Source organism: Gorilla gorilla, chromosome X (assembly GCF_029281585.2).
Source record: "Gorilla gorilla gorilla isolate KB3781 chromosome X, NHGRI_mGorGor1-v2.1_pri, whole genome shotgun sequence".
In the NCBI taxonomy this organism is placed as follows: domain Eukaryota; kingdom Metazoa; phylum Chordata; class Mammalia; order Primates; family Hominidae; genus Gorilla; species Gorilla gorilla.
Window position 1 is genome coordinate 119,285,246 of NC_073247.2, and position 122,166 is coordinate 119,407,411.

General features: G+C 45.7%; 1 protein-coding gene across 1 annotated transcript; it reads left to right on the forward strand.

Moving 5' to 3' along the window:
* Window positions 1-24,741: 24,741 nt before the first annotated feature.
* Window positions 24,742-103,433, forward strand: FRMPD3 (FERM and PDZ domain containing 3). Its single transcript, XM_019018959.3, has 14 exons — window positions 24,742-24,896; window positions 28,580-28,682; window positions 31,675-31,720; window positions 43,894-43,998; window positions 48,210-48,317; window positions 50,944-51,075; window positions 52,530-52,649; window positions 58,398-58,534; window positions 58,868-58,994; window positions 61,252-61,341; window positions 63,028-63,207; window positions 74,438-74,582; window positions 95,489-96,310; window positions 98,459-103,433. Exons 1-14 carry the CDS (start codon window positions 24,749-24,751, stop codon window positions 101,533-101,535), a joined length of 5,340 nt encoding a protein of 1,779 aa, XP_018874504.2. The 5' UTR covers window positions 24,742-24,748; the 3' UTR covers window positions 101,536-103,433.
* The last annotated feature ends 18,733 nt before the right edge of the window (window positions 103,434-122,166 follow it).

Genomic DNA, 122,166 nt, shown 5'->3' on the forward strand with positions numbered 1-122,166 from the left:
ATCCTCTGGTGATTTTGAGGATGTGGTGATCTTACTACATAACGTATAAGAAGTGTTTTCAAAAGCCCAGCCCCCCTCTCCACAGGGGAGGGCACATTATTACAAGGTTAAGGAGGGTGTGGGTGGGGAGGCAACAGAGGCAGCAGGGAGCAGCACTACACATTGAGAAAAGGCCACGCACGTTAACAAAGCAGCTCACAAATGAGAGCAAAGTAATACCGGGCCCAGCGAGAACAGAACATTTGCACCACAGGGGCAAAGCACCCATTGGAGCAGCTAGGCCTTGGCAGGGAGAAGGATGTGGAATAGCAGAGGGAGGAAAGAGAGGGGCCGAGTGAGGGGGATTTTCAGTGCTAGGGAGGCTTGCTCCGGCTACGAGCAGAAAGGAAGAGGTTAGCTATGAAGGAGGGAGAAAGAATAGCAGCAAGTACCCCAGGTGGGCCTGGGGGTCAGTCAGGAACACCTGACAGCCCTTGGATGAGGAAACCAGTTGTTGCAGGGGTAATAGCAAGAAGGAATATCCCTGCAACTTCAACATATTTGGCCTCATCCCCTGGCAACTGGATCCAGGACACAGGGCTGAGGGTCACCAGGGCAGCTGCACTAACTACGGAGCCAGTCCCCTCCCGATCCTCCACCCCTGCTGCCTTCTTTGCCTTCATTCTGTGAAACAACCAGGGTCCACCTGACTCAGAGGCAGGAAGTCGGGCACCAATTCAAAAAAGCCCTTGAAAAAAACCAAAACAACGACAACAACAACGAAAGGATCCCCACCAAAAAAAAGCCCTTGACAAATCTTCATAGAGAAATGGCCTGGGAATGGAGAGGGGCATTGAACTAGAATGGAATCCTGGACTAGGGTGATATTTAAAATCTTGTATTGCCTATATGGCAGGTGCACTGACAAAGCAGTGTTCTGGAAGGCCCCTATGGGGCCAGGCATTAACCCCTAAGTTGCCGGATCTGAAGCAGTGTTGGGGGTGTGCCAGGACAATTAGGGACACTCAGAGGGGTTTGAAGCAGCAGTTGTTTACCCATCACTAAGTAAGGAATGTAAGATTTGAACAAGTGGGATGGTGGTATAGGTGCTCATGGGGGGAATGTCAGCCCTCATCCTAGGGCAGATATAATTAGTCATGGGGGGAATGGGGGGGTTTCACAGGCACATAGCTACCACTGGGAGCCTGAGGGGTACAAGAAGGAGTGGAGGCAATGAACGATTTCTCCCTTTGCTCTCATAGCAAAGGGTGGGTCAGACACTGGCTGCACTGTTGAATAGCAGCACCAAGCCCATGTCCATAGTGCCAGCCCTTCCTCTCTGTTTAACCCCCATGCCTACACAGTGCCATGGCCAGAGTTCTGGAATCAGGGCCCACTCTTGGAGGAACATCACTCTCTTTCCATGCCAGACAGCTTAGAACGTGAGCTTATTAAAACAACAAGGAACCCTGGAAATTAGCTAAGTCAGTGATCTCTTGATATATGGGGGAAACTGAGGCCTAGGAAGGGAAGGTGTGGGGTCATACCTCTAATTAGTGTAAGAGCTGGGATGAGCAGCAAGATGTCCCTGTTCCCAGCCTGGTGTATTTTCTATCACCTTCTTTGCTATTATCTATCCCAAGTCTTCATTATATTTGAGGGAAAATACCAGAATATCCTCAGGGCCAGCCTTACACATAGGTAAACATGATGTGATCAAATATGTCTCCTCAGTTGCCTGTCATTGTGACTGAAATTTCACCATCAGTGATTCATTCATTTGGATCTTGAAGCTTTCTGGTCTTTCATGGGGGCACAGATCCCCTGACAACCACTGGGAGAAAGGCTTCGCAAATTAGACACAGGTTATACAGTTGGGGAGAGCAGTGGCAGCTGGTCCAGTGAAGAAGTTGCAAGCTGGGGGTAGGCATGGGAACTCAGGGCAAAAGTGAATCCAGGGTTCAGGCCACCCTGATGGGCAAGGAAGGAGTATTTGATACGCCCACATTCAAAACTTCCATCAAACCCTAGCTTGAGCACTCAGAAAGCATTTCCCCAGGAGACTGCACGGTGACCTGGGAGGCCTGAATCACTGCTGTGTGGCCCATGCTGGGAAGAAGGGCAGGAGAGTGAAGGATAACATCAGCCTGTCTGGAGTGGCCGCAGTGGCACTTTATTAAGAGGAGCAGCCTGGATGAGATGGATGTGACAAGGGAATCTATGAAGACGTTGAGAGGAGCCTCAGCCGCAAGAGGAACAGGCTCTGAGACTGCCAAGGGAGGCTGGGTGTGGAGTCTGTCTGTTCCGCACTTCCCCCAGGGACTTGCTGACTGCAGGTGTCTTGGCTCAAGGCCGGGTGCTTTCTGTTGCTCCCTCTGACTTCCATTCTGGTTCTGCTCCAGAGCTGTGCAGTGCAACTCCAGGCTTGCCTGTGGTTCCCAGGTTCCTTTTCTACTCTGCCATCAGTTCTAGCGTTTTTATATCCAAGGGGCTTCAGGATTACAAACTAGTGGGAAGGAGAGGGGAAGGGAGGAGGCTAGTGGATTTGTCTGGAAACTGGTTTTGTCTGGCAAGACCCTATATTTCCTTACAGTGTGAATTTACTTGGGGTAGGAGAGAGTAGAAAAGAGTGCTTCTGGAAATTTGGGAAATTGTCTTGAAGCTATGTTTGCATAGCAAGCATAGTACTGTAATTTAGATTGTAGGTATACTTGGGGTGGCTTATAGGGGGTGAGAAGAGCAAGCTAAAGACCTTCCCGAAGTCTCCACTAGTTCTGTTGTATGTCTCAGCCATCTGGGCAGAATACAGAACCCCCAGCTTCTAACAAAATAAAGCATCCACCCCCATGGCCAACCTCTGCTGTCTGATATGAGCCCTGTGCTTTCTGAAATGGGTGTCTTTGGAGGCCTCAAGTGGTTTCTACCCATACACCTGCAGTCCTTGAGTTGGGTGGGCTCAAGTGGGAAGAGGAGATTGCCATTGCCAATAATCAGAAAACCAGAGCCAAGTCTGCCCTGCTGGTTCCATTCAAGTCCCCAAAACAATCTCCGAGGTTTAAGGCCAAGTCATCACTAACTCATGTGTCATGGGCACTGCTGAGGGAGAACGGTATTTCACAGAGCAAAGACTCCCACCCAGGTGCAGGCTGAGTGATTCAAGGAAGATGGAATTTAGTGCAATCAATTTGGGAGAGTCAGCCAGGATTTCTTTTAAGCTTTACTTTCCAGCAGCCCCCTCCCACCTTGGAGACAGACTAATGCCTGACATTTGTCTAGTGGCTTTATACTTTTCAAAGCTCCTTCACATCTATTATCTCCATCGAACAGCACAAATACTCCCATGAAGTAGGATAAGAAGGTGTTATTATCCCTGCTTGACCAACAAGAAAACTGAAGTCCCCAAAGGATACATGACTCATCCAGGGTCACACAGCTATGTAGTCAAAGAACTAGTGATTCAAATGTGTTTCCTAAATTCCAGCCCTGTAATTTTTCCACCTCCATGCAGACTCCCCTCCACGGAACCACAAAGGTGCCCTGCTTCTAGCACAGTGCCTAGCGTAAAGTAGATGCTAGTAAATATTTGCTAAATGACCAGGAGGCAGAGGTTGCAGTGAGCTGAGATCGTGCCACTACACTCTAGCCTGGACAATAGAGACAGACCTTGTCTCAAAATAAATAAATACCTAAATAAAAATTTGCTAAATGAATGACTGCATGAATAAGCTGGGGCAAAGCTGAAAGAAATACAAGTTCTAAAAGTGCTCTTTTTAAAATTATCAAACTAAGAAGGGGCAGGAAATGTTGTGTTATTTCATCATTTTGACCAGAAGGAAGGCATAAGATATCTTTCTCATTTCACAGATGCCATTGCCAAGGCATGAAGATTGGGGTAGCTCCCATAAAGAGGCCGTGGAGCTTAATGTCCCAACAAAGCTGCCTTCCACTCATCCTTTAAAAAGGAATGGGTGGTGTGGGTCCTTACTCCAGTAGCAGGAAGGAGTCAGAATCAGCCCCATGGGACGAGGATTCTCTCCACGTTGTCTCTGCAAGCCCTGTCTCTCCCCATGTCCCCTAACAGTGGCTCCAGAAGTTCTGCCATGGAAGGGGTGTCTGAGAACACTGGTTGCCTGCTCCTTTAGGACTGCTGCACCGTCACCCCCTTGACACTTCTAGCATAACCCAGACCTCGAAGACTCAGTGACTGTCTCCTGGAATGCCACCTGGACTGAGACTTCTTCCTTTTCTTTTTTCTGTCTCCCATAGCGTCTGGCACATAGTAGGTACATAATAAATGTGGGATTAATGAATTGTCTGAGGTAAAGAGGGATGGCCACTCCCTGGCTCTAGGCACTGCAGTCAGGATCCTGCCTGCCAGGGCCCCATCTCCGTAGGCAAACTGACTTAGAGTTGCCGTTTGTTCCCAATCCAGTCAGAAAAAAATGGGGAAAGTGGAGGTAGGGACACAGGTACTCAAATGCTGCTTTGCAATAGCACAAGGTAGCTTTTGAGGCAGGCGACCCGGAATTTGAGATCCTTTGGGGTTTAAATCAGTCCCACCACATATTATTAGTGCTTGTACTGGGGGCTCTTTGCTTTGCTCCTCTGAGCCTCAATTTTATTTTCCGTACAATGGAGAGGATGCTGGAATGAGAAAATGGATGTAAAGCACAGTGCCTGGCACTTAGTAAGTAAGCAAGTGGCAGCTGGATTGTCTGCATATCTATGTCCTCCCAGCCTATCCCTTCCCAGGTCCCCCGAGTGGGCTGGTCCCCGGTGGCGAGGGGAGGGGTCCTCCTGGGGGCGCCGACTGTCCCGGGCGGCGGCCGGATTGCGGGTGGGTGAGAGGCAGCAGACGCCTCTCACTAGTGTTTACAGCTCTCTCGCTAGTTCGCCACCTCAACCGCGGCTCTAGGGCTGAGCCAGTCGCCTCCTTCTTTAAGATTCTGGTCACAGCAGGGGCTGGGTTTCTAAGGCAGGCGTGATCTTTCTCTTCCTACAGACACCGCTGCCGCTACCTTGCTACCTTCGGCGCTGGGCACAGCCAGGGGCAGCGCGAGAGGGAGGCAACGAGAGGGTTCCCGGGCCGGGCAGCAGCCCAGCCCCGGCCCGGAGGGGGGCCCGACAGTAAGTACTACGCTCTGAGCAGCCGGGATGGGGGGCACCTGGCCATTGAGGCAGGGGTCTGTGGGGTTAGGGGGTCGGCAGTCGAGCGCTAGGGTCCTTACCGGCCCCTCAAAGTGACTTGAGGGTGGCGCTGGCATGGGCCCCCCTCCACCTGGTCTTTGGAGTGAGTTGGCGCGTTGGGAGCAGACATCCATCTCCGTCCCTCACCCCGAGATCCCAAGGATTCGTTTGGGTTGCCTGGCAGCCCTCGGGTCCCTTCGAGGCCACGAAAGAGGAAATTGGAAGGCAAGATACGCGGGGATGAGGTTTTGGACGCTGTTGGAAAAGTGGCGGCGCGAGCGGGAAGTTTTCCGCTGCGGGGTGCGGGGGATCGGGGAGATAAGGGGCGAGGGGAACCAGAAGCTGGGAGGGAAACCACCCGAGTGGAGCAGGGGCGGAGGCGGCCCCTCTGAGTGCTAGGACCCCGCTCTCCCCGCCGTTACGCTTCGGAAGTGTCCGGGACTAATAGCTGCCTCTCCCACCCCTGCCCCTCAGCGCCTCTGCTTCCATGGGGCCAGGATACCCTGGCTGGCCTGCCCTCCGGTGGGGCGGGTTGGAGCCTCAGCGTTCGCGAAGCTCCGCGGGGTGGAGAAGCAAGACCACCCTTCGAGGTGGTGCACCAATCACAGAAATGTTAGCAATCGGGAATATGCAGGAGCATGCCTATCACTTTCCTTTCTTAAGCTCTGTAAAACTCAGGGGAGAGGGGCCTGAGATCCTAAAGGCGAGTTTACCCTAACTCAGTCCCTTCTCAGAGAACACCCAGATCTTCCTTCTGTTCCTCCATCCCCAGTCACTCATTTTACTTAGAGTACTGATGATCCTAGTAGCTACTATTATAACTATGTGCCTGACATTGTGCTAAGCTCTTTACCTAGTCCATGTACAGTAAGAACAGTAGCTGGCATTCACTCAGTGCTTTCTGTGTGCCAGGCACAGTTCTAAGTGCTTAATATGCATTGCCTTGTTTAATCTTCACAACATCCTTATGGGGTAGATACTATCCCCATTTTACGGATGAAGAAATTGAAGCACAGAGAGGTCCACAAGCCCAAGGTCCTACAGCCAGTGAGATGCAGACCTGGGATCTCAAAAGTTTTACTTCAGCCCTCTCACTGTTAACTACTAGAAATATGATGAGAATTTGGCTTTAATGAAGTAGTAAAATCGAGTTTGCTGTCCCTACAGCAAAGTGTATTTATTCTGTAGATCTAAAGTCATGGCCCAGGTGCAGAGAGTTTTGAATCAATTTTCAAATCATCCCCATTATTTCTCCTGTAGAGAAAGGCAAACCGAGTGCGCTATAACAAGACAGCAGAATGTATTAGTAGGTACCTAGTAATAATGATAACAGTAATTGCTAATAGCAGTTACTGACTGAGCACTTACTTTGCACCAGCACTTCATGTATATTTAATCTTCACGTAGGTGCTTTGAAGTAGGCACCCCATGAACCCCATTTTGTAGATGAAGGAACTGAGGCTCAAGAGGTTAAGCAATTTGCCACAGATTTAGGATTCCAGCCCAGATCACTAACTCCAGAGCTCAAGTTGGAACTACCCTTTAGAAGATCTGTGCATGAGACAGAGGTTTGTCTTCCCTACAGTCCCCTCCTCCCCCAAGCCAGTTGCCCAGAGCTCTACACTATGCTCTCCATTCCCCAGCCCCTCTTTGCACTAAGGAAGTGATTGTACAGGTTGGCGGAGAGAGGGCTTCCTAGAGAAGATGGAGTGTTCTGCATGGATTTGGGTTTTGTTGTTGTACTAAGTGCCATGCCTGTAACATCAATAAGTTGTTCTGCTTTATAATTTTTATTAATTAGACAAGTGTCTGGTCTGCTGGCTTGGAGTTGTTAATACAATATTATGGCTCTATCTGAGTACCTTTATTAGGAATTATTTTCTGAAAAGTTTTTAGAGCCTTACTTGCAATACTGGGCAAAGCCATCTTCCTACCTCCTGGGGAGGGAGGGGGGACTTGTTTCTAGGATATGAGTAATAGTATTGCTGTGCTCATTGATATTCGCCCCGCTCCCCCCAGCTTGGCCTCTGTGAGCTGAAACCTGAAACTTGAATGTGGCCAGGTCCCTTGTCGATGTTCCTGTGTCACATCTGGCCCTGCAGCTGGGTTATTTATAGCTCCTCACTGTTGGCCCTGGCCCATTCATAGAGCTGGCTCCGCATAGACCCTCTTCAATGTGGGCATAATGGGGTATGTGAGCTTTATAGCTTTGGTCTCTATTACTCTGGCTGGATCTCAATGCATCTGCTGGTGGTCCACCCTTCCTGCCTCCTCTCGTGAGAGGGAGACCTTCCATGTGTAGCTTTGGGGTGGTGCGTTAGATATGTGGCTGGCAAGTCCAGTGCTGGGCTGTGCCCCCGGTTGTCTCTGTGGCCTCTTCAGAGTGCACTGTACCATTTCATAAGGTGACATGAAAGGAGTCAGTGGGTAGCATTAGTCCTTGAATTAAACATTCCCTTCAGTTTTGCCCGAATTTATTCTATGATTTCTTTTTATGATTATAGTGACTTAAACACCTAGAGGTTTCCCTCTTTACTGAATCTTCTTAACTTTTCATTTGCTGTCAGGTTTGACATTCCTTTCCTGGAATGTCCTTCTCACCTTTGGTGAGAGGAGGGAGTGGTGGTCTTCTGCTGGGAAGTCACAGCACAGTTGGGGCATAGTCTCTTCTGTGCTTACATAGCATCCTCTGCTGCCCTCTGTGGTACCAGGTAACACATGGTTTTATATTAGTCTGTTTACATACCTGCCTCCACCTTAGACTGCAATCTCCCTAAGGGAACAGACTGGGCCTTAATTTATCTCCATATCTCAGCACTATGCTGGGCACATAGTAGGTGCTCAGTAAACTTTTATTACATATATTAATGAATGAATGAATGCTATCTAAAAGCTGTTGGAGGAAGCCCTGATTCACAGTAAGGGACTCTGCTATTATTACCCTTATAAGAAGGGAGACATCAGAGCAGAGCTTGCATTCTTCCATAACAGAGAGCCCCAGCTCTGTGGATTTTAATTATTGAAAGAAAAAAATAAAACAAAAAACAAAACAAAAATTGTAATCCCCAAACCTGAATACTTAGGGAATGGATTTTCTGGTTAATAGATTGTTTCTGAGTAACTGAAGGTTGGGCCAAAAAAAAATCATTTTTCCTACTCTTTTTGATTCTTCCTAAAATGCCTGGGTCTGCTTTTCTACCTTAGTGAGTCAAGTCTGGGGTCCGTCATCAAATAAGTGTTGCCAGATAGAGAGCTTGTGGGTTCTCAGCATTCCCTAGGATTCTGTTTCTCCCAAGCCTGGTTGTATAGTAGGATGCAATCTTCTTCCCCACCCACTCCCTGCCTGTCCTTGATGCATCCAAAGACGAGCCCACAGGTGCTCTGAGGTTTGTAATTTCTCTGTCACTCACCTTCAGGAAACAGACAGGGTTTTCCCAGCTACCAACGTGGGGGAGGTACAGAGTGTTTTGGTGCTAACTCATGCCCTCTGTGCTAATGGTTCAGCACAGCACATGCTCTTGCCCTTGGTTTTTATTCTTAGGTGGAGGGTTCACCAACTTCACTCCCCTTTTCTGACCACTGTTTAAGAAAGACCTTATAATTCTTTCCTCCCTCTCAGCAGGAAGATGCAATTAGGCAGAATAAAAGGTGTCTCATTGTCCTTAGGCTGCTGTTGGCGTTTCTGGATGCCTCCAGACAAGGTGACATGAGTTTACCAGGCCTCTGTTCATGTACCTTCCTTTGATTACTGGCTTTTTGGCCTAATTTTTGCCCTGTCCCTGGACTGTGCTCCTGATTGGACAATTCAGAGATGGTGCACTGGAAGAAGTCAGGGGTTGCTCCCTCACAGGAAGTCAGCTTGGCAACTGCTGGGCGTAAGTCCTTGGCTTCAGATACAACCTGCATCATCTCAGGCAAGAGGGAGGAGCAGGTAGACATCTAGGCAAAGCGTTGAGATAGATGTGCCTTTCTCTGTCCAGCTCTGGCTAGACTGGCCTGCCCCTCTCTTCACAAGTTCCCCAAAGGGGCATGGGAGTTGAGGATGGAGGGTAGAACCTAGAGTCCCAATGGAGCCAGACATGAGAGAGGGAGTGAGAGAAAGGCCTACTCACTGTCTATGCCGGGTCAGCTATGCTTCTTGCTTCCCAACTAATCTTTCCCCAGCAACCCCCTCATCTACTCAGGCTATTGTGTTCATGCCTCGTGCTACATATGCCTGTTCCCTTCTGTCTCTGGGCCTGTTCTCAGTGCCCTCCCTCTCCACTTGCTCAAATCTGGCCCTTCCTGCCATACCCAGCTGCATTCATCTTCTAGAAAGCTCCCCCCTGCTGCTTCTGGAAATCAGCAGAGGGTGGGCAAGGGGGAAGTCAGTAACCTCCAAGCTCCCTGCCAACTCTGAGATTCTCCAGGAGTTTGATGAGCATCAGGGGTTGGGGGCATGGAAGGCTGGTGGCCCAGGCCATCGATGCCTTAGTAGCCTCACAGGAAGGAAGCAGATGGCACAGCCAGCCAGCTGAGTAGGCCCACATTTGGCTTCAGGAGGCTTTGCCCAGAGCCCTGTGCAGCAGGCACCTGCCAAACAGCCCCCAGAGGGGTGCTATTTGAGCCCTGGGTCTTTGGCTGCTGGAGGCAGCTACTTGTTGGGAAGTTCCCAGAAGCTCCTGCCCACACCTGCTCCCCCTGTCTGCCCTCCAAGGTTTATTTACAGTTCAGCCTTTGACAGGCTGAAGTCTGAGATCTAAGAGGAGAGAGAGATCTGGGTGGCCGGGGACCCTCTTCTGGCTTAGCATTCTGTGCCAGGGCTCTGCAGCCCAGCTTGGCCTCGGAGAGATGTGTTCACTGAGGGGAAGAATTCAGGCCTGCTGATCTTTTCCCTGCCAACTCCACTTTTCCCATGATGACCATTCCCTCCCACCTTCTGGAATTCTCTCCACTTCCTACTTTCTTTTTTTTGATCTCCTCTTTCACACACACACACACACACACACACACACACACACACACTCACACTACAGCCTCTGGTGAGTGGGAAATTGGCCTAAGTCAGGAAGGTGTCCTGGGTCTCTTCCTCATGCCGTTTCTGATTTGCCCCTTGCCTGCTGCATCCCCATCTGTGAGATGGGGAGGGTGCAGTTAGGCTCTCAGTATGGCAAAATAGCAGTCCCCTCCCCTAGAACTTCATCACCCAAGGTCCTCTACCAGAAGACTGTCATTACCATGTGGCCCTTTAGCAGTGGTGGGAGCCCTGAGGGCAGAGCTGGTGGGGGGCAGCTCAAGAGCATTTTTAAAAGAGCAGGTGAAGAACTGGAGAGCACCTCCAAAAAGCCACGACAATCAGAAGTGGCTGCATAGCTTGTGCAGTGCTTGCCTTCCCCAAGCCTAAACTTTCCTCTTCACCATCTGCAAGGCCCTCCTCTTGTCTCATTTCTCCTCTTTGTCTTGTTTTCATGGCCTCTCTTTTCCTCTCCTCCTTTGCTCTGCCTGGTCCCCTTTCCTGCTCAGCTGTCTTCCCCTCTTGACTGTGTCTTTCCCTTCATTCCTCATCTCTCCCCTTCTGGCTCAGTCAATCCCTATATATCTCTGCCTCTTTCAGAATTAGTTGGTGTGGTACATGGAGGGTGGGGGCTGGGGTGCCCAGGGCTCTTTGGTGTGACATGACAACTCCTTCAAGCTCCTATGAATATTTCATTGCTCCAGTTCCCCCTCGCTGCCTCTGCCAGTGACAGGTGAGTGGAGGCTAAAACGCAAGGATCTCCCCACTAATTCTTCCACAGCTCAGTGGCAGCAGCTTCAGACCTTGTGACACACAGTGCCATATGGCAGCAGCCTCACATCTGGCACAGCCCTCACATCTGTCACCTGGCTGGCAGCCCCAACAGGGAGGGTTTAGGAGCATGTCTGGACCTATTAGACAACATGTCTGAATCTATTGACTATAGCTTCAGGAGAGAGGAGGGGACAGGGGAGGGGACAGCTGTATAGAGGGTCCTCTGCAGTTCCCTCTTTGAAGCATTATGGGGTTGGTCTTTTGCAAGGTGACTCTAGGCTTCCAGGTATTTGTGAAAGGAAAGATGACCTTGGTCTCTCCCCCTGCTCCCTCCTGACCTGCTAGAATGGGTGACAGGTGTCTCCATTCCAGCCCACTGGGGAAAAGCAACTGTTTGGACAACCAGAAAAAGAATCCAGATACCACCATGTTTTCCAGAAGATGCCTCTCCAAGCTCAGCTGAAGAGGAAGTTGCAGGGCCATGAAGACCTGCAAGGGAAATAGAGAGGAAGCCCTAGGAAAGTAACCAAATCATCTACCCAGAGACTCTCAGAGTGGGAAGGACTATTCAAAGTCACCCTGCCCATCCTCCTGCCCCTTGCCATTCTGAAAGGATAGTTGTCTACCCTTAAAAAATTCCTTCCCTGAGAAGGAATAGCTGTTGGATTTCCCACTGTCACTCCCCTAAAAAGGCTGGAGCCATGCCGTCTCCCATTCCTTCTTAGCTTGTAGCCCTCCCTGTACTCTTTCTTTGACTGCATTCTCTCTCTGACTTTGTCTTTGCACAGAGATGTTGAGGGGTTTCTCCCATGGGCCAGACTTCCCATTCAGAAGCCTGCCTTTCACAGGCTGAGACACAAGCAGTAGGCATTTGATAATAAACTGCGTGTAAAGGCCAGAGGATTCTAATCTGTATGCCTCAAATTCACTTCTATTCATTCATTGGTTGATTTAAAAAATACTAAGCACTTAATTGTGTGCCAGGTATCATATCAAGTGGAGGAGATATACTGTTGTACAAAAAAGACAGAGTTCCTACTTTTATGGGGTTTAAAGCCAAATAATCACACAAATGAATATATAACTACAAATCGTGATGAGTCTGCAGAATGAAATGAACAGGTTGCAATAGTAGAGAATAACCAAGGTGAAGTTTCCAGGGAAGTTCTCTGTGAGGAGGTGATATTTAAGTGGAGACCTAAAGGATAAATTCAGCCATATGAAGAATGGGAAAAGAGGTTTCCAGGCAAAAGGAAGACCAAGTGGAAATGCCTTAAGGTGGCAAAGACCTTGGTGGGTTGAGAAACTAAAAGGAGGCCAGGAGGGCCAGATTGTAGGCAAGAGGAAGAGTAGCATGGAGGGGTGGGGGAGTTGGCAGGTAGGGCAGAAAGAGATCACGCAGGGCCTTGTGGGCCACACAAAAGGAGTTTGGATATTATTCGCTTGCAGTAGGGAATGTCTGAAGGGTTTTAAGTGGGGGAGTGACAGGATCTGATATGGACTTTTTGCAATATCTATAGAGACCAGACTTGGAAAGGGGCAGCAGTGGATACAGGGAGACCAGTAAGGAGGCTGCTGCAGCAACTCACAGGAGAGATGATGGTGGCTTGAACTGGGTGACAGCCATGGAGAGGGAGAGAGCTTGTCAGATCCCAGATGAGCTTTCTTTTTTCCTTTTCCTTTTCCTTTTTTTTTTTTTTTTTTTTTTTTTTTGACAGAATCTTGCTCTGTCACCCAGGCTGGAGTGTAGTGGTGCAAACTCGGCTCACTGCAACCTCTGCCTCCTGAGTTCAAGTGATTCTCCTGCCTCAGCCTCCCAAGTAGCTGGGATTACAGGTGTGTGCCACCACGCTCAGCTAATTTTTGTATTTTTAGTAGAGACAGGGTTTCACCATGTTGGCCAGTCTGGTCTTGAACTTCTGACCTCAGGTGATCTGCCCACCTCAGCCTCCCAAAGTGCTGGGATTACAGGTGTGAGCCACTGTGCCCAGTCTTGGATGGGTTTTTAGGTGACAGCTGACAATACTTATACAATACTGAGGGACTAGGTGGGGAGGTAAGGGAAAGGGAGAGACAGGCCTCAAGAATGACTCTCAGGCTTCTGGCTTAAATAATTGAAGAGATGATGGTGCCATATGCTGAGATGAGGAAGGCTGAGGGAAGCCTAGGCTTGAGAGGGAAAATAAATCAAGAGTTCAGTTTTGGACATGATAAGTTTGAGATTCCTGTGAGGCATAAAAGTAAACATGTCAGAGTATATGAGTTTTGGAGCTCACAGAGGAGGTGTGGTTAGAATGCAAATTTGGGAGTTGTCTGAATATAGATTGTATTTAAAACCAGGGGACTGGATGAGATCACCTTAGGAAAAAGAATAGAGAGAGACTAGAAGGCCTGGAACTGAGTTCCAAGGAACCCCAATATCTAGTGATTAAGTCGGGGAGGAGAAACCCATGAAGGAGACTAAGAAAGAGTGGCCAGAGAGGTTGGAGGACAGTCTGGAGGTAGTCCTAGAAGCCAGGAGAGGAGAATGTTTCGGCAAGGATGAAGTGGCTAACTGTCTACAGCTATTGAGAAGTTGAGTAGGTAAGGACCGAGAGATGACCATGGAGGCCACTGGGGACCTTAACAAGAGCAACTCTGCAGAGTGATAGATGTGGAAGCCAGGGGATAGTGGATTGGGGAGCAAATAAGAGATGAAGAAGTCTTGTGTCCTTAATGCAATGTCCTTAAAAGAAAAAAAAAGAGATGAAGTGGAGACATACGTGTGGAAAACGTTTTTGAGGAATTTTGTTGCCAAGGGGACCAGGAAAATGGGGCAGACACTGCAAGGGAATTGTGGAGTAGAGGGAGGTGTGTTTTGTTTGTTTTCTTAAGGATGGATTATTTCCATCAGCATGCTAGCATGATTCTGGAGCAGTGGAGAGATTGGTAATTTAGGGAAGAGAATGAATGCCCAAAGGAGTAAAATCCTTGAGAAGATAAGAGGGGATGGTACCAGAACATAAGTAAGGAGATTCGCCATGATAGAAGAAAAGAAACATCCTCCATTTTTTTAAATTATACTTTAAGTTTTAGGGTACATGTGCACAACGTGCAGGTTAGTTACATATGTATACATGTGCCGTGTTGGTGTGCTGCACCCATTAACTCATCATTTAACATTAGGTATATCTCCTAATGCTATCCCTCCCCCCTCCCCGCACCCCACAAGAGGCCCTGGTGTGTGATGTTCCCCTTCCTGTGTCCATGTGTTCTCATTGTTCAATTCCCACCTATGAGTGAGAACATGTGGGGTTTGGTTTTTTGTCCTTGCGATAGTTTGCTGAGAATGATGGTTTCCAGCTTCATTCATGTCCCTACAAAGGACATGAACTCTTCATCTTTTATGGCTGCATAGTATTCCATGGTGTATATGTGCCACATTTTCTTAATCCAGTCTATCATTGTTGGACATTTGGGTTGGTTTCAAGTCTTTGCTATTGTGAATAATGCCGCAATAAACATACGTGTGCATGTGTCTTTATAGCAGCATGATGTATAATCCTTTGGGTATATACCCAGTAATGGGATGACTGGGTCAAATGGTATTTCTAGTTCTAGATCCCTGAGGAATCGCCACACTGACTTCCACAATGGTTGAAAGAGTTTACGGTCCCACCAACAGTGTAAAAGTGTTCCTATTTCTCCACATCCCCTCCAGCACCTGTTGTTTCCTGACTTTTTAATGATCGCCATTCTAACTGGTGTGAGATGGTATCTCACTGTGGTTTTGATTTGCATTTCTCTGATGGCCAGTGATGATGAGCATTTTTTCATGTGTCTTTTGGCTGCATAAATGTCTTCTTTTGAGAGGTGTCTGTTCATATCCTTCGCCCACTTGTTGATGGGGTTTTTTTTTTTCTTGTAAATGTGTTTGAGTTCTTTGTAAATTCTGGATATTAGCCCTTTGTCAGATGAGTAGATTGCAAAAATTTTCTCCCATTCTGTAGGTTACCTGTTCACTCTGATGGTAGTTTCTTTTGCTGTTCAGAAGCTCTTTAGTTTAATTAGATCCCATTTGTCAATTTTGGCTTTTGTTGCCATTGCTTTTGGTGTTTTAGACATGAAGTTTTTGTCTATGCCTATGTCCTGAATGGTATTGCCTAGGTTTTCTTCTAGGGTTTTTATGGTTTTAGGTCCAACATTTAAGTCTTTAATCCATCTTGAATTAATTTTTGTATAAGGTGTAAGGAAGGGATCCAGTTTCAGCTTTCTACATATGGCTAGCCAGTTTTCCCAGCACCATTTATTAAATAGGGAATCCTTTCCCCATTTCTTGTTTTTATCAGATAGTTGTAGATATGCGGCATTATTTCTGAGGCCTCTGTTCTGATCCATTGATCTATATCTCTATTTTGGTACCAGTACCTCCATTTTAATAGGGAAAAATAAAACATGGGTACAGATGTAGACAGGGTAGTGTATAGATTTGGTGGCAGTAAGATGAAGGAGCTCTCATCTGATAGCTTCTGTTTTTTTCAGTAATCTATGGGATGAGGTCGTCAGCTGAGATTTCTTGGGGAAAATGGGAAAGTGAGGAAGATGGAGGAGAGAGGGCGAGTGATGAAATAGTCATTTTAGAGACAGAGAAAGTGTTGACCATGGCTGGGCGTGGTGGCTCACGCCTGTAATCCTGGCACTTTGGGAGGCCAAGGAGGGCGGATCACCTGAGGTCAGGAGTTTGAGAGCAGCCTGGCCAACATGGCAAAACCTTGTCTCTACTAAAAAGTACAAAAAATGGCCAGGTGTGGTGGCAGGTGCCTGTAATCCCAGCTACACAGGAGGCTGAGGCAGGAGAATTGCTTGAACCTGGGAGGCGGAGGTTGCAGTGAGCCGAGATGGTGCCATTGCACTCCAGCCTGGGCATCAACAGCGAAACTCTGGGAAAAAAAAAAAGAAAGAAAGAAAAGAAAAGAAAAGAAGGAAAGGAAGGAAGGAAGGAAAGAAGGAAGGAAGGAAGGAAAGAAGGAAGGAAGGAAGGAAGGAAGGAAGGAAGGAAGGAAGGAAGGAAGGAAGGAAGGAAGGGAGGGAGGAAGGAAGGAAGGAAGGAAGGAAGGGAGATAAATGGCCAGACAGAATTGAGAGCATATACCCATGGATTTTAAAGTGAAATCCAGCTACCCAGTTGTGTGATTTTTCTCCAGCACCCTTCAGCTACTCCAACGCAGGCATGGAGAATTGAGTTCATCGAGGGATGAGATATAGCAGGGGGAGAGGAAGTAAGGAAGTTGAAGGTGTTTGGAAGGGAATGATCATAATGATAGACCAGGAACTCTAAGCTGGACATGAAGAGAAGTGAAAATAAAAAGGAACTTGAAGGAGAGTAAGAACGGTAATAAGTAGGAGAAAATGCTGGCAGATGGGCATCTATGAAAAGGTGACATTTAAGCTGAGACCTAAAGGATGAAGAGCCAGCTCTGTGAAAAATGAGGGAAGAGATTTCCAGTAAAAGGGAATATCAAGTGGGAAGTGAATAGGTGATCATGACGCATTCAGATGCTTCCTGCAGTGGGAGCCCTTGTGGAGGTAAACTGGAAGAACGGATGGTGTCGTAGAGAGTGGGATATTGGGCATTGAGATTTGAGGGTAGTGCAATATCTGATAACCCAAAGTCTAGGTAGGTGATGATGGAGTGAGTGAAGTGGAAGAAGCAATTGTTAGAGGTCTCCTCGTCACCCTGTGAATGTTGAATTCACCAATAATGATATCAAGAGTTGGAGTGGACATACCCATTAGGAAGGCTATTATAAAAAAAAATGAAAAACACAGAAAATAATAAGTATTGGAATGTTGGCAAACTGTGGAGAAATTGGAACCTTTGTGTATTGCTGGTGGGAACATAAATGGTACAGCTGCTGTGGAAAACAGTATGATGATTCCTCAAAAAGTAAAACATAGAATTACCTTACGATTCAGCAGTTCCACTTCTAGGTATGTACCTGAAAGAATACAGGGGCTGCAACAGATATTTGTACACCCGTGTTCATAGCTACATTGTTCACAACAACCAAAAGGTAGAAACAACCCAAATATGCATCAACAGATTAATAAAATGTGATACATACATACAATGGACTATTAGTCTTAAAAGGAAGGAAATTCTGACACATGCAGCAATATGGATGAACCTTGAAGACATTATGCTAAGCAAAATATGCTAGTCACAAAAAGACAGATATCGTATGATTCCTCTTACATGAGATACCTACAGTAATCAAATTCATAGAAACAGAAAGTAGAATTGTGGCTTCCATGGGTTGGGAAGGAAGGGGTAATGAGGGATTACTATTTAATGGGTACAGAGTTTCAGTTTGGGAAGGTGAAAAAGTTGTGGAGATGGATGGTGGTGATGGTTGCATAATAATGTGAGTGTACTTAATGCTGTAAAACTGTACTTCTAAAAATGGTAGGCTGGGCATGGTGGTTCACACCTGTAATCCTGACATTTTGAGAGGCTGAGGTGGGTGGATTGCTTGAGCCCAAGAGTTCAAGACCAGCCTGGGCAATATGGCAAAACCCCATTTTTACAAAAAAAATATAAAAAATAGTCAGGCAGGGTGGCACACGCCTGTGGTCCCAGCTACTTGTGTGTCTGAGGTGGGATTGCTTGAGCCTGGGAGGTCAAGGCTGCAGTGAGCTATGATTCTGCCACTGTACTCCAGCCTGGGCAACAGAGTGAGACCCTGTCTCAATCAATCGAATCAATCAATAATAAAAATGGTTAAAATGGTAACTTTTATGTTATGGATATTTTACCATGATTTCTTTTAAGGAGTGGAAGGAAAAATCACATGTGACTGGGAACTAAAGTCCTCAGTGAATGTGGGACCAACTTAGGAAATCTGTAGATAACAATGAGGAGAAAGAGAGTGGTAGAGGTGGGCGGCAGGCAGGTTCCTCAAAGACGCAGGATATTTTGCAGAAAGAAGGAGGAGTAATGGCCTGGAGGCAGCATTGGCAAGCAAGGAGGACACTTATCTCACCTGCAGTTCCCAGAGGACTTGAATTTTGCAAAAGAAAAACAAAACAAAGCAAAACCAAAAACCCCAGTTTCCATTTGAGAGGGCTGGTGGGGAAGTGGTGCCCTCAAGGAATACACAGGTCTCAACTGGGAAAGAAGGTGAAGGACACTTTCCGAGAATAAATTGAAGCTATAGGAGAGTTTGTTGTTGACTGAGAGTTCCAGTGGACACACTGGAAGGATTTGAAAGGGAGGAGAAAAATGGGATAACAGTGTAAACAGACTGCTGTGGGGAGGAGAGTCAGGGTTCTAAGGACCAGAGGCAAGTAGACTTATTTCTGGTGGTGACTGAAGTGAACAGAAAGGCAAGGCCTTATGGGATGAGTCTCACATATGGGAGGGTGGGCTTAGAAGCATGTAGAAAGCCAGTTCTGGGGCTGGAGTCTCTAATAGGTGAGCCGCCGGGTGTGGGGGCTTCAAGGGAGGCTGCTCTTACAGACAGCATTGAAGCAGCCCTCAGTTCACTTAGGGAAGAGTAGTCTGCTGAATCCTCCTACGAAGCCTATCTCATTGCCTTCTAGAAAACTACTTTAGGCTGGGTGTGGTGGCTCATGTCTGAAATCCCAGCACTTTGGGAGGCTGAGGCGGGCAGATCACTTGAGCCCAGGAGTTCGAGACCAGCCTAGCCAATATGGCAAAACCCTGTCTCTACTAAAAATACAAAAAATAAAAATAAAAAACACAAAAATTAGCCAGGCATGGTGGCATGCACCGGTAGTCCCAGCTCCTGGGGAGGCTGAGGTGGGAGGATCATCTGAGCCCAGGAAGTCGAGGCTGCCGTGAGCTGTGATAGTTCCACTGGACAATGACAGTGAGATGCTGTCTCAAAAACAAAACAACAACAACAACAACAACAACAAAACCCCTACTTTATGCACAGGTTCTTGGCACAAATTGTGGAAGATGATTGGCCCTGGAGTTAGGCAGACCTGGGTTCACATTTTGGTGCCACACAATATATATAGTTTTATATCCTTCAGCAAATTAGTTAATCTCTCTTCCCAAATCTCAGTTTCCTTATCTGTAAAATGGACATAATACCACCTAGCTCATGAGGTTATTGTGAAAATGGGGTGACATAATTTATGGACAGCACCTGGAGCATAGTAAGTCCTCAATAAATGGCAGCAGATATTATTGTTTTCGGCACTGTCCCTTTTTTCAGCATTTTCCTCTTTCCTCCCAGATGCCACTGTTCTCAGGCTATCCTTTTGCTGACCAAACTCTTCAGCTGGACTTAAACAGTGCCCAGTCTTTCAGATCTTCTCTCTACTTTTCCTCCGTGCAACCATATCTGTCTTATTTCATGTCAGTTTAGAGCCCTCCCTGTTCTCTCCTGGGGTAAATCTGATTCAACCAACAAGTCCTTTGTTTGCATGAATTTATGTGTCCACAAAAGATAACATTTATGTTTTAACCCAGGCCTTCAATGCCATAACCCAGTGGAATAAAAGCACCTCAGTTTTCCCACCTGACTGTAGCTCTTCTGTTGTCTAAAAATAGCACTCTTTTCAGTCCTGGCTTTTCAAAGTGTGGTCTGTGGACCAGCAGCTTGGGCACGACCCTGGAATTGTTAGAGTCTCAGACTTTGCTCCAGACCTACTGCATCAGAATCATTTTAGCGATACTCCCAAGTGATTTGTATGTACTTTAAAGTTTGAGCAGCACTACTAGAATAAGGAGCAGCTAGCCAAAATAACAAGCAAGTACTCCTTTACAGGAAGAAAGGTTTGTGCCCAAGCTCCTTACAAAAGGGCACCCAGAGCAGCTACTTCACAGCGCTGGGGATGGGCTGCCATCTCTGCCACCAGGGGAATGTTGCATCTCATGGGGGCCCAGCTGCTAGCCTGCCATGCTGGATCTCTAGAGCTTCCAGTAGAGTCAGGCTTCTGTTACCGGAATCAGAGGGCTAATTGGCCCCACATGGTTCCAAATCCTGCCAGTCTTGAGGGGAGTGACAAGACTCCCCAAGGAGCCAACCAAATGTAAAGAAAAAGGAGCCAAAGGCAAAGAGGGCTGGAGAACTAAAAGTGGATGCCTGGAAATTTAGCTGTTACATTTCCATCTTCCTGCATGAGAGCACAAGTAGGGAGAGCATCAGCTTAGAATCATTCCATATTCTTCTCGGTTCATTTGTCCTTTAGCCACATCTGCCTAGCAACAGTTGTTAGCATGAGCTCGAGCTACCAGTCCCTCTTTGGACAGTGATGGAGGGATCAGTTTAGCCCACGGAGGAATCAGGGCATCTAGAGGGAGCCAGGTTGTCTGGTAGTTGGGTCAGGGAAAGAGCTGCTGGGAGAATGAGCGGACAGAGTACGTTGCGGGGCTGTCTCTTAGAGGCAAGGAGTTGGGGGTAGGGCTTTGGCTGTGTGAAGCAGGTGAAGTTTATATTTGGCTCCCCGTCTCTGCTCCTCCAGCCACCCCGAATAATGCTATCAATAACATCGCCACCTCTACATTTGTGTGATATGCTTAACCTTCCTAAGTGCTTCTGTAACCATGATCTCATTTCATTCTCCCAACAACACGGAGTGAACAGGCTCAGAGACAGGTTAATTATGATGTGGGCTGATCATACAGGCTGGGCTAGGACATTGAGTGCTGCTGACTGTAGGGTTGGGGCAGCTTGCAATGGAGACTCTGGATAGCCAGAGGGTCCAGGACCGTGAGTGGGAGCAGGTAGGGGGTGCTGCAATTGTGGGTCCTAGCATAGAGATGTGGCCCCAGCTGGGCCACCAATGTGCTTAGCCACTGTGGGTCTGTGCCTCTTCATCTTCTACCTAGAAGGCTGGGATGGAGGAGGAACAGTCACCTAGCATATTTGGCAGGACAGAGGAGATAATGGATGTGAAAGCATCTTTTCTCAAATGAAGTAATGAATGTAAAAATGAAAAGAACCACACGAATATAAAGTGTTGTTATCATTAGGCAGAAGAGAAAGGCTAGGCCTTTACCCAGGTCACTAAATAGAGAGGGCAAGCCTGGCACAAGGTGAGGGAATGCCTTTGGGGACTTTGGTAAGAAGGGGAGAGAATGAAGGCACTACATACTTTGGGGCAAACAACAGAAGCAAATAGCAGGCCTCAGAAACAAACCTCGTGGGGTGGCGGGGGGTGGGGGATAAGCATTGGCTGCTTCACAATTTTGTTCAGGGATGCCCTATTTGAAGGGACCAGAAGCCAAACATCTTTCAAAGTCAAATTGCCTGTTTCCCCCAGGAGGATAGTCATGTGACCCATGGACAGCTGAGCTCCTGTCATCCATCACTGCTTGCCTTCAGTGTCACTCCCAAGTCTCCAGGCACTTAGCAAATTTCAGAGGGACTGAGATGCAGACACTGAAAAAGGCAAACCCCAGGAGGGAAGGAACAACTTCCATTTGAATTGTAAAATGGCCTTCTGGTCTGTTAATGGAGGTGTTTCTCCCCTGTCCCAAGATACCTGGGAGTGGTGTGAGGAAAGGGCTGCTTGCAGAATTGAAGGCAGTTAAGGGCAGTTAGTCCAGCTCAGTTAGGGACAACCCAGGGATGAATGTGCTCCAGCCACACCTGGAGACATGCCTGCACCTGTGAACCACATAGCTGGGCCACCTGCAGGAAGATGGAATGCACCTATGGACAGAGTTTGGTTCTTGCCTCTCTCCCCAACTCTGCCCTTTCTTGGCCAGCGAGTACAATCCCCACTTCCTCCATGGAGTCTTCTCCAGCTTCTCCGCCCCATCTTCTGAACACCCAAGTTGGAACTTAGTTGTAGATCTCATCTACCAGTCTCAGTTAGCACTGTAATTGTCTTGTTCAGTATGCCCACTTGTCTTTTCTCCCCCAGCTAGACTGAAAGCTCTTTGAGGGCAGAGACCTGTCACTTCTCCTGTGTCCCCCAGAGTGCTGGACTGTCTGAGTAGGCACTTGATAAATACTTGTTGATTAATTAATATGAGTCAAAAGAGTAAAGCAAAGCACTTGTGTCACAAAACGCTGTTTGCTTATTGATTCCTCTGGCTCCAGGAGTGCCCATTTTCTTCAGAAGTGGTAGTACCTCAAGGTCCAATGGAAACTGAAATGTCCTCTGCTTCAAAAAAGGAAAAAGGGGCAAAGGGGAGGCTGCAGTGGCAGGGATCAAGGGGGAGCACTGAGCGTAGGACAGTATCCCAAGTGCTTCTGCAGCACACCTGTGTCTGTCTTCCTTGCCGGAGTTCCTTCTCCCCACGCCACAGTCTGCACAGCCTTCCCTGGCTGATGCCCATGTCGGAAATGAGCTGGTGCCATCCCAAGAAGTCCTTTTAGTGCCAACAAGTCCGGGTGGCAGGAAGCAAAGGGCTCATTTTCCAAATAGCCCTAGGGGTGAGGCAATACGGCAGCTGCAGGAAGATGTTCTCTGGCTCCCTTCAAGGACGAGCTCCTGCCTGCCACCAGGAGCCAAAATGAAAGAGGCGCCAGCCTGTGGCCACCCTCAGAGGGTCCCTGTCCGAGGAGTGTGCCTGTCCAGGACACTAATCAGCCACATTCCAGCTTCGGAGTGACTTTCTATTGAAAAGTGACCATTTATCTTAGTGGTGTGAGAGGGAAGGAGCAAGTTTCTGAATTTGCCTTCCGGAGACTTGACCTCATCCTAGCATCCCCTTCCACCTCCCGAAGGGGTGACAGACAGACTCCAAGCCAGTGTGAGGTGTAGCCAGAAAGATCTCATATGATAGAGACAACTTCAGAGTTCTTTGCTGGACTATGAATTTCTCTTTTAAACAATTTTTCTAAATCTTTTCCCCTTCCCCTATAAATAGTCCTAAAGCTTCTCTCTAATTACTGAAACTGTGTCCTGATAAATAACCTAAATGGTTTGAAGCATTTGCTACTGATGAATTTGATATTCTTAGCTAATAAAGAATTGCATTGCTCTCGGCTAGGCGCGGTGGCTCATGCCTGTAATCCCAGCACTTTGGGAGGCCGAGGCGGGTGGATCGCCTGAGGTCGGGAGTTCAAGACCAGCCTGGGCAACATGGTGAAACCATGTCACTACTAAAAATATAAAAATTAGCCAGGCATGGCAGCACGTGCCTGTAATCCCAGCTACTCTCCTGGAGCCTGAGGCAGGAGAATCGCTTGAACCTGGGAGGTGGAGGTTGCAGTGAGCCGAGATCATGCCACTGCACTCCAGCTGGGGTAACAGAGGGAGACTCCATCTCAAAAAAAAAGAATTGCATTGCTCTCAGAATGTCAAAACATCCTACTTCTTTTACAAACCTTATACTAGTTTCATTAATTAGCTACTGGCCCTCTGTATCTTGTTCCAAAGGGCTCTGCCTGGAACAATAATTTTAACAAATACACATACTGAGGCTAGAAAACTTAAACCCGTCTATCTAGAAGGCCTAAAATTCTGGGGCTGTAGTGGTGCCAGATGAGTGAGCTAAGGCTCTGGGTCACTTGGCCCTGGCCCTCTCTCCTCCATCTCCACCTGCCCTGCCCTTCTCCTTGACCATCCATTCCTCCTTTTACCTTCTTCCCTGGCCTTGGCACCAGTGCTATCACAGGCCTCAGTGTCTCTACACCCTTACCCTTCAGTGCTCTTCATTTGAATACTACACTCAGACCCCTTCTTGCCTGCAGTATGCCTCCCCTGGCCCTTGATGGAGAACATTTATGAAGCTCTTGTGGAATTCCTAAGCTTTAGTTACTTAAGTTGTGGGAATCGGGAGAACAATGTGTAATCTCTCCCCGGAGTTAGGGCAGTGATTTCTCTTCTCCCAGTTCCTCTGGGCTTTCAGGCCTGCTGGCAACCCCAGGATGCAGCTCCCCTTCTGGCCAACAGGAACTCTTTTCCAGGTGTCTCGTTAACTGAAAGAAGTTGGCATTATGGACAATTTTGGTCCCAGACATTAGCACATTTATTTATATATGCTACCTAAATCATTTATTTTTGTATACAACTTAAGATGTATACAAGTTTAAAACTGCATCAAGACGAGCCAGGCATGGTGGCTCACGCCTGTAATCCCAGCACTTTGGGAGGCTGAGGTGAGAGGATCACTTGAGGCCAGGAGTTCGAGACCAGCCTGGCCAACATGGCGAAACCCCACCTCTACTAAAAATACAAAAATTAGCAAGGTGTGGTGGCACATGCCTGTAGTCCCAGCTACTCGGGAGGCTGAGGCAGGAGAATCGCTTGACCCCGGGAGGCGGAGGTTGCGGTGAGCCAAGATCGTGTCACTGCACTCCAGCCTGGGTGACAGAGTGAGACTCTGTCTCAAAAAAAAATAAAAATTAAAAAAAAATTTTAAAATATTGCATCAGGGCTTCATGAAGATGCTCCATCTTCTGGAACAACTTCACATTTCTTCCGCCACTTACTTGCCTGTCTTGTGGTTTCTTCCTGCAAGGTTTTGGTTTCCTTTAGGGAGTTAATAGCTAAGTCAGTGGAGGATGACAGTTAACTTCTGCAGAATATTTGCATTGGGTTCCTTCTGGAGTTCCAATATCTGAGAGGAAGGGTCTGACTCTAATCTCAGGCTCATGACATCAGTTTCTTCTATTGGCTGTAGCCCTGAAGACAGTAGCTTCTACTTTCTAGATTTCTCTTTCTCCAATCTGAAATATGAGGCAGTCATCATCTCTGTTGGCTCCAGAGGATGTAGGAAGCTAAGCTGTAAACTCCTGGGTGCCAGGGCCAGAACCCTAACTGGCATCTCTCCCTGCTGGTTCTGAGGCTTAGTTCCCTGTGCATCTTGTTTTGCTCCCACCTTCCCTTTTCCCCAGTCATGTGATGCAGGAAGAGAGCGCAAATGATATGGAATGTGAGCAGCTGCCAGCAGAGATACTGCGACAAGTGACCGTTCACCGAGACCCTATATATGGCTTTGGCTTCGTGGCTGGCAGTGAGAGGCCTGTGGTGGTTCGATCTGTGAGGCCAGGTAGGTGTCCCTCAGAGTGTTCCCCTAGCCCTGACTCCTGTCTCCCAACACCCACATATCTTCCCAAAAAGCAGAGCTTCCAAGCATTCTAACTGTCTTGCTGAAGAATTCATGAAGAGTGGTTGAAGACTTGCCAACCAACAACTGTGTGAGGGAGCTGGCCTTTTAAGACTGATAGACACAACCATTGAGGCTGTTTGGGGCCCTAGAAAAAGGCTGCAGTTGATTGTTTAACAGTGTCTGGGTCTTAATAAAGCTTCCCTTTGCATACAACATTCATAAAAGAACCATAATGTCTTGCAAAAAAAAATGTACCTATTCTATTTAATTCAACAAGTATCTATAGATTGCCTACTCTAAGCCCAGCAATGTTATCGGGAAGTACAAGACACAGTTCCTGTTCTCAAGAACCTAACCATCAGGCTGTAGAGACATGTACATACTCATGAAATAGGTTAGCCATTGAAGACCAGAATCAAGATACAGACCACAGGTGGGATAGGAGAGGAGAGGATAATGGAATCTCTGAATGCTTGAGTGGCAGTAACAAACATCTACCACTGATTAAGCATCTACTATGTGCTTTACATCATATTGTTTAATTCTCACAGCCACCCTGCAAAGTAAATAAGTAATATCATTCCCATTTTGCAAACGAGGAAACTGAGGCATAATGAAAGAGAAATGGCTTGTCCAGTGTCACTTAGCTATAAAGCAACAGAGCCAGGGTTTGCACCTAGGCCTGTTTGATGCCATGCAGGAGAAGTAGGGCCTGAAAGGGACCATGTGGGATGGAACAAGCAAAGCCCCACCTAAGCTATGAAGCCCTGCTATCATGAATGAAATGGAAAAAGACTGAAGTACTGTTTTGTTTCGAATCTGCTAGGCATTGACAAAAAAGACAGACGGAATGGAGCTTTATTCCTGACTTGCTGGGCCTGAGGCCTTAGATGTTTACAACAGTTTCTCGCTCAGTCAAGAGGAGCAGCCAGAGTACAAACTGGTCTTGCAGAAATTTGATGAATTTTGCAATCCTCCAAGGGAAAGAAAAAGATTTTTGTAAGCTCTCTCTTCAACCAGAGGGCACAGAGGAAAAAAAAAACACACACACACACACAACAACAACAATTTAGTACAGGAGTCCGTGGCTGACCTAAGGCTCTGGAGTCAGCCATGCAGTTTGGCAAAAAGGTTTTGAATCTCTGATCAGAAATCAGAGGAAAGGCGGACCAGCTAACATTCAGTAATAGACCACCAGGAGCCCCTACTTTAACTTCAAATGAGACAGAATCTGCACAGCTGAAGGAAGCCCCCAGGCCTAGAGGGGTTCAGCTGCCAAAGGTATAACAATGAAGAAGGAGTTGGAGGGGTCAAGAGAAGAAAATCCCCAGGCACGAACCACAAAAAGCCATGGGGCTGGCATGCATAGCCCTATAAAAGCCCTATAAAAGGCTGATCTGTAGTGCTGCTTCTGGCCCAGGTGGCTCCTGAATGCACAGGACTTGTTTGGTTCTTTATTTGAGGCCGTAATAAAGACAAAAAAAGTATCCTACAGAGGAGCAATTATGGTTGATCAAGCCAACAAACCATTTGTGAAAGCAGTTAGTAGACTGATGTTACCAGTACCATCAAAGGGCCAAGGCCCATAAACATAAAGGAGGTTGAGTTCCATGAGGACCTCTTCTGTTAGACGGAAGAAAGGGAGGGGAGGGAAGGGAAGAAGAAGATAGATAGAGTGGCCTCCACCTAAGAGACTGACATTTTTGGCAGAAGTAGATAGAAGGAATGAAATGAGTTGAAGGAATTGTCCCTTGGATGGTATAATAACTACCATTTATCCAATTCTTAGCAATGTCAATCAGCTGTTTTAAGTGCTGTATATTTATCATCTCATTCATCCTCCCAACATTTCTATGATGCATATGTACTGTTGTTTTCCCATTTTATAGATGAGGTAAGAGAGACTCAGAGAGATTAAATGTCTTGCCCAAGGTCACACAACCAGTGAATTGCAGATTTGGAGTTAGAGTCCAAGTCTGTCTGGCTGTAAAGAGTGTTCTGTTAGCCACCACACTTTGCTCCTGAAGCCAGTGCACTGTCAGGAGACTTGGCCTAGTGTGTTTAGGGCAATTGCTCCTCGAGCAATGAATCCTGCTGCCTGTGCTGGCACAGCCATCCTCAGCACATAGGCTCTACACTCCAGAGCCACTGAGCTGTGCTCAAGTGGTGTATTTGTTGTGTATGTTCATGTTTTTGGAATTTGGGCAGCCCCCTTCTTTGGAGAGAGAGGGAGAAGTTGGGGTCTGGCCCTTCAAAGTGGACACAAACTAGAGTCAAGGCTGGTTTGATACTGGGTCATGTCAGTGAACATTTCTTTCAAATTTGAGTCAGGCTGGTTCTGACTTCTCATTCTCTCCAAGTCTCTGAGAAGCTTTTCTCCAAGAAGATCTTTGCTAAACATCAGAAGCAGCATAGCCTTGTGGTATCCCTCTACCCTCACCCTTTGCCCCAACAAAGAAGGTACAGCCCTCAGATAGGTCTGCTTTCTTAACCTTGCAGTAGAAATGGGAAGGAGAGCCAGGCACAGTAGCTCACGTCTGTAATCCCAGCATTTTGGGAGGCTGAGGTGGGTGAATCACCTGAGGTCAAGAGTTCAAGACCACTCTGGGCAACATGATGATGTTCCTTCTCTACTAAAAATACAAAAATTAACTGGGCATGGTGGAGTGTACCTGTCATCCCAGCTACTCAGGAGGCTGAGTTGGGAGAATCTGTTGAACCTGGGAGGCGCAAGTTACAGTGAGCCGAGATCACGCCACTGCACTCCAGCCTGGGTGACAGAGTAAGACTCCATCTCAAAAAAATAAAAAAAGAAAAGAAAAGAAATGGGAGGGAGAGAAAACAAATATCCAACTGCCCAAAAGTATGTGCTTTGTTCCCCTCATTTATCGGACAGTGGCATTTCTCAGTGTAGAAAAAAAAAATAACCCTTTAGGTCTTTTTCCTCTGTCTTCAGACAAGTGAATGCCTAAGTCCTTCCAGACTAGTAAGTATGAATAATATTCAAGTAAGAAGATCCTTCCTCGTCCTCCTTTCGCCTGACCACCTCCAGTAGTCTGGAAGTCATTCCTTGTACCTAAGCAAGTCCCGCCTATGAAATGGAAGTCTGTGTGCCTCATTAAGAAGCAAGCCAGTAAAATGTTTATTGACCTTATCTGAGTTTGGTACCTTTTGCTACCAAACCATACCCAGCTAGTGTTTTCATCCCACTTATCTTTCTGGGGCTCCCAAAAGCCCACCTGGTTCTAGAGTACCTCCCTTGCCTTCAAAGGCAGACTTAGCATTCTGTGTTTGGAACAGCACCCTCTAACTAGCTCTGGAGGGCTTTGGAATGCTCGCTTCTGAAGTCCAGAGAATGTCTTTCTTGGCATGGAACTAAAGGAGGTCCACTCCATTCTCTGTCTTCATTCCTCTGCCCTCTATCTGCTTATAGGCAGCAGCAGCAGCAGCAGCAACAGCAGCAGAGAGCTCGAATAGCACCCTCTACACCACCACAGCTCAGCCTGCACCATCTCCAGGCCTCAGCACCCGCTTCAGCTCCCACAGGCACAGGGGACTTGCCCAGACCTGGACTTTCCCAGCAGTAACCCTAAGCCCTCACACCTCTCTCCTCTCCTTTGCAGGAGGCCCCTCTGAGAACAAGCTCCTGGCTGGTGACCAGATTGTGGCTATTAATGAGGAAGACGTGAGTGAAGCCCCGAGGGAGAGGCTCATAGAACTTATCAGGTAACAGGGGCCTCTTGGCAGGAGCTGATCAGTATCCCCACCCCTGACTCACCAGTGACATGGGGCCACCACTATCCCCCCCTCGCTCTGAGAGCAGAATCCTTCCAGGCAGAGAAGCCCTATAGAGGGCTCCTGGCTAACCCAGAACTTCAGGGGCCAGCTATTCAGGGTCAGCAGGAGCCTTCATACACACTGGCTTAGCATCTCCAATGATGTGAACAGACGCAAAGAACTCCCTGCTGGAGTCTCACCCCTACCTCCTTCCACCCAAACAATCTCTTCACCCCAGCCCCTTTGTTTTTTTCCAGTGGGACAGACCAAGTGACAGATGAGAATCAAGCCATTAAAAGAACATCCTAGATATGCACAGTGCAAGCAAGACATTGACCAACTCCCCAACTCCAGAAAAAACTCAGAATCCCTGGCCAATGGGTTGAGGAAGAGAACCTCCCAATGTGGATACTGTCCACAGTGTTTGTGTCCCCTAAATGCCCTCCGCAGATGGGAGCAGATGACAAAAGGAACATTCTGGGATTACCACTGTTTGTACATGGAGAGTAATCACATTGTCTTTACCTATCCCTTACCCCTGTGCACATTACACACACACACACACACACACACACACACCATACACACTCTCCTACCCCACATTCACACCACATACACACACCCTGGCATAGATTTGTTGAAAAGGAATTAGAGAATAAGAGGTAAAGGCTCCAAATTGCATGGGCTAACCTCAGTTTGGGGGAGCTTGGCTATCTCACTCCAAATGGAACCATGTACATGCTCGCTCTTTCTCTTGCTCTCCTTTTCTCTCTCCCTCTCTCTTTCTCTCTCTCTCTCTCCTCCTCTCTCTCACCCCCTTGCTTAGTCTGACTTCATCTCTGCCACCATCTCCTTCAAGTCCTCCTGGTTCAGAGTGTTTTCATCCCACTAATCTTTCCAGGCTCCCAAAAGCCCACCTCGTCCCAGAGCTCTTCCCTTGCCTTCAAAGGCAGACATAGCATTCTGTGTATGGAACAGCACCCTCTAACTAGCTCTGGAGGGCTTTGGAATGTTCCCTCCTGAAGTCCAGAGCATGTCTTCCTTGGCATGCTCCTTCCAGCTCAGTACCATGAAATGTGTCTGATCCCTAATGACCTTTTCTTTGACTCTTCTCCAAGTTAAGTTGTCTATTGCATTTCCCTACCCTCTACCCTCCACCCTCTGCTACCACACCAATATGAGGTGAGTTCTTTCTATCCTATTAGGGCATGTTGGGTTTTTTTTCAGCCTGGTCCCTCAGAAGTCACTGCTTTGTTTTTAGTAGATTTCTTTGCACTCTAGAACAAGGTATGCTGATTTCGTGAGGGGTTCCAGAGCTCCTTCAGGGTTAAAGCAGAGCACACTCTTGATAACCTTGGGAGCCAGTGGATTATTCATTCATTCATTCAGTCAGTCAGTCAGTCAATCAACCAGTATTTATTATTGTCCTCGATGCACCAGGCACTGTTCCACACACCGAAGATACAGCAGTGAATAAGACAGACAAAGATCCCTGGCTCACTGGAGTTTACATTTTAGTGAAAGGAGACACATCATAAGCAGAAAAGATTATAAGTAGTTCTACAACATATTAGAAGCTGATAAATGTTATTAAGAATAGAAAGTAGATCTAGGTAAAGAGGATCAGGAGTGCTGGGCACAGGGGTGCAAAATGTAACTAAACAGTAGGGTCAATGTTGGCCTCATTGAAAAGGTGACATTTGAAGAAAGACTTGAAGGAGGAGAAGGTGTTGGACAGAGAACAGCCAGTGCAAAGGCCCTAAGGCCAGGACTGTGTTTGGCACGATTGTGGAACAGGGGAGAAGCCAGTAGGACTGGAGTTGGTAAGGAAAGAGGAGAGTTGTAGAAAATAAGTCCAGATAATGGAGAACCTTTGAAGCCACTATAGGGACTGTGGCTTTGTTATAAATGAAATGGGGAGACATGGCAAGGCGCTGGAGGAGACGAGTCACATAATCCAACTTATGTTATGCCCCTTCCCTGTTCAAGATAAAGGATTTTCTTTAGTATTTTTCCTGGAGAATAACTCTTTACTTCTGGTAACTTCCCAAACCCTGGGGCTGATTAATCCCTGTAATTTGCCTCACCAAATGTGGGAGATGTTCAAAGTTCTTGAGCTGCAGGCCTTGGCATTTCTTGAATATCCAGAATCAAGGGCAGCTTGACTCTACTTCTTAAATGACTTTGTTCACATAAACATTTGAAAAGGGCCAACAAGGAGAGGGGAAGCTCCTTCAGGGCAAACTATTTCCATTTCTTTTAGTTCTTTTAAAAGATTATGTATTCCTGGGAGAGAATTTTCATACTTCACAGCCTGTTTGATCATTGGCATAATTCTTGCCGGAAGAGTTTCATATTCTTCATTCTTTTGAATATTTGCTATCTGGAGAGTTTTGGCTTCCATCTGTTGCTCCCTGGCTCTCTTTTTTGGTCCCTCAATTAAAACAAATCTGCTGAGTATGAGTCATGGTGACCAAATGACCTCCTTTGGGTTTTTCCTTTGAATTTCTCTTCTCACTTAAATACCAAATTACCAATAATCATTTTACGTGGTTCCCAGGACTCTCTGATTTTGAGTTCCATAATGCAGGCTTTTAGTTTTCCTTGAGAATTTTGTAGTCTACAGATAAAATTGCTACTAAGGTTTGGAGATTTCTACAGAGAGTATGTGAGAAGGAATATGAAAAGAAGACCTAAAAAATGACAACCCCAGAGGTAATGATTATACCATCTTCGGATGCCTGTGTGAATTAATATGGATGGTTTGTGTCAGCCTCCACAAATGATGGGAGGTGAAGTGTCCATGCAGACACTCAGATTGCCCTCTGTCCTAATCCATATACCTGAATGCAGCCAGGGGAAGATTCTGGTGTTGCTTCTTGTACTAGATGAATACCTAGTGCATGATACACTACTCTCCTATTCCCTCTTTTCTCTGTAGGAGCGCTAAGGAATTCATCGTTCTTACAGTTCTGCACACTCATCAGGTGAGTGAGCCTCTTTGCCATCTGCCCTTCCTCCTGACTGAGAAGAGATGACATTTCCATATTGGAAAGCAACAGTGATGGGGTTGGGGGTTCAGAGACTACAACCAACATATGAGCCAAGGATTTAGGAGTGAACTTAAAGAATACCTTCTGAACAGCATGTCTCTGCTCATGTCCAAAGCTGAGGATTTTGAAGGGCTGTGCTGTGCTGTGTTCTGCCCTGTGCCTTCTTCTTTACCCATTTAAGCTGCCCACTGCCTCAATTCCAAATACAGTTTCCACTTCTTTTTGGCTGTACTCCATTAAAATGTATCTGTCCAATGTGAACTCTCATAAAGTCCTGGACGATGATAGGTGCCAATCTTATTCATTCATATAAGTTACCTACAATGTATGAGACACAGCACCATATGTGAGAGAATTTAATATAAAGTTGCTGGGGGATACCCTTGGACAAACAGATTCATCTTTGTCCTGGTACAGTCACTTAACTGACTGTGTGACCTTGAATGAGTCAGTTCCCCATTCTGGACCTGTTTCATCATCTGTACATTGAGAGATTTAAAGTATAACAGTGTTACCTAAACATGCCTGATCATAATAGTTGCCAGGACTACTTATTAAAAGTAAAAATTTCCAGTCCCCTCTCCTCAACAGTTGGATTTAGAAAGTTCAGTGTCCATTATTAGTTGTACCCTTATAGCAATCTTAACTTAAATGCACAAACCCAGGTGCACAACTTCCATGTGCAAAATTCAGAGCCCTCACTCTACCTCCAGCCTACCTGTCCGCTTATTAATGTCCCCAACAGTCCTCTGCACCCCAGCATGGATGCCGTACCCTCAATGTATAGCCACAGGAGAGATCACATCTGTTGGGGGTGAGGGACATAAAATCAGGGAAGGCTTCAAGGAGGAGGCTGCACCTGAGCTGGACCTTGAGGGATGGGGCAAGATTTTCCATAGAGAGATGACACAGCGAGGGATGGAACACAGGTGCACAGCATGGGCTCACCAGGCAAGAGCAAGATTCAAATCAATCTTGGTTCAAACTAACTGCCTCTCCCCATGGCCCCCAGCTCCCAGACCTCTTCTGCATCAGTGTGAACTTCACTCACACACTCATACACTCACACACATATACAAACACACTGACACACACACACAATACACTCACACATTCATTCACAACCTCATGCATAATAGACTCACACATATCCTCACACGTACACTCACACACATACACTCACCCACTCATACCCATACATATACACACACTACTCACATATACACGCACTCATGTGCTCTCTCACATACGTACACACAATGCTCCCAGGCAGATAGGCCTTTCTCAGTTCCAGTTCTCTTGTCTCTGGGCAGGCAAGCCCTACCACTCCATTGTTGTTACCAATAGTCCCCTCCCCACCACTTTGCTGCATGTGTGCAGTTGCCTAGTGGGCAGTAGGCAGTCAGTCCCAACCTCCCAATCTCCTGTCTTGAAAATGACCACCAGTTCTCCCACTAAAACATGCTTGATGTGTGGTTAGAATTTACTACTGCGATCAGAGACCCAATGTGGTTTTACTTTGTTAGTCAGTTCTTCTCAAATCTCACCTTGCAGAAGCCTTCCTTGAGTACCCTTTCTAAAATAGCATCTACCTTCACTATCTTCTGATACGGCTTACTTTTTCATCAGAGCTGAAATATTATATTTTTTAACTTTTCTTTTGAAATAATTGTAGATCACAAGAAGTTGCAACGATAGTACAGAGATATACCATGTACTGTTACCCTGTTTCTCCCAGTGGTTATATCTTACATAACTATGTGCAATAGGCTGGGTGCAGTGGCTCACACCTGTAATCCCAACACTTTGGGAGGCCGAGGCAGGTTGATCACTTGAGGCCAGGAGTTCGAGACCAGCCTGGCCAACATGGTGAAATCCTGTCCCTACACAAAATACAAAAAAAATTAGGCAGGGATGGTGGAACGCACCTGTAGTCCCAGCTACAAAGGAGGCTAAGGCACGAGAATCATTTGAACCTGGGAGGCAGAGGTTGCAGTGAGCTGAGATTGCACCACTGCACTCCAGCCTGGGTGACAGAGCGAGACTCCATCTCAAAAAAAAAAAAAAAAAAAAAAGGCAAAACAGAACAAAAACTATGTGCAATAGCAAAACCAGGAAATCTACAATGATACAACATATGTATATGATTCAATATGAATTTATCACATGTGGGTTATGTCTCCACCAACACAGTAAAGATAACCCATTTACCATAATATTGTTATTATACATTGCATGCCTGTGTCAAAGTATCTTATGTGCCCTAGACATATATATACCTACTATGTACTCACAAAAATTTAAAACTTAAAAAAGTCACTGGACAAGTCTGTCACCCAAAGGATTCCTCTTGTTGTCCTTTTATAACCACATTCACTTCACCGCCCCCAATCCCTGTCAACCACTTTACATTTCCCTAATTTTATTTCAAAAATATTATATAAATGGAAGCAAGGCACTGTGGCTCCTGTCTGGAATTCCAGCTACTTAGGAGGCTGAGATGGGAGGATCACTTGAGGTCAGGAATTTGAGATCAGCCTGAACAACATAGAATGAGACCTCGTCTCTAAAAATTTTCTTTTTAATTTAGCTAGGTGTGGTAGTGCACACCTGTAGTCCCAGCTACTTGAGAGGCTGAGGCGGGAGGATTGCTTGAGCCCAGGTGTTGGAGACTGCTTTGAGCTATGATAGCACCACTGTACTCCAGCCTGGGCAATAGAGCGAGACCACTTCTCTTAAAAACAAGCAAAAATAATATATAAATATAATTATATAATATGTAACCTTTGGGGATTGACTTTCTTCACTTAGCAAAATGTCCTCAAGATTCATCCAACTTGTTGCATGTATCAATATTTTGTTCCGTTTTATTGCTGAGTAGTACCCATGGTATTCCATGGTGTGGATGTACCAGTTTGTTTAATCATGTACCCATTGAAGGGCATTGGGTTATTTCCAGTTTTGAACTACTACAAATAAAGCTGCTATAATATTTGTGTACAGGATTTTTGTGGGCATAAGTTTTCATTTCTCTGAGATAAATGCCCAAGAGTACGATTGCTGGATCAAATAGTAAGTGTATATTTAGCCTATTAAAAAACTGCCAGACTGTTTTTCAAAGTGGCTGTGCCATTTTACATTCCCATGAGATATTATATTTACATGTTTATTGTCTCTGTCCCTCATTAGAATGTCAGCTCCATGAGGGTAGAGACTGTGTTTTGTTACTGCTGTATCCCCAGCACCTGGCACAGAGTAGGTGCTAATAAATATTGGTTGAAGGAATGAAGGAAACCCAGTTTCTAGCCAACAAAGCAACCTAAACAAAACTCAAGTGTCCAAACTTAGGTGCAGAATAAAGGGCATAACACTCACCCCAATCTCTATCTCGACTTTCCCATCCCAGTGCCTCCAACATTTTCTTACCCCCTGTTCTGCTCACTCTGCAGGTCCCAACCCATGGCCCCTTTGCTGCGGCCAGGCTGATTTCCTTCTCCTTCTTAGGTACATTTCCTTCTTAGGTCTTACTGCCCCGTGGACTTTTGTCCTTGTGCTATTCCACATCTCTTCTAATACATGTCTTTTTCTTTTAAGACCTTGTTCGATACTCATGTTCTCCAAACAGCTTTGCCTGACTAATCTCAATGAGCATTTCCCTAATTTGTTCATTCACTCATCAAGCATTTATTAAATACCTACTATTCTGGACACTCTTCTAGGCTGGGAATATAGCAGTGCACAAGACAAACATGGTCCCTGCCCTCACAGAGCTTACATTCTAGTTCTCAGTCTTGTGCTCTCTAAATCCTTGGAGCATAGAAGTGGACGAGTACACACACACGGGGCTAATTGTCAAAACATTTAATGACCTGTACAGTAGGAGCCAATCCGGTCAAAATATAAGCCAGTAATAGCACCGGAGCAGAATCTTGAAGGCCTCCTAGTTGTGCCAGATGTTAACCCTGTAGTTGATCTACGTTTGTAAGGAGGTCCAGGGGGAGAGGTCAGGTGGCATCCAGGAAGCGTAGGGCAGTGCCTATTTACCAATCAGTGTGAAAGAATCTCTCTGTATTTTACAACTGGTATGGCCATCCCAGTGCATCCCAATTGAGTGTCAGCCTTACCTACATGTGCAGTCGATCCTCATTATTTGCATATTCCCTATTTGCAAATTTGCCTACTCCCAAAAATTTATTTATAACCCCCAAAATCAATACTCACGGCACTTTCCTGGTCATTTGCAGACATGTGCAGAGTGTGAAAATTTTGATTTACCCCATGCACACGTTCCCAGCCGAGGTCGGACAAGGTGATGCTCTGCCTTCTTGTGTCAGTTCTCATACAGAGGTAATCAGAGGATGAAGACGATAGGGGGCAGTGCAGTGTAGTGCAAGAAACAAACTGCAGTTCTGGGGCCAGTTGGACGGGGTTTGAATCTTGACTCTGGCACCTGTCAGTGGAGTGGCCTCAGGCAAGTCACTTAACACTTTTGAACTTCATTTTCTCTTTGTAAAATAAAGAACATAGAAGTTACTAGGATGAGTTGTTTTTAAATTTTAACACCATAATTTATGTGAAATATTGGAGCAACAGTTCAGTATTCACTAATTCAGTGTTCATGGAAATGTCATAGAACGTAACCACCTTAACAAGTCTCCATTGACAGATCTTCTCTCTTTAGCTATACTGAAAGCTTCTTGAAGACCCCCAATATGTGTTTAATGTTATACCCCCTACATCACAGAAAATAATACTGTGTTCACAGCAGGCACTTGGCATCTCATGGGTGCAAGGAGACTGCTACCTATTACAGAACTCTTGTCATGTTAAAGTTTGATTACCACTACTTCCAGAAGACAACCTCCTAATAGGTCCAGGATGTGGCCTAGGAATCTATATTTGTAAAAAAAAAAAAAAAAAAAAAAAAAAACAAAACCACTGGACCAGACAATCTGCAAGTCTCCTTCTATTAATAGCTCCTGCATTATGTGGCTGATAATGGCCTAATACCTACTCCTACATACTGTGGCTGGTAATTTTTTTTATATATATATAGAGTCTCACTCTATCATCCAGGCTGGAGTGCAGTGGTGCCATCTCAGCTCACTGCAACCTCTACCTCCTGGGTTCAAGTGATTCTCCTGCCTCAGCCCCCCGAGTAGCTGGAATTACAGGCATGTGCCACTACACCGGCTAATTTTTGCATTTTTAGTAGAGACGATGTTTCGCCATGTTGGCCAGGCTGGTCTCGAACCCCTGACCTCAAGTAATCTGCCCGCCTTGGCCTCCCAAAGTACTGGGATTACAGGCGTGAGCCACCACACCTGGCCTGGTAATGGTTCTTGACCCTGTTTATCCATTATAACCATCTGAGAAGCTCTGAAAACTATTACTAGTCACTTCTGATTCATTCGAGCAGCAGAGACAGAAAAAAAAAAAAAGAAAACATGAAAATATTGATACTTGGGCTCTTGCCCTGACTCATTGAATTAGAAGCTCTGGAGATGAGGCCCTGGTATTGGTCTTTTGAAAAGGCTCACCAAATGATTCCGATATGGAGTCTCTCTCAGATGACATTTTCCTTGTAAGAGTGACTCATAGCATGGCAGACAATTGGGGAGAGGGGTCACAGGAGTTCTTTCCCAGGGCCCCTCAAACCGTACTGCATAGATAGCCACTTAATAAGCTTCTGTGTATTTAAGGGTGTTCCTTAATCTTTGAATTACCAACTAGTCCTCATGACTGACTGGTTATTTATTAATCTTGAAATCTTTAGACCTTGGCACACAGTAGGCACTCAGTAAATATTTTTAAACGGATAAAGTACCGGATTATGACCAAGAATGACCCTGATAAAGCAAGTACAGACAATCTGTTTCAAATGAAACCCAGTTTTCTGGTTCTGAAAACAGCCTGTACTTAAAGAACTGGAATCCCTTCTGCTTGGAGCCACCTGCCCAGAAAAAGAAAGCCAAAATAATGGGAACCACCTCAGAGAAACTGGTTTTCTACAGAGCTTCCTGACGTATAGTGTTTGTCAGATGGTAGATACTCCAACCATATATGCTGAATTAATGAACTAATTCATTACTAATTTTAGCAATCAACTAATATATTTTATGCCATGTCTACTATGTGCTTGGTGCTAGGGGGAGACATATTAACATAAAATGGCATCTCTGCTTATACAGCCTGGTTGGGGATGTGAGCGATGGCAGTGTGGATTAACAGGAGTACTATAGGAAATCCAAGAAGGGCAATTGAGGAGTTGGGGAAGGATTGAGGATAAAGGTAGAGTTTGAACTAAGCTGTAAAGTGATGGCATTTAGCTAGTCAAAGGGACACTCTAGACCCTGAAGGATGGGGACAGGGAGGAAACAGCGTGAGGTGGGTCCAGGAGTGATAACAAGCCCAGTGTGTGCAGGGAGCTGTGGATAGAACTACCAAGTGCAGCAAAAGGTGATCTTGGAGAGAGGTGGTTAGAGAGTCAGGTGTAGTTTGTGGCGGGCTTTGGAAGTCAGGCAGAGGATATGTTCATGTCCAGGCAGTCTTGAGTGTGGGAAGGAAGGCCCCCTGGTTCCCCTAGTAGTGATCTGGTGAAACCAGGATGGTCCTCCATTGTCCTAGGCTCCCACAGTGGTTGCTATAGGAATTGGTTATAAGTAGGCTCAGGTGTCAAAGGCAGTGTAGCCAGAAGGGCGAATCAGTCAAAGCTTCAAGAACCTGAGTTTCATTTTTTTTTCAGTTACCAAAGCGGGGCCCTATCTTGTTCTAAAATATTTGGCCCTATATCTGACTTTGGTCAAGATTTGAGTAATCACAACCCTGACATCTGTACTAATACAGACAACAAATTTAAAAAATCGTCAAAAAATAACCAGCTGCTGAATTCTGCACTAAGGGAAAGGCAGACTCTCTTCTATTCCTTATTCCACCAAGCTGCTGGCTTCATATTTGCTTCAAGCAGCTTGCAGCGGCCCCAGAGGTACTTAGCAATTCTAGTCCCGTGTTTCAAGCCAAAATTCATTTTAGCCAGAAAGGGTGCCTGTTGCAAAGTGAGATTCCCAGCTGCTTGGAGAAAAAAATAGGGTCAGTGAAGAGCTCAAACATTCCAGCCTTAAGGTGCTCAATTAATCTATGTTTAATGGATTGGGATATCTTCAACAATGTCAATTTCTGGGCCCCACTCTTCCAGAGATTCTAACTTTTAAAATCTGGTGTGAGCCTAGGCATCTGTGCTTTAACAAGCACTCCTCAGTGATTCTTATCATCAGGCACGTTTTAAAAACAGCTGGTTAGTGCATGGTTATGAATTAGTGCAGAGGTTGGCAAACTGTTTCTCTGAAGGGCCATATAGTAAGTATTTTAGGCTTTGCAGGCCATATGTGGTAGCACAAAAGCAGCCATAGGCAATACATAAATGAAGATCACGGCTGTGTTCCAGTAAAGCTTTATTTACAAAAACAGGTGGTGAGCAAGATTTGGCCTATGTAGCCCTGTAATTTGCTGGCCCCTGAAGTGTATTATGCCTTCCTGCTACCGCATTCACATTTTGACCTGGGCCTTCCCAATTCTCAACATTGTAATTCAAAGGAGTGCCCGTAATATTACGAACTTCAAGCCCCACAGCTGAGCTTTGAAGATGCTTTGGGACACGGAGGCCTCTGAGAGGCTCCTCATATCACACTGCAAAGCAGGCCTCACCTGTGTCTGAGCATAAGGCTAGATGTGACTCCATGACATCTAGCAGAGACCAGCTGGCAATGAATGAGTCACCAGCATCAAGGCTGAAGACTGAGAATAGGATGGAATCTTAGAGACCAACAGGACAAGGGTCCATGAGGAATGAAGTATAAACAAGCTGAAAATAACTCTGAAACAGACACCTGGAAATGATTATAATCCCTGAAAATATTGGCAATTTCATTTCCTCCTTTGTGGTTTGTGCCTATAATTAACTGAATCTTTGGTTTTCAGTGGTACACAGAAACTCTCTAGGACAGGATCTAATCTTGCATCTTTGGTAGGGATAGCAAGGATGCCATCCTCTTCACTGTGGTGAATACATAAAAGGATACCAGTTGGGGTTCTTCATTTGTTTGAGTCCATTACATAACACCAAGGTAGAACCAGAACAGTGGATGAAAGATCAGGAAAGGACTCCCAGCTTTAGCCTGCTGTGGGGGAACAACCACTAAGCAAAGGCTCAGGAAACCTGGGTTCTGGTTTCGGCTCTGCTACTCAATTATTTCAATACTTTGGGTAAAGTATATCCTCTTCCCAGGCTTCTGTTTCACGTGTGAAAAATGAAGGTTGAGCTGCATGGCCCATTCAGGTCTCTAGAGATGCCTCGTTCTACACACTGTGCCATGCAGGCATCTGAGGGCAGATGATGGCAGAGAAGAGAGGTGACTGTCAGGTAGAAAGATTCCACTTGCCTCATGTTTGTGGCACCTTGGTGGAACTTTGGATGACTGTGGAGATGGAATCAAACACAGCTGCCTGAGCATAGCTACAGATCTTTCTATCTTGCCCCTTTCTCTTGCTTCTGCCTCAGCCTGCAGCCCCTGCTCAGGATTGGAGCACCAGGCTGTGCAACACACAAAGGCATTTATCAATTCCATGTATAATCAATACTGTAATCACTTTCTGCAGTGATCTCCAGCTCTGGATTTCATTGTGCTATATTGTCTGCTGCCAACAAATTGCCCATTTGGCTCAGGATGAGAAGTCTAAGTTTCCTTTAGCTCAATGGTTCTTAATCTTGGCTGCATTTGGAAATCATCAGAAGCTTGAAAAAAGTACTGATGCTCAGACCTCACCCCCAGGAATTCTGATGTAATTGGTCTGTGGTGGGCCCTGGGCTTCAGGATTTTTAAAAGCTCCTCCCAGCATTTCTACTATGCAGCCAGGACTGACACTCACTGCCTGAGTTCCTGCTGGACTCAGGTGAAACAAGTGGTTTTTTGCAATCTCCCCTCTGTGGGAATGAGATTGCTGGCTCTGACAGAGCCAGCTGGGACCAGGGCCCAAGACACAATGAGGACGTTTGTTTCTGATGTGTATCTTAGGGCCCTGCCCTCCTGTGGCTGATAGGGTAAATGAATCTCAACTGCAGTGTAAATGGTAGATAATAGCTTAACGTATTCCCAGCTGGCAGAGACCTTCAGAGCCTTAACACAAAGAAATTCCTGATTGTAGGACTCGGGCTCCATGGCGAGGCCCATAGGGGTGGTGGTTTGAAGTAGCCCCAAACCTGATTCACTCCCTGGTCCTCTTCATCTCAGTAAATGGCAAGTCCATTCTTTCAGTTGAAGTCTCTCTTTTTCTCACTCTCATATCCAATCAGTCAACATATCATCCTAATTCAGTATTCAAAATATATCCAGAATTCACTCACTTTTCAACTCCATCAGTACCATCCTAGCCCAAGCCTCCATTATGTTTTAACCATATTATTGCAGTTACAAATATTGTACTTAGGGACCCCCAACTGGTCTCCATGCTCTTGCCATTGCCCTCCTACACTCTGTTTTCCACACAGCAACCGGAGGCTTCCTTTTAAAATGCACATCAGACTCTGTTCAATCAAATCCCTCTAGTGGAGTGAAATCCAAAGTTCTCACCGTGGTTTACAAGGTCCTACATGACCCAGCCCCCAGCTGCCTCTCTGAGCATCTCCCCTCTTGCTCCCCGTCCATCACGCCACTCCAGCCACCTTGGCCTTCCTTGCTGTTCTTCATACACCTCAATTCACTTCAGGGCCTTTACTGTAGTTTCTGCCCAGAAGCCTTTCTCCAGATAACCTGGTGGCTGTCTCTCCCTCACTTCCTTAAGTTTCTGCTTAATGTCTCATCCTCAGAGAGGTCTTCCCTGACCATCCTGTCTAAAATAACCTCCCCCAGTGGCCGGGCGCCGTGGCTCATACCTGTATCCCAGCACTTTGGGAGGCCGAAGTGGGTGGATCACTTGAGGTCAGTAGTTCGAGACCAGCCTGGCCAACATGGTGAAACCCCGTCTCTACCAAAAATACAAAAATTAGCTGGGCATGGTGATGCCTGCCTGTAATCCCAGCTACTCGGGAGGCTGAGGCAGGGGAATCACTTGAACCAGGGAGGCAGAGGTTGCAGTGAGCCGAGATCGCACCACTGCACTCTAGCCTGGGTGACAGAGCAAGACTCCTTCTCAGAAAAAAAAAAAAAAAAATTAAAAATATAACCCGCACAATCCTACTTGTGGATATATATCCAGGGGAATTGAAATTAGTATGCCAAAGAGCCATCTGCATTCCCATGTTCGTGGCAGCACTATTCACCATAGCCAAGATAGGGAAACAACCTAAGTACCTGCCATCAACAGATGAATGGATGAAGAAAATGTGGTATAAATACACAGTGGAATACTATTCAGTCTTTAAGAAGAAGTAAATCCTGTCATTTGCTACAACATGGATGAACTTGGAGGACATTATCCTAAGTGAAATAATAATAATAATAATTATAAGCCAGACACAGAAAGACAAATACCACATGATCTCACTTATATGCGGAATGTAAAAAACTCAAAATCATAGAAGTGGAGCATAGAATGGTGATCACTAGAGGCTAAGGTTGGGAGGGAGTGGGGAGATGCTGTTCAAAGGATACAAAGGCTCAGTTAGACAGGAGGAATAAGTTTTTGAGATCTATTGCACAGCATGATGACTATAGTTAATAATAATGTATTATGTATTTCAAAATTGCTAAAATAATACCCTCACCACTCCCACTCTAACTCACTCATTCTCTTGTGTAGTCCTTTACCCTGCCTTATTTTTCCTCAAAGTCCTTCTTTGCTACCTAAAAGATATTTATCGTCTGTCTATTCCTGCTGGAATGGATGTTCCACGAGGCCAGGGAGTTCTGTCTGTCTTATTGACTGCTCTATCCCTCATCACCTAGAACAGTGTGTGGCATGTAGTAGGCCCTTGCTAAATTTGTCAAATGAATGAATAAACGCCCCCCCAAAGACAATGAGGATGCCCCTCAGCACGACTCCTGTATTCCTAATTGCTGGGCCTTACAGAGCTCAGCAGGGAGCTAGAATCCAAGGGGCACCCAGGAAAGGCTTAGTTTCCAGTGTTTGCTAATCATGCTTCTGATAAAATTGTGGGAGAGTTTTCAAGAACTAAAAAGCCAGCCAGGCATGGTGGCCTGTAAGCCCAGCACTTTGGGAGGCTGAGGCAGGTGGATCACCTAAGGTCAGGAGTTCAAGACCAACCTGGCCAACATGGTGAGACTCCATCTCTACTAAAAATACAAAATTAGCTGGTTGTGGTGGCAAATGCCTGTAATCCCAGCTACTCAGGAGGCAAGGCTGGAGAATCGCTTGAACCCCGGAAGCGGAGGTTGCAGTGAGCCGAGATTGCACCATTGCACTCCAGCCTGGGCGACAAGAGTGAAACTCCGTCTAAAAATAAATAAATAAATACAAGCCTGGCTGATTTTTTGGGCATTTCTTACAGAATTGGATAAACAAAGTGGTGCAGAGCCCAAAACTAGAAAGCCGGAAGACTTGGGTTAAATCTCTCACATCTCTATTCCCCAATAGTGTAGTAACTGTGGATAAATCCTTTTGGAGTGCTAGGTCTCCTTTCTCCCACATCTAAAATAATATTTATTATGCAACTCCTTCCTAGGGGCAGGGCATGTCTGTGAGGTGAACAAGATCATTTCTGTAAATTATTTGGGATGCTTATATTCAGATATAATAATAATAATAAAAAGACACCCTTTAGGTCTATCTCACTTTAAGAAAACCAAATATATAAAAACTCAATGTATGTTATTACTAAAGAACTTTTGCAAACTCCCCTAGGCCTAGAGTATTAATAATGGGGTTCAATCTACCCAAATTCAATTCATGCCCAGCTGTTTCAGAACACACCAATTACATAGGGAAGCATTTAGCACATTGCCTTGCAACTAATAGGTAATTAATATTTGTTTATTGACTCCTTGATCAGTAATGCAAAGTGTACCTGTACTGGGACATCTTAACTCTGATGTGACAAAGGTTAGGCTTTCCCTAGATATGGAGAACTCACCATCTCTCTGTTCTTTTTCCAGTCCCCCAAATCTGCTTTCATCAGTGCTGCGAAGAAGGCCAAGTTGAGGTCCAATCCTGTGAAGGTTCGATTTTCTGAGCAGGTGGCAGTTGGAGAAACAGATTCAGTAAGTGTAGCTTTGGCTCCCTCTCCTCAGCCCCTGGCCATAATCTGCCTGGCTGTCAAGCTCTCGCTCTGGGGCTTCTTATAGTGGACAGCTTTCCAAATGGGTTAGAGTGGGAGCGTCCAGGTGCTGGAGGGGGAAAAGTAGTGAGTGAAGAGGGATACGTGACATCCAGAGAGGCCCCAGGCATTGTGGGGAGAAGGAATATATATTGATTCACTCAAGATCCTTCTGATGCTTAGAGAAATTTCCATCCCTAACACAGTAGCTCACACTCAAAGCAAGTGCTCCATAAACATCTTTTGCTACTTGATAGAAACAGGAAGGAAATAATGGCTTCCTGAAGACCTAGGGAATGAGTGGCTGGTGAAATTGAGCTCTCTTCACATTTAAGTGATCTTGCAACTCCACATCTTGACCGGAAAAGGCCATGCAGTGATGAGTAAAGTTGCCTAAAGGAAATGATACAGACTCTCATTAAGTCACCAAGTTTTTATTAGGCACCTGCTATGTTCTTAGCACCAGAGGGGAGGCAAAATAAATACCTGTTCCCTGCTACCAGATACCTCTCAGCAATGTTGAGGGGGACAAGTGGTTCAGATTGAGACAGTACAAAATCTACTACGGGGTGGTATTGTTTCGAAGGACAGGTAATATTTGACAGCCCATGCCATGCAGCTGCCAATTTGGGGAGTCTTGGCCAGCCACAGTGTTTCTCACTGCTTTGGGAGGTTTACATGCAATGAACTGTCAGCTCCAGATGTGCAAATGAGAAGAGGCAGGTGAAGAGCAGAAAAGAAGTGTGTTGAGCAGTCATGCATTCTGGCCGAGTCCTTCAGGAATCTGCAGAAGTTAGTGATAACCCGGTGGGGACAGAGGGGATAGCTAGAGCTAACAGGCACTTGTGTACTTTTGATAGCTGTGATGGGCAGAGCTGTCTGGAGGCCCTTGGCATTTACGTACTGAGGAACAGCCACAGTTGTTGGGAGAAGAGAGCAGGCCCAGAGCAGGGAAATCAGCAGGGTGCCAGGCGCTTCTATATTATTTGAGGCAGAGTTAGTGAGAAGAAGGGATAGAGGACACAGGTGTCTTCCATCTCCATTTCCCTGACTCATTCCCAAACTCAGTCTATGCCCTCCTCCATCTCTGCATGAGGAAGGCTGGCAAACCCAGGGGACTACAGGACCCCACTGGGCAAGCTGTCTGAATAATTGATGGTTGGGATCTGTGTCAATCCTAGAAGAAAAGGTTTAAGAGAAGTGATCATTGGTGAGCAGAGGGGAAAAGGAGTAATATGGAGTCCCTGCAAATCAGGGTGAAACAGACCCCGAGGTCCAAGTCACCAGGAGGATATTTGTGTCCTGAATGCTTGAAAACCCAGAGGACGTGTGACTTGGATTTGGGAAGTATGAACAGGCGTATCCTATGCCATCTCAACATTGCAGAGTAATCAGTCAGGGGCAGACCACCCAGTGAAGAACTCCTTCCCTTCCTCCCCACTCCCCTCCCCTCTCTTCTCTTCCTCTCTCTTCTGCTTCCCCTTCTCCACTTTCTCCTTCTTCCACCATGATTCCCCTCTCCATACGTCACAGCTAGGTTACAGGCACAGCTAGTCTACAGGCGTAACGATGCCCCCCACTCCAGTCTATTCTGAATGCAAATGCCACAGAGTAGCTAGGACCCACCTAGAGTGACCTCATTCTCTCGGACAGGCCACCAGGCATAGTGTGAGGCTCTTGTCTGGGTGAGAGACAGACATCAATCTTCCAACTCTCACTGCACTCGTGAAATTACCTGGTGTTACAACATCACCCTCCTCCATACTGCCGCCAGTATGGACCATAGCAGCCTCATCACAGGTCGGGACCCGGGGGAGTCCAGGCCCAGGTGACTCCAGGCTCTCCTATCAACCCTTTCCTTTCGTGTTCCAAGGCTTTATTAAGCAGCCAGAGCAAAAATAAATCCTGTGGGTGATCCTTGCCAACTCTATTTTTAAGCAAATTCAATTAAGTAATTATCTGAGTCCAACCGAGTGTGCTAAATAAAACCTGCCACCACTGGGATCTGGGGCCTCTGGGCCTGGCAGGAGCAAGGCATCTCAAGATCAGGGAGGGGACCAGGGAGTCACACTCTTCCAATTTTATATCCCACCACTTCCCACCTTGGCTTGACCACAGCCAAGCTTGTCTCTTGGCTCCTCACCACCATCAACCATACCCCAACCCAGGAGGATTTGCTTGTCCCTCTTTCCATGCTTTGTCCATGATCCATGACAGTCTCTAGGTCTAGACTGTTCTCATCTGGCTTCTCAAATCATCCACACCCACTGTCTCCTTCAAAATCAAAATCCAATTTGCCTTATCTAGGAAACTTTAGCCATCTTATACCTGTTGGTTTGCTTTGGTTTTATAATGTGTATGTGTGCCAAGTCACTACAACAAGAATTTAAGACTGGATTTAAATCTCCTGTAGCTCTCATAGAGACTTAGCATAGTGTTGGGCATACAGTAGAGGTTCAATGAATGCCCAGTGAATTAAGGAATCTGGTTATCTCTGCAGCTTTTCCATTCCTATAGAACTGATGATGATGTTGGCCCAGGTAAATGGTTGGGATGAGAGTGATCATTCAGTAAGTGCACATCAAGCACCTACTGCCCATTCATTCAGCAGCCATTTATTGTGCACCAAATGTGTGCCAGGAACTTTGTTTAGTGTTGGGACTACAAAGATAAATAGGACATGGTCTTTGTGCTCTCATTTCACCATTTGATTGTGAAAGACAAATATCCTTCAAAAATATGATAAAGGTGAGTTTCGGCAGCACAGCGAGACCCTGTCTCTACAAAAAGTAAAAAATTTAGCTAGGTGTAGTGGCACATGCCTGTAGTCGTAGCTATTTGGGAGGCTGAGGTAGAAGGATCACTTGAGCCCAGGAGTTTGAGGCTGCAGTGAGCTGTGATTGCACCACTGCACTCCAGCCTAGGCAATAGAGCGAGACCCTGTCTCAAAAACAAATCAAAACAAAACAAAATACGGTAAGAGCATTGTGAGAAGCGTGCATAAATTGCTATAGGAATGCATGGAAAGACCAGGTCCAAGTATCTGATGATATTAGACCAAGGCTTTAAAGAATACATATTTGAGCTGGGTTTTGAAGGATAAATAGGAGTTTGCCAAAGAGGAAAAGAGAAAGGCAGAGGGAACAGCTTTTTTTTCTTTCTTTCTTTTAGAGTCCTCAGAGAAAGAGAACAGTCTTTATTTAATGAATTTTTATTAAGAATGTCTCAATCAGAGTCAGTACCTCCCACTGCTAGAGAGCTTTTGAAAATGTCTGAGGTCCAGGCATGGTGACTCTCGCCTGTAATCCCAGCTACTACTAGAGAGGCTGAGGCAGGAGGATCACTTGAACTCAGGAGGCAGAGGTTGCAGCCAGCCGAGATCACACCACTGCACTCCCACCTGGGCGACAGAGCGAGACTCCGTCTCAAAAAAAGAAAAAGAAAAAAAAAAAAGAAAATGTCTGAGGGTGTTTCAGGTCATCCCAATGCTTTGGTGTGCTACTGGCACTTCATGTCTCAGGGTCGGAGATGCTAAGTGTTGTGCAGGGAGGGGGACATCCCTGAATAATGAAGAATCATCAGAGGTATGGAGGTGTGAAAGAGGCGTGGGTACTAGGAATAGCAAGACGTGACTCTGGAGACTAGGCAGGGGCCAGGTCAGAAAGGGCCTAGGGAGGGGAAAAGGCAGAGCAAAGGCCTTGACAGGACGTGATCTTGGCTTGTGAAGGGCCTCAGGGAAAGGGAGGTATCAGGAGATAAGATCAGTCTAGAAGCTTTGTAGAAGGTGTTTAAAAAAATGTCAGAGATAAGATCAGGTGGGTGAGGTAGACTCCAAAGGAGGCCTCTCATCAGCCCTTCAGGGGGTGTGTGATGATCCCTTTGCTCTGATCTGTGGAGGTTTGAACTACAGTAGAATGTGGGTGCTCCGTGATGTCAAATGGAGGCGGGCTTTTGATATGGCTCAGTGTCTTGTTGGGGAGTTTGGTTCTGGTCCCCATGTATTATTGATCTGCTCTTTCCTCTGTCTCTGCCCTCCTACACCTTTGGCTCTCTGTCTCCATCACCTTTTCTCTCTCCTTTTTCACACCCTTCCTCTGGCTTCCTACCTCCTTCTAAATGAGCCCCTCTCCTTGTCCTTTCCCTGCTTGTTCACAGAAAATGATGAAGAAGGAAGCTCTCCTCCTCATCCCTAACGTCCTGAAGGTTTTCTTAGAAAATGGGCAGATCAAGTCATTCACATTTGATGGTCGGACCACTGTTAAGGTACATACAGTCTCCTCCCCCTGGTCAGCATTGCCCTCTCCAGAGTACATGCGGTTGTGTGTCCTGTGTTCCTCTGAGTCTGCACATAGCTGCTTGCCACTGGAGTAAGGTGGCCTTTAAGCTCTGGATGCTTGTTAGCACAAGGCTGCAAAAATGCACAGTCCCAGATGAGAGTGGTGGTAGAAGTTTGCATGCCCAACTGTGTGCTAGTAATTGTTAAACCGTGTGTGTGCACTTATACTTGTGAACTGCTCTGTGTTTGCGTTACATGGGGTCCTTCAGGACTTTTAAGAACTAAAGAATATGAAGATCATTAAGCCATTTATAAAGCAAAAGTGATTTATATTGATACAATAACACCTACACAAGTTTATGCACAGAAATAAACACAGTCTCTTGGGAGATTAGCTTAGTTGTGGCTTGCTTTTTAAATAACAACCTGATCTCAAGCACTGAACCAAGATTTGAAATGTCCAGCCACAGCCTCTTTGGCTGTTCTTTTCACAGGAAGAGCAATTACTGAGCTGTGATTCTTCACAGCTCAGCCAGGTGTCAGAAAGTCCTAGTGACTTTCCTCTAATCCTTAGGAATAGAAGTGATGATATGATTCACCCCCAGATTCAACTCTGCTCTGGGACAGAAATATCCATTCCTGCATCTTCTAGACTCTCTCCAGAAAGAGAATGCCATCCCCAGAATGAGTATTTTAATGCAACTAACGCCGCCCAAACTGCTGGGCAGCTACGGCGTCTACCCAGAAAACCTAGGTTGGTCCACAGGTACCCTGTGGTTCCCATACTGGGACCAAGGCAATCCTATAAGTAAAGAAACTCTTGGACCAACAAACGTTTGCTAAGAGGAGTTATCAGGTACTCAGAATGGGTCTTGCCAGTGATTTTCAACCAGGATTGGTACTTCCCACTCTTAGAGAGCTTTTGGAAGTGTCTAAGGGTGTTTTAGGTCATCCCAATGATTTGGTGTGCTACTGGCATTTTGTGTTTTAGGGTCGGAGATGCTAAGTATTCTGCAGGGAGTGGGACAGTCCCTGAATGGAGAATTTTTTTGAAAGGCTTAGGCCTAGGTGGGTCCCCCAGGGGACCTAGGACCAAAACATACTACTTAGGGTGCCATAGAATGTTCTTTTGGCTATTGAAGGGGGCATTGAAACAGAACTAGACCACCCAGGAGGTGTCCAAATGTGCCTTCTCCAGATGTGAATATCGCTTTGTGTCAGAATCCTCCTTGGTGGTTTATTCATGGGTTGGTATGTCCATTGTGGACTCTGTCTCCATACTGGAGTGTTTAGTGCCCTCTCTTTCCCTTTGGAGTCTTCTCTGAAGTTCTCCCACCTCACATCATCAGCGCCATTGTGGCTTCCAGGTAGTCCCAGTCTTCCAAGACAGTAGTGTTCCCCTCGCTTGTGATCTCAATCTGACTCCAGGAAGGGTGTGCTGGCGACTTATTGGAGCTTTGACAGGCTGCCAAGCCACTTGTCCCGGAGAGGTACCTGGGTGAATTGACAGCCTGGCACAAGGGCTGTTACACTTGTAACACCAGTTGGCAATCGCCGGATTGGCTGTCCACAATCCCAGTGCAGCCAAACTGCAAAGAAAACCTCATCTGTCCCTGACAGAGCTCCAGCAACACTGGCGCCTCTGTGACTACTTGGACAACACAAGAGATGCTCTGAAGTACCCACCAATTTCCAGCCTAACATTTGAATAACTGAATGTCTTTCAGTGTTCATTGAGGGGCTTGTTTGGCAACTGCGGTTGTAAAGATGTTTTATATTCCCAAGCTTGATTCTTTCCAGCCTTTGGGGGCTGAGAGATGCTGACTCCATGAACACACACATTGGAGCCCAGTGTATAAGCCAAAGTCACAGCAAATCAGTGGCAGAAGTCTCGGAACTGACATTTGTGCAGCCCCTACTGAAATGTTTTCAGACACCCTAATATTAAAAGTAGGGCAGCAGAGCAGATGGAACCCAGAAGTAGTCAGATTTATGACTGTACACAAAACACATGACATAGTTCCTCTGCATGGATACATTTTTCGAGTTGCTAAATTGATCATCTATAAAATCCAGTTATGGTCAAAAATGAACATTTTGCCAGTAACTCAAGTCATTTGATTTAAATTATGAATCCAGAAATAGTATGCTTTTTAATCATATAAATGTCACTTTTGCTTTTGTTCATTCCTAAGAGTTGACAGACTATCCCAAGTGGATATTCTGACTTATAAGAGAAGGTGAAGGGAGAACCAACACAGTGCCTGGCACTTAGTAAGCGTTTAAAAGATAATTTGTTGAGTGGAAGGAGAGAGGTAGGGAGGGAGAGACATGACCTTCTTTTGCCATATGCCTGGCCAGGTGAAATTCAGAAACACCTACCTCTAACCCCCTGCACCTCTCCCCAGGGCCCAGGCCTCTGAGCAGCACTCATGGGTCACTTTACTCATTGTGGATCACAGAGCCTGGGCTACTATAAAGGCCAGTGTTGCAGCCTTCTCCCCAGGACTATATTTCTTTTCCTGGTGTTTAATCCCCCCTCCCATGTTTGGTGCTTAGAATAGCTTAGGGCCAGAACTAATCTCCCTCTCAAGGCTCTTTTCTGTCCCACAGGATGTGATGTTGACATTACAGGACCGCCTTTCCCTGAGGTACATTGAGCACTTTGCTCTTGTCCTTGAGTATGCCGGGCCAGAACAGAATCACAAGTTTCTGCTTCTTCAGGACAAGCAACCCCTGGCTTATGTAAGTCATTCTTTTTTACAGATAGCTTTGCATGTGGCCTCTAGTAGAGAAGACCCAAGGCACTCCCTGTCTGGAAAATTTATAATGATATGCTCAGCCGGTTCCCAGAAGTCACAGTTCTCACCCAAAGCTGGTATTATCCACCTCCAGAGGGCTTTTGGCAGTGGCCTTTGTGAGCTGAGAAGAGCATGAAGATCATTAGTCTTGGTCTCTAGGGGGAAGAGTATGGGGTGATTCACCACATGGCACCCAGAATGCTGAGATAAGGAGCAGTTGCAAGTCTCCTGTCTCCTGGAAACCCCACATGATAGATTTTTCTGCTTTCTGGGAGAAAACTTGGCCTTTTGCATGAAGGCTGTTATGGAAGGGTCAGGGAGTGGACCTACTCAGCCAATTCCCAACTCCCACTTATCCTAGGACAACTGGGAGTTGGGAATTGGCTGAGTAGAGCCAAAAATAGGCGGCATGTCACCCACATCAATTTACAAGGTAGAATAGGAAAAAGTATCCGGTCTTCCTAGCCCTCACCATATGGAAAAGGGCTAGGGAAATCCAGGATTCCTGGATAGCATTTCATCTACAGTGAAGCACCGAGAAGTGTCAGAGATGCAATCAAAGCCAATCAGTACTACCAAGTAGGGTGGGACAGAGTTGGAAAGGAACAGTGGAAGAAATACCTTTTCAGAGCCTACATGAAAGCCAAACAAAACCCCAAATCAGACACAAAAAGATGAAAGGATTTTTGGAAAGAGAGATTCAAGTTTAGGTCTCAGCCAAATGCAATACAGAGACTCACTGGTGGGAAGGAAAGGTTGTGGGAGTCCTGCCTGGAGGGAGGCCTAAGCACCTCTCTCACCCCCAAGCAACCCTTTGAATTCAGTTGGTCTGTTGTTCCAAATGGGATTTTAAACTTTTTTGTTATGAAAACTTTCACACATACACACAAGTAGGAGGAATATAGTATCATTAACCCTATTACCCATTCCCAAGTTCAACAATTATCAATACAGTGCCAAGATGTTTCATCTGTACCTTGAAATAATATTTTAAACCTTTGATTTACTCTAATCAGCAATTTACTCTGCTTGAGGCTGAGCCCCTCTGTAAGGTAAAGGCATGAATCCCACAGCAAGAAAACAGTCTGAGCCATTGCCAGGAGCGCTCCCTTCCTGCCTAGTGTCTTGGGCTTTAGATCCAATGGTTGATAAAGGTCATGTCCTAGATAAGTGATTTGAAAATTCCTCTTATTTTGGGTCAGAAGTGTAGGAAAGACCTGACTCCTCACTACTTTCCTCTGAGGGTAATTAGAATCAGCCAGGTCGGAGACAGAGTAGGAAACAACAGCTTAGCTCTGCCCCAAGCCCCACCTTAAGAAGCCACTGAGCTGCCAGCCCAACACCCCAGCCATTGATTCCAGATCTCTTTTCTTCTCCCCTTTCATTCCTGGAATTCAGGTGGTACAGCGGACACACTATCACGGAATGAAATGCCTCTTCCGAATAAGTTTCTTTCCCAAAGACCCTGTGGAGCTGCTGCGTCGGGATCCTGCTGCTTTTGAGTACCTGTACATCCAGGTAGAGTCTGGCTTGGGGATACACAGACAGACCAGTGGACAAAGAAGCAGGCAGGCTGTTCTGCCATCACAATGAAATAGCTATGTAAGTTTTTCCAACCTCCAGGTAGCCCTGAAGGCCCTTTCCTTCCTTTTCTGCTACCATTGTAGGCCATGGCCAAGTTGGCTGGCCTGGTGACCTGAGCTGGCTGTGGCTCAAAGTCCTGTCTATTTGTCCACTCAGATCTCATCAGCTTTCAGAAACAAGCAATCCCAGTAACTCTGGCATCCTCACAGGATCCTAAAGTTTAACAAGCCCATTTCGGTTTCAACGGGTCCCAACCCCCAATACCTAGCTCCAGTATGAGATGATTCCCAATTCAGTTTATCCAGAAACATTTACTAGACACTTACTCTGGGTTAAGCCCTATGCTACGTACTAGCAATCAGAAGTGAATGAAGAACTGTCCTGGCTCACTAGAGCTTATATGTGCCTGAATAAATATGACAGCAGCAGGGTGCAATGAAGATGAGGGCACTCAGGAAGCATTTTTCCAACTCTACACAAGAGAGATGGTGCAGGCTTCATGGAAAAAGTGATATATGCATGCTCTTAGCCTTGAAGAATGAATGAGAGTTTGTTGTGTAGAGAGATGGAATGGAGGCGGCATACTCTAAGCAAAGGGCCTTGCATTTACAAAGCCATGGTGGCATGAAACAGCATGGAATCATGAGAGAAGCATGAGTGATTTTTTATGGCTAGAGTACAGGATGTGAGGTAAAGAGGAGTAGAGAATAAAATTGGAGAGACAGGAAGCAGTGATCAAAGGCTTTTGGTAGGCCAAGGCAAGCATAGACTTTATGATTGAGCCTGGGCAGTGGTTCTTAAAGTGTGGCTATTATAGATTCTTTGCAATTTCATGCTTCCTGGAGTGGTAGCATCAGCATCAACTGGGACCTTGTTAGAAATGCAAATTCTTAGGCCCCAGCCCAGTCCTACTGAGTCAGAAACTCTGGATGCAGAATTCAGTACTCTGTGTTTTAACAAGCCTTCCAGGGGATTCTGATGCCCAAAAGACTTTGAGAACCTCTGCTTTATGATGGTGGTTTAAACCTTAGATGCACATTAAAATTATCTGGGAGGCTTTGGGAAAATGCTGTGCCCCATCCAAGACCAGTTGAATCAAAATCTATGGGAGTGGGGTCCAAACACTGGTATTTTTTTAAATTCCTCAAGTGATCCTAATGTGCAGCCAAAGTAAAGAAATTCTGTGGGAGAGTAGGAGAGCAGAAATTATTAAAAGAGAAGAATAGCCTGGTCAGATGAGCAATTTCAAAAGACCACACAGTGCTAAGGAAGTACACCAGCTAGGGAGCAATGGCAGTTATCCAGAAGAAATGACAAGGGCTAGAACCAGGGCCATGATGAAGGAGGTGGGATGGGTTTCGAGAGAGATTTAAAGGGTAGAATGGATAGGCTTTAACTTAACAAGTGTCTTGTAGAGGTGGTATCATTCCCCAAGTTAGAGAATACAGACAATGGAATGGGTTTAGGGAAAAGATGAGTTCATTTTGGGAAATGTTGAGTTTTAGGTGCCCATAGGACATACAACAGCACTTAATGAGAGAAAAAAACCTCAAACTTCATCTGTCTCTGATGGTGATATCCAGCGAGGTGCTATGAGACATTGTCGTTGTCCTTTTTGGCTGTTCTGACAACCTAAAATGTTAGGAACGTTTCCCAAACAGCCTCAGGTTCATTTACCAACCTTCTAGGAGGCAATGAGTTGTGGTTGCTCTGTGAATTTTGTAAGTTTAGTTCTCATTTTTTTTTTGCCCTGAATTTCTTAATTCAAGCTTCCAAGGATTACCTTGGTTTGAATATTTTAGAATTTAGTGACAAGATCATGTCCATCCTATCCTTCTGCTTCATGATGATATGGACTTCAGCTGTATTCTTTCTTTTTAACATGTAACAGCTTTATTGAGGTCTAACTGACAAAAGATAAACCGTACATGTTTACAGTACACAATACCATACGTTTTGACCTATGTTTATGCCCATGAAACCATCACCACAATCAAAATATTGAACATATCCAACACACCTAAAAGTTTATTCAGGCCACTTTGTAATTCATCCCTCCCAGCCCTAGGCTACCACTGACCTGCTTTCTGTCACTATAGATTAGTTTGCACTTTTTAGAGTTATATAGAAATGAGATCATATGGTATGTATACTTATTTTGATCTGACTTATTTGGCTCGGCATACCGATTTTGAGATCCATCTATGTTGTTGCATGTATCAATTATTTCATTCATTTTTATTGTCAAGTAGTATTTCATGGTGTGGATGTTCCAGAATGTGTTTATTAATTCACCTGTTGATGAACATTTGGGTTGTTTCCAGGTTTTAGTTATTACAATAAAGCTTCTATGAACTTTCGTGTACCAGTCTTCATATGGACATATGCCTTCTTTTCTTTGGGGTAAACACTTAGGAGTGGAATGGTCTGAGCATATGCTAGATCTCTTTCTTTAATTTTGTAAAGAAACTTTACTGTTTTCAAATGTAGTTGTACCATCTTTCATTCCCACCAGCCATGTATGAGAGTTTCATTTTCTTACATCCTTATCAGCACTTGGTATTTTCAGTATTCTTTTTTTACTTTAGTCATTCTGATACTGCGTAGTGGCATCTCATTGTGATTTTCATTTGCATTTTCCTAATGACTAATGATGTTGAGCATCTTTTCATGTGTTTATTTGATGCTACGCATCTTCTCGGGTGAAGTGTCTGTTTAGATCTTTGCCTGCTTTTTTATTGGGTTGTTTTCTTATTGAGTTTTGAGAGTTCTTTATATACTCTGGATACAAGCTGTTTGTTAGATATATTATTTGCAAATATTTTCTTCCAGTGTGTAGCTTTCCTTTTCAGTCTCTAAACAACGTCTTTCACAGAGCAAATGTGTGAATTTTGATGAAGTCCAGTTTGCTAATTTGTTCTTTTATGGACAGTGCTTTTGGTGTCATATTTCAAAAATCTTTGTCTAACCCAAGGTTACAAGAATGTTCCCCTATTTTTTTCTAGATGTTTTATCATTTACTGTTTTATATTTAGGCCTATGATCCATTTGAATTAACTTTTGTATGTGGTGCAAGGTATCCATCAAAGTTTCGTGTGTGTGTGTGTGTGTGTGTGTGTGTGTGTGTGTGTGTGTGTGGTTTTTTTTTGCATATGGATATCCAATTGTTATAGCACCTTTTGTTGAAAAGAGTATCCTTCCTCCACTGAATTGCCCTTGTAATTTTGTTAAAAATCTGTTGTCTATATATATAGATAGATAGATCTATTCCTGTACTCTCTATTCTGATCTGTTGGTCTACTTGTCTGTCCTTATGTCAACATCACACTCTTGATTACTGGAGCTTTATAATAATTCTTGAAATCAGGAAGTATTTGTTCTCCAACTTTGTTCTTTTTCAAAGTTGGTTTGGCTATTATAGGTCCTTTGCATTTTCATGTGAATTTTAGAATCACCATGATAATTTCTACCAAAACCTGCTGTGATTTGGATTGGGATTGTGTTGAAACTATAGATCAATTTGGGGACAATTGACATCCTAACAATATTGAGCCTTCCAATCCCTGAACACAGAATTTCTACATTTAATTATACCTTCTATAATTTTTCTCAGCAGTATTTTGTAGTTTTCAGTATATAGGTCTTTCATATGTTTTGTCAGATTTGTCCCTAATTATTTCATATTTTTTGATGCTATTGTAAATGATTTTGATTTTAATTCCAATTTTCAATTATTTCTTGCTAGCATATACAAATAGAGTTGGGGTTGGGCATGTTGGCTCACGCCTGTAATTGCAGCACTTTGGGAGGCTGAAGCAGGAAGATCACTTGAGCTCAGGAGTTCAAGACCAGCCTGGACAACATAGTGAGACCCCCATCTCTACACAAAAAGATTTATTTTTAAAAGAATAGAAATACAATTGATTTTTGTGTATTGATCTTATATCCTGAAACCTTGGTAAACTCACTACATTTGGCCCTTCATGTCTACAGGTTCCATATTTGTGGATTTTGAAAATATTCAAAAACAATAAAAAATAACAGTACAATAATAAAAATACAAAATTTAAAAATATAATATAATAACTATTTGCATAGCATTTTTATTTTAGTTTAGTTTGAGACAGAGTCTCACTCTGTCACCCAGGCTAGAGTGCAGTGCCATGATCTCGGCTCACTGCAACCTCCACCTCCCAGGTTCAAACAATTCTCCTGCCTCAGCTTCCCAAGTAGCTGGGACTATAGACATGCACCACCACGCCCAGTTATTTTTGTATTTCTTAATAGAGACAGGGTTTCACCATGTTGGCCAGGCTGGTCTCAAACTCCTGACCTCAAGTGATTCACCTGCCTCAGCCTCCCAAAGTGCTGAGACTTTAGGCATGAGCCACAGCATCTGGCCTACATAGCACTATAGCACTTTTTTTTTTTTTTTTTTTTGAGATGGAGTTTCGCTCTCGGCTCATTGGAACCTCCACCTCCTGAGTTCAAGTGATTCTCCTGCCTCAGCCTCTCAAGTAGCTGGGATTACAGGTGCCCGCCACCATGCCCAGCTAATTTTTGTATTTTTAGTAGAGACGGGGTTTCACCATGTTGTCCAGGCTGGTCTCGAACTCCTGATCTCAGGTAATCCACCAGTCTCCGCCTCCTAAAGTGCTGTGATTACAGGCATGAGCCATTGCACCTGGCCTTATATAGCATTTTAATTGTATTAGGCATTATAAGTAATCTAGAGGTGATAGAGGTATACAGGAGGATTTGCATAGGTTACATGCAAATACCACAGCATTTTATATAAAGGACTTAAGCATCCACAAATTTCAGTATCCATGGGGGTCCTGGAAGAAATCCTCCATGGATACCAAGGGAAAACTGTAGTTGTAGTAGTTTTTTGTAATAGAATCCACTGAATTTTCTACATAGATGATCATTGATGATGTATTCCTTTTCCACTCTCTCCTATATTATAGTGATATCACTGTGGCTTCCTAGGCCCTTAGTCCATACTGGTTCCACTTTAACAAAATGGGAAACTGGTCTAACCAAGGCTGACTCATTGATAGCTGGGGCTGTGACCTTCAGGGTTTGGGGGTTGTCATACCGTTGGCCAGTAGTTCCTGGAGACCTCCTCTAGGATGGCATAGGGAAGATTGACTCATCAACATTTTTGTCCTTCAGACACCAAGAAGAAGAATGCCTCCCCCATCCCCGCAATTCAGCTCTCACCCTGGGCTTCTGGGCCAGGGCCCTGTGGAGAGTCCCTCCCAGTATCTTTCTCCCCCTGTTTCCATCTGAGCTAGTAAAGGAGCCTTGTATGGCTTGGGGGTGAGTATAACCCCCATGAAAAAAAGTAGGAAAGTCTCTTATAAAAGGAGGAAAGAAAGGGAGTGGTGCCATGTCTCACTTTTGCAGTGAACTGGACTGTCTGCTTGTACCTTGCCATTGTGTGTCCCTGTCACTGAGAAGAAGGCTATCTAGTATCTGCTGAATAAAGTGAACAGTGTCTCTGAGACCTGAGCCTCCTCTGTTGTCTCTTCTCCAAGGGGAGCTCCTTCCTCTGTCCCTTGATCTAGCATGCCTTACTGATACTATGAGTATTGTCTGGGATGTAAGGGAGTAGATCAGGGGGTGGGGAAGGAATGTCTCCTTCAACTGATAGGTTTGGACTGCCCTCTCTCACAGAGTCGGAATGATGTTATTCGAGAACGCTTTGGAATGGATCCCAAGCCAGAGATGCTTTTGGGCCTTGCTGCGCTCCACATCTATATCACTGTCTCAGCCACTCGACCTAGTCAGAAGATCTCGCTCAAGAATGTGGAGTGAGTTGTGCTGCGGCCCTTTGGGATGGGGGGCGAATAGTTGCGTAGGGAAAAGGTACACTGGTTGAGCTATGCTATGCTTTTCAGAAATGTAGGGCATGGGATGGGAGTGAGAATTGGAGTCCCTCATATCTAGACTATGAAGCCCTAGAGCTACAGCTTCTACTAGGGAGCTACGGCTAGTGTTATTTTCCTATCCCTGTCCCTTTTTCTTTCTCCCAGTCTCTATTCGTCCATCTCTACCTCTCAGATTCAGTCAATTTCTGTCTTACCATCTTCTCTCTGTCCCACTTTGCCTCTCTCACTAATCTCTTACTTTTCTTCTGCTTTTAGGAAGGAGTGGGGCCTGGAACCCTTTCTTCCCCCCTCCCTCCTGCAGGGCATCAAAGAGAAGAACCTCCGGAAATCTCTCTCTCAGCAACTGAAGGCTCACCAAACACATCCTTCCTGCGGCACCAAGGTATCCAGAGTAGGCCACTGGGCATGGTGCTCCAGGCACTACTGGCCACAGGGAGATCCTGGGTGGTTTCCCAGCAGAGTCTGGTCCTCTAGGGATCCTCACCACTGCTTTTGACTCAGGTGCACATACGGCTTGGCCAGGTGTGGGGCAGTTGTGGAGAGGAGTCTTCCCCAAGCCTGAGCATCCCAAAGAGACAGCTGAGTGACACATCACTGAGAGAGCTCAGGGTCCTCAAAGCAAAGGGGCCAAGATGCAGGAGATAATTCTCAGGTCCTTTTCACCAATTAGTCAGTGCCGACTGAGCATGTATCATGTGGAAAGCACTGGACCCTAGGGAGGCACATGTTTTCCATGGAAATGACTAGGCTGGTGTGGTGGCTCATACCTGTAATCCCAGCACTTTGGGAGGCCAAAGCAGGAAGATCACTTGAGCCCAGGAGTTTGAGACCAGTCTGGGCAACATAGTGAGACAGCGTCTTTACTTTTAAAAAAATAATTTAAAAAAAATGTAAAAAAAGGAAATGTACCTCTGTACCTCTAATTCATCAGTCCTAGGGTGTGGAATTCTGGGAGACAAAACCCCAGCCCAGGGGAAAGTGGGAGAGTTGGGGGCACAAGACCTGACCTGGAGAATGGGTCACTGGGTGGAATGGTGAGGGATCAGGTTACTGCCTCCACTTTCTAGTGCTCTGAGGGACTCCCACTGTCTGCTTTCCCAAGCCCCGCAGCAGCTTCTTAGCTTTGTAAGATTCAATCTGCCTGTGCTTCCTGCCCAAGAAGCAGGAGAGTGGTGAGACGCACTAGAATCAGCATGCAGATGTACATATGGGACGCAATCGCCCCATACATTCCTCCCATTCCAGATTTCTTGCATTACCAACTAGCTTCTCTTTTAAGATGCAAATTTCCCCGGAGAGTTAAGCCATTCCCACCTTGCTGTGAATATTTAATCAGATTGTTTTCTTCTCAACTGAGAGCATCAGTGCTCACCACCATCTCCTCAGGTAACATTTTTTTCGAGGCACCCCAGTGCTTGGGTTGGAAATATGAAGATGAAGAGGGCCTGGTCTTGGCCCCTGAGTCAGGCGCAGTCTAATGGGGAAACACATTAGTCAGTCCCAACACAGTGCATTAGGCACAGGTGCTCTGGAAGCACAGAGGAAGAACACTAAGCCCAGCCTGAGGGAGGTGGAAAAGGCCAGAGCTGGGTCTTGAAAGACAGATAAGAGTTTGTCTAGATTAATCCGTGGGCATGGGTCATGGGAGGAAGTGTTTCCCAGGCAGAGAGACCCATCTGTACAAAGGCCCAGAGATATGAGAAACCATGGTGCAAGGACAGAAATGCAAATCATTCAGCCTAAGCAAGTACAGAAAATGCAAGCTGTGTGCAAGGGGTGAAGGTAGGGGCAAGAGAAGAGGCCAGAGAGGTTGGCAGGAGCCAGTTCATGGAGGGCCTTGTGTGCCAAGGAAAGAGGTTGTATTTCATCCTCTAGGCAGCTGGGAGCCATTGAAGGGTTTAAAGCAGGGAGCTGATGTGATTAAACTTATGTTTTAGGATGCTCCCTCTAACAGTGTGGAGGCACTTGAGGGAAAGAGGGAAACAAGTGTCAGTCCTGAAGGTAACCTGGCTGTCACCCTGACACAGGTGGGAATGTCAAGGCAATGACTGGCTAGAGTAGAGGGATGGATAGATTGGAAAAGGAGCTAGGGGGTAAGTATCCAGATGATCTGGTAACTGCTGGCTCTCACATGAGATGATTAAGGAGGAGTCCAGTGTGACTCACAGGTTTCTGGCTTGATTGCCCAGGGGATGCTGATATAGACCAGGAATGCCTGAAGTGCAGGCTTGGGACTTAGGAATGCTTAGTATGAAAGGTATTGAGTGGGACCCCCAGCTGGGGAATGACCAGCATCTACATGACTCTAGGGGTCTGAAACATCTCAGGAGAGAGGTATGGATTAGGTGGGGCGTCAGTTAGTTGGAATTAAACCAAAAACAAAATGAGTAAGCTGGATACTTTAGGAATGAAGATCAGGAGGTAGGACAAGATTTTAGAAAGGGAGATGAGATACTAGAGGGAAGAGCTGTCCAAACTAGAACCTTGCTGCTGTTTTAAGAAGGGTATCTTCACATCTCCACAGTGTCACTTGCTGACTGGTGCCTGTCCTAGGATGTTGAGACTCCTCATTGAGAACATGGGTTTGCTTTTCCTGTGCCCCTCAGGCTTCTCATATTTCTGGATGGGTTTTTCCACAGGGCTCTGCAATTCAGGCAAAGCTCCAGTATCTACGAATTCTGAATGAACTTCCTACCTTCACGGGCGTTTTGTTCAACACTGTAGGCCTGGTCAGTGGCGCAGGATTGGGGGATGTGGGGAGGGAGCCCTTTGTTGGCTCTTGTCCTTGGGTGTGGGGGCAGGAGGGGCAAATATTTCTAAAGGCCTTCGTTCCTCTTCCTCCTCCTTCTACCTCTTACCTCCCTGGCCCTGCCTCTGCTAAAATGATAAAGTGGGAGGAGATATTTGTTTTGAGTATCCCTCCATGACCTTTTTTTGTTCCTCTTCCTCGATTTGGGGGCACAGCATACTTTTTCCATAAAGGGCCAGATAGTAAATATTTTAGGTTTTGCAGGCGGGCCATACTGGCAACTGTGGCAACTACTCAGCCCTGCTGTCAGATTATGAAAGCAGCCACAGACAATGCATAAACAAATGGGTGTGGCTATGTACCAATAATTATTTATGGATACGAAAATTTGAATTTCATGTACTTTCACATGTCACAAAACATGCCTCTTCTGATTTTTTTTCCCTACCATTAAAAAATCTAAAAACCATTCTTAGCTCCTGGGCCATAAAAAATAGGTGGTGGGTGGTATTTGGCCCATGGGCCATGGTTAGGCAACCCCTGCTCTATTTCATTTTTGTTCCACATACTCCCACAGTCCCCTACCTTAGGTTTCCTGAGTCCTTCTACTTCTCCCCCTGCTTGCTCAGCACCTTTGCTGCAGGAACAAGGCTCTGGGGCAGGGCACAGCTGGTCCCACCCTAAGACTGTGCCCCAGGCTAGTTTACCCTGGTGAAAGGAAATTCAAATCACCTTGCTAATTGGATCCAGGTGCTTGTCTTGCTCCCAGGAGCACATTGTCAGCTAGTGCGGCACATCGGTGGAAAGCCACTTATCAAAGTGCCTATAGACAGGCACAAGAGGTTCCTCAGGGTGATGCTAATACCAGGGAATGGGCCTCCAGACGACCCAAGCTTGATTGCTCCAAGGAATCTGTCAAGACCTCTTAAGGGAATCCAGTCCTTCAGGCCGAGAGGTAGCCATTTACATACTGGGATTTGCAGAACACTGAAAGCCCACTGTCCCCTCCCACCTCCTTCATACACTGTCAAATCTTTCTTCCACCCACCTACCACTGCTAAAATTTCTATTGGCCATACCTGCTGGAGTGCCCATTAAAAGGCAAATCTCTGCTTAACGAGGGAGGCTGCCATGAAGTACCCAATCAACCCTCAACACCTTAGGCAGAGTTACTGTGCCAGTTTAGTTTTTGGCCTGGGTGAAAAGTGCAAGTTTGAGTGGCTGTTGGTGGGGGGAGGGTAAAGACCAGACACAGGATGCCACCTTCTCAGGCAGAGCACTGGGTGGGGGCCTCAAATGGCCTGCAGCAACAAATGGAAAAGTCCCTGGGGCTTGGAAGGGGAGGGTGCTCCAAAGGCCCCCAAACAAACCTCACCTACTTCATGATTTTGCTTGAGCCAGCCCTTCTGCCTGTGCACTTTACTCAACCTGCTGCTGAGGCTAAGGTGTTCATTTGGACCCATAATCTGGGGCTCTATCCCAGGAACCATTTTCTGTCCCAGACCATTTTCCCCTCCAGGTTGTCCTACTGTGGCACTGAGCCCCAGATATTTTCAGACCCCACCAGAGAGTCCAATGCATGTTTTCTATTTCCTCCACCTGCCTCCTCTCCCCACCTCCTCCACCCTTCCTTCTGTGAACGTTGCCTGCCATTCTTGGGCACCAGGATGAGAAGCAGTCGGCCACCACGCTCCTGGTGGGACCCCGTCATGGCATCAGCCATGTTATTGACCTCAAAACCAACCTCACCACTGTGCTGTCCGAGTTCAGCAAGATCAGCAAGATCCAGCTGTTCCGGGAGAACCAGGGCGTGGCCCGGGTGGAGACCAGCATCATGGATGCCAAGGTAAGCCCTGCTTTGAGGGCCTCCTTCTGTTTAGGAACAGACCTTGGGAATAGAGGAAGAAGTAAACTTGAGAAAGAGAATTGGAGTCTGTTAGGCGAGGTTCAGTAATTCTGAAGTGGTTCAACCCTGGGACTCTTTGGGCTAATCTGTCTCTTCTCAGCCCTCTGGGACATGCCATTTTGACCACATAATAAGGTCAGCCAGCACTAAGGAATGCTATGGAGAGTCAGATCAGCCTGAGACAGTTCTTCAGCACAGGGCAGGGAAACTGGAGAACTTGGAGCTACCCCCAGGCCACTGCTTCCCATTTTTCTCATATCATAGCACACAGAAAATTATATTCACAGGCTGGCATGGTGGCTCATGCCTGTAATCTCATGCTTTGGGAGGCCAAGGTGGGCAGAAAACTTGAGTCCAAGGGGTTTGAGACCAGCCTGGGCAACATGGTGAAACCCTGTCTCTACAAAAAAATACAAAACTTAGCTGGGCATGGTAGCACACACCTGTGGTCCCAGCTACTCAGGGGACTCAAGTGGGAGGATTGCCTGGGCCAGAGAGGTCAAGGCTGCAGTGAGCTGTGACTGCACCACTACACTCCAGCCTGGGCAACAGAGTGAAACCCTGTCTCAAAAAATAAATAAATAAAATAAATAAAAAGTAATAATAAAGAAAGAAAAGAAAAAAGAAAAAAAATTATATTCATGTGGAACATTGGGGTAAATGTAGCAGCCCCAGAGACTCTGTCCACCCCAGGTTCTGCCTGGCTGCCCCAGAAACTATAGGAATGAATATCTTGGCCCATCTTCACCCATTCCATGTGCACAGCAGTTGGGGGGCCCTGCCATAGGGACACGCACCTTGAGTCATTGAAGAGAGGGTGTCTGAGCATGTGAACAGAACAGAGGGGGCCTGGGAAGAAGGGGAACATGCAGAGCCTTGTCCTTATTTCACCTCCCAGAGTCCAGCCCTTCCAGAACCTTAGATTCATTCCCATAGATCAGCTCCTTCGGACTGGCAAGCAGCTGTCGCCTGTGCAAAGTCTGGCAGTCTTGGTCAGCCACCCCCTCCACAGCTCTCCTGTTTGAATACCAGTGACCACTGTGGGTGGGGGGCAGGCCTGCCTGCCAGCTGGCGGAAGCTCTTAGAGGAGTTGCAACTTTCCTTTCTTAAACGATTTCCCAGGGGGAGATATTGGTAGCAGATTAAGAGGTGGAGTGTTTGCTGTTTCTAAAAGAGAAAATTATTTGCTTTATTTTTGTCTTTGTGAAACCCAGAAAGCTTTAATATGTTGATTTTTCCACCTGTGATTCACAGGATTCCCATTGGTTTAGGAACTGGCTTGGAGCCGATGTTTAATTGGCTTGCGGCTACCTCCTCAACCAATGGTTGCTGCACTCCTCAGATGTTGTTGGGTAAAAAGCCAAATGGACGGGCAGAGAAGGGGGCAGGGAAGACAAGGCATGCAGGGGAGATGTGGCTTCCTGAGAAATAAAAGGGGTTTAAAATAGAGACACAGCTTTCCAACTGAGTCTTCTATGTTCTGAGTGATTCTCAACATTGAGTACACAATAGAATTTCCTTAAGTGCTTTAAGAAAAAAACAGATGCCTGGGTCCTACTCTCAGAGATTATGATTTCTTTGGTCATGGGTGAAACCCAGGCATCAGGATTTATTTATTTTTTTCAGTTTCCTAGGTGACTGTGTAATGCAACCACTTTGAGAATGCACAGGCTTGAGACCTATATTACCAGAGCTCTGGGAGGAAACAGGCTGAACAGGGGTTCAGTGGGTGTTGCCTGAGTGAGGAGCACTATGCTTATTTCTAGGAGTGATCCAGCCACAGTTGTGGGAATGAATGCTGCCCTGGAGAAGCTACATTGTCACTGGGGAGACTAGATTCACAAAGACACATGACCTGCCTTTAAAGCACAATATCAGAACATGTATAGAGCTCTGGAATCAGACAAGGCTCAAATCCCAGCCTTCCTGTGTGACCTTCAGAAAGTGTCTTAACCTCTCTGAATCCCGATTCCCTCAACTGCAAAATGGAATGCCTATCTCAAAAGGTTTTTGTCAGGATTATTATTATTATTTTTAATTTTAGAGATGGGGGTCTTGCTATGTTGCCCAGGCTTGTCTTGAACTCCTGGGCTCAAGCAGTCCTCCCAAGTCGGCCTCCCAAAGTGCTGGGATTACAGGCATGAGCCACTGCACCCAGCCTGTTGTGAGTATTAAATGAAAAAATGTACATAAAATGTCTTAGCATACTGCCTGGCACATAGTAAGTACTCAATGAATGAGACCTGTTATTTTTTCAAAAGCAAAACATCAGTAAAGAAAAAGTAATGTGAAGTAAATGTTACAGACAAGTGTGATGTGGAATATGGAACAAAAGAACAGGAAGGAGTTAATCAGATCTGGCTTCCCACAAGAGGGTGTTTTAAGCTGGATCTTGAAGTGATAGGCATGAATTAGCAGAGAGAAGTGGGATGTGTTCAAAGGCAAGGAGCAAGCACAGAAATAAGCAAGCCATATGTGCAGGTCGATAAGCATAGTTGCTTGGCTGGAGAGGAGAATAACGAGAAAAGAGATTGAAGAGATTGGGGGTGGGCAGAACAAGTTGGTTAAAAGCCTCAAAGGCCAGTCTGTGGAATTTAGATTCAATGTGGTAGAACAGTGAGAATCCACAGTAGGTCTTTGAGCAGAGGGGTGATCAAATAAAAGTTGATTTGGACCAGGGTGCAAGATGGGGGAGAGCAAAGCTAATGTCGAGCTAGGGCAGTGAGGAGGGGATCATGGCACTAGTCCAGGCGTGAAGGGACAAGGGCCTGTGCTGGAGGGACAGCAGTGGTAATGAGAAAAAAAGAGGAGATGTGAAATATGCAAAATCAGTAAGATGTGGGTGCATATTCTCCCCTGCATACCACTCTTGCACAGACAATGCACATGTCTTATTATACCTAGCCCTTCTGCCTACTTCATGGGTCCCAAGTACTCTGAAGAATGGTACTATGTGCCCAGCAGAAGCAAAATGGATGATATTGTAGTGAAAAGAGAAAGGGAAGATTGAGGGAGAAAAAAAGATCAAGGTTTAGATTTGACAGTCATTTAGTATGAACTTGCTGTTGCTGGGAAGCATGCTAAACACAGAATTTTTTTTATTTTATTTTATTATTATTATACTTTAAGTTTTAGGGTACATGTGCACAATGTGCAGGTTTGTTACATATGTATACATGTGCCATGTTGGTGTGCTGCACCCATTAACTCGTCATTTAGCATTAGGTATATCTCCTAATGCTATCCCTCCCTCCTCCCCCGACCCCACAACAGTCCTCCAGAATTTTTTGTTTTTTAAATAAAGAGGCTGGGCACGGTCGCTCATGCCTGTAATCCCAGCATTTTGGGAGGCCAAGGGAGGCAGATCACTTGAGGTCAGGAGTTCGAAACCAGCCTGGCCAACATGGTGAAATCCTGTCTCCACTAAATCTCCACTAAAAATGCAAAAAAAAAAAAAAAAAAAATCTGCTGGGCGTGGTGGCACACACCTGTAATCCCAGCTACTTGGGAGGCTGAGGCGGGAGAATTGCTTGAACCTGGGAGGCAGAGGTTGCAGTGAGCCGAGATCATGCCACCGCATCCCAGCCTGGGGGACAAAGTGAGACTCCGTCTCAAAAAAATAGAAAAAAAATTAAAAGACAGAAAAAAACATGGCTTGCTGGGTGCAGTGGCTCATGCCTGTAGTTCCAGAACTTAGGAAGGCACAAGTGAGAGGATAACTTGAGCCCAGGAGTTCAAGACCTGCCTGGGCAATATAGTGAGACCCCGTTCTCCACAAAAATGAAAGAGAGAGAGAGAGAGAGAGAGGGAGAGAGAGAGAGAGAACCATGGCTCCTTGCCTTCAAAAAGCTTACCTAGCTTGTAGGATAGAAATGGACATATACAGCCGTGCACGGTGGCTAATGCCTGTAATCCCAGCACTTTGGGAGGCTGAGGCAGGCAGATCACCTGAGATCAGGAGTTCAAGACCAGCCTGGCCAACATGGCAAAACCCTGTCTCTACTAAAAATACAAAAATTAGCCACGCATCGTGGCACACACCTGTAATCCCAGCTATTCTGGAGGCTGAGGCAGGAGAATCCCTTGAACCCAGGAGGTGGAAGTTGGAGTGAGCCAAGATTGTGCCACCACACTACAGCCTGGGTGACAGAGCGAGACTCCATCTCAAAAAAAAAAAAAAAAAAGCACAAATACATGGCACACAGAAGGAAGTGCCATAGGAGAGCTACCAAGAGCATGTTAGGGGAGTACAGGGGAGGACAAAATTCTGGCTGGGGGTATTAAGGAAAGCTTCTTAGAGGTGCTTATATCAGCAATATTTGTGTTTAGTGAGAGGTGGCTCTGGGAAGGAATTGGGAGAGCAGGGTTGGGAAGCTTCTTACTAGAGAATGGCTTCCCTGGGCTCAGTAAGAATCTACCCACCGAGCCAGTGGTGTGCTGGAGCTGGCTCACACAGTGCATCAGAGCCAGCTGGGCACATCTCTCCCCATCTCTTTGTTCAGTGCCATCATGTTAATAGTTTGAAAGCAGCCATGGTGGGTGTATGTACACCAGGGAAATTGGCCAATGCTACAAATTACTACTTGAAAGAACTGGCTGTGGGCTGGGTGCAGTGGCTCACGCCTGTAATCTAGCACTTTGGGAGGCTGAGATGGGTGGATTGTTTGAGGCCAGTAGTTTCAGACCATCTTGGCCAGCATGGCGAAACTCTGTCTCTACAAAAAATACAAAAATTAGCTGGGCATGGTGGCTTGCGCCTGTAATCCCAGCTACTCAGGAGGTTGAGGTGGGAGGATGGCTGGAGCCTAGGAGGAAGAGGTTGCAGTGAGCCGTGATCATGCCACTGCACTCCAGCTTGGGTGACAGAGCAAGAGCCAGTCAAAAAAAAGGAAAGAAAGAAAGATGAAAGAAAGAAAGAAAGAAAGAGAAAAGAAAAGAAAAGAAAGGAAGGAAAGAGAGAAAGAAAGAGAAAGAGAGAGAAAAAGAGAGCGAGGAAGGAAGGAAGGGAGGGAAGGAAAGGAAGGGAAGGAAGGGAAGGGAAGGAGGGAGGGAGGGGGGAGCGGGGGAGGGAGGAAGGAAGGAAAGGAAAGAAAGGAAAGAAAGAACTGGTTGTGAAATGTTTACCAGCACACAACTGCGTAGGATACACTGAAGAAGGACTGTCTGAACATCTTTAACAGGGGACATGGAAGTTAGAAACCAGACTTGGCCCATTTCCCCCTAGACAGGCCACTCTGGTCTGGTAATATTCTGTAAGGGTCTGGTGAAATTAAGATGGTTCATTTAAAGTAGTTCTCAGCCCTGACTGCACATTAGAATCATATGTAGAGATTTAAAAACCACTGGATGCCCAGACTCTTCCTCCCAGACCATTTAAAATAAGAATTCTGGGGGGTTGGGGCCCAGGGGTATACAGGTCTTTACCACTTCCAGGTGATTCTAATTTGTATCTGGCCTGAGAACCACTACCTTAAGTGATATTCTGCCTTGCCCCCAAATTGGCTGACTGTGCCCAATTAGCCTTTCCCAGTGCTGTGGAGGCAAGAACCAAATATACTGATCCCTTGGGTCTCTAGACCATCATCTTTTACCCTTCCTCTCCAGGCCCCTTGATTCCATCCTTTTCCTGTTTTCAGGGATGCTAGAGTGAGCGAAGGCTACCCCAGGGAAAATCCTTTTCCTAGTTGGCATTTCAGAGTGCTAAGTGCCTGTTAGCTCCCAGGGCACCCTGGGAAGGAGATGTGGCTGAAGCATGTCAAATTAATCCCTGCTGTACCTTCTTCTGGCTGGCTCATGCCTCCAACTCCATTCTCCTTTCCTCATGCTACATTTGAAGATGGCCTGGGCATATTAATTAGTTTTCACTCAGCTTACTTGCTCTTAGTGGAGCAAACATGAGGTAGTATTCAAATATCTTTCTTCAAGAGATGGCAGCCTGGGACTGAGGCATACCTGGGCCATTACCATACCCCATTACTACAGAAGCACATAAGGTGGAAAAAGAAATCATCAAAGGAATGTCCCAAGGGATATCTTGTGGCCGAGTATGTGTCCTATTCTCATGTTTGAGCTTTATTTCTCTAGTGATCTCTGTAGGGACAAGCGTTACATTACACGTCATGATCATTAAAATCTTATCTAAAATAAAAAATTGTTTTTGAAGGTTTCTAAGGAACCTGTCCAACCTTTTTGTTTGCCTGCTTTTGATTTCATTTTTACCTGTTGGCAAAAATTTCATTTTTCTCTTGGCAAAAAGTGCATTTGTGTTCCTTTTACTGCGAGCTGCATTTGGCCCATGCTGGGGCCAAGTTGGCTGTCTGGGGATGACAAGGAGAGGCTCCTGATGAGCTGTGCTGTGCTGAGCCAGCTGGGGTTGTGCTTGGCCCTCTCTTGCACGGGATTTTGCTTTCGTGCTGTTTTATTACTGGCACTGGGCTATATTGGGGGTAAGAGGGGAAACTGAAGTGGTCAGACAATGAAGTCAATCAGCCATTCTCCCAGCCTCCAGTCAGTAATTCTGTCCATTAGCCAGCCAACCAGCCAGCCAGGCAGCTCAGCAGTCAGAATGTGAGGCTGTTAGGCATTCTGTCTGTCCTGAGCTGGCTTGTCAACCAGGGCATGAGTGAGTCAGACTGCCCTGCAGCCGGCCAGCTCACTAGTCAGCCAGCCATTCAGCCTCTACTTTGGTCAAATGGTCTCACATTATATTTGTCAGCCAATGCTATTTTCTCAAAGCTGTCTCCAGCGTCTGAAACCAAATTAGTCACACACGCACACATTCACACTTACCCACCCACGTACCACTCCAGGACATTCTACGTTTGGGTAGCTCTCTATACGTTTTCCTCAAAGTACTTATCACACCTCGCAATCATATTTATTTGCATGGTTATTTGATTTGGGTTATGTCTTATTTCCTGCTCGATTGTAAGCTCCATGAGGGCAGGAACCAGGTTGGCCTAGTCCTGGAATGAATGGATGCATCTTTCACTTGGTCATGTTCTCCAGGAGGCATCTAGCCAGTTTATGGCAGCTTGTTGGGTGGACAAAGCAGGGCACAGGAGCATTTCAGCCAGAGGGAACAGCATAGGTTAAGGTATGAAGATGTGAAGGAACATGAGGAACTGTATTTGTAATTGCTGGAGTATAAGGTGAGGGACAGTGATGGGAGGGGAGCACCAGTGGAGTTAATGGGAGATATGGTTGGAGATGGAGGTTGGGTCCAGGTCCTGAAGGGCTTTGTATGCCATTGTAAGGCAGTTGGATTTTCTACAGGTGATGAGCTATTGAAGATTTTAAATAACAATGAGACTTGTGCTTTAGAAAGAGCCTTCAGACTTTGGGAGCCTGAGACGGGTGGATCACTGAAAGTCAGGAGTTCGAGACTAGCCTGACCAACATGGTGAAACACCATCTCTACTAAAAATACAAAAATTAGTCTGATGTGGTGGCACACATCTGTAATCCCAGCTACTTGGTAGGCTGAGACAGGAGAATCGCTTGAACCCAGGAGACAGAGGCTGCAGTGAGCCGAGATTCTGCCATTGCACTCTAGCGTGGGCATCAGAGTGACACTCTGTCTCAAAAAAAAAAAAAAGCCTTCAGGGTCATTCAGGGTGTCTCATGCCTGTAATCTCAGCACTTTGGGAGGCTGAGGTGGGAGGATCACTTGAGGCCAGGAGTTTTAGACCAGCCTGGAAAACATAGTAAGACCACATCTCCAGTACTACTACTACTACTACTACTACTACTAATAATAATAATAATAATAATAATAATAATAAAGTAGAAAAGAATCTTCAGGCAACAGTATGGAGGTGAAGTGGATTCAAGTGGGTAGAAACTAGAGGGAGAAAGTCCAGTCAAGAGGTTATTGGAGGTTCTTGGGTTAGTGTATCCCAACCTTTTCCATATCATGAGAAATGTCACAATTTATATGACAAAACATACAAACAAACAAGGCACACATATATACCAGATGAGGCAGCTTGTGGCCAAAGGCAATAGGACTGAGAAGCCGAGAGGCTCAGTATCTCAGCACACAGGCCACCCACTCACACGTACCTTGAGGAGTTTTGATCTGGCAGGAAGATGATAAGGTCCTGAAATGAAGCAGTGGCAGTAGGGATGGCCGTGATGTGAAAACACCTGAGGCAAGCCTAGTGAGTCTTGGGCCCTCGTGGTAGCTGCCATTTACACTCAAACCTCTGTATCTGTATATCCTTCTGCCATCAGTGGCAGGGCTACAGTGGCAGCAAGACAGCAAGAAGGGATATCTGACTCCCTGCCCCCCAAGTTCATTTCCTTTCCATACTTTTTTGTCTTTATTTTGTTGTATGCAAGTTTGGCCATTCTGTTGTGACTGAGAAACATTCATTAACTGGAGGTACGAAAGTCCCTTCTACCCCTTCCTAATAATGACTAAAAAGTAATACCTGTCTCTGGCCCCTTTCTCACTGGAAAAAAAAGCCATTGCTCCTCAAGGTACAAACTGTTCCTTTTTCCTCCCAAAGGTATTGCATGAACTCCATAGAAGCATCACTAACTTGTTGCCTTAAAGTTGGGGCAGAGTCCAAATGCCTTATTGTGGCATGCATTGTAATTGAATGTACAACAACTATGAAAGAATTCAAGTTAGTATTTGATCCAACACAAGACTGTGTGGTATAGACATAGCACCATATGATTTCTGCAATAGGAAAATAATTCAAAGGAGTAGACTGGGCATGTTGATTTTTGAATCTCCAGCATAGAGGTTAAAGCAGACACCCTGATGGAGAAGAATTGAGGGCTGTAGACTGAGCCTAGGATATAGCTAGGGCGAGGAGGTTGCACATGAAGAGGCAACCAAAGAGAGAGATGAAGATGGTCAGATTACAGAACCGGAACACAGCTCACAGAAACAGAAGCCAAGAGAAGAATTTCCAAAGAAGGTGATTGCTGTTAGCAAATGTAATAACTTGAGATGTGTGATGAATGAATACAGTTGTTTCTAGCTGTAAAGAAGTTTCACTTCAGTGAGCGCTGTGGCTCATGCCTGTAAATCCCAGCACTTTGGGAGGCCAAGGAGGATCACTTGTGCCCAGGAGTTCAAGACCAACCTGGGCAACATAGTGAGACCCTGTCTCTATTGAAAAAAAAAAAAGGCAAAAAAGAAGTTTCACTTCTAGATCAGGTGGCTAACTATGGCCCATGAGCCAAATCTGACTCACTGCCTGTTTCTGTAAATAAAGTTCTGTTAGAACACAGTCATGCCTATTTGTTTAGTTTACAGATTATCTGTGGCTATTTCCACACTATGTACAATGGCAGAGTTGTTGTGACAGAACCCGTATGGCCCACAGTGCCTAAAATATTTACTCGCTAGCCCTTTATAGAAAATGTGTGTTGACCCCTGGCCTATATGAACTACAAAATATTCAACTCAGGCTCTGTGTTGGAATCCTGGGAAAAAGAAAACCACTGCAACTTTAGCTAACAGCTGAGCTGGTTTGGAATCAGAATTGAGCCCAAGGTAATGGTGATTCAGCCAAGGAAGGCTAATCTAGTTAGTGATCAAGTTCTGTCAGGTCTTCATAATGTCCCTTCATTTTCACTGGACCAGCCACCACCCTAGTGGAGGCCCTAACCACCTCTCTCCTAGACTGTTGCAGTAGCCTCCTCATTGGTCAGAGAAGGGCCTCATTTCCTCTGCCTAATTCTCCTATTTCTTAATGCCTGGTCTGGGTGACCCACAGCCCCATGGCTCCCTCTTTAGCCAGTCTTCAGTGATCTTTATCTGGAAACCACTGCCCTATTCCAAGGAGAATGTTCCCAAGGCTGACTTCAGTCTGACTCAAACTTGGTCAAGCCACAGTTAAAATTACAATACAGATACTAGGAGGTTTTCTTGAAATAGTGCTGATTTTCTTGAATAGCATTGCCTGGTCTCTGAAGCAGTTAACCAGTTAACCCCAGGACTAATCTGACTGATTTAGAGTTAGGAACAGAAGTCAACAATGTGTGCTAGTATTTCCCAAGGTGGGTTAACAACAACAACAACCTTGTTACCATGAGATTTTCTATAAAAATAGATCTTTGTGGTCTAATAAATTCAGAAAACTTAGAATATTAAGTTTTGAGGTTTCCCAGTGCACAACTGTATATTAAAGGGTCTTATGAATTCTCATAGTAAAACTATCTGCATAGTGTTATTTAACCCAATGTCACAAACATATTTGACTAAGGAGCTCTTTTAATAAGCACCAATTAACAATATCTCAAGGACACAGGGAAATAAAGGAAAGGGGATAGAGCATGACTCTTTTTTTCTTTTTTTTTTTTTAGACGAAGTCTCACTCTGTCACCCAGATTGGAGTGCAATGGCGCCATCTTGGCTCACTGCAACCTCCACCTCCCTGATTCAAGCAGTTCTCCTGCCTCAGCCTCTGGAGTAGCTGGGATTACTGGCGCCTGCCACCATGCCAGGCTAATTTTTGTATTTTTAGTAGAGACGGGGTTTCACCGTGTTGGCCAGGCTGGTCTCTAACCCCTGACCTCAGATGATCCTCCTGCCTCGGCCTCCCAAAGTGCTGGGATTACAGGCATGAGCCACCGCGCCGGGCCGAGCATGACGCTCTGAGCAGAGCTGCAGGCCGGAAAGACTTTGGCCCAAAAGGCAGAGTTACAACTTGATTCCACAGAGATTCCTCCATGTCCAGGGAGGTGTTCTGGGTGTTACAGGGGCATGTGAAGATGAGCAAGACATAGCTCTTGCACCCAAGGGACTTAGAATCGAGGGTGTTCTAGGCCGTTCTGAAGTCTAATCTAAATTCCCAGCTTTACCCCCGCTCTCCCGGCTGGCCTGTGTATCTGCTGAGCCCTGGCAAACACAAATACAGCTACACAGCAGTCACGTGAGGTTATATAATTTTAGTCCTTTTCAGCAAAGGTGGTTCATTAAATGTATAATTAAAGGTTGATTTAATTTTGATACCTGGGTAAGAGGTTATTACAAAGAAATTCTCAAATCAGAATAAACTATTTGTCAAGCCATGTGCCTCAGTTTTTGGTTCAGACAGTGTGGTTCCTTTAACTATGCAAGTCATCTTTTCCTAGCTACCATGCCTCTGAAAATGCATCTGCCTCCCTCCTTCCCATGTCTTCATGTTTCTTCCCTTCTCTTCTGCAGCCTCTGGTGCTGTTGATGGAGTGGCCTGAAGCCACCAACTTTGCCTGCCTGATCGCGGGGTACTGCCGCCTCTTGCTGGATTCCAGGAAGATGGTCTTCTCCAGGCCTGCCAGCCAGCCACTTCCACCTCCAATGATCAAGGCAGGTAGGGCTCAACCTCGGTTGGTTTTTGCTGTGCCAGAGGCCCTTTGGACCCTGAAGACATGGAGGGAAGAGCTTCTCTGCCTTAGTGCTCACCCTGTGCCAACAGTGCCTGATTTGCCAGGAGCCAACACTGTACCACTATATCCTAGCTGGCACAGCTCAGTGGGAAAGACAGCTGGCCTTCACATGTACTTGTTTCACAAAGGATACCTGTGACAACATTGTGATTGAGTCAGCCAATGAATGTATTATTAACATAGCAAACATGATAAATAGAGCCAATTAAATGGCTGCATTGGATCTAAGGCAAACTTAGCGGTGCAGAGATCTAGAGGAAATTTACAGGTGTTCTGGCTCGGTTGAAGTGAAGATGAAAATGAATATAAAGGTCTGATGAAAAGGAGGTGGCTCAAAGAACAGGTACTTCACATATTAGACCTAAGGCTCATGTAGATGCAGTAAGTGCTCCCCAACCCCAGCACCCGGAAATAATGAGTGAAGCTGAGACTGACATCCAGTAGTTTGCTCTCCTCACATGCTGAATACTCTCAACACACTTGCCCTTGCTGCTTGACTATTTCTTTCTTCAAGGCTGTGGTTTTCTGAGTAGTCATATCACACTTTGGGAGGCCGAGGCAGGTGGATCACTTGAGGTCAGGAGTCTGAGACCAGCCTGGCTAACAAGGTGAAACCCTGTCTCTACTAAAAAAAAAAAAAAAAATACAAAAAATAGGCCAGGCATGGTGGCTCACACCAGTAATCCCAGCACTTCGGGAGGCTGAGATGGGCAGATCACCTGAGGTCAGGAGTTTGAGACCAGTCTGGCCAACATGGTGAAACCCCATCTCTACTAAAAATACAAAAATTAGCTGGACGTGGTGGTGTGGACCTATAGTCCCAGCTGTTTGGGAGGCTGAGGCAGGAGAATCGCTTGAATCCAGAAGGCGAAGGTTGTAGTGAGCTGAGATCACGCCACTGCACTCCAGCCTGGGTGACAGAGTGAGACTGTCTCAAAAAAAAAAAAAAAAAAGCCAAGTGTGGTGGTGGGTCCCTGTAATCCCAGTTACTCGGGAGGCTGAGACAGGAGAATCGCTTTGAACCCTGGAGGCAGAGGTTGCAGTGAGCCGAGATCCCGCCATTTTACTTCAGCCTGGGCGACAGAGCAAAACTCCCTCTCAAAAACAAACAAACAAACAAACAGTAGTCAGATCAGATCTCGATCGAGGTGTTTGAGAGCAGACACATACTCCTGATGGATGGCCCAGACCTAGAAGGCTGTGGACACCCCCCACCCATACACGTCTTCTCACCTCTTGTCTCTTCATCACGATCATCATGACATGCCTAAGTTTACATCTCATGACATTGTCCATAGGAACTAAATGGCAATCCACCAAACACAGATTTGGGAAAGGATAGGTGGCCCCAAGGCATATGAAGGAGATTCCACATAGAAAAGCAAAGGAGCTGACTTAGGATAGTAAGAAACCAGGGGGCTGAGTTGCTGCAAGTCTCCAGGTGAACAGCTCTGAAGAGGCGGCCATACTAGCAAACCTACAGATGGCCGAATGATGAAAAAGCCAGCATTAGCATTATCACTGTCACTTCTGCTCTTCCTCTCTCTAATCACATCCAAGTAAACTATACCTCCTACTGAACAGGCTAGAGAGGGAGAAAATGAAAAGGGAAGATAAAGTGAAGAACCTGGAGCCCAGCCAAAGACCAAATGTGACAGTGAAGATTACTTGGAGGGAATCCACTTTCAGAAGGCACTGGAGGTGGCTCTGTAGTCCCACCCTACCTAACAAACAGTTTTTTGTCATCCCATCAGCACCCTAGCCAATGCTGGCCCCAAGTATTCCCCTTGCTCTGGGGATAGTGGCACCAAGCACAAGAGGGATATGTGCTTCAGTGCAGCCTCACTGAACACATTCCAACATTCCATGTTGCTTTTCCAAAGGCAAATCTGTTTTCTTGCATTCTCTATGGGCTAGGTGTGGCTTTAGAACACCCCAACCCCCACCACCTTCCTGACTTCTGAGATCCGCCTTGGGCCTGCAGAATGATGGGGGCTCATGTTGCCTCTAGCACAGGGCCTCTGTGTCCATGCAGGAGCCAGATGGACCACTGTGATGTCTCTGTTTTTGCGGTACTTCTCCCTCTTGGGGTAGAAATAATCAGCTCAGGGGCAGAGACCTGCAGAAAGTTCTGCTCTTCCTTCCCCATCTCTTCTGGCCAGAAACATGAGAACTTGAACTAGGCATCATCTCCCTAGGTACATGATTTAAATCTTGGGCCCTGTTACTTAGCTTTTTGAACTGTTAGGTGCTCTTGGTGGGTGGAGTGGGGCAGAGTGAGCCTCACAGCTCTACCTGAGTTCACTGAGCTGCCACTGCCCCAGCAAAGTTCTAGGACTTGGTGTGCACATTTTGTCTCATGGCCGCTAAGAAGGGAAGGGCACAACTGAGGAGACCTCAGCTCAGGTTACAGTGAAGGGATTATCCGTTCCTGATATTGTAGACTTTTAGGACCAAGGTCCGAAGTTGAGATCAGTTTCCTACACCAGCCCTTACTTTCATCCCAGAACAGAAGCCCCAATGCCAACTGTTGTTCCTTAACAAAGGCCAATAGGGAATAGGCATCCTCCCAACCTTATCTGGGCTTTTCCCCCAGGGTCCAAAGCCACAGCCCGGTTAGGTCCTGGTCTCTCAGAAAAGGGAGGAAGAGGTCTGGCCAGCTCTATTCTTGTCCCACAGCAGCTACTGGCTGTCAGCAAGTCCAACTCAGGGCTCAGCCTATTGGACCTAAAGGATGAAGTTAAACCAGCAACTGGAAAAGTGAAAACATCACCTTCCTTCAAGTCTCAGAAAAAAAAGGAGAATGGGGACATGGTAGGGAAGGGACTCCCTCTTGGGCTTTATCAGTAGCTTCACCAAAGGTACTACACTTATTCACTTAACAAATCAAGCACTCATTATGTGCCAGGTGCAGAAGAAGCAGCCATGAGTAACAGACATAGTCCTTATGATCCTTGCCCTCACATAGCTTACAATCTAGTAGAGGGGAAATACTGACAGATGATTAAAAGGATAAGGCCAATAACGTAAGTACTTTTGCATTTATATATAAGAGATTCAATAGATACAACAGAGCAGCGCCTGGGTTTGAGGGCCCAGAAAGGCTTTGAGCTTAGAGAAAGGTCCAGAAAAATGCCAGTTCTCTATCTGTAATGAGGTTGTGGGCAATCCAAAGGCAGCTACCATCTTTCTGCAGCCCTGAGCTCTCTGTATCCTGGGGTAATCCAGGAAAAAAAGGCTTTGAGGGCCTCAGTTGGAGGAACTCACTCTACGTTTTCTACCATGGTTAGAAAACAGTTTGGTCTGATGAATTGAATATTTCGGTTAATGGCTACTATATATCCCATGAGTGAGTGGCTTACCAATTTTCATGTAGTTAAAACCCAGCAAAATGTACAGAGTACTAAAGTAAGACTGAATGTAGTAGACTTGTTTTGGGTGATTCAGAAAGAACATGAGATTCTTGCAAGGCCTCTAGGTCGTCATTATGACCAGTGATTATTGGACTATAGAATAGAGCAGGGCCAAGTACTAGAATGCTGGCTGAGTCAATGTCACACAGACCGTATGTTTATATATATAAAAATAAGCTGCATATATTTTCAAACATAACTCCAGTTGAATCACCCTCCTGTTCTTTGCAAGCATTTTTTTCTAGTCAGTCTTCTGAGTGACTGAGTACAGAGGGATAGACTAGGGCAATCCCCTTGGGGAAAGCTGATGAGCAATTTACAACATATTTGCAATATGGGAGGCATACTGTCCCGAACCATCAGCCAGCCGCACCTGGCATTTTACTGGCACTTCTAATCTTCTGCCAGGAGGAGATTTGGGATTCTTCAAGCACATTTTGTCCTCTGATCTGGAAGTCATGGTACCAAGTGGTGGACAGGGCATTACCTGGCCTTGACAGTCTAGTGCTTAGAGACGTTTCCATCTTGCAGGGAGGGAAGCCACCCTTAGAACTCCAGCCTCTGCCTGAGAGGAGTCACCATCTGCTTATTGGGCATGCCACTGGGAGCCACCTTTGATGGCAGCTTATTGCCAGGCTGGCTATCCTGATTGCTCAGCTGTCTCATAGGTAGTTAGCACCTGGTACATCCCCAGGACCTGTGGACAATGTCTTGGTGTAGAGAGACATCATGAACTTACAGTTCATACTCCTGACTGATTGCTCCTCTGGAGCACTTATTCCGTAAGTGTCAGAGGCCTGGATGGAGGGTAATTAAATAATATTTCTCCAACTGACCCAGAGTTCCCTAGATACAGTAAAGCCCAGTAAGGCCTGAACCAACCCCACTCATTGATTCTGTATTTAAAGCGGCAACATGGTCTATGGAAAATTGCAAGAGAGATCTGAAGTCACAGAGACTTGGGTTCCAGTCCCTGTTTTGCCATATCTTAGCTATGGGATCATAACTAAATGCCAGAAACTTAGTCTCAGTTTCCTCATATGTAAAATGAGGATAATACTATTACCTACCTCACGAGGAATTTGACAGGATTGTGTGAGATAAACCACCTAAAGTCCCTTCACAATACAGAGTACCCTTTTTTGCTCTGTTTGTTTGTTTGTTTGTTTGTTGAGACAGAGTCCCACTGTTGTTGCCCAAGCTGGAGTGCAGTGTCATGATCTCGGCTTATTGCAACCTCTGCCTCCTGGGTTCAAGCTATACTCCTGCCTCAGCCTCCTGAGTAGCTGGGATTACAGGTGGCCGCCACCATGCCCGGCTAATTTTTTGATATTTTTGGTAGAGACAGGGTTTCACCATGTTGGCCAGGCTGGTCTCAAACTCCTGACCTCAGGTGATCCGCCCACCTCGGCCTCCCAAAGTGCTGGGATTACAGGCATGAGCCACCACGCCCAGCCTTTTGCTGTTTTTTCAAAGACTGAGAGTTCATCATGTGCCCAGAGCTGTGCTTTAAAAAAAAAAAAACAGCTTTGTTTAGATATAATTTTGAAGCCATAAAATTCACCCATTTGAAGTGCACAATACAATTTTGTTTAATATATTTAATATATTCACAGGGTTATACAGCCGTTATCACAATCTAATTTTAGAACATTTTTTGCCCCTCCCAAAACAAACTCTGTACCCATTAGTGGTCACTCCCTATTTCCCTCCTAATCACCTCCCAGCCCTAAGCAACCATTGGTCTACTTTCCGTCTATAGCTTTGCCTATGCTGGACATTTTGTGTAAATGGAATAATAAAATATATGGTCTTTTGTCACTTGCTTTTTTCACCTAGCATGTTTTCATGGGTCATTCATGTTGCAGCATGCACCAGTACTTCATTCCTCTTTATTGATGAATAACATTCTATTGTATGGATATACCACATTTCTTTATCCATTCATCAGTTGATAGACATTTGTTTTTTTCCCACCTTTTGACTATTATGAATAATGTTATAAACATTCATGTTTATATTGGGACAGTTTTTATGGGGACATATGTTTTCCTTTCTCTCCAGTATATACCTAGGAATGGAATTACTGGTCAAATGGTAACTCCATGTTTAACTTTTAGAGGAACTGCCGAATTGTTTTTTAAAGAGACTGTACCATTTTTCACTTCCATCAGCAATATTGGAGGGTTAAATTTTAACCGTATCTTCACCAACACTTGTTACTGTCCATCTTTTTTTTTTCGGAGACAGAGTCTCACTCCGTCACCCAGAATGGAGTGCATGTGCACAATCTCAGCTCACTGCGACCTCTGCCTCCTGGGTTCAAGCAATTCTCCTGCCTCAGCCTTCTGAGTAGCTGGGACTACAGGCATGTGCCACCACACCTGGCTAATTTTTTGTGTTTTTAGTAGAGATGGGGTTTTGCCATGTTGGCCAGGCTGGCCTTGAACTCCTGACCTCAAGTGACCCACCCACCTTGACCTCCCAAAGTGCTGGGATTATAGGCGTGAGCCACCACACCTGGCCATCTTTTCATTTATTAATATGTCTGTCATAGTGTGTGTGAAGTGGTAGCTCATTATGATTTACGGTTTCCTGATGGCTAATGATGTTGAACATCTTTTCATGGGCTTATTGGCCACTTGTATATCTTCTTTGGTGAAATATCTATTCAAATCATTTGTCCATTTTTTAATTGAGCTATTTCACCATAAATGTGAGAGGTTATTTGTGAACTCTCAATTCTACTGCCTTGATCTATATGTCTATCCTTATGCCACCACTTTATGGTCTTGATCACTATGGCTTTGTAATGAATTTTGAAATCAGAAAGTGTGAGTCATCCTACTTTGTACTTCTTTTTCAAGACCGTTTTGGTTATTCTGGGTCTCTTGTGATTCTATATTAATTCTTGAATTAGCTGTCAATTTTGACAAAGTCAGCTGGGATTTTAATAGAGACTATGTTGAATCTATAGATCAATTTGGAAAGTACTATCATTATAACAATATTGATTGAGTCTTCCAATCCATGAGCAGAGAATATATTCCAATTATTTAAATCTCCTTTAATTTCTTTCATAAATGTTGTATAGTTTTCAGTGTACAAATTTTGCACGTGTTTTTTTTTCTTTTTCTCTTTTTTTCTTTTTCTTTTTTTTCTTTTTACTTTAAGTTCCGGGATACATGTGCAGAATGTGCAGGTTTGCTACATAGGATACATGTGCCATGGTGGTTTGCTGCTCCTATTCACCCGTCCTCTAAGTTCCCTCCCCTCGCCCCCCCCACCCCCAACAGGCCCAGGTGTGTGTTGTTACCCACCCTGTGTCCATATTTTCTCATTGTTCAACTCCCATTTATGAGTAAGAACATGCGATGTTTGGTTTTCTGTTCCTCTGTTAGTTTGCTGAAGATGATGGCTTCCAGCTTCATCCATGTCCCTGCAAAGGACATGATCTCATTCCTTTTTATGGATGCATAGTATCCCATGGTGTATATGTACCACATTTTCATTATCCAGTTTATCACTGATGGGCATTTGGGTTGGTTCCATGACTTTGCTATTGTAAATAGTGCTGCAATAAACATACGTGTGCATGTGTCTTTATAGTAGAATGATTTATATTCCTTTGGGTATATACCCAGTAATGGGATTGCTGAGTCAAATGGTATTTCTGGTTCTAGATCCTTGAGGAATTACCGTACTGTCTTCCACAATGTTTGAACTAATTTACACTCCCACCAACAGTGTAAAAGCATTCCTATTTCTCCACAGCCTCACTAGCATTTATTGTTTCCTGACTTTTTAATAATCGCCATTCTGACTGGCAAGACATGGTATCTTATTGTGGTTTTGATTTGCATTTCTCTAATGATCAATGATGTTGAGCATTTTTTTCTTTTTCTTTTTTTTTTTTTTTTTTTTTGAGACAGAGTCTCACTCTGTTGCCCAGGCTGGAGTACAGTGGCGTGATCTCGGCTTACTGCAACCTCCACTTCCTGAGTTCAAGCAATTCTCTTGCCTCAGCCTCCCGAGTAGCTGCAACTACAGGCGCCTGCCACCATGCACAGCTAATTTTTGTATTTTTAGTAGAGATGGGGTTTCACCATGTTGACCAGGCTGGTCTCGAACTCCTGACCTCAGGTGATCCACCTGCCTTGGCCTCCCAAAGTGCTCAGATTACAGGTGTGAGCCACCACGCCTGGCCCTGTTTTGTTTTTGTTGTTGTTGTTGTTGTTGAGCATTTTTTCATATGTTCATTAGCCTCGTAAATGTCTTCTTTTGAGAAGTGTCTGTTCATATTTTTTGCCCACTTTTTTATGGGATTGTTTGTTTTTTTTCCTTGTAAATTTGTTTAAGTTCCTTGTAAATTCCGGTTATTAGACCTTTGTCAGGTGGATAGATTGCAAAAATTTTCTCTCATTCTGTAGGTTGCCTATTCACTCTGATGATAGTTTCTTTTGCTGTGCAGAAGCTCTTTAGTTTAATTAGATCCCATTTGTCAATTGTGGCTTTTGTCGTAATTGCTTTTGGCATTTTTGTCATGAAATCTTTGCCCATGCCTATGTCCTGAATGGTATTGCCTAGGTTTTCTTCTAGAGTTTTTATGATTTGGGGTTTTACATTTAAGTCTTTAATCCATCTTGAGTTAATTTTTGTATAAGGTGTAAGGAAGGGGTCCAGTTTCAGTTTTCTGCATATGGCAAGCCAGTTTTCCCAGCACCATGTATTGAATAGGAGATCCTTTCCCCATTGCTTGTTTTTATCAGGTTCAATGAAGATAAGATGGTTGTAGATGTGTGGTGTTATTTCTGAAGTCTCTGTTCTGTTCCACTTGTCTATATGTCTGTTTTGGTACCACTACCATGCTGTTTTGGTTACTGTAGCCTCGTAGTATAGTTTGAGGTCAGGTAGCATGATGCCTCCAGCTTTGTTCTTTTTGCTTAGGATTGTCTTGGTTTTACAGGGTCTTTGATGATTCCATATGAAATTTAAACTAGCTTTTTCTAATTCAGTGAAGTACATCAATGGTAGTTTGATGGGAATAGCATTGAATCTATAAATTACTTTGAGCAGTATGGCCGTTTTCACAATATTGATTCTTCCTGTCCATGAGAATGGAATGTTTTTGCATTTGCTTGCATCCTCTCATTTCCTTGAGCAGTGGTTTGTAGTCCTCCTTGACAGGGCCCTTCACGTCCCTTGTTAGCTGTATTCCTAGGTATTTTATTCTCTTTGTAGTGATTGTGAATGGGAGTTCATTCATGATTTGGCTCTCTGCTTGTCTATTGTTGGTGTAAAGGAATGCTTGTGATTTTTGCACATTGATTTTGTATCCTGAGACTTTGCTGAAGTTGTTTATTAGTTTAAGGAGTTTTTGGGCTGAGATGATGGGGTTTTCTAAATATACAATCATGTCATCTGCAAACAGAGACAATTTGACTTCCTCTCTTCCTATTTGAATACACTTTATTTCTTTCTTTTGCCTGATTGCCCTGGCCAGAACTTCCAATACTATGTTGAATAGGAGCAGTGAGAGAGGGCATCCTTGTCTCGTACTGGTTTTCAAAGGGAATGCTTCCAGCTTTTGCCCATTCAATATGATATTGGCTGTGGGTTTGTCATAAATAGCTCTTATTATTTTGAGATATGTTCCATCAATACCTAGTTTGTTGAGATTTTTTAACATGAAGGGATGTTGAATTTTATTAAAGGCCTTTTCTGCATCAGTTGAGATAATCATGTGTTTTTTTGTCTTTGGTTCTGTTTATGTGATGGATTACATTTATTGATTTGCATATGTTGAACCAGCCTTGCATCCCAGGGATGAAGCCAACTTGATTGTGATGGATAAGTTTTTCGATGTGCGGCTGGATTCGGTTTGCCAGTATTTTACTGAGGATTTTTTCATTGAAGTTCATCTGGGATATTGGCCTGAAGTTTTGTTTTTTTGTTGTGTCTCTTCCTAGTTTGAGTATCAGGATGATGCTGGCTTCATAAAATGAGTTAGGGAGGAGTCCCTCCTTTTCAATTTTTTGGAATAGTTTCAGAAGGAATGGTACCAGCTCCTCTTTGTACCTCTGGTAGAATTTGGCTGTGAATTTGTGTGGTCCTGGGCTTTTTTTGGTTGGTAGTCTATTAATTACTGCCTCAATTTCATAACTTGTTATTAGTCTATTCAGGGATTCAACTTCTTCCTGGTTTAGTCTTGGGTGGGTGTATTTGTCCAGGAATTTATCCATTTCTTCTAGATTTTCTAGTTTATTTGCATAGAGGTGTTTATAGTATTCTCTGATGGCAGTTTGTATTTCTGTGGGGTCAGTAGTGATATCCCCTGTATCATTTTTTATTGTGTCTATTTGATTCTTCTCTGTTTTCTTCTTTATTAGTCTAGCTAGTGGTCTATTTTGTTAATTTTTTCAAAAAACCACCTCCTGGATTCATTGATTTTTTTTTTTTGGAGTGTTTTCTGTGTTTCTATATCCTTCAATTCTGCTCTGATCTTAGTTATTTCTTGTCTTCTGCTAGCCTTTGGATTAGTTTGCTCTTGCCTCTCTAGCTCTTTTAATTGTGATGTTAGGATGTCGATTTTAGATCTTTCTAGCTTTCTGATGATGTAGGCATTTAATGCTATAAATTTCCCTCTTAACATTGCTTTAGCTGTGTCCCAGAGATTCTGGTACATTGTCTCTTTGTTCTCCCTGGTTTCAAAGAACTTCTTGATTTCTGCCTTAATTTCATTATTTACCCAGGAGTCACTCAGGAGCAGGTTATTCAATTTCCATGTAATTGTGCAGTTTTGAGTGAGTTTCTTAATCCTTAGTTCTAATTTGATTGCACTGTGGTCTGTGAGACTGTTTGTTATGATTTCAGTTCTTTTGCATTTGCTGGGGAGTGTTTTACTTCCAATTATGTGGTCGATTTTAGAATAAGTGCCATGTGGCACTGAGAAGAATATATATTCTGTTGATTTGGGGTGGAGAGTTCTGTAGATGTCTATTAGGTCCACTTGATCCAGAGCTGAGTTCAAGTCCTGAATATCCTTGTTAATTTTCTGTCTCTTTGATCTGTCTAATATTGACAATGGGGTGTTAAAGTCTCCCACTATTATTGTGTGGGAGTCTAAGTCTCTTCATAGGTCTCTAAGAACTTGTTTTATGAATCTGAGTGCTCCTGTTTTGGGTACATATATATTTAGAATAGTTAGCTCTGCTTGCTGAATTGTTCCCTTTACCATTATGTAATGCCCTTCTTTGTCTTTTTTGATCTTTGTTGTGTTAAAGTCTATTTTGTCAGAGACTAGGATTACTACTGCTGCTTTTTTCTTTTTCTTTCCATTTGCTTGATAAATTTTCCTCCTTCCCCTTATTCTGAGCCTATGTGTGTCTTTGCACATGAGATAGGTCTACTGAATACAGCACACCCATGGGTCTTGACTCTTTATCCAATTTGCCAGTCTGTGTCTTTTAACTGGGGCATTTAGCTCATTTGCGTTTAAGGTTAGTATTGTTATGTGTGAATTTGATCCTGTCATCATGATGCTATCTGGTTATGTTGGACACTAGGTGATGTAGTTTCTTCATAATGTCATTGGTCTTTATATTTTGGTGTGTTTTTACAGTGGCTGGTACCGGTTTTTCCTTTCCAAATTTAGTGCTTCTTTCAGGAGCTCTTATAAGGCAGGCCTGGTGGTGACAAAATCCCTCAGCATTTGCTTGTCTGGAAAGTATTTTATTTCTCCTTCACTTGTGAAGCTTAGTTTGTCTGGATATGAAATTCTGCATTGAAAATTCTTTAAGAATGTTGAATATTGGTCCTCAGTATTTTTTTTTAGACAGGGTCTCACTCCATCGCCCAGGCTGGAGTGCAGTGGCACAGTCTTGGCTCACTGCTACCTCTGTCCCCAGGGTTCAAATGATTCTCCTGCCTCAACCTCCTGAGTAGCTGGGAGTACAGGCACATGCCACCACACCCAGCTAGTTTTTGTATTTTTAGTAGAGAGAGAGTTTCACCATGTTGGCTAGGCTGGTCTTGAACCCCTGGCCTCAAGTGATCCACCCACCTCGGCCTCCCAAAGTGCTGAGATTACAGGTGTGAGCCACAACGCCCAGCCTGGCCCCCAGTCTCTTCTGGCTTTTAGAGTTTCTGCTAAGAGGTCTGCTGTTAGTCTGATTGGCTTCCCTTTGTAGGTGACCTGGCCTTTCTTTCTGGCTGCCCTTAACATTTTTTCCTTCATTTTGACCTTGGAGAATCGGAGAATCTGATGATTATGTGTCTTGTGGTTGATCTTCTTCTTCTTCTTCTTCTTTTTTTTTTTTTGAGACAGAGTTTCGCTCTTGTTGCCCAGGCTGGAGTGCAATGGCACAATCTCAGCTCACCACAACCTCTGCCTCTCAGGTTCAAGTGATTTTCCTGCCTCAGCCTCCCGAGTACCTGGGATTACAGTCATGCACCATCACACCTGGCTAATTTTGTATTTTTAGTAGAGATGGGGTTTCTCCATGTTGGTCCAGCTGGTCTCAAACTCCCGACCTTAGGTGATCTACCTGCCTCAGCCTCCTAAAGTTCTGGGATTACAGGCGTGAGCCACTGCACCCAGCCTTGTGGTTGATCTTCTCATGGAGTATCTTAGTGGTGTTCTCTGTATTTCCTGAATTTGCGTGTTGGTCTGTCTTGCTATGTTGGGGAAGTTCTCCTGGATAATATCCGAAAGTGTGTTTTTCAACTTATTTCCATTCTCCCTGTCTCCTTGCAGTACTCCAATCAATTGTAGGTTTGGTCTTTTTACAGAGTCCCATATTGCTTGGAGGCTTTGTTCATTCCTTTTCATTCTTTTTTCTCTAGTCTTGTCTGCATGCCTTATTTCAGCAAGGTGGTCTTCAAACTCTAATATCCTTTCTTCCACTTGGTTGATTCAGCTATCGATACTTGTGTATGCTTCATGAAGTTCTTGTGCTGTGTTTTTCAGCTCCCTCAGGTCATTTATGTTCCTGTCTAAACTGATTCTAGTTAGCAGCTCCTCTAACCTTGTATCAAGGTTCTTAGCTTCTTTGCATTGGGTTAAAACATCCTCCTTTAGCTCAGCATAGTTTTTTATCACCTATCTTCCGAAGCCTACTTCTGTCAATTCGTTCTTATCATCCTCCATCCAGTTCTGTGCCCTTGCTGGAAAGATGTTGTGATCATTTGGAGGAGAAGAGGCACTCTGGCCTTTTGAGTTTTGAGCTTTTTTTCATTGATTTTTTCTTATTTTCATGAGTTTGTGTAGTTTCGATCTTTGAAGCCTCAAAGACCCTTGGATGGGGTTTTGGTGGGAGCTTTTGTTGTTGTTGATGCTGTTGTTATTGATGCTGTTGTTGCTTTCTGTTTGTTTTTCTTTCAATGGTCAGGTCCCTCTTCCGTAGGGCTGCTGCTATTTGCTGGGGGTTCACGTCAGGCCCTATTCATCTGGTTCACTCCTGCGCCTGGAGATGTCACTCAAGGAGGCGCCTCCCTTGGCTGGGGGATGGGGGCTCCTTTGCCTTGTGTGGCTCTCAGGTGGGCCATCTCACCACACTATTCTTCCTTCCTCTCCATGGATCATGCCAACCTCCTAGTCAGTTCTGATGAGAGAACCTTGATATGTTGGTTGCCAGTAAAGGATTCACATGCTTATTATGGTTCTTTTCCATGGGAAACTTGATTGCCGCTGTTTCTAGTCAGCCATCTTGACCCCGCGCTGTCCTCCTTTTTAAATTCATAACTAGTTAAAAGACAAAGTCAAATTTTAAAAAGACAAATTATTAAGTAAAATAAGGTTTAAATAATAAAAAATAAGTGTATTTATAACTATTTGTTCTTTTTTATGTTATTGTAAATAGAAGGGCTTTCTCATTTTATTTTCAGGTTGTTCATTGCTAGTGTATAAAAATAGAATTGAGGTCGGGCATGGTGGCTCACGCCTGTAATCCCAGCACTTTGGGAGGCCAAGGCAGGTGGATCACTTGAGGTCAGGAGTTCAAGACTAGCCTGGCCAGTATGGTGAAACCCTGTCTCTCCTAAAAATACAAAAAATTAGCTGGGTGGGGTGGCGGCGTGCGCCTGTAGTCCCAGCTACTCAGGAGGCTGAGGCAGGGGAATTGCTTGAACCAAGGATGGGGAGGTTGCAGTGAGCCGAGATCATGCCACTGCACTCCAGCCTGGCAACAGAGCAAGACTCCATCTCAAAAAATAAAAATACAAAAAAAATTGATTTTTTGTGCATTGAGCTTGTATCCTGCAAGAGATAGTTTTACTTTTTCCTTTCCAGTCTGGATGTCTTATATTTCATCTTAATTCCTAATCGCCCCAGTTGGAACTTTCAGTCAGTACAGTTTTGGATAGAAGTGGTGAGAACATCTGGACAGACCCCAGACTAAAAAGAAAAGAAAGAAAGAAAGAAAGAAAGAAAGAAAGAAAGAAAGAAAGAAAGAAAAGAAATGGTGAGAACAGACATTCTGGTCTTCTTCCTGATCTAAGCTTTTATCCTTTCATTCAAATCAAGTATGATGTTAGCTGTGAGTTTTTTATAGGTAACCTTTATCATATTGAGGAAGTTCCCTTTTATTCCTAGTTTATTGAGTGTTTTATTATGAAAGGGTGTTAGATTTATGTTTTTATTTATGTTTTTGTGCATCCATTGAGATGATCATGTAGTTTTTGTCCTCTAGTCTATTTACATGGTGTATTACATTGATTTTCGGATGTTGAAGCAACCTTGCATTACTGCAATAAATCCCACTTGGTCATGGTGTATAATTCTTTTTATATGTTGCTGGATTCAGTTTGTTAGTATTTATACACTGCTGGGTCATGGTGTATAATTCTTTCTAGATGTTGCTGAATTCAGCTTGCTGGTATTTTGTTGAGGGATTTTGTGTCTGTATTCATGAAAGACATTTGTCTGTAGTTTTCTTGTGACATCTTTGTCTGGTTTTGGTATCAAGGTAGTACTGGCCTCATACAATGAGTTAAGAAGTGTTCTCTCCTCTTTTGATTTTTGGAAGGGTTTGTGAAAGGCTAGTATAAGTGCTTCTTTCAGCATTTGGTAGAATCCACTAGTGAAGTCACCTGGGCCTGGACTTTTTTCGGGGGTGAGGGAGGAGTTTTAATTCCCATCCTAATTCAATTTCTTTTCCTGATATTGTCTATTCAGATTTTCTATCTTCTTGAATCAGTTTTGGCAAATTGTATATTTCTTTCTTTCTTTCTTTCTTTCTTTTTTTTTTTTTGAGATGGCGTTTTTCTCTTGTTGCCCAGGCTGGAGTGCAATGGTGCAATCTTGGCTCACTGCAACCTCCACCTCCCAGGTTCAAACTATTCTCCTGCCTCAGCCTCCCAAGTAGCTGGGATTACAAGTATGTGCCACCATGCCCAGCTAATTTTTTGTATTTAGTAGAGACGAGGTTTCACCATGTTGGTTGGGCTGGTCTTGAACTTCTGATCTCAAGTGATCCACCTACCTCGGCCTCCCAAAGTGCTGGGATTACAGGCGTGAGCCACTGCACCCAGCCTAAGTTGTATATTTCTAAGAATTTGTCCATACCATTTAGGTTATCCAGTTGATATATCCTTATTCATATTCCCTTATAATCAATTCTATATCTGTATGGTCAGTAGTGATATTCTTTCTTTCATTCCTGATTTTAGTAATTTGAGTCTTCTCTCTTTTTTGTTTGATCTTTCCAGCTAATCTGTTCAAAGCACCAACTTTTAGTTTCATTGATTTTCTCTATTTTTTTTCTATCCTCTATGTATTTCCTTCCATTTGCTTTGGGTTGTTTGCTCTTCTTTTTTTGCCTTTATTTTTGTTTTGTTTTTAATTTTTGTGTGTACATAGTAGTTGTATATATTTGTGGGGTACATGAGATGTTTTGATACAGGCATCCAGTGTGAAATAAGCACATCATGGGGAATGGGGTATTCATCCTCTCAAGCATTTATCCTTTCTTTGTGTTACAAACAATCCAATTATACTCTTTTAGTTATTTTATTTTATTTTTATTTCAGTAGTTTTTAGGGAACAGGTGGTGTTTGGTTACATGGATAAGTTCTTCAGAGGTGATTTCTTAGATTTTGGTGTACCCATCACCCGAGCAGTGTACCCTGTACCCAGTGTGTAATCTTTTATTCCTCACCCCCTCCCACCCTTCCCCGCAAGTCCCCAAGGTCCAGCCTATCATTTTTATGCCTTTGCATCCTCATAGCTTAGCTCCCACTTGTAAGTGAGAACATATGATGTTTGGTTTTCCATTCCTGAGTTACTTCACTTAGAATAATGGTCTCCAACTCCACCCAGGTTGCTGCAAATGCCATTATTTCATTCCTTTTTATGGCTGAGTAGTATTTCATTGTATATATTTACCACATTTTAGTCTACAGCCATACCTCCCTGAATGTGTCCAATCTCATCAACCACATTAAAAAAAATTTTTAATATTCATTTATTAATGTTTTTAGATGGAATCTCGCTCTGTCACCCAGGCTGGAGTGAAGTGGTGCAATCTCGGCTCCAAAAGTGCTGGGATTACAGACATGAGCCACTGTGCCCAACTGTACCACATTTTTCTTCATCTGCTTGTTGATTGATGGGCATTTGGGCTGGTTCCATATTTTTGCAGTTGTGAATTGAATTGTGCTGCTATAAATATGCATGTGCAAGTGTCTTTTTCATATAATGATTCTTGGATCAAATGGTAGATCTACTTTTAGTTTTTTAAGGAATCTCCATACTGTTTTCCATAGTGGTTGTACTAGTTTACATTCCCACCAGCAGTGTAAAAGTGTTCCTTTTCACCATATCCACACCAACACATATTTTTTTTTTATTTTTAAATTATGGCCATTCTTTTTTTTTTTTTTTTTGACAGAGTCTTGTTCTGTCACCCAGGATGGAGTGCACTGGCACAACCTCCACCTTCCGTGTTCAAGCCATTCTCCTGGCTCAGCCTCTTGAGTAGCTGGGATTACAGGCATGCACCACCATGCCTGGCTAATTTTTGTATTTTAGTAGAGACGGAGTTTCACCATGTTGGTCAGGCTGGTCTCGAACTCCTGACCTTGTGATCTGCCCACCTCAGCTTCCCAAAGTGCTGGGATTACAGGCATGAGCTATCGCGCCCAGCCATTATGGTGAATTCTTGTAGGAGTGAGGTGATATTGCATTGTAATTTTGATTTGCATTTCCCTGATAATTAGTGATGTTGCACATTTTTCCATATGCTCGTTGGCCATTTGTATACCTTCTTTTGAGAATTGTCTATTCATGTCCTTGGCCAACTTCTTGGTGGGATTGTTTGTTTTTTTCTTGCTGATTTGTTTGAGCTCCTTGTAGATTCTGGATATTAGTCCTTTGTTGGATGCATAGTTTGCAAAGATTTTCTCCCACTCTGTGGGTTGTCTGTTTACTCTGTTGACTGTACCTTTTGCTGTGCAAAAGCTCTTTAGTTTAATTAAGTCCCAACTATTTATCTTTATTTTTATTGCTTTTGCTTTTGGGTTCCTGGTCATGAAATCCTTGTGTAAGCCAATGTCTAGTAGGGGTTTTCCAATGTTATCTTTTAGAACTTTCATGGTTTCAGGTCTTAGATTTAAGTCCTTAATCCCTCTTGAGTTAATTTTTGTACAATGTGAGAGATGAGGATCCAGTTTCATTCTCCTACATGGGGCTAGCCAATTGTCCCAACACCATTTGTTGAAAAGGGTGTCCTTTCCCCACTTTATGTTTTTGTTTGCTCTGTCGAAGATCAGTTGGTTGTAAGTATTTGGGTTTATTTTTGGGTTCTCTATTCTGTTCCATTGGCCTATGTACCTATTTTTATACCAGTACCATGCCTCATAGTATAGTTTGAAATCTGATAATGTGATGCCTCTAGATTTGTTCTTTTGCTTAGGATTGCTTTTGCTATGCGGGCTCTTTTTTGGTTCCATATAAATTTTAGGATTTTTTTTTTCTAGTTCTGTGAAAAACGATGATGGCATTTTGATGGGAATAGCGTTGAATTTGCAGATTGCTTTTAGCAGTATGGTCATTTTCACAATATTGATTGCACCCACCCATGAGCATAGGCTGTGTTTTCATTTGTTTGTGTCATCTGTGATTTCTTTCAGCAGTGTTTTGTAGTTTTCCTTGTAGAGGTCTTTCACCTCCTTGGCTAGGTATATTCCTAAGTATTTTATTTTTTTTGCAGCTATTGTAAGAAGGGTGAAGTTCTTGATTTGATTCTCAGCATGGTCACTGTTGGTGTATAGCAGTGCTACTGATTTGTGTACATTGATTTTGTATCCTGAAACTTTAAAGAATTCATCTATCAGATCTAGGAGCTTTTTGAATGAGTCTTCAGCGTTTTCTAGGTATATGATCATATCATCTGTGAACAGTGACAATTCGACTTCCTCTTTACCGATTTGGATGCCCTTTATTTATTTCTCTTGTCTGATTACTCTGGCTCTTTTAGTTATTTTTAAAAGTACAATTAAGTTATTATTGACGGTAGTCACCCTATTGCGTTATCAAATAGTAGGTCTTATTCATTCTTTCTACTTAGTTTGCTCTTGTTTTTCTGGTTTCTTAAGGTAGAAGTGGAAGTTTATGGTAATTCATATGAAATCTTTCCTCTTTTTTAACGTAGGCACTTTCAGCTACAGATTTCCCCTTTAAGAACTATTTTAGGCCGGGCGCGGTGGCTCACGCCTATAATCCCAGCACTCTGGGAGGCTGAGGCAGGCAGATTACTTGAGGTCAGGAGTTCGAGACCAGCCTGACCAACATGGTGAAACCCCATCTCTACTAAACATACAAAATTAACCAGACATGGTGGCACATGCTTATAATCCCAGCTACTTGGGAGGCTGAGGCAGGAGAATCGCTTGAACCCGGGAGGTGGAGGTTGCAGTGAGCTGAGATCGTGCCATTGCACTCCACCCTGGGCAATAAGAGCTAAACTCCATCTCAAAAAATAAATTAATAAAAAATTTAAAAAAATGACTTTAGCTAGATCCCATAAATTTTGGTATGTTGTATTTTCATTTTTATTCATCTCAAAGTATTTTCTAATTTCTCTTGTGATTTTTTTCCTTGACAGCCTGGTTATTTAAGAGTGTTTTGGCTGGGCACGGTTGCTCATGCCTGTAATCCCAGCATTTTGGGAGGCCGAGGCAGGCAGATCACTTGAGGCCAGGATTTTGAGACCAGCCTGGCCAACATGGTGAAACCTCATGTCTACCAAAAATACAAAAATTAGCTGGGCGTGGTGGCAGGTGTCTGTAATCCCAGCTACTTGGGAGGCTGAGGCGGGAGGATCACTTCAGCCCAGGAGGTGAAGGTTGCAGTGAGCCAAGATTGCACCACTACACTCCAACCTAGGTGACAGAGCAAGACCCTGTATCAAAAAAAAAAAAAAAGTGTTTTGTTTGATTTCTACTTGTGAATTTCCCAGACTCCCTTCTGTTACTGATTTCTAATTTAATTATGTTGTGCTCAGAAAATATATTTTGTATGATTTTATTCCTTTTAAATCTAGTAAGGCTTATTTTATATCCTAACATATGGTTTATTCACAACAGTGTTCCATATGCACTTAAGAATAATGTATATTCTGCTGCTGTTAAGTAGATGGTTCTATAGATTTCGGTTAGGTCTAGTTTGATTTATAGTATTGTTCAGGTCCTCTGTTTCCTTGTTGATATTCTGCTTAGTTGTTTTATCCATTATTGAAAGTGGAGTATTGGCCGGGTGCTGTGGGTCACGCCTGTAATCCCTGCATTTGGGAGGCCAGGGCAGGTGGATCACTTGAGGTCAGGAGTTTGAGACCAGCCTGGCCAATATGGTGAAACCCTGCCTCTACCAAAAACACAAAAAATTAGTCGGGCGTGGTGGCAGGCGCCTGTAATCCTGGCTACTCGGGAGGCTGAGGCAGGAGAATCACTTGAACCCAGGAGGCGGAGGCTGCAGTGAGCCGAGGTCGCACCACTGGACTCTAGCCTGGGCAACGGAGTGAGACTCCGTCTCAAAAAAAAAAAAAAAAAAAAAAAGAAAAGAAAAGAAAGAAAGTAGAGTATTGAAGTCTCCCACTACTGTTGTTGAATTGTGTATTTTTCCCTTCAATTCTGTCAGTTTTTTCTTCCTGTATTTGGGAGTTTTGTTGTTAGGTGCCAGTGCTGTACTTTTGTCATAGATGTAATCTCTAGTGAAAGGCAACACTGGCATATTGACTTTGTCAAACTGGAGTTTGAGTGGCATTTTGAAGGCTTGTTTTCCAGCATCTTGACCACCATGATGAGTTATAAGGGTAATGGCTAAAAACATGGGTTTTGAAGTCTTTCAGACCTAGGTGGAAATCCAGTCTACCACTTGGTCTATGTAACCTTAGGTGAGTCAGTTTCTTTATCCTTAAAATGTGAATAATGATAATAACTACCTCATTGGGTTGTTATGAAGAATAAGTAGGATCATGTATATTAGGACCTTAGCCTAAGTTAGTGCTTGTTTGTTATCTGTCTGTCTGCTGTCCGAGTATATTCTCACAGATAAAATGGGGAAGAGCTCCAAAAACAGTGAGAGAAGGTATTCACAGATAAAGCATTTGCTATAGATAATTCTCAGATGCACACACCTACCATCATTAAGAGCGGTTGACGAGAGCATTTGCCATATGTATGTGTAGCAGGTAGGGCTGGCCCTGCATGAATGCAGAAAAGAATAAAATTTGAAGAATTATAAGAATGCTTCCCCTGCCCTCCTCCCACATATGCACATCCCAGCATATCTCCCATATACTTTACACATTCAGACCCTGGAATTCTAATATAGAGCCTTATTCTTTTAGGATCCCTCCATCAACAGGCCTCTTTGAAATGCAAACTCTTAGGCATTATATGTAGCCTGTTTAACAGGTTCTGACTAAAGCATTAGTAACTTGTCAGATTTATTTCCTTCTGCTAGAAGAGATTCAAGATAACAAGAACAACAGAGCACTGGTGGTTGGAAAAGCTCTGAAAAGGGGTGGGGACAGGGGTAGGAACAGTTCCAAGTGGGACATACGTTTACAGCTGACTTTCAGATAGAGGGTATCCATGTAAGAGTCCAGCTGTGCCCAGATACCAGGCCCTAAACCTGGGTGTTCACCCCGACCCCTACCATACCCCATGCCTTTTCCCATTTCAGAGGTGATGGGGCTATTAGCAGCTCAGGTTAATAGACTCTATTCATTCTACTTTCAGGGTCAGCAGTAACATAGCTCATCAACTTCCCTACCCCTAATCTTTGGCAGCCAGGTAATGCTTTGTCTTGGGACCTGCCACTCGATTGTGCTGCAGAGACATGGGCCAGAGACAACAAGGGAGCTCATTCACAATCCTTGGCACCAGGGCTCATCTGTTGATTCTCTTTCTGGGTTTAGATTACATGCACAGCGCCCACCGTCCTGTCACTGGGGGCCACCTGGGGAAAAAGGAGAGTAGTTATGTGGGCAGCGTGGGCACCAGCCCCAGGAAATCGAGCCACTGCACGCCCCCGCCTGCCGACTCTGAGCTTGTCAGCTTCTGCTACCTCCATATGCGGGAACAAAGGAAGGAGCAGGAAAGCCAGACAGATGTCAACGAGAACCTAATCTTCTTTGAGGAGACCAGGCCCCGAACCAAGTCTGACCCCACATCCAAAAGCTCTGGCCAAGGTTATGAGGTAGTCCCTGATGACTTTGATGCAGCTAGCCTAGACCACGAGCCTTGTGCCAGCAGGGCCCGGTCCTACACCTTGGACAATTCCCTTGGGGCTGAAGCCCTGAATTTCTACTGTGACTCTTGCAAAACCAAACTTCAGGAGCAGCTGGGCCCTCGCAAAGGTGGGAAGCCTGGCTCCTCTCGTGACAATATAGTAGATTTGATGTCCCTCCCACCACCTGGGAGTGAGGAGGAGGAGGAGGAGGAAGATGAGACAACTTCTCTGTTGCCAGCCATTGCTGCCCCACCCCCTGGTTTCCGAGACAACAGTTCTGATGAGGATGACCCCAAGCGCCGGGCTGTCCAGAGCCAGGAACAAGGACGCCACCTGCGTGGGCTTCTGTACGATGAGATTCCAGTGACATTGATTGACAGTGTGCAGACCCGGACAGTTCGAGATCATGCCCAGGAGCTAGATGATGCCCTGGTGTCCACTCTGCAGGCTCTAGAAGCCCTGGCTGCATCCGAGGATGGACCACACCCACCACCCCCACAGACTGCAGGTAATGACCGATTCCTTCTCCCTCTTTCCACCCCCTTCTCTTGTCCAACAAGGGCCAGTAGGTAACATTGTGTCTTCCTAAATAGGTGTCAGAGTCACTGAGGTATGTCAGGGCAGTGGATGTACCAAAGGTTGTTTAGATAGGGTCAGAGGAGCAATGATGTTATAGCAGGGAGCAGCTGCTCAGCTCTAGCTAGAGTTCTGGCTCTCGTCATTGCATCTCTTTGGAAATGCCTTACAGATAGATCCCAGGGATTGGGGTCATGACAGCTATAGATGCAGGCCAGGATGGAGGATCAGAGAAAAACTGTGAGAGATGTAGAAGACAGGCGAAGAACAGAACATCCAGCATGCACATGATTGAAAGAAAAGCAAAATGACCAACTCACTACCTAGTGACCTGGGACCAGGGGAGCCAAGGGCCATCACTGCTCATGGCTGAGGTCTTTATCCTGCCTAAGAACATGGGCTCTGAATCAGATGCACCGAAGTCCTGGTTTCTTCAATCATTGTCAGTGTAACCTTTGGCAAGGCACTTACTCTCTCTGAACCTCATTCCATCATCTTAAATGGGTTTTATAAAAGTAGTTCTATCACATGGGGTTGTCATAAGGATTGAATGAGATCATTCATGCAAAGCATGTAAGCACTGCCTAGCACACAGTAAGGCCTCAGTAAGTGGTAGCTATTGTAACTAAGTATTAGTTCACAGGAGAACCGTACAACATACATGCTGTTCCCTGTTATAAACACACGTATGTCCATCTTGTAGACAAACACATGTCAGACACATACCCATAGTCACACATATGTCCCTCCATATACATACACCTTAAAAAAAGAGAAGAGAGCTGGGCGTGGTGGCTCACACCTGTAATCCCACCACTTATGGAGGCCGAGGTGGGCAGATTGCTTGAGGTCAGGAGTTCGAGATCAGCCTGGCCAACATGGTGAAAACCTGTCTCTACTAAAAATACAAAAATTAACTGGGTGGGCTGGTGCACACCTGTAGTCTCAGCTACTCAGGATGCTGAGGCAGAAGAATCGCTTGAACCTGAGAGGCAGAGGTCGCAGTGAGCCGATATTGCACCACTGCACTCTAGCCTGGGTGACAGAGTGAGACTCTAAAAAAAAGAAAAGAAAAAAGAAAGAGAAGAGGTAAATGACACAGCAACAGAAAAGGAATAGGGACCACGAGGGATTGGGGTCAGAGAGAGCCTGCCTTTTCCATGTGTGAGGACACCCTTGACATTGGACAACCACCATGTATTTGGCCCCCAGGGCTGGCATTTCTCTTTGCTTAGAGTCTGGAGAGAGTGCTAGCTGCTCCCAGGCTTGAGTCCCACGTGGCTGCTGGAGAGAGGACAAGCTCAGCTAAATGGCCTCAGCTGCAATGACTGTAGGCGGGCCTGGCCAGATGAGGAGGGATAGAGAGAGACCTCTCTTTGCCAGCCCCTCTTTAGGACAATTAACAAAAATTTCCTAGCTGTTGAATCTAAAAATAGTTGTGATTAGCATGCTGTTTTGCATGTGATTCGCATGGTAATTTGCCATAAAACTGCCCAGATCCTCTCGTCACCTCTTCTGTTTCTGTTTTGGATTCTGGCCTTTCATCCCCTTCTTATAGCTTGCCCCTCTTTGTCCCCTCCCCTCCACTCTTCCCACCCTCAGCCCTGCATTCTCGCCAGGCCTGATTGTTTTTCTCCAGCTGGAAATACTGCTGGCTAACCTTGGCTTCTATGCACTTCCTATATAGTCAGCCCTCTGTATCTGAGGGTTCTGCATCCACTGATTCAACCAACCGCAGATCAAAAATATTTGAAAAAAAGAAATATGTCTATACTGAACATGTACAGATTTTTCTTGTCATTATTCCCTAAACAACACAGTATAACAACTATTTACATAGCATTTACATTGTGTGAGGTATTATAAGTAATCTAGAGAGGCTTTAAAGTACATGGAAAGATGTACATAGGTTACATGCAAATACTATGCCATTTCATATCAGGGACTTGAGCATCTGCAAGTTTTGGAATCTTCAGGAATCCTAGAGCCAATCGCCCATGAATACCGAGGGACAACCGTGTAGAGCTGGAAAAGAACTTGATTTCAGTAAGCATAACAAGCCCTATCCCTGTTCCTCCAGGTCTGATTGTGCTGGCCACAATCACTCCTGAATCATCGCTGGACTCGGGTCATGAAACCAACTCTTCAGAGCTCACAGACATGTCAGAGATGATGTCGGCCATGAAGCAGCACCAGAACACCACCTACTTCCTGGCCCAGCACCTCAACAAGGACAGCCTCCTTGCCCGCAAGGACCTGCCCTTCCGGATCCAGAGCTGTGCAGCCCAGGCCGTTCTTACGGCCCCTTACTCTCTTGGGCGCCCGGATCCCAACACATCTCTCCAACCCATTGCCACAGGCCAGAGTCCTGGCCCTCCTGGCGCTCGGAGGAAGCTGCCCCAGTCAGAGGGCCAGGTACAGGGAGAACGAACATACTCCTTGGCAGTGCACCCAGCACTGTCCCCACAGCTTAGTGAACAGAAGAATCTGAGTCTGCTGTCCCCAGTTCCTGAGGACAAAGGGCCTGGCCACACTAGGGCAGGCCTAGAAATGTCACTGAGGGCAGCCACATCATCCCTCAGTGAAGAGCAGGTCTCTGAGCTGAGGGACAACCTGCCCAAGGAGGTCAGGTTGAGCCCCAAGCTTATCCTCGACCCAAAGAGCAGTGTGACCCCTGCCATCATCTCGGCCGCCCTACAGCAAGTGGTTCACAGTAAGAGTCTAGTCACTGCTGGTGGGGCTTTGGGGAACCCCCCCAGCAGGGGTGAGAGAAGGCTGGAGGCCAGCATGGGGAGGCCAGAGGTTAGCATGATGAGCAGCAGTGCCAGTAACAATCTGAAGTTCAAAATTAGCCCCAGTGCTCCAGAGACCTCACGGAATTCTCAACATCAGCTGGGCGCAGAGGTCTCTTCCAGCCCCAGAGCACCCACAGGCAGCCGGGCTGACAGCCTGCACCTCTCCCAACAAGAGGACAGTCTGCCTGTTCAAAATTTCCCTCCCAAAAGCTATCTTTTGCGAACAAGCCGAGAGTCAGTGGGCAAGCAAGCTACAGGGGAGGTGGCAGGCAAAGGCGGGCCAGTGGGTGGTAAGCCCACCCTGCAGAAGCAGGGCACCATCTCCAGCCAAGGGGAGAAGGCGCAGCTGGAGAGCACACCCAAAAGAAGCAAGCTCGAAGAGACCAGCCTGGTTCCCCGAGCTACCTACCCCATGGCTCTGCAGAGCCCCAGCTGCCAGTCAAGAAGCCACAGCCCCAGCTGCCAGCCTCATGGCCACAGCCCCAGCAGCCAGTCTCGAGGTCAGAGCCCCAGCTGCCAACCTCGAGGCCAGAGCCCACTGAGGTCTCAGGCTGCCAGCCGGCAGGTGAGCACCATGCCCTCTAGGAAGCTTGAAACAACTCTCAATGGAGCCCACTCGACCTCTGAAGGCCCTGCCAAACCCAAGTCATCCCGAGGTCCTTTCCGGCTACGCAATTTATTCTCTGCCACCTTCCCGACCCGCCAGAAGAAGGAGACAGATGAGCGGCAGGCCCAACTGCAGAAGGTAAAGCAGTATGAACTGGAGTTCCTTGAGGAACTTCTAAAGCCACCAAGCCAGGGGGAGCTGCCAGGCACCGAGTACCTGCAACCTCCAGCACCTGGCCGCTGCAGCTGCCAGCTCCGCAGCAGCCCTGTGCAGCAGGGGCCTGGCATGTCCCGTGAGCAGAGGCGCAGCTGCGACTGCAAGCGCATCTGCCGGGGGGGCCGGCCACAAGCCACCCAGACACCAGTGCTCAGTCTCCGGGGGAGGGAAAGGGACAGAGTCCTCCCTAGCCAGAGGCAGCCAGAGGCTGGCCCAGGCGTGAGCCTCAGCAGCCCCATCAATGTCCAGCGCATTCGTTCTACCAGCCTGGAATCCCGAGAGTGCCGATCGGACCCTGAGAGTGGTGTTTCGTGCCTGACCACGTGTGCCTCGGGGGGCGAGTGTCTGGGAGCTCCCAATTACAGGAAACTGATGCGCCGCTACAGTATCAGTGAGCTGGACCAGGGTGACAGGGCCTCGCTGACCTCGGATGTCTACCCACATCCTCCCCTGGGCATGCTGCCCAGGGAGGCCAAGGAGGTAGAGGCAAGCCTCCCCATAGCCTTGGGTCCCAAAAGCAGGTCTCTGGAGTCACCGACGCTGGGAGACCCCTCCTACGTCCAGGTTGCCCCAGAGACCAAAGGCCCCAGACAGATGGCCGTGTTCTCACTGCCCGAGGAGGTGTACCGGAAGCCTGCCGAGCTAGACGAGGACAGTGAGAGCAGCAAGTGCTGCTCCATCCGCTACTGCTTCTACTACCGCAAGTGTGACATGGCAGATGATGCCAGTGATGGCAAGGATGAGCTCTCCTACTCTATCCCCATGAAGATCCTGCCTGGCATGAAGCTGGACGAGCAGGTGGTGCCTGTGGTGAGTAGGACCCTGCAGGTGCTGGATGCTGCTACCTGCAGCAGCAGCAGCCCTGAGGCCTCCCGCACTCAGGAGATTGACCTCCGTGTGTCCACCTTCGAGGGGAGCCTGGCCAAGATCAATGCCCTGCGGGCCCATGCCTATGGCCTCCCTGATGGCTTCCTGGCTGCCCGGCTGGACACCAACGAGCTGCTGACAGTCCTGCGGCAGTGTGTGGCCAGCCCCGAGGCCCGTGCCCCCAAGCCCTATGTGTCTCAGATCTCCGAGTATAAGCTTGAGCTAGCTCTCAAGTTCAAGGAGCTCCGGGCCTCCTGCCGCCGTGTGGCCAATGTGGACAAGAGCCCAACTCACATGCTGGCAGCCATCACGGGCAGCTTCCAGGTGCTGAGCAGCCTCATTGAGACCTTCGTGCGGCTGGTGTTCATTGTGCGCTCCGAGGCCCAGCGCCAAGAGCTGCTGGCCAAGGTAGAAGAGGTGGTGAGGAACTACACCTTCCTGCTGCGTGCAGCTGAGGAGTCCACAGCCCGTAACCTTAACCAGCAGCAGCAGCAACAACAACAGCAGCAGCAGCAACAACAACAACAACAGCAGCAACAACAACAACAGCAGCAGCAGCAGCAGCAGGTGGCAGCAGCTGCAGGGGCAGCCGCAGAGCATCCACCAGGCTCCCCAACTTCGGCGACTGTTATGAGCACATTCACCCACTCCTTAAAAACCCTTATTAAGTAGGGCATCTGCCCACACCTGTCCCCCTTCCCCAACCATGGCCCCAGGTTTGAGCTTTGTGGTCCTTGCATCTTGTGGTGAGTGTGTGTGTGTCTGCTGGGCCAGTCAGGGTCCAAGAGCCCATCAGTCTCCGGGGAGTGGAAACTCTCTTGATTGAGGCTCTCTCTTAAGGGCTGCAGGCTTAGCTGCCGCCCTGGGTGTCCTCACCCCTTCCCTGGCCTCTGGGCCTCACTGTGAGGGCAAAGGCCCCTCTTCACTCTGCTCACAGCAGAGCTGTATTTTATCTCTTCTCTGGGGCTGAGAGGTGACATCAGGCTCACTTCCTGCTCAATCCGTGTTGGGCGCTGGGGGAGCCAGGGCCTGAAGCAAGCGGACCCTCAGGCTTTGAGCTCCTCATGGCATCGGCTCCCCTGCTGGGAGCAGTGGCAGTAGCAGCAGGCCACATTGCCGTGCCGAGGGGAGAGGGCGCTCAGTCCAGATGTGCCGAACCACCTTGGGCTCACACTCACCTGGCAGATGCCACCCTGAGGGCCTGTGCCTGGGTGAGATGTCTGCAGAAAACAGCCACACTAGGCTGTTTGCAGCGGCCCAACTGGCCAGCAGCCTGGGGAGCCCTCACCTCCAGGTCCAGTAGCTCCACACCAGCCATCCCCAAAGTGCTCTGCCCCTCACTGATGGGCAGGGCAGCTCAGTCCACTAGGGAGCAAGCATCTGGGATCACCCCACTCATTTTGGGTAAGGTACCTGATGAAAACGTCTGCCTGGGGAGACCCAGTGCAGGCCTAGGAGCCCGCCTAGCCCGGCCCAGCCCAGCTCAGGGGCTGTTGCTGCAGGCATGAGGCTTCTCTCTCAACATCTCTCTACCAGACAGACTGTCCTTGGGAGTTTGACTTAGCTGTGGATCGGGGAGGGGGGTGGGGGGAGGGGGGAAAGGGGTAGGGGTGGGGGGTGTTGATGACTATATCTTAAACTTCTGGAAGCTAGCGTGATATGTTAATCCTGAGTATATGCTTTTGGCTGTGTATTGACCCTGTGGATTTGTCTCTCTAAGAAAAGAAGCTGAGCGCCTTACCCGGTGCAGTCCTGCACCTTTCTCCCTCTCTGGAGCCATCTGGAAGGGAATTCACACTGTTTAACATCCACCTTGACACACACCTCCTATTGCCACCACCGCTGCCGCCGCCGCCACCGCTGCCACCACCACCACCACCACCGCTGCCAACCCTCCCCCCACACCCCCCACCCCCGCAACCTTCCTGGGAGTGAAGACACGGAGTCCCTACCAACTGTCCCACTGTAGGGAACAAAGAAAGCCAATGTTTCTTCTGTATAGATTGCTTCTCGTCCGCCTCTCCATATCTCCCCATTTCCCACACCCTTGTGCCCTGTGTCTGCCTGTTTCATCACTGTGTCAGAGGCCCATGTGAAATCTTTCATTCTGATGTGAGTTTTATAAAGATGTACACTGTGCTTAATCCCTGCCCATCCTTGGTAGCCCCTAGTGCAATAAAGTCTCCCTGAGTGGTGAGTTCTCCTGGCAAGGAGGAGGGGAGTTTCTTCTGCAGAATCCAGCCCCTCACTTCCTTGCTTCTCCTCCCCCAGGACCAAGTTGTTGAATGGACCAGAGATGCAGCCAGTGGGGAATGCTTTTCCCCTCAGCCACTGCAAGCTGGAGTGCTGACATGGTCTTCTTTTTCTCCCAACTTCGCCACTCAGCCCCTGCCTGTGTCATTCCACCGCCATCCTTCACCTCTCCCTCAGCCTCATGGAGAGGAAACATTTTCTAATGTCTGTATATAGTATATATACTACATAAAATATATAAATTATATATATATATACTAATTTATGTCTTGTTTTTCAAACAAGAATGATTAAATCTATTCATCTTACTATCCCAATAAGTCTTTGCGGTGCCTCTTTGTGGGTGTCCTTGTGTCCTTGAATTGTTGGTTGGTGGTGGCCCTTTGTGTGCTCGTCCTGGGCCCCTGCTCTTATATACTGGGCACTGGTGGGTGATGACAGCTAAGGACCCTGTTCCTCCCACCTCCCCAACACACAGGGGATCCCCTTTGCTCCTCTTTGAAGCCTCCTGTTTCTCATGGGAGTTGGAAATTGTCTACCTCTTTCTCTTGACCACGAGGCTTCTGGCTCACCTGGGCCCCATGGCTGTGACCTCAGAGCTGAAGGGCTGGAGGTGGTGTGGGGGATTGTGTGGAGAAACACAGTGTGCTCTGTGCCTAGTGTATCAGATGGCCTGGGAATTAGGATTTTAGGCCACTCCTCAGACTGGGGTTGGGAAATGGGGCCTCTCCCTCTGAACTGTGCCTTCTTGCTCTCAGAGTGCAGCCTGACTGCCTCGCAGTTTAGGCTATGGAATCCCTTGCAACAGCCTCCGGCCATGTAGTGGGGTGGGAAGGAGGGATTGTTTCCATAGTATGGAAGCATTAGGACCCTAATCAGAGCTAACCCTTCTGGCTCTTCAGAGTTACCCAAGGGTGAGAAATTATTTTGTTTCTCCTGTTTCCTAATTTTCTTCTGGTACTTACAGGTCTTCACTAGCCTGAGGCATCTTTGTCCAAATTAGAAAAAGGTTCTTCCTGCTGCCCGTGCCCCCACCATGACACCCTCTGTGTGATGGGCACATGGCTTGGTAATTTCAGCCCTGTCCAGCCCGACTTGCCTCATTGGCTATGTATACAAGCTACACAATTGTGTACAGTGATCCTACTTAGTCACTTCGAAAGATTGATAACAGACTCTTTTTTTTTTTTTTTTTTTGAGACAAAGTCTCGCTCTGTCACCCAGGCTGGAGTGCAATGGTGTCATCTCAGCTCACTGTAACCTCCGCCTCCTGGGTTCAAGTGATTCTCCTGCCTCAGCCTCCCAAGTAGCTGGGATTACAGGTGCCCACCACCACGCCCAGCTAATTTTTTTTTTTTTTTTTTTTTTTTTGCAGAGACGGGGTTTCACCATGTTGGTCAGGCTGGTCTCAAACTCCTGACCTCAGGTGATCCACCCACCTCATTCTCCCAAACTGTTGGGATTACAGGCGTGAGCCACCACACTCGGCCTACAGACTCCTTTTTTTCCATGTCTGCAAAGGTTATGGCTAAAGAGGTTTGGAAGCAAAGCATTGAAGAGGAGCCAGGGGCAGCACAGTCAGTGGCAGCACAGTCAGGCTGGGATTCTCTGCATGTTCCTCAACACCAAGCCAAAGCTCCTCTTTAAACATGGGAGGGAACCACAGGCAGCAGCCCTTGGACTACAGGCAGAGCTCTTCTGGGTGCTGCCTGCCAGGCATACTGTCCCACAGCACTAAGGTTGGGATTCAGTGCGAGTCAATGCCATGATAAACTGAAGCCCACTGCCACTCAAAATGACCCAACTGGACAGTCTGAAAACTCAGGAGCCCTAAGGCCCTGCACTAACTACACTGGTAGCTCCTTAAGGTCAGAAAACATTCTTATTTAGTTTTACACCCTGGGTACCCACCCACACAGTATCTGGCACATAGTAGTATTCACATATTTGTAGAATAAATGAGTGTTGAAGGAGATGACTGTCATGAGAGAGCCATCCCAGACTTGTGTGTGAGTGAAAAGGGCTCTGTCCCCTCTGGGAGTGGTTGATTTGGGGCAGTGTAGCTGGACATGGCTAGACAGCCTGGCATCCTCCTATCAAAAGATGAGGAGTTGGGGCCATCATTCCATGCCCCACCAACTCAGCTGAGTTTCACCAACTACTTTCCAAAAGCTCCTGAAACTCTCCTGAGGTGACTGACAGTCACCTCAGACCCAGGGTCATTATCTGCAGTATCTGGGAGTGCAGGGAAAGGCCATATTCCCACCAGTGTCTTCCTTGCCATCTTTGGCCTCAACCTGAACCTGAAGCTGATGCTCTCCAGTCACCCCATCCAAGTGTCCCAGAGCCTGATTCCTGCCTTTCTGACTTCAGCCACTTAAAGGAAAATGGGTTCATACTGTTGGCGTGGACCCAAAATGCCAGTGGGTGCTGGCACAATCACATTTTTTTCAAGCTGTTGTGAAGGCACTGTGGATAATAGGTAATTTCATCAGCAATGAATTGAAAGAACCTGCCTCCGCCAGAATTTTTGCTGCCAAAGAGGTAGGTGAGGGTCAACTGCCAGCATTGGGAGGGGGCATACATTTATGTCTTAGGATCGAATTCCTCCGAACAGCCAGTAGGGTAAGGGTAATAACCACATCTGATTCCAAGGTAATAGCCACATCCCATTCCTCATCCTGCAGCCTGGAAGCCAGACTGTGGGTGTACATCTGGAGCGAGAAGGAAGTCCTCCATGGAGTCGGAGGAAATGACCTCTGAGGATTCAGTCCTGGTCCCTGGAGAAATGTCCTGGACTCCAGGCGGGTTTCTTGGGTTCAATGTCCTGACCGGCTGGAAGCCACTGTAAAGTGGAAATGATGAAGGCTGCCTTCTTGCAGGTACAGAACTTCTTGTTTCACATGAGCGTTTCTAGTGACACCCACAAAGGCCTACGCATCCACGCACCAAGTCATTGGTTGATGCCACACCCCAGCATAACAGGGACATGTTCTGGTGTCTGTGTGATGTTTTCAGCTGCAGGATTTTTACCTACTACTTAGGAATAAGCTCGGGTTTAGCTTTTCCTGTTCTCCTGTCTGTGATGTCCTTCCCTCTGGATATTGATACCTCATTCTCATTTTCAAGGCTTTGGCTAAAAGGAATATGCATCTGTACTATGTTGGGAGTCTTCCACAACACAGAAAAATTGAACCTTGCCCTTAAATAGGCAAAAACAACTGTGTATGAACACTTGCCATATGCCAGATACCTTGCTAAGTACTTTACACACATGATCTCATTTAACCTTCACAATAATCCTTTGAGAGAGGTACTATTATCATTTCCATTTATCAGAGGAGGAAATTGAAGCCTAGACAAGTCACTAGCCCAAGGTCACACAGCTGGTAAGTGGTAAGCCTATCAGTTTTCAAACCCAGCCCATCATGCTTTCAACTACTACCCTACAGTACTTAGCCCGACCCCACCTTTCTGTGGACCCAGGCTCATTCTCCGCAGCATCTGGAAGTGCAGGGAGGAACCTACCTTTGTGGGGTTTTTGTTCTTGTTGTTAAACAGGTTCTCACTCCGTCACCCAGGCTGCAGTGCAGTGGCATAATCACAGCTCACTGCAGCCTAGACCTCCTGAGCTCAGGTGATCCCCCACCTCAGCCTCCCAAGTAGCTGGGACTACAGGCACCCACCACCACATCCAACTGATTTTTATTTTTATTTATTTATTTTTTTGTAGAGACAGGGTTTTGCCATATTGCCCAGGCTGGTCTCAAACTCCTGGGCTCAAGTGATCTCCCTGCCTCAGCCTCCCAAAATGCTGGGATTACAGGCATGAGCCACCACTCCTGACTTCAACCTTACCTGCTAATCACTTCTCCCAGAAACAGAGGCATGGATGCAGCCACACTCATCAGAAGATGACCTGTAATTGCTGCTCAGGGTCCAGGCGGCCTGTGTGTAACAGGTGGCCTGTAACATTGAAATGTGAGTGCAAGCCCACCTGTCCCCTAACCTATCTTCTCTGGTCTGCCCTTGTGCCTCATGCCTCTTTGAGGGAGCCAGGGATGAAACAGTATATGTGCATGGAAATTTGTGGGTTGAGCGTTATGTCCAAAAAGCAGCCTTCAAAATATGCACGTGGCTCTCAGGTGGTCCCCTCATCCTCTACCATCTGCCCACTGATATGGGACTCCCTGTGCTCCTCCACCTGGGGTCTGAGCCCCCCAGAGTATGTGGCAATGTGCTGGCAGACACAAAAAGCCACAGTTACAATGTGGCCCATACTCCTGACACATTTGAATTTTTCTCCAAGATTTTGGAGGAAAATATCATTCTGATGACACATTATTATTTACTTATTTTGTGACAGAGTTTCACTCTCACTGCCCAGGCTGGAGTGCAATGGCGTGATCTCAGCTCACTGCAACCTCCGCCTCCTGGGTTCAAGCAATTCTCCTGTCTCAGCCTTCTGAGTAGCTGGGATTGCAGGCATGCACCACCACGCCCAGCTAATTTTGTATTTTCAGTAGAGATGGGGTTTCTCCATGTTGGTCAGGCTGGTCTCGAACTCCCGACCTCAGGTGATCTGCCCACCTCGGCCTCCCAAAGTCCTAGGATTACCGACATGAGCCACCACACCCGGCCCACATTAAATATTTTTATCTAAAAGCATCATGTGAGGAATGCAAACATGAATGCCTTTTAAAGATACATATCATTTCAAAGACACTTGAGTCTTATGTCTGATACTTTTGGTGACATTCCCATAGCCATCTACCCAGCATCCAAGTTCACTCTCTTCGACTAATAGACATGCTTGGATGGAAGTATTGACACACTTGGGGCCCATCAGATGAGCCAGCTGGTTGCATAAGCCTCAAGGGGAGGATAGCTGGGACCCGTCTATTTCCGTGGATCTGGGCACAGGGTGGGGGTCAAGCGCTTGTTCAGGGATATGAGACCTGGAATGGCCAGGTAGGGTGGCTCATGCCTGTTTTCCCAACACTTTGGGAGGTAAGGCAGGAGGATCGCTTGAGCCTAGGAGTTGGAGACCTGAGCAACATAGCAAGACCCCATCTCTTTAAAGAAAATTAGCCAGACATAGTAGCACACGCCTGTTGTCCTAGCTACTCAAGAGACTCAGGTGGGAGGATCCTTTGAGCCCAGAAAGTCACACTGCCACTGCACTCCAGCCTAGGTGATAGAGCAAGATCCTGTATCTAAAAAAAAGAGAAAGACCTGAAGTGACAGGGTGTCAGAAAGGGACACCAAGAGGAGATGGGGCAGCATTATCAAAGGCTCCCTCCCCTTCCCTGCCCCTGCCCCCCAACTGTTGCCTATTACACACTTTAGCAGCAGGTCAGCCCCAAGCCCAGACTGAGGGGAACCAGCCGGAGATTTCTGCATCTGCAATGAGCAAGCAAAGCAGGGAAGCTGTGTGGGCTAGGCTGAGCAGCTCACCCTAGAATCAGGGCTCACTTCTATTTTTCAGCCCAGCCACTGACTTGCCATATGATGGGGTATACGTCATTTTACCTCTTTGGGCCTCTCCTCTAAAATGAAGATGACTGAGTCTTCAGCCTCCCTCTATGGCTGTGAGGATTAATGAGGTGGTGCTGAAAACGCAGCTGTAAAAATCCTGAGTCTTAGCTGTACAAGCTTAACAAGCGCAAATCGAACTGCCCCATTTGCAGCTGGTCCACAGAAACTAATTAAGCTTGCACCAAAGGCCTGGAACTAGAAACTTGGCCAGCAGAGCTTTGGGGGACTGTTTTCTCCAAATATCCATTGCTCCCAGGCAAAGCCATTTTCAGTTAGTTTCCCTCAAAAAGGACCTGCAAGACCTCTTTTTCCCTGGGCCTTTTTTTCGAAATTGTGAAGCCAGCTCACTTCCTCAATGGAGAATCCCTGTCCTCAGTGGACACAGTCTGGTGAACACGAAGCTCATCTTGGCCTTTGGCCAATACCCCTCACATGTTTCTCTGACATCTTCCTGCTCTTCCTCCATCCTCATCCTCCTTGCTAAAAGCAGCTGTAATAAAGGAAGCTTGAATTTCTAATTTTTCCTCAACATTTAGGCTTAATAGGAAAGGGTTTTGGTTTTGGTTTTGGTTTTGGTTTTGTTTTTTTTTTTAAAGAGAATATTCATTCCAGGCATGGTGGCTCACACCTGTAATCCCAGCACTTTGGCAGGCCAAGGCCGATGGATCATCTGAGGTCAGGAGTTCGAGAGCAGCCTGGACAACATGGCAAAACCCTGTCTCTACTAAAAAGACAAAAATTAGCTGGGCATGGTGGTGCATGCCTGTAATTCCAGCTACTCAGGAGGCTGAGGCAGGAGAATCGCCTGAACCTGGGCAGCAGAGGTTGCAGTGAGCCGAGATCGTGCCACTGCACTCCAGCCTGGGTGACAAAGTGAGATTCTGTCTCAAAAAACAAAAACAAAACAACAACAACAACAAAAACCCACCTTTTTCTCTTCCTCTCCCCAAGCAAAAACTGGTAGCATAGACATGTTACATGTTGTACATTAGATCTCTAGACTTCATCCTACATCCTACATCCTACATATTTGCTACTTTGTATCTTTTGAACTACATCTCCCCATTTTCTCTGCCAGGGCAACGTAATGAACTTCAGCCATCTGATTAACTGAATAAAGCACTTTGTGCTGGGCCTAAGGGCTTCCTACAATGTCAGATATACTCATATCCAATGCAGAATGCAATGAATCTGATTTTTGAGATGGAGTCTGGCTCTGTTGCCCAGGCTGGAGTGCAGTGGCACGATCTCAGCTCACTGCAACCTCCGCCTCTCGGGTGCAAGTGATTCTCCTGCCTCAGTCCTCCAAGTAGCGGGGACTACAGGTATGCACCACCACACCCAGCTAATTTTTGTATTAAAAAATGAAAAAAAAATTTGAGATGGAGTTTCGCTCTTTTCACCCAGGCTGGAGTGCAGTTCTTTCTCTTAATGGCACGATCTCTGCTCGCTGCAAACTCCACCTCCTGGGTTCAAGCAATTCTCCTGCCTTAGCCTCCCAAGTAGCTGGGATTATAGGAGCCCACCACCACACACAGCTAACTTTTGTATTTTTAGTAGAGACGGGATTTCACCATGTTGGCCAGGCTGGTCTCGAACCCCTAACTTCAGGTGATCTGCCTGCCTCAGCCTCCCAAAGTGCTGGGATTACAGGCATGAACCACCATGCCCGGTCATGATTTTTTAAATTGATATGCATCCTGTGTTACCTTGGTAATGTGGCTGTCAGAAATCCCTTCTCTCAATTATGTGATTATGACAGTGGGGAGTGCCCAAGCCACTGAGGTAACATCTGTTCTCTCTGCCTTCTCTAGATCCCTACTCACTCAATCCCTCAGCCTGCTCCCTTATAAACTAAGGATCCCAACTGCCCCTCCCTGATTCACTCATATAAATTTGAGAATAAATCTGCAGTATGGGCAAGCCGTTTGCAGTTTCTTGGAAGTAAATGCAATTCCTGCTTCTTAGTTTGACTTATAGACAAAAAAGCTGATATGGCCTTGGTCACCAAGGACAGAATTGGTAGTAAAGCAAGGCAGCAAAGACAAGCATCCCTGCCCCTTCCTAACCTGGCGCAGCAGGAATGTACAATGCCTCCAGGGACCTGAAAAGACTCAAGGAACCAAGAAGAAACTGGACAGATTTTCTCCTGCTGAACAATGAAAGAGACTTTTATTTGATTTGGAGTTCCTGCGGCCCTGAGCCCATATTAGCTTGGCTCTGTAACAAAGCTGCAAGCGAAAGCCCTACACCATGAGCCAGAAGACTTTGATTCGACTTGCAGCTCTTCCAAAAACTAGCTGTGTGACCTTGGGCATTCACTTCCCCTCTCTGGCTATCAATTTCTTACTATATAAAATGAATGGGTCGAACTAAAGGGTCTATTAGCTTTTAAAAAGCACCTTTTCTCATCATACTTTCACTTAAGCATTTTTAAACAAAGGCAAGTACTTCCAGCATCACCCAACATTCCCCCAAGTCAGTAATTAAACTGGGAGAACTCCCCAGTTCATAAAACTTAAGCACCAGAACAAACTACAAAGCTCACTTGGCCCTGCTGTTTTTATCTAATCACCTTCTGTCAAGAAGGACTGAAACCTCCCATATTTTAAATCCCTACATGATTCTAGCTCCCTGTCATACTGACCTTGTACAATAACACCTACATTCACAAGAAACCAACTCGCGGGAACCCTTGAAGAGTGAGACACATCTAAAGGTTTCAGCCAAATCCTATCTAAGGTAAAACAAGCCAGCTTCACTTTATGAGATAAATCTTCCAGAACAGGACTCATTTTAAGATAGACTTATATTAATAAAACTATGATTTACATGTATAAGTCCTCTGCTCTTTCAGAGGACTCCTACGTTGAAGTCTTTGGAGAAGCCATTAATAGTCACCTCCTGCCAGGACATGGTGGCTCACGCCTGTAATCCCAGCACTTTGGGAGGCTGAAGCAGGCTGATCACTTGAGGTCAGGAGTTCGAGATCAGCCTGGCCAACCCCGTTACCCCTGGTGAAACCCTGTCTCTACTAAAACAAAAATACAAAAAGTACCCAGGTATGGTGGCACGTGCCTGTAGTCCCAGCTACTCAGGAGGCTGATGCATGAGAATTGCTTGAACCTGGGAGGCAGAGGTTGCAGTGAGCTGAGATTGTGCCACTGCACTCCAGCCTGGGCGACAGAGCCAGACTCTGTGTCAAATAAATCAATAAATATATATATAAAGTCACCTCCTGAGATATCTGTCAGTGTCAATCCAGATTTTCAATTCAAATCCTTAAGTGTTTAAAATGCATCTTCTCTGAGGCTGATCTATGCTAGAGACTGTAAGAGCTATATAGCCTCTGCCCTCAGACAGCCTGCACTCTTGCTGAAGACTCAGAATGTAAGATTGGGAGTCTGTCAGGAGATCGAGACCATCCTGGCTAACACAGTGAAACCCCATCTCTACTAAAAATACAAAAAATTAGCTGGGTGTGGTGGCACGTGCCTGTAGTCTCACCTATTCGGGAGGCTGAGGCAGGAGAATCGCTTGAACCCAGGAGGCGGAGGTTGCAGTGAGCCGAGATCCCGCCATTGCACTCCAGCCTGGGTGACAGAGCATGACTTCGTCTCAAAAAAAAAAAAAAAGATTGGGAGTCTGTGCCCCAATAGAAGGGCCAACTCCTGAGAGGCGGTGAGGTCGGCATGGGCTGCAGCGTGGGCAGTCTCTGTATCTGTGATAGACTTTGTGGTGGCCTTTGAAAGCTCACCACTTGGCATTGAATTGGGGGTTGGCTGACAAGGCCAAGGAGGGAATGTGAACAATGAGAGCAGGTCACACTAGCTTCGAGAGGGAAAAACTGGAGCAGACATAGGAGATAGAAAAGAGAAAATACCCTGAAAGAAATGCTAATAACCGGGAGTGGGCCAGGTTGCTTGAAGATGAAAAAAAGCCCAGCTAGTCAAATCTTCCACTGGGCTGCAAGAAGCCCACTGTGCTAGGGATCAAAGTGGCAGGCTCAGAAAAGGATGATTTGGTCCTGCAGGGAGGAGAGGAGTGGGCTTCTTTCTCTCTGTCTGCTGTTAAAGTTAGTGCTCGACAAGTCTGTTTGTAAAGCTTCTTGGAGGTAAGGGCCACATTTTATTCATTTCTGTAATCTGGAAGCTGAGCACTGTACAGTACTTTGTCCACAGTTGCTGCCCAAGAAATGCCTGCAGAAGGCCGGGCGCGGTGGCTCACTCCTGTAATCCCAGCACTTTGGGAGGCCGAGGCGGGCAGATCACGAGGTCAGGAGATCAAGACTATCCTGGCTAACACAGTGAAACCCCGTCTCTACTAAAAATACAAAAAAATTAGCCGGGCGTGGTGGCAGGTGCCTGTAGTCCCAGCTGCTCGGGAGGCTGAGACAGGAGAGTGGCGTGAACCCGGGAGGCAGAGCTTGCAGTGAGCCGAGATCGCGCCACTGCACTCCGGCCTGGGTGACAGAGCGAGACTCCGTCTCAAAAAAAAAAAAAAACAAAGAAAAGAAAAGAAAGAAATACCTGCAGAACGCCAGGTGCGGTGGCTCATAACTGTAATCCTAACACTTTGGGGGGCTGAGGTGGGTGGATCACTTGAGGCCAGGAGTTCGAGACCAGCCTGGGCAACATGGTGAGACCCCCCCTGTCTCTACAAAAAAATACAAAAAATTTTACCTGGGTGTGGTGGTGCATGTGTGTAGTCCCAGCCACTTGGGAGGCTGAGGTGGGAGGATTGCTTGCACCCAGGAGACGGAGGTTGCAGTGAGCTGAGAAGGCGCCCCTGCACTCCAGCCTGGGCAACAGAGTGAGACCTTGTCAAATAAATAAATAAATAAAAATTATCATGTCCCAGCAAAAAAAAAAAAAAAATGTAAATAAACAGCAACAAAAAGAAATGCCTGCAGAAGAAATGACTGACTGGAACAAGTGGATGAATTTAGACTCTCCTATAATGCCTGGGATCTCAAAGGGAGGTACAGCCAGCCAGACCGAAACACCCCATGCGGTGGGGACAGGGTGGGAGCCCTTCCACTGAGAAGGGTGTTTACATAATTTTCCCAGAGGCCTTGAGCTTTGGAGTTAGTTGGAAATATGAAATATGGGCAAGAGGGCATCCCTCAGCATTTTCTAGAATTATCAATGCTCTTCCCTTCCCTTTCCTTCTAGGTCTTAGATCAGAGCTCCCCTCATCTGGACTGCACTCAGCACTCTCAAACTGGCATTCAAAGCCCTCCACAATCTGGTTTTATATCAGTCAGGGTCAACTAGAGAAAGAGAACCAGGCTGGGCACAGTGGCTCACACCTGTAATCCCAGCACTTTGGGAGGCCGAGGTAGGTGGATCACCTGAGGTCAGGAGTTCGAGACCAGCCTGACCTACAAGATGAAGCCCCGTCTCTACCAAAAATACAAAATTAGCTGGGCGTGGTGGCACACGCCTATAATCCCAGCTACTTGGGAGGCTGAAGCAGGAGAATCACTTGAAACCGGGAGGCAGAGGTTGCAGTCAGCCGAGACCGTGCCATTGCACTCCAGCCTGGGCAACAAGAGCGAGCAAAAATCCATCTCAAAAAAAAAAAAAAAAGAGAGAGAGAAGGAGAACCAGTATGAGACATATATTAAGAAATTTATTGTAAGGATTTGGCTTACATCATTGTGGGGGCTGGCTAGGCTGGTCTGAAATCCGTGGGGCAGGCCATCAGGAAGGGCAGGCTGGAATTCTGGGCAGTAGCTGAAGCTGCACTCCACACATGAAATTTATTTTTCCTTACAGAAACCTCAGTTCCACTCTTAAGGCTTTTCAACTGATTGGATCAGGCTCACCCAGACTAACTAGGAAAATCTCCTGTACTTAAAGTCGACCCATTATGAATGCTAATCACATTTACAAAATACCTTTACAGCAACACCTAGACCAGTGTTTGATTCAATAACTGGGACCACAGCCTACTCAAGTTGACACATAAAATTCACCATCAGCTGGGTGCAACAGCACATGACTGTAGTCCCAGTTACTTGGGAGGTCGAAGCAGGGGGATCACTTGAGCCCAGGAGTTCGAGACCAGCCTGGGCAACATAGTAAGCCCCTGTCTTAAAAAAAAAATCTGACCATCACAGGCTTCTAGCTGTCTTTCTTGCCTGAGCTCTCAACACACCCTTCCTCGCCTCACCCCACACATACATTCACCTGCCCATGGCCTTTGTTAAAGCTCTTCTCCCTGCTCTGTATCCTCAGGTTAATATCTTTGGTCTTACCTCACCCATTTTCTGCAAGACTCTTCCCAGATTCTTTCAATATGATCATGTTTCTCATGCCCCCATTATTAACCTTATTTCTGTAAGTATCTGTCTTGCCTGCTTCACTCAAGGGAAAAGATAGTGTAGTGTTAATTCTCTGTAGGTGCACCCTCCAGAGGCCCTGGTATATAGGTACTCAGCATATTTCTTTTGAATGACAGTATATCAAATTTACAGAACTCGCCATGATTTACATGTAACTCAGCCAGTTTTTAAAAACCTCTTACGAACTTAATGCCTACCTGACACATACATTGTTCCTATTCTGATGGTCTAATTTGTCCATGTTCATCCATCCCTAAAGGTTTGAGGAGTTTTTTTTCTTTTTCTTTCTTTCTTTCTTTTTTTTTTTTTTTTGAGACAGAATCTCGCTCTGTGGCCAAGGCTGGAGTGCAGTGGCGCAATCTCAGCTCACTGCAAGCTCCACCTCCCAGGTTCACGCCATTCTCCTGCCTCAGCCTCCCAAGTAGCCAGGACTACAGGTGCCCACCACCATGCCCGGCTAATCTTTTGTATTTTTAGTAGAGATGGGGTTTCACTGTGTTAGCCAGGATGGTCTCGATCTCCTGACCTCGTGATCCGCCCGCCTTGGCCTCCCAAAGTGCTGGGATTACAGGCGTGAGCCACCGTGCCTGGCCGTCTTTTCTTTTTCTTTCTTTTTTTTTTTTTTTTTTTTTTTGAGACGGAGTTTAGCTCTTGTTGCCTAGGCTGGAGTGCAGTGGCACAATCTCAGCTCACTACAACCTCCACCTCCTGGGTTCAAGGAATTCTACTGCCTCAGCCTCCCAAGTAGCTGAGATTACAGGCATGCACCACCACACCCGGCTAATTCTGTTTTGTTTTTTGTTTTTTTTTTTGTTTTGTTTTGTTTTTTAGTAGAGACGGGGTTTCACCATGTTGGCAAGGCTGGTCTCGAACTCCTAACCTTAGGTGATCCACCTGCCTTGGCCTCCCAAAGTGCCAGGATTACAGGCATGAGCCACCATGCCTGGCTGAGGACATTTTTTTTTCCTAAAGTATTTTAATTCAAATCTCCTCAAAGAGATTTTAATTAAATCTCTTGCTGGGCAAGGTGGCTCATGTCTGTAATCCCAGCACTTTGGGAGGCTGAGGCGGGTGGATCACTTGAGGTCAGGAGTTTGAGACCAGCCTGACCAACATGGTGAAACCCTGTCTCTACTAAAACTACAAAAAATTAGCCGGGCATGGTGATGGGTGCCTGTAATTTCAGCTACTCAGGAGACTGAGACAGGAGAATCGCTTGAACCTGGGAGGTGGACTGAGGTTGCAGTGAGCCGAGATTGCACCACTACACTCCAGCCTGGGTGACAAGAGCCAGACTCTGTCTCAAAATAACTAACTAAATAAATAAATATATAAAAATAAAAAATTAAATCTCTCAAAGAGTAATTCCTTGCCCACATACCCTGATTGTGCTTATCTTTCTAGAGAGAAATAAGGAGCAAAGATAACATTCTTTCCACACACATTTACATTCTACAGTTAGCAAATCAGATTACAGCACTTAGTTTTTGCCATAATGGAATGTTTAGTTCCCAACCCGCCCCACTGCCCAGACGGAGTCTTGCTCTGTCACGCAGGCTGGAGTGCAGTGATGTAATCTCAGCTCACTGGAACCTCTGCCTCCCAGATTCAAGCAATTTTTCTGCCTCGGCCTCCCAAGTAGCTAGGATTACAGGTGCATGCCACCATGCCTGGCTAATTTTTGTATTTTTAGTAGAGACAGGGTTTCACCATGTTGGCCAGGCTGCTCTTGAACTTATGACCTTGTGATCCGCCCACCTTGGCCTCCCAAAGTGCTGGCAGTACAGGAGTGAGCCACCGCATCCAGCCTGTGTTTAGTTTTAAACTAATGAGTCCAAGCTTCTATGATAATTTACAGGCATACCTTGGAGATATTGTGGGCTCAGTTCCAAACCACCACAGTAAATCAAACATTGCAATAAAGCAAATCACATGAATTTTTTTTGATTTCCCAGTGCATATAGAAATTACATTTACACTATACTGTAGTCTGTTAAGTCTGCAATAGCGTTATGTCTAAAATAACAAGTACGTGCCTATACTAGGCTGTTTTTTTGCATTACTACAAAGAAATACCCGAGTCTCGGTAATTTATAAAGAAAAAGAGATTTAATTGGCTCACAGCTCTGCAGGCTTTATAGGAAGTGTGGTGCTGGCATCTGCTCCTGATGAGGACCTCAGGAAGCTTCCAATCATGGCAGAAGGTGACAGGGAGCCAGCATGTCACATGGCAAGAGCAGAAGCAAGGGAACAAAGGGGAAAAGTGCCACACTCTAAAACAACCAGATCTCCCATGAACTCAGAATAAAGAACTCAATCACTATTGCAAGTACAGCACTAAGCCATTCACGAGGGATCTACCCCAGTGACCCAAACATCTCTCACCAGAACAATTTCCAACTGGGGATTACATTTTAACATGTGATTTTGAGGAAACACATATCCAAACCATATCAATACCTGAATTAAAAAATACTTTATGGTAGGCTGGGCATGGTGGCTCATGCCTGTAATCCTAGCATTTTGGGAAGCCAAGGTGGGCAGATCACTTAAGGCCAGGAATTTGAGACCAGCCTGGTCAACATGGCAAAACCCTGTCTCTACTAAAAATACAAAAATGAGCCGATAGTGGTGGTGCGCACCTGTAATCCCAGCCACCCAAGAGGCTAAGGCATGACAATCGCTTGAACCCGGGAGGCGGAAGTTGCAGTGAGCCAAGATCATGCCACTGCACTCCAGCCTGGGTGACAGAGTGAGACTCTGTCTCAAAAAAAAAAAAAAAAAGCCAAAACCAAACAAACAAAAACATTTTATTGCTAAAAAATGCTAATGATCATCTAAGCCTTTAGCAAGTAGTAATCTTTTTGCTGGTGGAGGATCTTGCCTCAACACTGAGGGCTGCTGACTGATTAGGGTGGCAGCTGCTAAAGGGTGGGTTGGCTATAAAAATTTTCTAAAAAATACAACAATTAAATTTGCCACATTGATTGACTTCCTTTCACAAAAGATTTATCTGTAGCATAAAATGCTGTTTGATAACATTTTAGCCACAGCAGAACTTCTTTCTTTTTTTTTTTTTTGAGACGGAATATCGCTGTGTCGCCCAGGCTGGAGTGCAGTGGCCCAATCTTAGCTCACTGCAACCTCCGCCTCCTGGGTTCATGCCATTCTCCTGCCTCAGCCTCCTGAGTAGCTGGGACTACAGGCGTCCACCACCACGCCCGGCTAATTTTTTGTATTTTTAGTAGAGACGGGGTTTCACCGTGTTAGCCAGGATGGTCTCGATCTCCTGACCTCATGATCTGCCCGCCTCGGCCTCCCAAAGTGCTGGGATTACAGGCGTGAGCCACGGCGCCCGGCTGGCCGAACTTCTTTCAAAGTTGGACGCAATCCTCTTAAACCCTGCCACTGTTTATATAATGTTCTAAATCTTTTGTTGTCATTTCAACAATGCCTACAGCATCTTCACCAGAAGTAGATTCCACTTCAAGAAACCACTTTGTTTGCTCATCCATAAGCAAAGGAAAAAAAAAGAGAGAGACAGAGAGAGATGACTGCTCATCCATTCAAATTTTATCATGGGATTGCAGCAATTTAGTCACATCTTCAGTTTCCACTTCTAATTCTAGTTCTCTTGCTATTTCCACCACATCTGCAGTTACTTCCTCCACTAAAGTCTTGAACCCCTTAAAGTCATCTGGGAGAGCTGGAATCAACTTCCTCCAAGCTCCTGTTAATATTTTGGCCTCCTCCCATGAATCATGAATGTTAATGGTATCTAAAATTGTGAATCTGGTGTCCCTATACGAACTGAAACTTTCTATGGGGTTAATCCAGCAGCAGCATGTACCCTGGAAAAAGGAGGAGGTGACAACAGGAAAAAACTCATAACATGGAAGGCTTATGAATATTTTTATCCAGTTGCCATGTGGGGAAGCCCAAGCTAGTCATGTAGAGAGAGAGACAGAGAGGTCCCAGCCTCCCAGCCAACCCTACTAAGACCCTAGATTTGTGAATGAAGCTATCCTGGATATTCCAGCCCCAGCCACCATCTGATTATGACCAACACCAGCTACACAATTTGTGGAGCCCAGTGCAAAATAGAAATGAAAAATCCATTGTTCAAAAGTTATTTAGAATTTTAAGATGGCAATAGCAGAGCATTAAACTAACTGCAAGGTCCCTCTGAGTGTGGGACTCTCTGCAGCTACACAGCTTGCATGCCTGTGAAGCTGACCCTGACTGCAACCTTATAGGATATCCCAACTGACACCACATGAAGCATAAAAACATTTCAGCTGAGCCCTGCCCAAATTCCTGACCGCAGAATTGTGAATAAATAAAATAGTTGTTGTTTTCAATCACAAAAATAAATGAAATAAAATGGTGAATCCTTTCCAGAAGATTTGCAATTTACTTAGCTGAGATCCATCAGAGGAATCACTTATCTATGGCAGCCTTACAAAATATATTTCTTAAAAAATGAGATTTGAAAGTCAAAATGACTCCTTGATCCATGAGCTTCAGAATGGTTGTTGTGTTGGCAGGCATGAAAACAATTTTAATCTCCTTGTACATCTCCATCAGAGCTCTCGGGTGACCAGGTGCATTGACAATGAGCAGTAATATTTTGAAAGGAATCTCTCTTGTTTTTAGCTGTAGGTCTCAACAATGGGCTTAAAATATTCAGTAAACCATGCTATAAACAGATGTACTATCATCCAGGCTTTGTTGTTCCATTTATAGAGCACAGGCAGAGTAGAATTTAGCCTAATTATTTAGGGCCTTAGAATTTTCAGAATGATACATGAGCATTGGCTGATGCAGTCAATGGCTGCATTAGCCTCTAACAAGAGAGTCAATCTGTCCTTTGGAGCTTTGAAGCCAGGTATTGACCTCTCTAGTTGTAAAAGTCTTAGCTGACATTTTCTTCCAATAGAACGCTTTTACCATCTACATTGAAAATCTGTTGTTTAGTATAGCCATCTTTATCAATAATCTTAGCTAGATCTTCTGGGTAACTTGCTGCAGCTTCTACATCAGCACTTGCTGCTTCACCTTGCACGTTTATGTTACGGAGATGGCTTCTTTTCTTTCTTTCTTTCTTTCTTTCTTTCTTTCTTTCTTTCTTTCTTTCTTTCTCTTTCTTTCTTTCTTTCTTTCTTTCTTTCTTTCTTTCTTTCTTTCTTTTTTTGAGACAGAGTCTCGCTCTATTGCCCAGGCTGGAGTGCAGTGGTGCAATCTCCGCTCACTGCAAGCTCCGCCTCCTGGGTTCACACCATTCTCCTGCCTCAGCCTCCCGAGTAGCTGGGACTACAGGCGCCCGCCACCACGCCCGGCTAATTTTTTGTATTTTTAGTAGAGACGGGGTTTCACCGTGTTAGCCAGGATGGTCTCAATCTCCTGACCTCGTGATCCGCCCACCTTGGCCTCCCAAAGTGCTGGGATTACAGGCAAGATGGCTTCTTTTCTTAAACCTCATAAACCAACCTCTGCTAACTTCATACTTTTCTTCTGCAGCTTCTTCACATCTCTCAGCCTTCATATAAATGAAGGGAGTTAGGGCCTTGCTCTGGATTAGGCTTTGGCTTAAGAGAATTTTGTAGCTGGGTTGATCTATTCAGACCACTCAAACTTTCTCCATATTGTCAATAGAGCTGTTTTGCTTTCTTATCATTCATGTGTTCACTGGAGTAGCACTATTCATTTCCTTCAAGAACTTTTCCTTTGCATTCACAACTTGGTTAACTGGCACAAGAGACCTAGCTTTCAGCCTATCTCAGCTTTTGACACGTCTTCCTCACTCAGCTTAATCATTTTTAGCTTTTGATTTAAAGTAAGAGATGTGCAACACTTCCTTTCACTTGAACTCTTAGAGGACATAGCAGGGCTATTAATTGGCCTAATTTCAATAGTGTTGTCCTTCAGAGAATAAGGAGGCACGAGCAGAGACAGGGAAATGGAGGAATGGCTGGTCAGTGGAACAGTCAGAACACAGAAGACACACAACATTTATCATTTAAGTTCCCTGTCTTATATAGGCATGGTTCATGGCACCCCAAAATGATCACAATAGCAGCATCAAAGACCACTGATCATAGATCACCATAACAGATATAAAATAATAATAATAAAGCTTGAAATATTGCAAGAATTACCAAAATGTGACAAAGAATCACAAAATGAACACATGCTCTTGGAAAAATAGCATCAATAGACTTGCTCAATAGAGGGTTGCCATAAACCTTCAAGTTGTAAAAAATGCAGTATCTGCAAAGCACAATAAAGCAAAGTGCGATAAAATGAGGAATACTTGTGTCTGGAGAGAGGATCTATAGTGGTCATAAAATTCTCAAAGGGGTCCATAATCTCTAAAAGGTTGAGATTCACAATGTCTTTATTATTCCTCTTCTTAAACCCTACAGCTACTGGCATAGTTAATGACATTACTAACTTGCTCTCCCAATCTGGTTTGCCTGCCTCCAATCTCTTCCCTATTCTTCACCCCACACAGAAAAGTTTACCTAAAGCACAGTTATGATCGTGTCATGCTCTTACTCCAGAACAGTCAATGGCTTCCTATTGCCTGAGGAATGAAGTCCCAATATGGTACTTGATATTCCAGCAAAACTAAACTATTTTCTCTTCTTCAAAACCTCTCTCTGCTTCCTCATCTTTTCTTCCTGCCTGGGAGATCCACCTCCTCTCAATCATTGCCCGTCAAAACCCTACTCCTCAATCAAGGCCTAGTTCATGTGCTTCTACCTCCAAAAATATTTCCCAGGATACTCCATGCAGAGGTGATATCTTCTACCTCTGGACCTGCAGAGCATTTTGTTTGGGCCTTATGGGAGACTTCTAGTTGCATACCCAAAATTCATTCTCTCTTCTTTCTGGGAACAGGGCCACCTAACAAAACATTTCCTAGTCTTTCTTGCAGTTAGGTGCGAATTGTGACTGAGCTCTTGCCAAAGGGATGTGAGAGAAAGTGGGATGGATAAATTTCATCTCACTTGCTTAAAAGGAAATCCCTTGCCTAGACCTCTTCTCTGAGCTAGAATGTGGATGTGTCCATGACCTAGCATGGAGCAGAATCATCCCACTGGCTTAGACCAGCCAGCCTGTTATGCAAGAGAGAAATAATTTGTCTTACTAAAGCCGCT

Excerpts from the sequence above, each read along its gene's own strand:
- FRMPD3 (XM_019018959.3), top strand. The coding sequence starts at position 24,749 with ATGCAGGAAGAGAGCGCAAATGATATGGAATGTGAGCAGCTGCCAGCA. Across the intron at positions 28,683-31,674 it reads AGGCTCATAGAACTTATCAG|GAGCGCTAAGGAATTCATCG; the intron begins GTAACAGGGGCC and ends TTTTCTCTGTAG. Across the intron at positions 61,342-63,027 it reads TGTTCAACACTGTAGGCCTG|GATGAGAAGCAGTCGGCCAC; the intron begins GTCAGTGGCGCA and ends CTTGGGCACCAG.